Source organism: Triturus cristatus, chromosome 4_1, assembly GCF_964204655.1.
Source record: "Triturus cristatus chromosome 4_1, aTriCri1.1, whole genome shotgun sequence".
Taxonomy (NCBI): domain Eukaryota; kingdom Metazoa; phylum Chordata; class Amphibia; order Caudata; family Salamandridae; genus Triturus; species Triturus cristatus.
In genome coordinates this window covers 1289300014-1289444192 of record NC_140585.1, presented here as the reverse complement: position 1 = coordinate 1289444192, position 144179 = coordinate 1289300014, and positions in this window count along the sequence as shown.

The window sequence follows — 144179 nt, the reverse complement described above, 5'->3', positions numbered from 1 at the left end:
CGGATGTGTGGTCAGGTGACCAAGGCTGCTGTGACGGCCGAAACGCGTCCTGACATCCGTTATGGGGATTGTTAATTAATAAAACTGCTGGCACGATAAGAGGTCTGCGCTCGTGATTTCCTCCCAGGAAGTGTGCTTACGAGTGGCCAAGATATATATATATATATATATATATATATATATATTGCCAGGAAGTCAGTGTTTGTGAAAAAACATTTTTAATGTGGATTTAACACTATGTTGAAGACTATTTGTTGTAGGCAGCAGCAGCGCTAAAATTCATCAAAATTAATTGTTGATGCTTAAAGCAGTGTTACAAATCAGCTGCACCATATGAATATGAAATGTTTCATGTCATGTAATGTGCGTTGGTAAGTTCAATGTCTTTTCATGCAGCAATGTTAATTGTATTTATGTACTGTATTCCTGCTCCTCCCTACGTTTAGTATTTCTTTTAAGTTTACCAATCAGTGAGGTTTTAAAAGGCACCTCTTTACCATTGTATATTCAGATTGAGAAAGGCTGCAAGACAGCTGAAACACGTCTCTGAATGATCTTTTAACTTGTTGGATCGTGGAAGGCCCAATACATTAAACAGCACTGAGCACTTTCAATCTTCGTATGCCCGCTCTTCTGCCAAAATACGGGAGTGGATTTTTCATATATAGCATGTCTGGCGGCCGAAACGCGTCATTTGAACAATGATGATTAAATAAACCTTACTTACCGGTTTCCTTGCTTTTGGAGTCTGTACCCTGGTGTTGCGCCGTTCCGGCTGTTTGCGCTTTGGGATTTCGTTGTGGATATATATATATATATATATATATATATATATTAACGCTGCACGCCTCCTCTCTCTTCAGAAAAGACACAGCACTCGCGGGGGAGAGTCAATAGATTTATTATGACTCACAACGCTCCAACCAGACGCGTTTCGGCAACGCCTTCCTCGGTGGTATGAGGGCGCGCCAAAAACGGCCATTTTTTATATACATTTTACATCTGACCACATTTCCTGTTCAGCAACATGAACAAAGGACTAGTTCATGTAATTCATGAGCGCCATTTTGGGATGGTATATTCATCATTTGACAATTGTAGTTCATACTTGGAACAATTGCTAAATAACACCATGACATTTATATTCACATGATTAATTGTTCCTAAACTCAATCACGCCCTGTATGGGCTTTAAGGTCAACATGGAAATGACAAAACAATTAAGCCCTATATGGGTCCAGGCGCTAGAATTACATCGGTTCTCCTAAAATTTCGGATAACCAGCATGTGAGTCCCAATCTTTTCCAATGACACAACTTACTGTGCATCTAGGATAGAAGGATTTCTACCTTAGGAATGGTCACACCACACAGGGTAATTTACTATATCTAGGAATTCAGAATATTAAATACATTTCAGATATTGTAGAATATCCAAGTAGGACTCTGATGATTAATGCATAATGTATTCTCTCTGTCAACTGAGGAATGAACTAATTTGAATGAAGCTTTAATTAATTAATTAATTTTTAATCTTTTGATTCTCTGTTGTTGTTTGTTACTTTACTGCGAAATTGTGTCATTGGAAAAGATTGGGACTCACATGCTGGTTATCCGAAATTTTAGGAGAACCGATGTAATTCTAGCGCCTGGACCCATATAGGGCTTAATTGTTTTGTCATTTCCATGTAGACCTTAAAGCCCATACAGGGCGTGATTGAGTTTAGGAATAATTAATCATGTGAATATAAATGTCATGGTGTTATTTAGCAATTGTTCCAAGTATGAACTACAATTGTCAAATGATGTATATACCATTCCAAAATGGCGCTCATGAATTACATGAACTAGTCCTTTGTTCATGTTGCTGAACAGGAAATGTGGTCAGATGTAAAATGTATATAAAAAATGGCCGTTTTTGGCGCACCCTCATACAACCGAGGAAGGCGTTGCCGAAACGCGTCTGGTTGGAGCGTTGTGAGTCATAATAAATCTATTGACTCTCCCCCGCGAGTGCTGTGTCTTTTCTGAAGAGAGAGGAGGCGTGCAGCGTTAATATAGGCGGGAGCACCCCCCGCCGAACAGCACCCGTTCGAGAGTGCGAGACATTGGTGCAAGTGAAGCGGATATATATAATATATATATATATATATATATATATATATATATATATATATATATATATATATATATATATATATATATATTATCTACTGGCGGTCGCCAGTAGATAGTTATAGTTAGGATCGTGTTTCCATAGGAAATACGCAACATTCTATTTGGAATAACTTTGGCGCCGATTGACGAATCCTCGCGAAATTTTCAAAATAGGTGGGGCGCTCCGCTCCGCTCCGCTCCGCTCCTTCCCTGAAAGTCTCGGGGGGATTCGTCGTGCGGGGCCTGAGAAAAGGGGGGGTCCCAAAACACGTTTTCCCCATGCATTTTTCCATAGGACCTTTAGTCCAAGCTACAGCCCGAACGGCTGAACAAAATTACTTGAAATTTGGCAGAGAGGTAGTCCTCAGGTCAGGGATGTGCCTTTTGCAGGTCTGGTGTAAATCTGTTCAGTATTTCCTGAGAAAATAGCATTTAAAAGCATATATATATCTATAAGCGCGCACCGTGCGCGTACGGTAAAACTTACCGTACGCGCACGCTGCCGTGCGCGAGCGCGATTCTGATTGGTTGTTAGATCTTAGTAAACATTCGAATTGGTCGAAACCAGGAAGTGTCGGCCGCCATTTTGTCTCTCGCAGTCTGAGGGGGTGAAAAACAAAGGAGGAGAACGTGAAAAGGGGGCAGGGTGGACAATTCCTGACCCCCTAGCCTTTGTCAGGGGGTCCCAGAAGGACCCCCAAGGGCCAAAATGTCTTTTAATTTTGTTTTGAAAAATCGCGGAGTGCGCGTAGCGTGCGCGTACGGTAGAAACTGAAAAATTCCGCGAACTGCGTAACGTGGGCGTGCGGTGCACGAAGCGCACTGCGCACCCACAGCGAGCGCGCGGTGGACGAAGCGCACCGTGCCCGTACGGTACGCGCACGGTGAAAAACCTTAAAAATAAATAAATAAATACATAACTTAGCATTTAAAAAACCGTACAAATTCACTGAAAAAACCATAGGTATCACACACGTTATAGTTAGGAATTAGCATTTAAAAAACCTTGCAAATTCACTTAAAAAACCATAGGTTTCACACATGTTATAGTTAGCTGGACATTTCACTCGTGAAAAACCATTGAAATTCCCCCGTTATAGTTAGTGCAGGCAACTATAACTCACGCGACCGCAATCCTCTGCTGATGACGTCAGATATTACATCACTGATGACATATGTGTCTTTCTGAAAAAAAAATATTTGTAATATATGTATAGCTAAAAATTAATGGAAGAAGACATGGGTAAATAAGTGTCTAAATACAGTGATGTAATATCTGACGTCATCAGTGCTATGAAAAAGAATAAATCACTAATGAGTCCTAGCTGGTAATGAGACACAAACTGATCTGAGATATCGTATAATGTACAACCAGTCTCCTCAGTACCTCTTCACTCAATTACTTACAGTTTTGCACCGGCGTGGCCTCTTAACCACCTACCCCAGTCGTCCTCCTATCTGGAAAGGAACCGAGGACTTCTCCGGTTCTCATTTGTAGTCCCGGCGTGGGCTAATCGGGGCGATTCCCGTATCCGGTCGTCTATGAGGAACAGGTGTGTGTGCAGCGTTATGTGGAATGGTGCGCATGTGCGGGAGACAGACAGGCGGTCTCCGCGCTTGCGTGTATTGAATGCGGGCTGCGGCTAGCGTTCTAGTGATGTCATTGTAGTGTGCATGCGCAGTCGTTTGTTCTTTCGTTTACTACGGGAAGTTACGTAGTCAGAGTAACTGACATGTATGGTGCCGATGAATAACTCTCTACCCAAAAATTTAAAAATTGGAAGCCAGTAACCCTACCGCCGCTGCTGCTAACACAGGGGTCTCGTCAGCTGCCTCTCCCCCCCCCGCCGCCGTAGCATCTAGCGGCCGAGAGAGAGGGGGAGACTACAAGCCCCAGCCTGCCTTGCGGTCCTTCACGCTCGGACGCCGCCAAACGCGCCCGGAGGCGCACAAAAGACCGCGGCTCCTTCCTGAGAGCGGGAAATTTAAAAATTGGAAGCCAGTAACCCTACCGCCGCTGCTGCTAACACAGGGGTCTCGTCAGCTGCCTCTCCCCCCCCGCCGCCGTAGCATCTAGCGGCTGAGAGAGAGGGGGAGACTACAAGCCCCAGCCTGCCTTGCGGTCCTTCACGCTCGGACGCCGCCAAACGCGCCCGGAGGCGCACAAAAGACCGCGGCTCCTTCCTGAGAGCGGGAAATTTAAAAATTGGAAGCCAGTAACCCTACCGCCGCTGCTGCTAACACAGGGGTCTCGTCAGCTGCCTCTCCCCCCCCCGCCGCCGTAGCATCTAGTGGCCGAGAGAGAGGGGGAGACTACAAGCCCCAGCCTGCCTTGCGGTCCTTCACGCTCGGACGCCGCCAAACGCGCCCGGAGTCGCACAAAAGACCGCGGCTCCTTCCTGAGAGCGGGAAATTTAAAAATTGGAAGCCAGTAACCCTACCGCCGCTGCTGCTAACACAGGGGTCTCGTCAGCTGCCTCTCCCCACCCGCCGCCGTAGCATCTAGCGGCCGAGAGAGAGGGGGAGACTACAAGCCCCAGCCTGCCTTGCGGTCCTTCACGCTTGGACGCCGCCAAACGCGCCCGGAGGCGCACAAAAGACTGCGGCTCCTTCCTGAGAGCGGGAAATTTAAAAATTGGAAGCCAGTAACCCTACCGCCGCTGCTGCTAACACAGGGGTCTCGTCAGCTGCCTCTCCCCCCCCCGCCGCCGTAGCATCTAGCGGCCGAGAGAGAGGGGGAGACTACAAGCCCCAGCCTGCCTTGCGGTCCTTCACGCTCGGACGCCGCCAAACGCGCCCGGAGGCGCACAAAAGACCGCGGCTCCTCCCGCGTCGCGGGACGCACGCGGGCGGCGCCGGGCTAAGCCCGGGCAAAGGGCGGGCCCTCTGAGGCCCTCAGAGGTCAACAGTGGTCGGGCGGGCCACCCTTCTAAGCTGTAGTAAGGTGAGAGAAGCGATATGGCTACAAGGGGGAAGCGCTCTGCTATTCAAAGCGGTGGCCCAGATGCGGCACATACGAGTATGCCATTATCTTTGGAAAGTATGCTGGACAATGCTTTTAACATGGTTGCCAATGAAATTGCGAGTACGGAGAGACGGATGTCACTGGAACTCTTGCGCGTACACCCTGAGTCCAGGGATTCAAGCATAGTTTACACTGTACCGTTATCTCCAACCGTTACAGTGTCTAAATCCAATGTGCCCAACCCACCATCTATCACACTTGAGGAGGAAAGTGATACTATTATCCTTGAATCCCAGCTTGACACCACTGAATACGTCCCTATCCCTCATATATCCCCGAAAGCCAAACCTGCTGGAGGAAAAAGGAAAAGAGGCCCCCCAAAATCTCTAAATAACAAAAGGAAACCAGCTCCGTATAATAAGGGCCAACCCACACCGCAGAGTATGTGGACCAGAGGGAAGCAAAAAACAATAGGGGGCAGTGGTGTTACGACTGATGAAGTGCAACTGGTTGAAGGACCCCTGGATATTACTCCCCCCAGTAACGGTATAAACTGTACTTACACACAGACTGAGCCAGTTAGTGAAAATATTCCAGTAATGAAATCAAATGCTAACTTTTTGGAAACCATTGTAGATACCGTTTTTAAACAGTTAGAATGTCAAATGATCAAACAGTTTAATAATATTTTTAAAAGATTGGACCGTATCGAAACAATGATTAAAAATGAGGATGTTAAGAGGAAGGGGGCTATCAGCCTTGATCTAATAAGGGGTGAGCGCTTTTTGAAAGATTTAGAAAACGTTAACAAAGGTATACTAAGTGATGTGCGAAAATCCCCCAGAAATGTTACTACTGCAAACATTGTATCGAACAGCGTCAGTGACGGGAGAAATCACACTTCAAAAACCCCCCAGCACACCCAGACCACAGCCATAGAACCAATATGCCCCAATACTATAGCCACTAATATGCCTAAGGATGCTCCTACCCTCCATGCCACAGGAAGGAAGGCACCTACTAACACTGCATCTGATATGGGCCAAATAACTACTACAAGGCTAACAATGCACTCAGGGCCTGTCCTTAATCTGCCCCCCGACGCCTGCCCTTATGTGATAATTCTGGCAAGCGTCCCTCAGTTAAGGGAGGGACAGAGCGAGACATGGATGCAGCTTAACAACAAATGCATAGACTGGCTATCTAAACACAAAGGGGTAGGACCTAATATCATGAGAGAAATTTTGACTACACGACGGGTGAGCTGGGTTGGGCCTCTACCAAAGAACATAGAAGGGGATTGTATTGTCATCAATTTCAGAAATCCCTCTACAGTTAAATTTATCCTTGGTAGTACTAATACATGTTTTTCTCCACCTACTGATATAACCTCCTTGCCATTGGGTTACTTTTACAGACCCCATTATAGACCTCTTAGTTCCACTTTTCCGCCTTTTCCCTTATATAATAGGTACAGTGCCCTGTCTGACCTGGGCACTCTGGACTGACCACCAACTATCTCGTCAGATTCAGCAATTAGGAACTATTCTAAAATACTCAGGCCAGCAGGGGATTCTCCTATTGATTTAAATACAGTGATTGCCAACGATGATAAGGTGCCTAAGAATAATAGCTATGTTTCTACTCCGGTATCTCCTACTAACAATTTGGCAATCCTAAGCTGGAATATAGCAGGTTTAAATGCTAAAGTTACAAACAGCGACTGGGTGGACTGGGTTTCTAAATTCGATATTTTAATGTTTCAAGAAACCTGGTGTACCACTCCTTTACTTTTTGATGGTTTCTGTTGTTTTAATCAAACTGCTTCTATACCTGCTTTAGGTAGACCCAGTGGGGGACTATCAACATGGGTCAAAATGGGTGCCGATGTCATAACTGAACCACTGGAAACAAACAATAGAAATTTCCAGGCATTGCTTTATATTAGCAGTGTTAGAATATGTTTTGTAAATTTTTATAACAACGATTTTAAAACACATCCCAATATGAATTTTATAGAGCTGTTTAATTTTATTGACGATATTACTGAAAGACAAATGTGTGGTAAACTTGACGGGATATGTGTTGGAGGCGACTTTAATGCACACATCCACCGTCAAACTCCTCCCTGTAAAAGAGGTGAAGAACTATCCAACCTTTTGGCCACGAGGGATTTAATTAATGTAATGGAAAAAGTAAACACCATGGAAAAACTCCGCCCTGTGGCCACCTATATTGGACATGGGAGTGCTTCCACAATTGACTATGTACTCATGAGCCCTATGTTGGTGGACCTTTTATTAGAGGCCTCAGTAGTCAGGTGTATCTATAGCGACCATTACCCCATTCTATCCACTCTTAAACTTCCCCACAAAAGGTTGAAGCGGAAGGAAATAGGGGAAAAAAATCTAGCCGTGTCGACAGATAGGCTAAGGGTGGTCTGGAAGGGGATTAACAATAAGGGGGTACTAGCCCAGGTTATAAAATCTTATCCTGGACTAGTCTTCACCTGCCTGTCATCCGACCACCCTGATTATGCGATTGTGGAAGCATTCACTGAACTGTGCAAGACTATAAAGAAGGAGATATCCAAGCCAGTCTTAATCAATACTAATATCACCCCCAGATGGTTTGACAACTCTTGCTCCAGAGCAAATAGAGATTTGAGAGCTGCCTTAAAGACCGATCCACCAGATCAGCTTCTGGTGAGGACCTTGAGGTCTAGTTACAAACGTGCTTTAAGAACACGATCCGATGAGCTTTTAAAAACCCATTGGGAATCACTCGTAAGAACTGCAGCAACAAAGGATATTGCCGGGTTTTGGAGAGAGGTCAAGAACCTGAAATCATTTGGCTCTAATATCACTCCCATAACTTGTAGCATACCAGGGGATGTATGGGTGAAGCATTTTACAAATATTTACATGGCATCGACTCCTCCTATTGAAAATTGTCAATCATTTAATTTTCCGCATATTTCAATAACGGAAGTAGAGGATGCAATTCATCAAAGCGCTGGAAACAAAGCGCCAGGGCCTGATGGAGTATCTATTGATTTAATAAAATCAGAGCCTGATCTATGGTCCCCACTTTTGTGTAATGTTTTTAACAATTTATCCAACACTTCACTGCCTGATTCCTGGTCCAATAGCACCATCGTACCAATTTTTAAAAAAGGGGACAGATTTGATCCTGGGAGTTATCGCCCGATATCATTAATTGATAATACATTGAAGATTCTGGGCAGGGTCATTTTTAATAAGATTAACATCTGGTCCGAAGAAAACAAAATTTTACATCCATGCCAGTTAGGCTTTAGAAGCAACGTAGGGACGGTTGAGCAGTGCCTGAACCTAAACTTAGTTTTAGATAAATACACTATAGCTAAAAAATCCCCACTTTACCTAGGTTTTATGGATCTAAGCTCCGCCTTTGATTTTGTCAACCGATCACGCCTATGGACAGCCTTGCTGAGGTATGGTTTGGATGAATCTCTGGTCCACTTTTTGGCCCACTTACACAGTGATTTAAAAGCTTGTGTCCGTATTAACAATGATGGTGAAGTTTCGGGCGAGATTTTAATTGGCAGGGGTGTTAGACAAGGCTGTGTCCTGGCTCCCCTGCTTTTTATTTTATATATAAATGAACTAAGTACATCCTTGGATAAATTGACTTTTGATGTTCCGCTCGTTAACGGCAAACCCCTCCCTGTATTGCTTTATGCCGACGATGCGGTACTTTTAGGTCGTACACCTAATGCACTTCGCACTTTAATATCAGGCTTCGTCTCCTATATGGCCGATCTTGACTTATGCACAAATTTTAAAAAATCTTATATAATGTCTTGTGGGCCAAAGAAACATAAAATCAGCCATATTACGTCAGGGAACAATGTTCTAAACAGCACTAGCACTTTCCCTTATTTAGGCTTGTTGTTTTCCGATTTCGGAACCTGGCAACCACATGTTGCCAGAGGGAGGAATAAACTGGGTAAAGCCATCAATTCTATAATTACTTTACGCCAACCAAAGCATACTGAAGTCATTCTGTCACTTTTACAAATTTACAAAACCCAGTGCGTCCCTACAGGAACTTATGGTGCCGAGGTGTGGGGATACTCGAGCTGCACGAACATCCAGATAGAAGAAAATAAGTTCTGTAGGAGGGTACTGGGGGGTGTTATCTCGTCACCATCATACGTGTGCCATAGAGAATTGAACCTTCCATATATAGAGGACTTTATAAAATCCAGACCTGCTCTGTTTTGGTTAAAAATTTGGCGTAATCCAGCAGCCTCATTGACTCGTGACATAATTTTAGACTGCCTAAAAAGTGAGCGGGCAAAATATATTCCCTGGCTCAACGCGGTACAGATGAGCCTTCTAAGCGTAGATATGGGGCATCTCTTCTCAGCACCCGAAACAATCGATCCATCACATAGGACCATAGTGAAAAGGGCCTTATTTGATTTGTATCGAGTGAACAGAGAAAAAATCGAATTTACAAAGCCAGTAATTATTGGGTACATACCACTACAAATATCATGTACTAAGCCATTTAATATGCCCCAAGGCTACCTACGCAAGAAATTGGGCAGATGGAATCGGAGTTTGCTGTTTAGATTTAGGGATGGGAGTGTGGTAAACTTACTCTGCTTCCCCTTAGGTTACACTCATAACTTGGGGAGTCTATTCTGCCCATGTAACCAGGGTGGAAAGCAAAGTTTGTTGCATTTTACACTGTTTTGTGGCTTTTATGTAAAATATACCAAACACTTTCTAATCCCTTATTTGAGAGCTAATGCCCTGACGGATTTTAATGAGGCTTTCAGAGTTTTACGGATGTTAAGTACTGATGATGTAATTTACAGAGTCAACCACTTTCTTCAAACTGTTGTCCGTTCTCGTGCCTCAATGAACATGACCTGAAGTGTGTTGATTATTCTGCCAAGTTAACTTATTGTGTTTTGTTCATTGGCTGTCCACTCACCTTAATGAACTTGGTTTGAAAGCCTGTTTATTATTTTGTTCATTGCACTTTTGTACATTGGGTGTACCATCAGATACGCTGTTTTTAAGATTAGTTTTTATCCATGACTTAGGTTGTTTTATCGTTTGCACACTGCATATTTGAACATTTGATGTATCTTAGACATGTTGCTCTTTTAAAATATTTTTTATTATTCATTGGGATGATTTTTTATGCTTTTTAATAGATGTATTTTCTGGAAATCTCTGACATGTTTGATCTAGAACTATTTTTACAGTATCTGCGTTTTGAATCTGCACTCATTTGACTGCGTTTAAGAATGTTTGCTGTATTTTGTATGTACTTTTATGGATGTCTTGTTTATATCCGAATAAAGATCATTTGAATTGAATTGAACTCTCTACCCAAAATGAGTTAGGCATTTTATTTCATCTACACAATTCCACTAAAACCCCGTGTGTACAAAACCAGGGAGGTTATATGTACAGAATTAACGTGGTTAGTGCCTGTATGTGTTCCGTCAGTAACAAACTCATATCGATACACGTGGTTGTTAATGGGCGAACCTAGGGGGCAACGGGGGGAGGGGGGGGCAACGAATACTACCCAAATACCCAATACCTATTGATTTCCAGAGGTCATTGAAAGCCCGGTTTACCCAAATGCTGAATAAAATGCTGAATACAACAGGGGAGTTACGTATGATAAATGCTCCTAGCTGTGTATGACACCCACGGAGATGGATGGAGGGTGCCTAAATATCAATGTGTCAGTCCGAAGTGTGACTCAGGGAAGCAGTTACTTTAGCAAAGTACGTAGTTGAGTAGGGATTACTGAAGTAGGTAAACGACACAGACAAAGGGGCCATGCTGAGGCTTAGTATGTGCTTACTATAATGATGGTAGGAGTGTGCTGATCGTTTAACTCTAATAGCAGCAGGCTGAGTTATAATTCAGTCCATGGTATCTCATCGTTGAGACCCACTTCATTGGTCCGAAGGCGGTGTACCCAACGTTGTTCTCTGCGTAGTAGGGTGTTATTATTCCAGAGTTGGTTGTTTTCCAGTACTGTCCACCTGATATCATCACATGTGTGCCCTTTCTCAATGTAATGATTTGTTAGTCTAGTTGCTGTTCTGCCTCGTCTGATCGTACTCCTGTGTTCACTGATCCTCAATTTAACCTGTCTTGTGGTCATCCCTATGTACCGAAGTGCACAGGGGCAGGTAATGAGGTACACACAGTTTCTTGTGTTGCAGTTCGTGTGGTTCCGTTGATCCCACGTGATCTTGTCCAACTCCAAGTGTGTAGTGTGTTTGGTAAAGGGACATGCGCTGCAACTACCACAGGGGTAATGACCTTTCACAGCAGGGAGGGACCAAAGTGTGGACTCCTGACGGCTGGTCTTAGCGCGGGGTCTCGTGTTGATCAGTTGGTCCCGTAAGTTGGAGGTCCTCTTGAATGCAAATCTGGGGTGCTCCATAGTGAGATTCCCCGTATTCAGGATATTCCAGTTCCGGTTCACAATGTTTTTGATTTGGTTAGACAGGGGGGTGAAGGTTGTGACACATGTGATAATATTGTCGGTTTCCTTAGTTCTGTCTTCCAGTAATGCCTGGCGGTTGTTGTTCCTGGCTCGTTTGCATGCCCGTTGCACAATCCTCTCTGGGTAGTGTCTTTGTTTCAAATTTACCGTGAGGGTGTTCGCCTGAATGTCGTATTCATGAGTGTCACTACAATTCCGGCGTATCCGCAGGAATTGTCCGAAGGACAAGTTTTCCCTCAGTGCTTTAGGGTGATGGCTGTGAAAATCCAGTAGACTGTTGCGATCAGTCGTCTTTCTGTAGATGGAAGTGTTGAGTCTTCCATCCTCTAGAGTGATCAATAAGTCCAAGAAGGGAATTTCTTTTTCACTCTCTGTTTTGGTAAAGCGAAGAAGTCACCATATTCTCTTTGTAGGGGTTATTTTCTGTAAAGATGTTGTTGGCCTCAAAGTGCGCCATATACAACCCTGCCAGACTCGGCGCGAATGTACTCCCCATGCTGGTCCCTTGTATTTGATGGTAGATGGTGGTCTTATACATAAAAAAGTTGTTCTTAAGGGCCAGCATGATAAGTTCCGTGATGAAGATCGCAGGTGTATTGGTGGGGAGGTCTGTCTCGAGTAGAAGTTGTTCTACTACTTCAATCGTTGCATCTTGGGGGATATTCGTATACAATGCCTCTACATCTAAAGTTAAGAGGAGGTTGATGGTCTCGGTATTGTTGTCGTTGATCTCTTGTATCAGATTCAAAACGTCCCTGGTGTCTTTTAAGTAAGCTGGAGTAGCTTGGACCAAGGGGCGGAGGAAGAAGTCACTGAACTTGCTCAGGGGTTCCAGTAACGAGCCTATGCCAGAGACGATTGGTCGTCCTGGAGGTGGAATGATGCCCTTGTGAATTTTAGGTAATAGGTAAAAGTACGGCATTCTGGGGTTCTCATTAATAAGGAACGCCGCCTCATGAGGTGTGATCCAGCCCTCGTTGATTGCTTCATTGACTAAGATGCGTATCCGTGATAGAAGTCTATCGGGGGGATCAATCTCCAACTTCTTGTAATACTCAGTTTTTCCGAGTTGTTTCACGCATTCTCTGTCATAGTCATCCACTGACAAAATGACGGTGGCTCCACCCTTATACGCCGGTTTTATAATGATGGTTTCATCATTAGTAAGTGACAGTACTGCCTGACGGAGTTTCTTAGGTAAGTTATCATAGACATGCTGACTTTTCAGGTTGTTTGCCTCCTTGAGGACTGCTTTCTCAAATGTCAGCACTTCACTAGGGACCATGCCAGCTGATGGAGTAAATTTGGAAGGTGGTCTGAGTCCGGTATCCTGGCGGTCAGAGGTAGGGTTGTTGTTGAAGAAGGATTTGATGCGGATCTTTCGGAATAGTTGTTGTAGCTCCTCGTTCAAGCGGAAGTTATCCTCCTTGGGGGTGGGTACAAATCCTAAGCCCAGTTCCAGGACGGTCGTTTCATCTGCGTTCAGGAGTCTGTCTGTGAGGTTCACAATCAGGGTCTTGGAAGGGTCGAGCTCCTCGTTGTTCTCTGTTGTGTCTCTGGATCCTGCCAATGAACCTGTTTTTGACCTCTTCTTCTGCCTCTGCCTCGTCCCCTGCCTCTGTTCTGAAAAGGAGAAGGTGCATTGGGGAAGAAAGGTTGTTGGAAACCTGGATGTTGACCCGGAAAGGCTGGAAACCACATCGGGCCTTGTTGAGGAAAAGGTTGGTGCGCATAACCGTACATAGGTGGCATCGGGGGTGGAGCGAGTAGGCCTGGTTTGTTGATGTTCCTGCCCCAGCTACTGTTGCTGGAGTTGCTGTACATGGATCGTCCTGAGTTCGTGGATGACGTGGAGCCTTCATCTGAAGCTGCATCACTGTCTGATGGTCTGTAGTCCTCTTTGGTATAGGGGTATATCTTTTCTCTGTCGAATCTCTTAATGTCTTTTTGTAATTTTGACACTTTCTGCTGTAATAAGTAGTCTCGATGGTCTGTCATCTCCGCGTTTATTTCTGCTAAACGGGTTTTGTAGGCTGAAATACTGATCCCAGTTTTCAGTCCATTCTCTGCGATGTTGATCTTGATGATTAATGCCTCGGAGAGACGTTTGGCAGTCCAAATTATGAGGATGAGCCAGTCGCGGGTGCACTTCCATGCGATCTGGCTCCATTCTTTGCGGAAAATAAGATCTTCCAGGAAGATTCTCGGTGCCGTACGGACAATCAGCCCATTGGGTGCAGCACTTGCTCTCAGGTATTCAGTCATGATTGTGCCATGCATTGCAACTTTGACTTGTAACTTCTTAAGTGATGCCAGGGAATTCCAGTCACCTTGTGATGATGTGCTGGCCATATTACCCTCACTATCCAGTAGTGAGGGAGTTCTCAAGATTTCGGCCACAATGTCATCATCAAATCCGAGTCCCAGATTGTCCCCCATGTTAGAGGTTGACATTTTTACGTACTCAATTGAAAAATGGAGGGATAATCCGAAAAAGCCAAAAAAGGAGAGAGAAAGGAAAAGGGGGGGTTTTGGGTCCCTCGGCTAAGCCGCCGTGCTAATTATCTATACAAAAAAGAGAGAGGGGGGGACCAGGAGCTTGTTGTGGTCCAGTGTCTGTGCTCCGTATGTCATCTATAATACTCAAAGGGAGACACTGTTCCTTCAAAGGAAAAAGAAAACGAGAAAAGCTCGAGAAGAATAGAAGGGATTAGAGTCCTAGGCTACTATTAGGCCCAAAGATAGATTGAGGGGGAGGCACACCTTGATTTCTCTTGTTGCCCTCACACACCCCGAAGGATGTCATGCTTCATCATTGGGCATTTTGCTCCTCATCGGGCCGGCGCTGCAATGCCCTACGGGCCCCCCGAAGGGTCACTTTAGCGGAGATCTTTTAGAGAAAACACCGTTGGGTGCATGCGGGTGTGTGGTTTGGGTCCTAATAAAATAAAGACACGTGGTGATGGGGGTGTGTCGGTGACGTGATAAACTAAAAATGTCTAAGGGTTGCTCATGAAATAAGATTTAATATAAGTGGCACCCTTGACATACTAAAAAACCCGTAGGTTAGGTGTTACCTTACTGGAAATAATGTACCATCAGGTGACTAATAAGTGGTCGACATGTTTCGCGCCCCACTGGTCCAAAATGGATCCTTGGCGCTTCCTCAGGACCAAAATAAAGGTAGTGAATGGTGAGAATGGACTGAGGGATACTACCCACAGTCAATATCCAGGCGTACAGGTAAAGATAGCCCTGCTCTCTGTGTAAGAGTAAGGTCGCTCCAGGATAAAGCCTAGGTAAACATAAAAGAAAGAGAGAGGAGAACATCCTACATGTTAACGTATGTTCACCTGTTCAAAGAATTCCAAAAGAGTACATAATTAAAATTAAAATTAAAAGAGAAACAGGGATATCACCTCCACTCACGGGTGGTGGCGTTATGGGGTCTCAACGATGAGTCAGCGGGCGCTTAGACCAGGGTGAGCTGCCTGGGATAAAGACCTCCCGTCGCCGATCGGAGTCACCCATAGGTCCAGACACTCACCGTGGAAGAGGTCGTGGCAGATGCATGGGTCATCATACGGTATGCATGCCCCTTACGTTTGGGCCAGTACAACAGAACAACAGGACACTGCACATCACACAACTGCACATCACACCACTCACCTAAAAATGGGGAGAATAATGCTCCATAGATTAGGGGACGAGCGTACACACCTTCAAGTGCTATGAAAAAGAATAAATCACTAATGAGTCCTAGCTGGTAATGAGACACAAACTGATCTGAGATATCGTATAATGTACAACCAGTCTCCTCAGTATCTCTTCACTCAATTACTTACAGTTTTGCTCCGGCGTGGCCTCTTAACCACCTACCCCAGTCGTCCTCCTATCTGGAAAGGAACCGAGGACTTCTCCGGGTCTAATTTGTAGTCCCGGCGTGGGCTAATCGGGGCGATTCCAGTATCCGGTCGTCTATGAGGAACAGGTGTGTGTGCAGCGTTATGTGGAATGGTGCGCATGTGCGGGAGACAGACAGGCGGTCTCCGCGCTTGCGTGTATTGAATGCGGGCTGCGGCAAGCGTTCTAGTGATGTCATTGTAGTGTGCATGCGCAGTCGTTTGTTCTTTCGTTTACTACGGGAAGTTACGTAGTCAGAGTAACTGACATGTATGGTGCCGATGAATAACTCTCTACCCAAAATGAGTTAGGCATTTTATTTCATCTACACAATTCCACTAAAACCCCGTGTGTACAAAACCAGGGAGGTTATATGTACAGAATTAACGTGGTTAGTGCCTGTATGTGTTCCGTCAGTAACAAACTCATATCGATACACGTGGTTGTTAATGGGCGAACCTAGGGGGCAACGGGGGGAGGGGGGGGCAACGAATACTACCCAAATACCCAATACCTATTGATTTCCAGAGGTCATTGAAAGCCCGGTTTACCCAAATGCTGAATAAAATGCTGAATACAACAGGGGAGTTACGTATGATAAATGCTCCTAGCTGTGTATGACACCCACGGAGATGGATGGAGGGTGCCTAAATATCAATGTGTCAGTCCGAAGTGTGACTCAGGGAAGCAGTTACTTTAGCAAAGTACGTAGTTGAGTAGGGATTACTGAAGTAGGTAAACGACACAGACAAAGGGGCCATGCTGAGGCTTAGTATGTGCTTACTATAAGCTGCTATTAGAGTTAAACGATCAGCACACTCCTACCATCATTATAGTAATGTACGGTTATGCGCACCAACCTTTTCCTCAACAAGGCCCGATGTGGTTTCCAGCCTTTCCGGGTCAACATCCAGGTTTCCAACAACCTTTCTTCCCCAATGCACCTCCTCCTTTTCAGAACAGAGGCAGGGGACGAGGCAGAGGCAGAAGAAGAGGTCAAAAACAGGTTCATTGGCAGGATCCAGAGACACAACAGAGAACAACGAGGAGCTCGACCCTTCCAAGACCCTGATAGTGAACCTCACAGACAGACTCCTGAACGCAGATGAAACGACCGTCCTGGAACTGGGCTTAGGATTTGTACCCACCCCCAAGGAGGATAACTTCCGCTTGAACGAGGAGCTACAACAACTATTCCGAAAGATCCGCATCAAATCCTTCTTCAACAACAACCCTACCCCTGACCGCCAGGATACCGGACTCAGACCACCTTCCAAATTTACTCCATCAGCTGGCATGGTCCCTAGTGAAGTGCTGACATTTGAGAAAGCAGTCCTCAAGGAGGCAAACAACCTGAAAAGTCAGCATGTCTATGATAACTTACCTAAGAAACTCCGTCAGGCAGTACTGTCACTTACTAATGATGAAACCATCATTATAAAACCGGCGGATAAGGGTGGAGCCACCGTCATTTTGTCAGTGGATGACTATGACAGAGAATGCGTGAAACAACTCCGAAAAACTGAGTATTACAAGAAGTTGGAGATTGATCCCACCGATAGACTTCTTCTTATTATTATATGTTCTTATATAGCGCTCAACTACCCTTGGGCATCTTGGCGCTTGCCTTGGGAACCCGTCCTGGTTTTTCCCTGTGAGATAACCCGTACTGGGCATCCCCAAGGTGAAAGCCAGGCATCCCGCCGCGGGGGGGCCGTTGTGGAGATTAAGCAAGCTATTGCCCAGAGTTGCAGCGTGGGACCCATGATTAGAATAGGCACTGAGGCGAGAATATCCAGTCCGCGGAATTTATAGCCCGAGACCCTGCCGCGACGGGAATCGAACCCTGGTCCCGGACCAGTGCTCTGCATCGAGGTCTGCCGCTCTAACCATTGAGCCACACTTCTCCACTTCTATCACGGATACGCATCTTAGTCAATGAAGCAATCAACGAGGGCTGGATCACACCTCATGAGGCGGCGTTCCTTATTAATGAGAACCCCAGAATGTCGTACTTTTACCTATTACCTAAAATTCACAAGGGCATCATTCCACCTCCAGGACGACCAATCGTCTCTGGCATAGGCTCGTTACTGGAACCCCTGACCAAGTTCAGTGACTTCTTCCTCCACCCCTTGGTCCAAGCTACTCCAGCTTACTTAAAAGACACCAGGGACGTTTTGAATCTGATACAAGAGATCAACGACAACAATACCGAGACCATCAACCTCCTCTTAACTTTAGATGTAGAGGCATTGTATACGAATATCCCCCAAGATGCAACGATTGAAGTAGTAGAACAACTTCTTCTCGAGACAGACCTCCCCACCAATACACCTGCGATCTTCATCACGGAACTTATCATGCTGGCCCTTAAGAACAACTTTTTTATGTATAAGACCACCATCTACCATCAAATACAAGGGACCAGCATGGGGACTACATTCGCACCGAGTCTGGCAGGGTTGTATATGGCGCACTTTGAGGCCAACAACATCTTTACAGAAAATAACCCCTACAAAGAGAATATGGTGACTTGGAAAGGATACATCGACGATGTACTCATCCTATGGAAGGGTAGTGTGGAGATGTGCCAGGAGTTCTACCAATGGATAAACAACTTGAACCCTCATCTACGCTTTACCAAAACAGAGAGTGAAAAAGAAATTCCCTTCTTGGACTTATTGATCACTCTAGAGGATGGAAGACTCAACACTACCATCTACAGAAAGACGACTGATCGCAACAGTCTACTGGATTTTCACAGCCATCACCCTAAAGCACTGAGGGAAAACTTGCCCTTCGGACAATTCCTGCGGATACGCCGGAATTGTAGTGACACTCATGAATACGACATTCAGGCGAACACCCTCACGGTAAATTTGAAACAAAGACACTACCCAGAGAGGATTGTGCAACGGGCATGCAAACGAGCCAGGAACAACAACCGCCAGGCATTACTGGAAGACAGAACTAAGGAAACCGACAATATTATCACATGTGTCACAACCTTCACCCCCCTGTCTAACCAAATCAAAAACATTGTGAACCGGAACTGGAATATCCTGAATACGGGGAATCTCACTATGGAGCGCCCCAGATTTGCATTCAAGAGGACCTCCAACTTACGGGACCAACTGATCAACACGAGACGCCGCGCTAAGACCAGCCGTCAGGAGTCCACACTTTGGTCCCTCCCTGCTGTGAAAGGCCATTACCCCTGTGGTAGTTGCAGCGCATGTCCCTTTACCAAACACACTACACACTTGGAGTTGGACAAGATCACGTGGGATCAACGGAACCACACGAACTGCAACACAAGAAACTGTGTGTACCTCATTACCTGCCCCTGTGCACTTCGGTACATAGGGATGACCACAAGACAGGTTAAATTGAGGATCAGTGAACACAGGAGTACGATCAGACGAGGCAGAACAGCAACTAGACTAACGAATCATTACATTGAGAAAGGGCACACATGTGATGATATCAGGTGGACAGTACTGGAAAACAACCAACTCTGGAATAATAACACCCTACTACGCAGAGAACAACGTTGGGTACACCGCCTTCGGACCAATGAAGTGGGTCTCAACGATGAGATACCATGGACTGAATTATAACTCAGCCTGCTGCTATTAGAGTTAAACGATCAGCACACTCCTACCATCATTATAGTAAGCACATACTAAGCCTCAGCATGGCCCCTTTGTCTGTGTCGTTTACCTACTTCAGTAATCCCTACTCAACTACGTACTTTGCTAAAGTAACTGCTTCCCTGAGTCACACTTTGGACTGACACATTGATATTTAGGCACCCTCCATCCATCTCCGTGGGTGTCATACACAGCTAGGAGCATTTATCATACGTAACTCCCCTGTTGTATTCAGCATTTTATTCAGCATTTGGGTAAACCGGGCTTTCAATGACCTCTGGAAATCAATAGGTATTGGGTATTTGGGTAGTATTCGTTGCCCCCCCCCCTCCCCCCGTTGCCCCCTAGGTTCGCCCATTAACAACCACGTGTATCGATATGAGTTTGTTACTGACGGAACACATACAGGCACTAACCACGTTAATTCTGTACATATAACCTCCCTGGTTTTGTACACACGGGGTTTTAGTGGAATTGTGTAGATGAAATAAAATGCCTAACTCATTTTGGGTAGAGAGTTATTCATCGGCACCATACATGTCAGTTACTCTGACTACGTAACTTCCCGTAGTAAACGAAAGAACAAACGACTGCGCATGCACACTACAATGACATCACTAGAACGCTAGCCGCAGCCCGCATTCAATACATGCAAGCGCGGAGACCGCCTGTCTGTCTCCCGCACATGCGCACCATTCCACATAACGCTGCACACACACCTGTTCCTCATAGACGACCGGATACGGGAATCGCCCCGATTAGCCCACGCCGGGACTACAAATGAGACCCGGAGAAGTCCTCGGTTCCTTTCCAGATAGGAGGACGACTGGGGTTGGTGGTTAAGAGGCCACGCTGGAGCAAAACTGTAAGTATTTGAGTGAAGAGGTACTGAGGAGACTGGTTGTACATTATACGATATCTCAGATCAGTTTGTGTCTCATTACCAGCTAGGACTCATTAGTGATTTATTCTTTTTCATAGCACTTGAAGGTGTGTACGCTCGTCCCCTAATCTATGGAGCATTATTCTCCCCATTTTTAGGTGAGTGGTGTGATGTGCAGTTGTGTGATGTGCAGTGTCCTGTTGTTCTGTTGTACTGGCCCAAACGTAAGGGGCATGCATACCGTATGATGACCCATGCATCTGCCATGACCTCTTCCACGGTTAGTGTCTGGACCTATGGGTGACTCCGATCGGCGACGGGAGGTCTTTATCCCAGGCAGCTCACCCTGGTCTAAGCGCCCGCTGACTCATCGTTGAGACCCCATAACGCCACCACCCGTGAGTGGAGGTGATATCCCTGTTTCTCTTTTAATTTTAATTTTAATTATGTACTCTTTTGGAATTCTTTGAACAGGTGAACATAAGTTAACATGTAGGATGTTCTCCTCTCTCTTTCTTTTATGTTTACCTAGGCTTTATCCTGGAGCGACCTTACTCTTACACAGAGAGCAGGGCTATCTTTACCTGTACGCCCGGATATTGACTGTGGGTAGTATCCCTCAGTCCATTCTCACCATTCACTACCTTTATTTTGGTCCTGAGGAAGCGCCAAGGATCCATTTTGGACCAGTGGGGCGCGAAACATGTCGACCACTTATTAGTCACCTGATGGTACATTATTTCCAGTAAGGTAACACCTAACCTACGGGTTTTTTAGTATGTCAAGGGTGCCACTTATATTAAATCTTATTTCATGAGCAACCCTTAGACATTTTTAGTTTATCACGTCACCGACACACCCACATCACCACGTGTCTTTATTTTATTAGGACCCAAACCACACACCCGCATGCACCCAACGGCGTTTTCTCTAAAAGATCTCCGCTAAAGTGACCCTTCGGGGGGCCCGTAGGGCATTGCAGCGCCGGCCCGACGAGGAGCAAAACGCCCAATGATGAAGCATGACATCCTTCGGGGTGTGTGAGGGCAACAAGAGAAATCAAGGTGTGCCTCCCCCTCGATCTATCTTTGGGCCTAATAGTAGCCTAGGACTCTAATCCCTTCTATTCTTCTCGAGCTTTTCTCGTTTTCTTTTTCCTTTGAAGGAACAGTGTCTCCCTTTGAGTATTATAGATGACATACGGAGCACAGACACTGGACCACAACAAGCTCCTGGTCCCCCCCTCTCTCTTTTTTGTATAGATAATTAGCACGGCGGCTTAGCCGAGGGACCCAAAACCCCCCCTTTTCCTTTCTCTCTCCTTTTTTGGCTTTTTCGGATTATCCCTCCATTTTTCAATTGAGTACTTAAAAATGTCAACCTCTAACATTTGGAACAATCTGGGACTCGGATTTGATGATGACATTGTGGCCGAAATCTTGAGAACTCCCTCACTACTGGATAGTGAGGGTAATATGGCCAGCACATCATCACAAGGTGACTGGAATTCCCTGGCATCACTTAAGAAGTTACAAGTCAAAGTTGCAATGCATGGCACAATCATGACTGAATACCTGAGAGCAAGTGCTGCACCCAATGGGCTGATTGTCCGTACGGCACCGAGAATCTTTCTGGAAGATCTTATTTTCCGCAAAGAATGGAGCCAGATCGCATGGAAGTGCACCCGCGACTGGCTCATCCTCATAATTGGGACTGCCAAACGTCTCTCCGAGGCATTAATCATCAAGATCAACATCGCAGAGAATGGACTGAAAACTGGGATCAGTATTTCAGCCTACAAAACCCGTTTAGCAGAAATAAACGCGGAGATGACAGACCATCGAGACTACTTATTACAGCAGAAAGTGTCGAAATTACAAAAAGACATTAAGAGATTCGACAGAGAAAAGATATACCCCTATACCAAAGAGGACTACAGACCATCAGACAGTGATGCAGCTTCAGATGAAGGCTCCACGTCATCCACGAACTCAGGACGATCCATGTACAGCAACTCCAGCAACAGTAGCTGGGGCAGGAACATCAACAAACCAGGCCTACTCCCTCCACCCCCGATGCCACCTATGTACGGTTATGCGCACCAACCTTTTCCTCAACAAGGCCCGATGTGGTTTCCAGCCTTTCCGGGTCAACATCCAGGTTTCCAACAACCTTTCTTCCCCAATGCACCTCCTCCTTTTCAGAACAGAGGCAGGGGACGAGGCAGAGGCAGAAGAAGAGGTCAAAAACAGGTTCATTGGCAGGATCCAGAGACACAACAGAGAACAACGAGGAGCTCGACCCTTCCAAGACCCTGATAGTGAACCTCACAGATAGACTCCTGAACGCAGATGAAACGACCGTCCTGGAACTGGGCTTAGGATTTGTACCCACCCCCAAGGAGGATAACTTCCGCTTGAACGAGGAGCTACAACAACTATTCCGAAAGATCCGCATCAAATCCTTCTTCAACAACAACCCTACCCCTGACCGCCAGGATACCGGACTCAGACCACCTTCCAAATTTACTCCATCAGCTGGCATGGTCCCTAGTGAAGTGCTGACATTTGAGAAAGCAGTCCTCAAGGAGGCAAACAACCTGAAAAGTCAGCATGTCTATGATAACTTACCTAAGAAACTCCGTCAGGCAGTACTGTCACTTACTAATGATGAAACCATCATTATAAAACCGGCGGATAAGGGTGGAGCCACCGTCATTTTGTCAGTGGATGACTATGACAGAGAATGCGTGAAACAACTCGGAAAAACTGAGTATTACAAGAAGTTGGAGATTGATCCCACCGATAGACTTCTATCACGGATACGCATCTTAGTCAATGAAGCAATCAACGAGGGCTGGATCACACCTCATGAGGCGGCGTTCCTTATTAATGAGAACCCCAGAATGCCGTACTTTTACCTATTACCTAAAATTCACAAGGGCATCATTCCACCTCCAGGACGACCAATCGTCTCTGGCATAGGCTCGTTACTGGAACCCCTGAGCAAGTTCAGTGACTTCTTCCTCCGCCCCTTGGTCCAAGCTACTCCAGCTTACTTAAAAGACACCAGGGACGTTTTGAATCTGATACAAGAGATCAACGACAACAATACCGAGACCATCAACCTCCTCTTAACTTTAGATGTAGAGGCATTGTATACGAATATCCCCCAAGATGCAACGATTGAAGTAGTAGAACAACTTCTACTCGAGACAGACCTCCCCACCAATACACCTGCGATCTTCATCACGGAACTTATCATGCTGGCCCTTAAGAACAACTTTTTTATGTATAAGACCACCATCTACCATCAAATACAAGGGACCAGCATGGGGAGTACATTCGCGCCGAGTCTGGCAGGGTTGTATATGGCGCACTTTGAGGCCAACAACATCTTTACAGAAAATAACCCCTACAAAGAGAATATGGTGACTTGGAAACGATACATCGACGATGTACTCATCCTATGGAAGGGTATTGTGGAGATGTGCCAGGAGTTCTACCAATGGATAAACAACTTGAACCCTCATCTACTCTTTACCAAAACAGAGAGCGAAAAAGAAATTCCCTTCTTGGATTTATTGATCACTCTAGAGGATGGAAGACTCAACACTACCATCTACAGAAAGACGACTGATCGCAACAGTCTACTGGATTTTCACAGCCATCACCCTAAAGCACTGAGGGAAAACTTGCCCTTCGGACAATTCCTGCGGATACGCCGGAATTGTAGTGACACTCATGAATACGACATTCAGGCGAACACCCTCACGGTAAATTTGAAACAAAGACACTACCCAGAGAGGATTGTGCAACGGGCATGCAAACGAGCCAGGAACAACAACCGCCAGGCATTACTGGAAGACAGAACTAAGGAAACCGACAATATTATCACATGTGTCACAACCTTCACCCCCCTGTCTAACCAAATCAAAAACATTGTGAACCGGAACTGGAATATCCTGAATACGGGGAATCTCACTATGGAGCGCCCCAGATTTGCATTCAAGAGGACCTCCAACTTACGGGACCAACTGATCAACACGAGACCCCGCGCTAAGACCAGCCGTCAGGAGTCCACACTTTGGTCCCTCCCTGCTGTGAAAGGCCATTACCCCTGTGGTAGTTGCAGCACATGTCCCTTTACCAAACACACTACACACTTGGAGTTGGACAAGATCACGTGGGATCAACGGAACCACACGAACTGCAACACAAGAAACTGTGTTTACCTCATTACCTGCCCCTGTGCACTTCGGTACATAGGGATGACCACAAGACAGGTTAAATTGAGGATCAGTGAACACAGGAGTACGATCAGATGAGGCAGAACAGCAACTAGACTAACAAATCATTACATTGAGAAAGGGCACACATGTGATGATATCAGGTGGACAGTACTGGAAAACAACCAACTCTGGAATAATAACACCCTACTACGCAGAGAACAACGTTGGGTACACCGCCTTCGGACCAATGAAGTGGGTCTCAACGATGAGATACCATGGACTGAATTATAACTCAGCCTGCTGCTATTAGAGTTAAACGATCAGCACACTCCTACCATCATTATAGTAAGCACATACTAAGCCTCAGCATGGCCCCTTTGTCTGTGTCGTTTACCTACTTCAGTAATCCCTACTCAACTACGTACTTTGCTAAAGTAACTGCTTCCCTGAGTCACACTTCGGACTGACACATTGATATTTAGGCACCCTCCATCCATCTCCGTGGGTGTCATACACAGCTAGGAGCATTTATCATACGTCACTCCCCTGTTGTATTCAGCATTTTATTCAGCATTTGGGTAAACCGGGCTTTCAATGACCTCTGGAAATCAATAGGTATTGGGTATTTGGGTAGTATTCGTTGCCCCCCCTCCCCCCGTTGCCCCCTAGGTTCGCCCATTAACAACCACGTGTATCGATATGAGTTTGTTACTGACGGAACACATACAGGCACTAACCACGTTAATTCTGTACATATAACCTCCCTGGTTTTGTACACACGGGGTTTTAGTGGAATTGTGTAGATGAAATAAAATGCCTAACTCATTTTGGGTAGAGAGTTATTCATCGGCACCATACATGTCAGTTACTCTGACTACGTAACTTCCCGTAGTAAACGAAAGAACAAACGACTGCGCATGCACACTACAATGACATCACTAGAACGCTAGCCGCAGCCCGCATTCAATACACGCAAGCGCGGAGACCGCCTGTCTGTCTCCCGCACATGCGCACCATTCCACATAACACTGCACACACACCTGTTCCTCATAGACGACCGGATACGGGAATCGCCCCGATTAGCCCACGCCGGGACTACAAATGAGACCCGGAGAAGTCCTCGGTTCCTTTCCAGATAGGAGGACGACTGGGGTAGGTGGTTAAGAGGCCACGCAGGAGCAAAACTGTAAGTAATTGAGTGAAGAGGTCCTGAGGAGACTGGTTGTACATTATACGATATCTCAGATCAGTTTGTGTCTCATTACCAGCTAGGACTCATTAGTGATTTATTCTTTTTCATAGCACTTGAAGGTGTGTACGCTCGTCCCCTAATCTATGGAGCATTATTCTCCCCATTTTTAGGTGAGTGGTGTGATGTGCAGTTGTGTGATGTGCAGTGTCCTGTTGTTCTGTTGTACTGGCCCAAACGTAAGGGGCATGCACACCGTATGATGACCCATGCATCTGCCACGACCTCTTCCACGGTTAGTGTCTGGACCTATGGGTGACTCCGATCGGCGACGGGAGGTCTTTATCCCAGGCAGCTCACCCTGGTCTAAGCGCCCGCTGACTCATCGTTGAGACCCCATAACGCCACCACCCGTGAGTGGAGGTGATATCCCTGTTTCTCTTTTAATTTTAATTTTAATTATGTACTCTTTTGGAATTCTTTGAACAGGTGAACATACGTTAACATGTAGGATGTTCTCCTCTCTCTTTCTTTTATGTTTACCTAGTCTTTATCCTGGAGCGCCCTTACTCTTACACAGAGAGCAGGGCTATCTTTACCTGTACGCCCGGATATTGACTGTGGGTAGTATCCCTCAGTCCATTCTCACCATTCACTACCTTTATTTTGGTCCTGAGGAAGCGCCAAGGATCCATTTTGGACCAGTGGGGCGCGAAACATGTCGACCACTTATTAGTCACCTGATGGTACATTATTTCCAGTAAGGTAACACCTAACCTACGGGTTTTTTAGTATGTCAAGGGTGCCACTTATATTAAATCCTATTTCATGAGCAACCCTTAGACATTTTTAGTTTATCACGTCACCGACACACCCACATCACCACGTGTCTTTATTTTATTAGGACCCAAACCACACACCCGCATGCACCCAACGGCGTTTTCTCTAAAAGATCTCCGCTAAAGTGACCCTTCGGGGGGCCCGTAGGGCATTGCAGCGCCGGCCCGACGAGGAGCAAAACGCCCAATGATGAAGCATGACATCCTTCGGGGTGTGTGAGGGCAACAAGAGAAATCAAGGTGTGCCTCCCCCTCGATCTATCTTTGGGCCTAATAGTAGCCTAGGACTCTAATCCCTTCTATTCTTCTCGAGCTTTTCTCGTTTTCTTTTTCCTTTGAAGGAACAGTGTCTCCCTTTGAGTATTATAGATGACATACGGAGCACAGACACTGGACCACAACAAGCTCCTGGTCCCCCCCTCTCTCTTTTTTGTAGAGACTTAATCCCCAACTCACAATGCACCAGAGGGCCTGTTTGCACAGTGGTGAAGGGAGGGGGCGGGGCCTGATGTGACAGGTGTGCAAACGGCCCGTGGTGCATTTTAAGTTCGGGGATTAAGTCCCCTTGAATCCTGAGGGTCCCAGGGGGCCAACTAGCCCACCAGGTACCTCCAGTAAGTGCCACAGAGCTGTGTTGCAGAGAGGTGGTCCATGGCCATGCCCCTTTTTACACCTCTCTGCAACGCAACTTTGTTGTGCTTTCTGGAGGTACCTGGTGGGCTAGTTCGCCCCTAGGGAACCTCACGTTTCAAGGGGACTTAATCCCCCAACTTAAAACATGCCACGGAGTGCGTATTCACACTTGTCACATTAGGGCCCGCCCCCTGCCTTCACCACTTGGCAAACATGCCCCGTGGCGCGTTTTAAGTTGGGGTACTAAGTTCTCTTGAATCCTGAGGGTCCCTGGGGTCCAACTAGCCCACCCGTTATTTCCAGTAAGTGCCACAGAGCTGCATTGCGGACCACCTCTCTCTGCAGCCCTGTGGCACTTACTGGAGGTACCTGGTGGGCTTGTTGGCCCCCAGGGACCCTCAGGATTGAAGGGGAATTAATCCCCGAACTTAAAATGTGCCACAGTGTGCGTTTGCACAGTGGTACAGGGAGGGGGCGGGCCTGAAGTGACAAGTGTGCAAACACGCCCGTGGCACGTTTTAGGTTGGGGTATTAAGTCCCCTTGAATCCTGAGGGTCCCTAGGGACAACTAGTTGGGGGAGGGGGCCACATGGCCCCCCTCCCAGGCCACTTCTAGCCCCATCTCCCGAGGCATGGCCATCTGTTTTTTGGGAGGGGGCCACGTGTCTCCCCTCCTCAGGCCAATTATGGCCCCAGGGACCCCATCCACCGGGGCCGGCTTTCCTTTTATTTATTTATTATTTTTTAATTGGGGAGGTGGGCTGCGTGGCCCCCCTCCCAGGCCACTTCTGGCCCCAATTTTCCCATGGTCCCGCCGGCTCCCCGCCTCCTGCAGGAGCCGGCATTGCTTCTCCACACGGGGAGCTGCTGACAAGCAGCTCCCCTTGTGGAAAAGCAATCTGCTTTGGATTTTGGAAGCGAGAGCAGGAAACCTGCTCTTATTTCCAAAATCCAAAGCAGAGTTTGCTATGACAGGGCGGGAGCCGCACGGTTCCCGCCCTGCCATAGCAAACAGCAGTGTACCGGGGGTGGGCACCCCAGGACACTGCAGGAGCTGGCCCTGGGGTTGGCATTCCCCAGGGTCATCAAGGGCTCCAGGAGGAGGGCCACGTGGCCCTCCTCACTACCAGCACAAAGCCCCAGGGAGGTGGTGGTCCCGGGGCTTGGGGGTCCATAACTGACCCCCGCATTTACATATTTAGTGCCCTGGGAAGGTGGTGGTCTCCGTGGCATGTGGGGGGCTTGAGCCCCCCCACACAGTTGTTTTTGTTTTTTAAAAGAGCCTTGGGGAGGTGATGGTCCTCAGGGCAGCATGGGGGGATTGGGACCCCCCATGCATTTTGTTCACAGCCCTGGGGAGGTGGCGGTTCCCGGGGCTGCGGGGGCCCCCACAGGCCCCCGCTAATAAATTGCCAGTGCCCCCGGGACCTGGCCCACCAGGGGGCTTTTTTTAAACGAAGCGCAGGAGCCCGCGCTTCGTTTTTTTAAAATAATTTCAGCGGGATTCGCAACCCCTTCAGAATTTCTGCCAAAATTATTTTTAAAAATGCTTTTTTTGGCCCTTGGGGTCCTTGGGGGACCCACTGAGCAGGCCTAGGGGGTCAGGGTGTTTCTACTCTGGCCCCTTTAATTGTTTTTTCACTGTGTTTCACTGTTTTCTTGTGACTCGGTTCAACCGAGTCACAAGATGGCTGCCAACACTTCCTGGTTTGGAGTGTCGGCAGCCAATCACAGTGAAGCTCGTGGTCGGGAGGGTTCACAAATCCACCGCGGCCATAGAAATCAAAACTTTTTCTTTTTTAAATTTCTCAGCAACTACTGAACGGATTTACACCATTTAACAAAAAGGACTCTTTCTGAACCAAGGGCTACCTTTTTGCCAAATTTGGTGTTATTCCGTTTAGCAGTTCAGGCGTTAGCTTTGTCTAATGTTTCCTATGGAAAATAGCATGGGAAAAACGCATTTTGGGACCCCCCTTTTTTCTCAGCTCCCGCTTGGCGATCCACTCCGAAACTTTCAAGACAGGAGCTGACCGGAGCTGATCACTAGTTTTGAAAATTTCACAAAGTTTTGTCAACCAGCGCCAAAGTTATTTGGAAAACAAGAAACGCTTTTCATATGGAAACTATGTCCTAACTATAACACCTACTGGCGACCACCAGTAGGTAATACACTCTCTCTCGTTATTTATATTTATTTATATGTATCAGTAGAAAAGTTTTCCCAATATTCAAGGAAAGAAGGCACGCGCACTCCCAGCAGGTAAGTTGCTGATAGTGGTTTAATGAGCAGCACCCTATATATAAAGAGAGAGAGTGGATAGATAGATAGATAGATAGATAGATAGATAGATAGATAGATAGATAGATAGATAGATAGATAGATAGATAGATAGATAGATAGATAGATAGATAGATAGATAGATGGATGGATGGATGGATGGATGGATGGATGGATGGATGGATGGATGGATGGATGGATGGATGGATGGATGGATGGATGGATGGATGGATGGATGGGTGGGTGGGTGGGTGGGTGGGTGGGTGGGTGGGTGGGTGGGTGGGTAGGTAGATAGATAGATAGATAGATAGATAGATAGATAGATAGATAGATAGATAGATAGATAGATAGATAGATAGATAGATAGATAGATAGATAGATAGATAGATAGATAGATAGATAGATAGATAGATAGATAGATAGATAGATAGATAGATAGATAGATAGATAGATAGATAGATAGATAGATAGATAGATAGATAGATAGATAGACAGACAGACAGACAGACAGACAGGTAGGTAGGTAGGTAGGTAGGTAGGTAGGTAGGTAGGTAGGTAGGTAGGTAGGTAGGTAGGTAGATAGATAGATAGATAGATAGATAGATAGATAGATAGATAGATAGATAGATAGATAGATAGATAGATAGATAGATAGATAGATAGATAGATAGATAGATAGATAGATAGATAGATAGATAGATAGATAGATAGATAGATAGATAGATAGATAGATAGATAGATAGATAGATAGATAGATAGATAGATAGATAGATAGATAGATAGATAGATAATGTTAAAAAAGTAAAAGTGTCAAGTTACTACTTAGTGCTGTAATAGACATTACAGGTGAGTATATTTACAGGTATAAATTTCCCTTTGTGACTAGGCATCATAATGATCATGATAAATGCAAGAGATCTCTGGCGGCTGGATTGTCAGTCGAGGTACCGGCCAAAAGCCAGTTGGAAGAAATGTGTCTTCAAGGACTTTTCGCATTTTAGAAGTTGGCATTCGAACAGTCAGGTCGTATGAAACTTACATTTTTGTCAATTTGGGCGCCAATTCACTGGAGATGGCTCCCCCATAAAATCAAGGTCTGAATGGTACGCAGCTGGTTCAGGGCACACTCTGGCAAATGCGTTTATGTACATATTACAGCAAGAATAATAAGTTCATTTGAATACATCATTGTTTCGTGTGTATTCTTATATTTTTACAGGTACCAATCTAAAGGGTTAATTTGTCGATTTTGAATACATGCTGTTCTGTACCGTTGACAGATATAATTGGAAAATCTCTGACTACTAATGAACTCTCTCAGCGGCACAAATTGTGCTTATTGGATGATTCTGTTTTGCAATAAAGGTAAATTATGTCCCAATTGAATGAGAACATTTGATTTACTGTTCGAAATTGATGATTACCCAAGAGTGCATAGCAACATCTGTGGACTGTTCAAATGATGACATGGCGGTCATTCAATGCGTAGAAAATCAGTGCTTGCAAATTAATCACAGAAGCCAACCTTTTCATATATAATTCCTTGTCTCAATTCTTCTTTTTGTCACTACATAGAAGACATTTATCTGGTAATTGTCCAGTGACTTGCAATATACCAGGTCATTTCGCCACATCTGCTTTTCCACTTTTTATTGTTTTTTGCCCATCAGAATAAGAGCTGTGGGAAATTGCATAGCATTCATTTTTAAAATTTTTTTTAAACTGTGAGGAATTCATAAAATGTGTGAAAATGTTTCCACATTTTCGAAAATACCCTACGGTATCTCAAATGAACATTCATGAAAGGTAAATACCTTGCTTTCATGAGTCATGCAAGATGTCAGTAATAGGACTGGCTCCATTGGGAAAAGGTCTCCTGCAAGACACGTTCTGCTCTGACCTCTCTGCGACAATGTGTGCATATGAGATTTAGGAAATGAGCAGTCCACAGCGCAGGTAACCAACCTGTTAACCTGGTAGCCGAGCTTGAAAATCTTTTAAATTCCACAGGTTATATACTAATCCAAATAAGGCTAGGCCGACAGTCTTACCAATATAAGGCAAGCTGAGAATATCACATTGAGATCACCATATCAGACCTATAATATGGTCAATTGGTGCCCCGGCAGTCACGGACAGAGAAACAACGCTGTCCATATTATAGGTCTAAGATGGTGATCTCAACATAATATTCTCAGCTTGCCTTATATTAGTGAGACTGTCGGCCTAGCCTTATTTGGATTAGTATATTTCTTGATTGACCCAGAAATATTTTGGGAATACTCCTCTTCACTTCTAAAAGGTTGGTGATATTATCTTTATTACCATCTTTGGAAACGCAGGCATGTGACGGTTGTTCTCATGACATTCTTGGGCTTGGGAGTGCCAACTTTGAATTCTCGATTTCGGTGATACTATTTATATTACCGCCCCTGGATACATACATATGTGACAATCATTTCCATGATAGCTTGGATTTGGGAGTGTCAAGTTGAATTATTTGCCCTGAAGAAGTCCATCCTCTGGACGAAACACGTCAGCTGTTTCCTCAGTGTTTTTATCAAAAAATAGAATAAAAGAAGAAGAATGGATACTTTGGACACAGACTTATTTCTTTGTTAAATGTCAGTTTTATGTATTGTTGAGTGGTGCACCTACGTGTTTGGTTTTTAAGCTGGTATTATCCTGTATTGGATGGCACCGTGACAGTGGGTGCATTTAACAGTGTGCACACACCAATGGTGGATGACTTTCACCATATGTATTAATTATTGGGGATAAGCAGATTAGGTGCTGGTTCTGCTGCGGGGTTCACTGTCATCCAAGTTTTTACTTATAAATTCCACAGGTTAGATACTTTTCAGCCATGAGTGGAAGCTGAGAAAAATGTATCGGAGTTTTGTTGGAAAGAGAAAAAGGAATTGGCTTCGTTGCTGCTTTTAGCACAATGTGGTCGTATGAGATTTAGGAAATGAGCAGCCCAGAGCACATGTAACCAATCTGTTAACCTGGTAGCTGAGCTTGAAAACCTTTTAAATTTCACAGTTTAGATGTTGTGTCATTGGATTGACTCTGATAGTCTTTAATGTGGTGTTTCCCCAAAGTTATCACAGAGTTTTCCACTTTGCTCTGTCTTATGCCCCTCATTAGAAATTAAACTCAATGGTCTATAAACTGACTATTATTTTCCACATATATATAACATGGAAGTTAATTCATCAAAATGCCTGGTGAGGTGGAATTAATATCAGGTACCCTTTAACCACAAAACCTTCATTGGAATGACCCCTTGTCCCACCCTTACATACTAGTTAGCCTTGTACTTGCTGATGGGGTGATAGGGAAACGTCAAGCAGTGGAGATTTAAGTTAAAATCTCCCCTAAGCCATGCTTTTGTGTGAAGTGGTGTAGTCCGATCACTATGCAAACAGGAGTTTGTGCAAGGCTCAGTATTCTGGGTTTTTCAGTAAATATTGTACGCCACAACCTTCAGAATTCTGTTGGTGATGGGATGTGCAGTAAAAGATTTGACAGATGCAGAAATAGATGCATCATTTCCGAAGGCAAAGTGTAACCCAGGTATGTACAACTACTGATAAATAACTTTCGACAAACTCAGAGACAAGGTTTTTGATCCCTGTTGACGTTCCCTTTCGGCAGTTGTCTTCTCAACCCCTGAGATCTGGAATCGCAAAAGCCAACACAGGGTTAGCAGCTTCTCCTTGTGGGACCCCTGACCAGTGCCATCTTAACGCATGGGCACGCTGGGCAGATGCCCTGGGGCCCCAAGAGCATAGAGGCCCCATGCAGACCAGAATTTAAAATAATTTTCTGTTAAACACTTTGATTCCTGTGAGTGGTTGTGTAGGCAGGGCCCAGCACACTGCTTGGCCTATGAAACGGCTCTGCCCCTGACATCCGTAGTATTTAAGGATAACTGTAAATTGGTTTGTGTGAGGAATATGGAATGTAGACTGGATACACAGATGCGGAAGTTATGTCTGAAATATCTTTCACATAAAGATCGTCAATAGGAGTTAATACATGAAAATCAAAATCAAGTCGGTGATATTTTTGTAAACAATATTTAGGATATGATATTTCTGTGAGTAGATGTTTTTGCTAACGATAGTCTGACATAGAATTGCATGGGGAAGATGATCTCAATGCACTTTGTTTTGCAGGACCAGAAATTACACCTACTACAGTGCCATGCTTTGCTGGAGCAGAGTTTTCTGTTGAAAATTTATCGAGTTTTAAGCTCCAGTTTTGTCTATATGTTATGTTTAAAATTACTAATTTGAAATCATTAATTAATAGTTTGTTTGTTGAATGTCCAGATTAATCAACACTACTAATGAGAGAAAACAACACGTGGGAATGCATATATGTTGCTTAATAATATGCGCAATTTAATTAAATGAGTATCGCAAAAGTGTTATTTGTTTCGAGTTTGTGCTTTTAAAATAACGTGTGCTAATGCTTTATTGCGTTGCAGAAGGCTAGATAATTACATACACATAAGGGTATTAGTGGGGATTAACACTGTACAATCATTATGATGTGGTAACGTTGTTTTGTGTTTCTTTTAATTAAGATGGTCCGTTTTGGCCTAAACAAAGATGGCTGCCATTTACAGCCTGCGCTCGAGTGATTGAATTTTGACGAGAGGCCTTGCTGAATATGGTTGAAAGTCACCTGACCACAGCCTTTGCCTGAATTAAAAGTTTCCGTGAGGACAGCAGCTCTGGGCATGTTTCCAATTGTCCTTGGAGAAGGATAAAGCCACAATGAACAATGACCAGTCTGTGGTGGCTCTGCTATGGTACCAAGGAAGAGCATTCACGAAAGTAACACTTGCAAACTCGAGTTTCCTTCTTCCGTGTTTTTATTTTTGTGATTTTTCCTGAGCGGAGGTTTTCTAAATGTAACCAAGTGACATCCTTTCCTGCTCGCTCTGCTCAGCGGCTTAACGGATAGTCAAAGTTTATTTTTAACTTTTATTTTGTCATTTTTGTTATAAATATGCTAGACTAGAGAGGGTCCGTGTTCATTGCGCTCATTACATGCGTTGTGGTCATTGCGTTTTGGACTTCTTCCTATGCTGAGGACGGCAGCTCGAGAGACTTTACCGAGAAACCAGTCCTGACCCATATAGCTAGAATAGGTAACTAGGAGAATAATGATTTTAATGATTGACTTTCATTTGAACTAATTTAGATAAATAAGCATTTGTTTGAATTCCAGTGTCGGGTGGTTATTTCTTTGTCATTTATTGAGTTTCCAAATGTTTTTTCTATGTTTTAAATCATGACTCAGGACAATGTCTTTAAGGTCGCATTGACCTCATTGTAGATGCAGATTGGTTTAGGTTTTCTCTCCTATATTCAGTGTGGATAGAGTAATAGTGTGAATTTTTAGTGTGATGGGCCCTAGCGTATGATGAGTGTATGTGCGTGTGACTGTAGATTTACTCTGTCCGTGGAAGTAGGGAGAATTTATATGCGCCGATCTGCAGCAGCTTCACACTAGTGTATAGATGCACTGGGATCAAACTTTACTCTACAATCCAGTATTCCCAGAAAATGTCCATTGTGTTACCTTGGAATTTGCTAGCCGTTGCCCCGAATTTGCAAACACTGGATGCTAGTTTTTTGAACTGTGGTATACACCCAACTTAAAATATTTCAAAAATGCTGTTTTTCTTTCTCTAATTGTTCCATTAGGAGTTGGTCTTCTGATCCCCAGAGGGTCACCCTCACTCTCCAGGAAGCAACACTGGAGTTATGTCCATTTGACTTCACGTTCAAAATTGCTTTTATAATTTTTCCTCCTTCTAAAACTTTTAGAGAATGCAGTGTGATTTGCTCCACACTGTCCCTCAGATTTGAGTTAAAACATGCATGATATGTTTTACCCCTCCATATTTTTAAAATCTTTTGAAGTAGTAATTCGAAAGATACCTACCTGTGTTGTTGCTGCACCCCAGTTTCAGCTATTGAAATATTTGTTTTGTTTTACGAGGCAACATAATCCTGTAATTATTTTATTATTTTTCAGAGACCTGATTTGTCAAGAGGAGAGATGGAAGCTTGGAGGTGTAATCAGTCTTGTACTTTTTATCCAAAAAATCATTGCTTCTGCAATTTCCATTCTCAAATTTGGGTCCCATTCTATCACTAGCACATCCCCCTTATTGCAAAATGGCCAGGGCCACTGGAATTATGTGATTCTGTGGCCACGGCATTTTCAGCATAATTATGAATTTACCTCATTTGCAACATAATCCATCATTTGCTGAATCATTTGCAGAGCTTAACGGAAAAAAAAAGATTCTAGCTCAAACGGATCAAAAGTTACTAGAAACACAGCAACATGTCTAGTCGTGCAGGGGAATCTCCTTTCCTACGGTTGACTGGTCCCCTTTCTGTTGCTTATTGCTGTAGAAGATAAGTATACTGGTACTAATAAAGTGAAACATTTATCCAGTCAGTGTTTACCTGTGTAAAAATAACAACATAATGAATACTATCACAAAATGTGCAGCATTATGCCACATAATTTTCTTTTTCATGCTACATTATTTAGTCAGCATAATTTGGTCCTCTCGTGCTGCATAATTCCAGTGCCTTTCTAAATAAATGACTAATATTCCTACTGCAAGGAAGCCTGTGCAAAAAAACAGGGAAAACAGTTTTCCATTGAATTTAAGGATGTATGGAAAACGTCACCAATTGTGAAAGGTGGCAATGTTTCCATAATTTCGAGAAAGTGGAGTTTTGGCCACCGAGTCCCTCCTGTCAGGTGTCCCACGCACAGTGTAAGCTACAGGGATAGGGAAAGGATGTAGCGCAACGGCCGGAGTTACTAGTACTGACTCTGGAATGGGGACCAGGTTTGAGTCTTGGCATTGGCTCAACATACTGTGATTCTGGGAAAATCACGTGTTCTCCCTATACCTAAATAAAAAAAAGCTTTGGCATAGTCAATAGTCAATAGGTCTCGCCTTTTGGACCTTATAAGCCTGTAGCCAGGCAGCACATTATCCTGGGTGCTGTGCCAACAGGGATTGTAGAGCCATACTATTACTACACACTATTTTCTTTACAGTGTGTGTGTTTGAGTTTGTGCTATTCCAGTGTGTGTGGCCTATGCCCGACCGCACTAAGAGCACCATGTGAATAATGAATTGTTTCCAATCTGTGTCTGGCTGCACTGAGCTCACAATACACTATTTCCAGAATGCGTTTTGTGTATGCGGTGAGCGCATGATACCAATTGTGAAGCAGTAAGTACACTTAGCAGACAATGCATACTATCATCAAGAAAATAGAGAAAACCCTATTGGCTTCCTCAGTCTCTCAGTGCAAACGTAAACATAGTGAAAGATGCAGTTTGTAATGCGGTGAAATGTTTACAGTCACATATTCAGGAGAGGGGCGTGTCTTGTTAAAGTGACATGAGGAAGTAGTGAGTTGTGTCTGTGAGACCAAAGATGGGGAGCCCGGAGGAGCACTTCCTGTTTGTGTGCCTTGAAATGCCGAGATGGGTGCAGCTGGGCACTACAATGGACAGGCTGAACGCAGGAGCTGCATCTGTCGTCTGTATCTGCATCCAGTGCCCTAAAACAATGCCAGAAGTAGATGAAGTGGGGGGCATTGTCAGCTTTGTGGTCGTAATCACAGCACCCTGTGTTAATAGCGTCACATAGGATAAGGAACCCGATGTTATTAGCATGGAGTCAGCAGGCTAACATGGCCACTTACTGCTTTTTGGTGTCACGGAATTGGCGGCAGCAAGGCGCAGCTTGTGTTGCAGGCATTTGGGACAGATAACAATCTTGGGTGATAGATTGTTCGGAGGAAAGCACTTTATATGTTTGATGCCTGAAGACACCATGCTAAAGCAGGGCAGGGTATCTGGACATTACACCACTGATGCTGTATAGATTTACTGCAGAAAGAAACCTGCATGGACACTGTATGCACCCGGCACCGCCTCATGACAACGAGCATAAACCTCTAGGGCTGTGAAGTGACTCTTGGTGACATGTCAGGGAAGCGCTATATAAAAATACCCAGGGGCTTATTTACAAGCCCCTTGCGTCACCCGTACGTCACTTTTCCCATGTTACAAATGACACAACAGTGACCATGGGGCTTGTAAATAAGCCCTCCAGTTTACCAACTACACGCAAGTCTTGAGTTAGCATCTCTGCCATTTCATACATGTACTCATGACTCTGCTTAGACGTGTAGCGCTAACGAATGGCACACCTCGAAGTGCTGAGATGTGTTTGTGCCATGAAAAATACATTCCAATAATGACTTTTTAAACCCCAATTGCTGCCTCGTTGTCTTTGTGTGCATTCAGTGTCCAAGCAAGGATCTGTAAAGGGACTGAGGGTAGATTTACAAGCCCCTTATGCCGCCAGTGCATCACGTTGCGTGACGCACTGGTGGCGCAGCCAGTTGAGTGATATTTACAAGCACAGGTAAAGTCACTCTGCATGACTTAACCTGTGCTTGTAAATATCGCCCCTGTTCACGCAACACTTTGCGTGTTAGGGGCTTGACATGGGTGTTTTTGTGGGTGTCCCACGCAACACCCATGTCCACTGATGCACTTCCAGATTTACGAGAAATCGTAAATCTGGAAATGCATCAGAATGCTACGCCACACTAGGGGTGGCGTAGCGAGGTGCAACGAGGAGAAATGTTTTCATTTCTCCCTGCTTTTTTCTTCTTTCAATGTGTGCTGCATTCTCCAGCACACATTGAAAGAGAAAATCACCTCAATTGATTGTTTTTGTGCAGGAAGGTGTCCCTTCCTGCACAAAAACAATCTTCCCACGACGCAGGCATCCTTGCACCATGGTGCAAGGGTGCCTATGCTGGGGCATGGCAGCAGTTGGTGTGCCAGCGCAGGGGGAGGCACAGATATGCGACATATTGTTGTAAATATGTTGCATCCCTGTGCAATGAAACTAACGCAGCTCGGCGCAGCAAAATGACTTGACGCACCGCGCTGCATTAGTTTCTTGTAGATCTGCCCCTGAGTTTATAGGATTACTTGTGTTCTGACAGCTCCCAGTGGGGTCCACTCAATGAGAATCCCACTGGTGAAGGCTTGTGAGTGAGGCAGGCTTTGAGAATTCACAATGCGGAAAGGTTTGTCACCTTCGCACAATTCTCCGATGCCAGAAGGCAGACAGCGCAGGATGCAGGGCTAGCAGAAGGTCGAGGTGTGACTGCATTTCTCCGGGATGCACCGGCTATTAAGTTGAAATTGAGCCCTGCTTGTTCCTGCCTGTGTGAGAGGCACCACAGGGGGAAGGGAAGAAAGAAAGCCAGACCTGCACCCCTGAAACGTCTGCCACTTGCCAGGAAGGGGGCAAATTCTCGGTGCAAGTAAAGGGAATGAGCAGATGGGGGGACAGAGACAAGGGCAGGTGGAACAGGACAGGGTGGAAGCTGAAACAGGAATTGGCGAGAGAGTGGGTGGGAAGTGGGGTGAAGGCAGCTTCACGGAGATGGTGATTGATAGGAAACAAAGCTTTTTTTAAACGCTTCGAAAACACACACTCACATTACGACATAATAAAACAAATACAATGAAGATTCTTGATGCATTTAAGTTACCACAAGGAACTTGGAACAATGGGAAAACCCCCCAAAATGCTGATTGATTTGGACAGAGGATGTGGCATAACACCCAGAGCTGCAGACTTTGAAATTGGGGAACCAGGTTTGACTCTCAGGACCCGCTCTCCCCGTGCCTACAAAAACAATGCAGAGACTAGCCGATCTGAAAACATAAAATAAGACAATAGTGAAATCCCCCATAAATGCTGTATGGAAACAAAATACAGAACAGAAACAAAATGACAAATGCCGATCTGTAAGTTTATTAGAAATACAGCAATCATTGCTGAACTCCAGTCGGGTGAACGCGCACAGGAAGAAAAGACTACATTTCAACAACACAGTCAGAAACAAAATAAAAAAATAGTGTGCTTAAACAAACCTACATGCAGAAAAGGGCAAGCCTGTAAGTAATAGGGGCATGCTCCATGGGAGAGGTAGACACACAAAAAACAAGGACATGCAACCATCATTGACCACAGAGAAGCAAGCCTTCGAGAAGGACACACAAAGCGACTAATTAAATGTGATGAGTGGGCTGTAAGCTCACACAGCAGATACAACATGTCTTGAAGAGAAGAGACGGCTCATGCGTTGCCTAGGCGAGGCCTAATGAATGTGACCTTGTGTATTGTAATTGGTGCTCATGTAAAGCACTCCTATAACTTCAGGTTGAGTTCGAGCTATATAAAACTGCCAAAAAAAAAAAACAGCTACTGTATCATGTATATGGTAGTTCCACCCGTTATGAAAATCATTACCGGTAGTTGGGTTGAAGATCAACATGTCCATTTTGGGCGGCTTTTCTCCTATTTTCCAAGAAGAATTTTTTTTCCAGCTTGGCACTTTGCACAGCTGGTTAGGTTTAATGAAAAACACATTTTTGCTCACTCCTAATACTCAGTCACCGAAAAATTTAAATTAGCTTCCCGTGTGGTATCCCATCCTCGTCGCCAAAATATGTTGTAATGAAGTAGAGTCCATTCCATGTAGTATCTTCAAGTTTATGTATTTAAGTAGATGTTACAAGGGAGAACCCCCCCCACTGCTGCTCAGCCCATCCACCAACTGACAGTCACACTCACGAACATTCCACTCACCAACATTCTCACACACAGTCACCCAGGCTGAGCAGCAGCAGTATACACTTCCGCTTTTCAAAACTAATCTGCTCCTCTTGCTCATTCTGTTTGGCATCCCTTTTCAATCTCTGAGAAACATTACATTTTCATTTTGTCTCATCAGCCTCACCCAATGTTTCAAATGTCAGTTAAGGCATGTGCTGCTGCTATGCATGTTGAATTAAACGCATACGTCAGAAAGGATTATTAAATTCGACTCTATAGTAGAAAAGACTCATAGTGTGAAAAAAACACCAGACAGACACTTAGACAGACTAGAATCAGCGACTGCAGAAGGAAAGGTGTTAACGATTCACGGCCTGACTGGCCTGTCTCTCATCTTTGGAACCATGGTCTCCTTTCTCGCACACTTTCTGAATCATCTTGGTGCGAGCAGGCATTATTTCAGGCCAGACCCTAAGAAAGCACCCTTAGTCTTCTCTTGTATGCCCTGCAGTTCTGGCTTGACTTATGTGGCACATTTACATGTTTGCAATGCACTTGTTTGTTTTTTATTTAAACTTATGCTTACTAAACTGAAATCGTGAACCTTTAAGGAGGAATTGCCTCAATTTTAAGGAAATTGCATCAGCCTAAATCTGGTCTGACTTCAGGAGATCGAATTGCCCATAGCAGGTATAAGGCCTAGTTCTAACAAAATTAAAATATTTACTCTCATCTTGGAAGGCAGAGTCTTTGCTCAGGGACAGAAAACTGCCTCGGACAAATGTGGGAGATCAATTGAAAGGTAGAGGTCCTGCAAGGAGGCAGGAGTCCCTGTTTTGAGAAATTCTAAACCAGGGGCTGGTCCTGTGGTTTCAGAAAGAATCACCACTCTAGCGTGGTTCAACAGTTTGTTTTGACAGCAGTAGGGCTTAGGATGTTCCCTACCACTGAGCAGGTACAGATGATTCTGTTGGACAATACTGCCAGAGCACTGAGCTGAATATCCGAATGTCCCTGCAATGGACCTTTTTTGATGCCTATGGAATAAGGAGGAGTTAACATCATCCATGAGTTCAACTGAAAGTGTAACCCATTTTGCTGCACAGTGAGGACCTAAACGTTGATAAATGGGATTAAATGTAGGTTTATAACAAATTCAAAGGCATACTCATGTATACAAGTCTCAAGAATATGTTATAAAAATACAGAATCACTACTGGCAGTCCAAATCATCTGACAAAGTTTACCTATATAGCATAAAGCATACAAGGAATTTGTATTGGCAATGAATAAAATGAGCAACAAAGTCTGGTTGTCAGTATATGATTTTCGGTCCTTTTGCCTCTACATGAGTAAATTTAAATTATCTAACTAAGCCTCAGCTAATTAGCATTAGATGGGAAAAACCTAACTAGACCCAGTAAAGCAGGAAGGTGTCAGCATTGCAGAGATGTCTGTAGAAGTTTTTCAAAATTAGTATTGCATAGCATAAAGCCACACAACAGAAATATAACAAATAGTGATGTACCCTTCTGAGTCTAAGGGGAATCTGTGTAAAGATCAAGATTGACCACCAATTAAAACTCCACAGAAAATTTGAGAATCCCACATCCTGTGTCCCAGTACTTTTCAACCTTCTCACAGTAGAACTTAGCAACCACATGTGATACTCTCATCTCCTGGTACAAACATCAGAACTTCTTTGCATTCCTCCCGCCCATAAATATGACATGAATCGGGGTCCTCCCTTTGTTCATTACCACCTGCCGTCCTTACCAAAAGTCTTCTACCAAGCCTCACTTTCTCTTATACACAATGTGCCTTTCACTAACTATGAGATCATATTTTGTACCTGCAAAAGAAGAAGAAAACATTGCAACCCAAGCAAATGTTCACATTGAAGGTTAAACATTAGAGTCTAAATGCTTACGGGCTTTCGGTCAAGGTTAACGTTGCAGAACATTGCAATACACATTGAAATGTATGGTTATGGATACATATACAGTTATAAAATAAATGCAGGATACCATTAAAATGAATCTGTGAGTATATACATAGAGTAAAAGAAATTATTCAAACTACGCAAATGCAGATATATATGACAACTGCAATTTGGTATTGCTATGAGGAAAACAGTATGCACACTCATGTAAATGTCTGCATTATACAGCATTATACAGCGTTAATGATATTAAAGCACACAAATATATGGTACTACATGCACGTATATATGACATAGTCAAGACGTGAAAGGGTGGGACCAAACGTCTGCTGCTACAATACTGTTTATGACAGACAGACTCACCCACTAACTAAACCTCCTCACCCTCTCTGTGCCCCCTCTCTCGCCTGCTCAGTTAGCCACACATTGCCCCTCACCACTCCATTTCCTCTCCTGGGCTCTCTTCTCAGTGCCATAAGTGCTGCTGAGTACTTCTAGTTCAGGTGTCTACTGCTAAGGCATGTGTGTGGTGTGGCATATCCCACTATCTCCCTCCAGCCTAAGGGTAGGCATGGCAACTGGTGCCTCAAACAGGTGCTGCACCTATACACATTCCATGATGAGACATGGCCATAGGCACTTCCAGGACCAATATTGTATTGAATTGCAGTATTTACATAGCACCTACTACCAGTATGTGGGGTGCTTAAGCACTTGCCTACTTGAGGAAGCTGCTAAACATGTGGGGTGTGTGGTCAGAAGGACTTTGTTTTTAGTGTTGATCCTATGTGGGAAGGGTGTCTGTGCCATGTGGGATGACCAACCAGCAGTGGTTATCGCGCTATGGGACGCAGTGCATTGGAAGATGAAGTGTAAGAGACAGACTATGTTTTCAGCATGCTGGTAGCATTGAACAGCTCTGCAGGTCCGTTTATAGTATTATACAGTCTGCTTAGCTGGTTACTGCACTAGGTTGTCCAATGTAAAATTTTGTGTATATTTGTGGTCCTAAACCAGCATAGTTGGAGGGAGAGAGAAGTGGAGAGATCTATTAAGATGGGCATTTTTTATTATAATTTCTTATCTGAGTGTCTTTGAGAGATGTAAAGAAGCAGTCAGATTGTATAGATATTCAAGACCTTCCATGAATGGACTATACTGAGTCCTCCAAATTGTTCAGTAATCTGTGAAGGGTCTCTTCAGTTATTCCATGCCTGTTCATTTGGTGATGTTTGTTTTTTTTGGGTGTACAATGTTGATGATGGCCAACCCTCAGAACAGATGTCTTACGTGAATTTAAGAGGAATAAGTTACAATTTGATGCTGACCAATGCATATTATTGTTTTAATATCATTGAGGATTCCATCTGTTACATATGGAAGTATATATATATGTATTCACTTAAAAAACCATAGGTTTCACACACGTTATAGTTAGGAATTAGCATTTAAAAAACCTTGCAAATTCACTTAAAAAAACCATAGGTTTCACACATGTTATCGTTAGCTGGACATTTCCCTCGTAAAAAAACAATGAAATTCCCCCGTTATAGTTAGTGCAGGCAACTATAACTCACGCGACCGCAATCCTCTGCTGATGACGTCAGATATTACATCACTGATTACATATGTGTCTTTCTGAAAAATAAATATTTGTAATATATGTATAGCTAAAGATTAATGGAAGAAGACATGGGTAAATAGGTGTCTAAAAACAGTGATGTAATATCTGACGTCATCAGCAGAGGATTGCGGTCGCGTGAGTTATAGTTGCCTGCACTAACTATAACGGGGGAATTTCATTGGTTTTTTACGAGGGAAATGTCCAGCTAACTATAACATGTGTGAAACCTATGGTTTTTTAAGTGAATTTGCAAGGTTTTTTAAATGCTAATTCCTAACTCTAACGTGTGTGAAACCTATGTTTTTTTAAGTGAATTTGTACGGTTTTTTAAATGCTAAGTTATGTATTTATTAATTTTTTTTTTTTTCAGATGTTTCACCGTGCGCGCACCGCGCGCGCACCGTGCGCGCACTGTGGGCACTCGGTGCGCTTCGTGCAACGAGCGCCCACGATGCGTTGTGCGTGCCGTGCGCGCACAGTGCACGCACCCCGCGCTTTTTTGTAAAAAAAATAAATGTTTTTTTCACCCTTGGGGGTCCTTCAGTGACCCCCTGACAAAGGATAGGGGGTCAGGAACTGTCCACCCTGCCCCTTTTTCACGTTCTCCACCTTTGTTTTTCAATGCCTCAGACTGCGAGAGACAAAATGGCGGCCGACACTTCCTGATTTCGACCGATTCGAATGTTTACTGACATCTAACAACCAATCAGAATTGCGCTCGCGCACGTCACCGTGCACGCACCGTGCGCGCACGGTGCGCGCTCATAGATATATATGTACTTTTAACTGAAATATTCTCTGGAACTACTGAACAGATTGACTCCAGATATTCAAAAGGCACATCCCTGACCTGAGGACTACCTCTCTGCCAAATTTAAAGTACTTCTGTTCAGCCGTTCGGGCTGTACCGTAGACTAAAGGTCCCTATGGAAAAATGCATGGGGAAAACGCGTTTTGGGACCCCCCTTTTTTCTCGGCCCCCGCTTGACTAATCACCCCGAGACTTTCAGGGTAGGAGCGGACCGGTGCCAAAGTTATTCAAAATAGAATTTTCAGATTTCCTATGGAAACACGGTCCTACCTATAACTATCTACTGGCGACCGCCAGTAGGTAATATAATAATATATACATATATCTTCAAATGCAATTCTCAGCATACAACCCACTAATGGCAAACAACTCAACCTGCAAACTGCTTTTATTATGCAGGCAAGAAAAAGATGGGCTGACCTATGGTGCACCGTGGCATTATAATATAATATATATATATATATATATATATATATATATATATATATATATATATATATATATATATATATATAACACAAAGATCGCTCCTTCTGGATTGCTTGACCCCAGAGAGGTGGCGCAAATGCCGGCGGAGCAAGCCGGCTCGTAAACGTCCCCACAAAGTCCAATACTGCGCTCTCAGTCACCAGAAAACACCAGAATCCAAGATAATAACCAAAGAGGTGTATATATATATATATATCCAACACAGAAAGTGCCTGCTGTAGAGAGAGCCCACACCAGGTAGGTCTGTTGCCGAACAATTTTATTGGAGGGTGGAACGGGAAAAGAGCACTGCATCACAGGAGTAAACTTCAAATTCGCTGTCTGACGCGTTTCGTGTTTCCACTTCTTCAAAGACAGGAACTGGAGAGGTCAAGGCACAGCACTTTTAGGCACCTTTTCAATTGAATAGTTACGCCCCGGTGGGCGTCGCCACACCCAGGGCCTGCTGGTCAACGTAGTGCTCAAAGAAGCTGCAGTGAGCTGGCGTGTCATGCCTCTCAAATGTACCAATAAATCCCAAGTGGGGTGTGGGGCAGGGCTCAGGCCCCCGTTGACACCGTAGATCCCCCAATACTGGCACCTAGTCCTTACGCGGCGGCGTCGGTTGGCGTCGTCACAGGGGTGCTCACCAGAGCACCGGGGCTCTTTCTGCGGCTCAGGCGGGGCCGCTACAATTCCAACACAGAAAGTGCCTGCTGTAGAGAGAGCCCACACCAGGTAGGTCTGTTGCCGAACAATTTTATTGGAGGGTGGAACGGGAAAAGAGCACTGCATCACAGGAGTAAACTTCAAATTCGCTGTCTGACGCGTTTCGTGTTTCCACTTCTTCAAAGACAGGAACTGGAGAGGTCAAGGCACAGCACTTTTAGGCACCTTTTCAATTGAATAGTTACGCCCCGGTGGGCGTCGCCACACCCAGGGCCTGCTGGTCAACGTAGTGCTCAAAGAAGCTGCAGTGAGCTGGCGTGTCATGCCTCTCAAATGTACCAATACAATTCGTGACATTTATGTTGTGAGAGCATGGCGACTCACTGTAGTATGAATCAGCACTACAAGTACCAGCAGGCCAAAGGATTGGTCACGCCCACTGGGGCGGAGTATGTGATTTAAAAGTGGATGCTGATATACTGCTGTGCCCCACATCTGATGTTCGCTGCCTTTGAAGAAGTTTTAAACGAAACGCGTCGGCCTCTGCGAACTTTATTTCCTGTGATGCAAAGATCATTCCTCGTTTGCCTTTCAATAAAATATGGTGGCTACAGACTTACCTGGCGTGGGCCTTTCTACAGCAGGCATGCTCTTTGGTTTTGTGTTTAGCGGCTTATGTCTGAGCCGCGGAAAGAGCCCCAGCGTTGTTCTTCATCGCTCCTGCTGCGGCGCCAACCGACGCTGTGGATACAGGGTCAGGTGCCGGTTTATTGGAAAGAAGTAGTACAAGCGGAGAATTGAACTTGTGCACCACCACCCACTTGGGACAGTTCGTGACATTTATGTTGTGAGAGCATGGCGACTCACTGTAGTATGAATCAGCACTACAAGTACCAGCAGGCCAAAGGATTGGTCACGCCCACTGGGGCGGAGTATGTGATTTAAAAGTGGATGCTGATATACTGCTGTGCCCCACATCTGATGTTCGCTGCCTTTGAAGAAGTTTTAAACGAAACGCGTCGGCCTCTGCGAACTTTATTTCCTGTGATGCAAAGATCATTCCTCGTTTGCCTTTCAATAAAATATGGTGGCTACAGACTTACCTGGCGTGGGCCTTTCTACAGCAGGCATGCTCTTTGGTTTTGTGTTTAGCGGCTTATGTCTGAGCCGCGGAAAGAGCCCCAGCGTTGTTCTTCATCGCTCCTGCTGCGGCGCCAACCGACGCTGTGGATACAGGGTCAGGTACCGGTTTATTGGAAAGAAGTAGTACAAGCGGAGAATTGAACTTGTGCACCACCACCCACTTGGGACAATTCGTGACATTTATGTTGTGAGAGCATGGCGACTCACTGTAGTATGAATCAGCACTACAAGTACCAGCAGGCCAAAGGATTGGTCACGCCCACTGGGGTGGAGTATGTGATTTAAAAGTGGATGCTGATATACTGCTGTGCCCCACATCTGATGTTCGCTGCCTTTGAAGAAGTTTTAAACGAAACGCGTCGGCCTCTGCGAACTTTATTTCCTGTGATGCAAAGATCATTCCTCGTTTGCCTTTCAATAAAATATGGTGGCTACAGACTTACCTGGCGTGGGCCTTTCTACAGCAGGCATGCTCTTTGGTTTTGTGTTTAGCGGCTTATGTCTGAGCCGCGGAAAGAGCCCCAGCGTTGTTCTTCATCGCTCCTGCTGCGGCGCCAACCGACGCTGTGGATACAGGGTCAGGTGCCGGTTTATTGGAAAGAAGTAGTACAAGCGGAGAATTGAACTTGTGCACCACCACCCACTTGGGACAATTCGTGACATTTATGTTGTGAGAGCATGGCGACTCACTGTAGTATGAATCAGCACTACAAGTACCAGCAGGCCAAAGGATTGGTCACGCCCACTGGGGCGGAGTATGTGATTTAAAAGTGGATGCTGATATACTGCTGTGCCCCACATCTGATGTTCGCTGCCTTTGAAGAAGTTTTAAACGAAACGCGTCGGCCTCTGCGAACTTTATTTCCTGTGATGCAAAGATCATTCCTCGTTTGCCTTTCAATAAAATATGGTGGCTACAGACTTACCTGGCGTGGGCCTTTCTACAGCAGGCATGCTCTTTGGTTTTGTGTTTAGCGGCTTATGTCTGAGCCGCGGAAAGAGCCCCAGCGTTGTTCTTCATCGCTCCTGCTGCGGCGCCAACCGACGCTGTGGATACAGGGTCAGGTGCCGGTTTATTGGAAAGAAGTAGTACAAGCGGAGAATTGAACTTGTGCACCACCACCCACTTGGGACAATTCGTGACATTTATGTTGTGAGAGCATGGCGACTCACTGTAGTATGAATCAGCACTACAAGTACCAGCAGGCCAAAGGATTGGTCACGCCCACTGGGGCGGAGTATGTGATTTAAAAGTGGATGCTGATATACTGCTGTGCCCCACATCTGATGTTCGCTGCCTTTGAAGAAGTTTTAAACGAAACGCGTCGGCCTCTGCGAACTTTATTTCCTGTGATGCAAAGATCATTCCTCGTTTGCCTTTCAATAAAATATGGTGGCTACAGACTTACCTGGCGTGGGCCTTTCTACAGCAGGCATGCTCTTTGGTTTTGTGTTTAGCGGCTTATGTCTGAGCCGCGGAAAGAGCCCCAGCGTTGTTCTTCATCGCTCCTGCTGCGGCGCCAACCGACGCTGTGGATACAGGGTCAGGTGCCGGTTTATTGGAAAGAAGTAGTACAAGCGGAGAATTGAACTTGTGCACCACCACCCACTTGGGACAATTCGTGACATTTATGTTGTGAGAGCATGGCGACTCACTGTAGTATGAATCAGCACTACAAGTACCAGCAGGCCAAAGGATTGGTCACGCCCACTGGGGCGGAGTATGTGATTTAAAAGTGGATGCTGATATACTGCTGTGCCCCACATCTGATGTTCGCTGCCTTTGAAGAAGTTTTAAACGAAACGCGTCGGCCTCTGCGAACTTTATTTCCTGTGATGCAAAGATCATTCCTCGTTTGCCTTTCAATAAAATATGGTGGCTACAGACTTACCTGGCGTGGGCCTTTCTACAGCAGGCATGCTCTTTGGTTTTGTGTTTAGCGGCTTATGTCTGAGCCGCGGAAAGAGCCCCAGCGTTGTTCTTCATCGCTCCTGCTGCGGCGCCAACCGACGCTGTGGATACAGGGTCAGGTGCCGGTTTATTGGAAAGAAGTAGTACAAGCGGAGAATTGAACTTGTGCACCACCACCCACTTGGGACAATTCGTGACATTTATGTTGTGAGAGCATGGCGACTCACTGTAGTATGAATCAGCACTACAAGTACCAGCAGGCCAAAGGATTGGTCACGCCCACTGGGGCGGAGTATGTGATTTAAAAGTGGATGCTGATATACTGCTGTGCCCCACATCTGATGTTCGCTGCCTTTGAAGAAGTTTTAAACGAAACGCGTCGGCCTCTGCGAACTTTATTTCCTGTGATGCAAAGATCATTCCTCGTTTGCCTTTCAATAAAATATGGTGGCTACAGACTTACCTGGCGTGGGCCTTTCTACAGCAGGCATGCTCTTTGGTTTTATATATATATATATATATATATATATATATATATATATATATATATATATAATGCCACGGTGCACCATAGGTCAGCCCATCTTTTTCTTACCTGCATAATAAAAGCAGTTTGCAGGTTGAGTTGTTTGCCATTAGTGGGTTGTATGCTGAGAATTGCATTTGAAGATATATGTATATATTATTATATTATCTACTGGCGGTCGCCAGTAGATAGTTATAGTTAGGACCGTGTTTCCATAGGAAATCTGAAAATTCTATTTTGAATAACTTTGGCACCGGTCCGCTCCTATATATGTATGCTGAGAATTGCATTTGAAGATGCAACTGTTTTCTGGGCTCTGATGCTGGGATGCGGGAGGTGCAGTTATCTAGGAAAAGCCATGTTTTTTTACTGTCTTCAGAAGTGTGTATGCTCCGGAGGGCGTCTAATGCTGACTGGTAGTGAGTTGCAGAGGTTAGCTGCTTGTACTGAGAAGCAGTGCCTCCTACGGATTTCATATGGTAATGTGGTATGAAGATAAGTAGCGCAAGCATTGAGAGTAATGTTTTGTTTGGTTTGTATTTCTTGAATTTAACTTGTAGATATAGCGGTCTTTTTTCTTGGGAGGTTCTTTGGACAATACAGAGTGCCTTCAACATTACCTTCTAGCGATAGATAATGTTAGAAATTGAGGTTTCTGGTTGGCAGAGTATACCCCATTTCTAAGCAGAAGCCACAATCCTAGTCAAGGTAAGTCAGCTACACAACCTAAATGAACCTGCGCTCACCCTCTGGCATCAGCTCTTTTTGATAAATGTAAATGTGATCTAGATGCTGAAAAATACTCTAGAGCCGCTTACCAGGGCCAGACTGGGAATGCAAACCGGCTCTGGCAATTGAGTTGGCGGGCCACGCGGGGGTGTCGAGGAGGAGATGCACCTGGAAAACACTGCAGCTGGTTTTCTTACAGAGGGCCAATATTGCAGCTATGCTGCAATACCGGCCCCCGGTAACTTAGACAGCCCCCCCAGCGGCCAAAACCAGCCCCCACCCAGGCGTCCAACTGGGAAAACGCTTGGTGCCCGCTACAGCCAGTTCGGCCCTGCCCCTTACAATCAATCTGTGTGGATACCGACACTCATGATAATTCATTATAGTGCAAGATAGGCTCACTAATCTTAAATGTATGATTTATCAAGTTTGAGGTAGATACTTTAAGGCAGAACAGAACTTCTTTTAGTTCTAGCCCTGCGAATGCCTTACTTATCTCGTTCATTCTTGTACTAAGAAAGAAATTCATAAATAAAAAAATGCATGCACACATGTATAAATAGAGGTGCTTTTGGTCATACAGGGACAATGGGTCAGCCAACTTCAGCCATTCCCTCACTTGTAGTGCTAGGGATAACACTTTTCCTAACCGCCTGTGCACGTAGACATAAAAAGAAGTACTCTTTGGTGTAGGGCTGGTGGGCCAATTCTGTACTTTGCCAATGCTTTCTTGTTTGTATTAGTTAGCCTTTATTATTTTGTGTAAGTCCTCATTGTGTATTTTAACTAGACCCTCAGGGTATAGTAATTTAAAGGCCACAGTATGTTTTCTTTGTGTAATAGAAATCACATTTACCTTCACTTGCATTAAAAATAAAAAGGGTTTCAGGACTGGAATTTCTTAATTGTGAAATGCTCAATTACACCACGTGACATAAAGGCATTTTCAGGGCATTTCACATAGCAAGTGTAATGCGACTTGCAGGAAAATACACACAATTACACCAGTGTAATCCATTAAATGTTCACCTGGGCCTAGTTAACATCATTTTGCTAAGTATACCTTCTAGCTAAGAAGCACCCACATTGTTTTATCAGACCGGCATGCGATGGTTAATGGTTATTTTTTTTATTTAAACCTTTTTTGTACACATTTCTTATTTTTTTCCTTTTTAATTTTGTGTATGCTTGCAATAAAAATGAAAGCAAATAACCACCGCACCAGCTTGCCAAGATCAGACCTTTTGGCTTTGCCAAAGCTTGTTTCTACTAGCAGCTAACACCCAAAAAAATTGAAACTTGCAGAATACTCAGCTTAGAGAGTCATATTGTGCAGTTATGTGGTTTTTCCGATAAATAAGTGTGCTTTCGTCATGCACCCTGTACCATAAGATAAGTTGCCTGGTCCAGGGTTTTCATTTACAGAATATACGTTTCCGTCTGTCCCTTATGTTTACAGGCCTAATGCCTTTAAGTAACACTCAAATGAATCATCCCTGTCTCCTGGGCAGCGAACCCTTGCTTGAGAGCAGCAGGTATTAAAAATAGCCCTATTTCGTTATTGTTCCACTGCCTTTTGGCTCCTAAACAGGAGGAATTGGACCGAGCCAAGACCGAGGCATGCTCCTCACGCGCCCTGATAAGCTGCTGCGTCACTACAGAAACTACTTAGAACTAAGCTGTGCAGATCAGTTCTCAGCGCTCTGGAGAAAGCGGCAAGTGCGATTTCTCTAGTTTAAAGTTCACAGAACATCCAGTCAATAGTGCAAGGGTTTTGAAAGTAATGTGCCGAGTACGTACCAGTGATCTTTATTACGTTGTAGTCTACGCCTATTCGTCACAGAAATCCAAACAAGTAACCAAGCCAACTCTTTGACCATAACAGCAAAACTTGCCCACATGTGAATATAAACATACGTATTACATCCGGATCCCCCTTTCATTGTACACCTAACTAGGACAAAGATTGAAACTACTCAGCAGTGGCGGCTGCCTATCTCTGAAAGTGGTGAGGCAGAGTACTAACCCCATTTATTTCACACATTGCGTTCGCTGCCCCCTATATCTCTAGAGTTATCTGCTGTGTGCCAATACCAGCATTGTGTCATGAGTACCCTGTTATGTCAAGAATTACATACAACATGCCAGTACCAGAATTTTGCCAACGATATTGCCCATATACTATGGATGAATCATATGTCAACAAATACCTCCAGTGTGTGCAGAGTGAGATTTTTGCGTGGCTTTTTCACCCTAACTTGACTTCCATCTGCCAAATACCATGGTTGCCAAGAATTACCTCCAATATGCTAGCAGCAGCATTCTTCTTTGAGTGTTCCCTATATGGCAAGAATTACTTCCATCATGTCCGATCTTGTTTTTTACATTGGCGGCCTCCCTTTTGTCATAAATTACCTGCTATATGGCAGTAACACCATGTAACCTGAGATGCCACCAGAAGCCAAGAATTATTTTGAGTATGCCGTGGTCAACACCAGATTCACAAGCCTAAGATATGCTAACAAACACATTATTATTCACTCACACTCTCTTACTCACTCTCGATAACACTTAAACTCATGGTCACTCACTGTCCCCCACTCACTCACTCAAACTCACACTTTCTCACTCGCTCATTCTAACTCATTCACTCTGTAAGAAATTGGGTTACCAGTTGAAGGGGCAAAACTCTACTCAAGCAGCAACCCAAATTCTTGTCAAGGTGAAGTCACAAGCAAACACCAAATTAACCTGTGCTCACCTTCTGGTAGCATGATACAGAGCAGTCAGGCTTAACTTAGAGGCAATGTGTAAAGTATTTATGCAGCTCTTCAAACAATAATAAAGGGTAACATAAAAGAAGAAGAGTCCCATACTAATTTGCAAAAATTTAGTAAAATGTGATAAATAACTTAACGATAAAAATACATTCAGTAGAACCGCAGATATTAAGTGAAAATAGCGGCAAAAAGCACAAAGCGCCAACTGTGCTTATCAATTCGTACTGGAACAGGGCGAAGTCACAAGTTCAGGCAGACCGTGATGTGGCACGGATCGGCTACGAGGACGAGTTAGGCCTGCCGAACAAAGTACCTGAAATCCTGCTTGCATAGTGTTTCAAGATCCCACTTCAAGGATACAGCACACTGCCGAGGCAATGCGAGGTCCTGGTGCGGAGATGCGTAACATAGCATCATTTTCAGGAAGCTACAAGGCTATGATACGAGGATTCTGTCAATGAGGTGCTTGCAATGAGGAGTTGTGCATCATCATCAAAGGTGCCACCGACGAGGGGCCTGCGATGCGAAGGCCTGCATTCATGATGCATTGCTCAGTGATGGTTCCAGGGAGCTGTGTGCTGCGATGCTGATTTCTGCATCTAGGTGCATCACGCAGAGGTTCTGATACAGAGTTCTATGAGGCAATGAGTCGCACTGTCATTCCAATACAGAGTTTTAGGAGGCGATGCTTCTCACTGCATCGGTTCTGCTGCGACCATAGAACTCACAGAGAACCTCCAGGCTCACTTCCAATGGTCCAAGACTTTGGTGGCACCAATGGGAAGGGGAGAACTATCAGCTAGCAGAGTCCAGGTGCTGGATATAAGTCGGAGGAAGACTGTTCTGTCCTAGAGGATTCTGATCGAAAGATCGACTAATTGGTCCCTGGAGTCACTCTGGGGGTCCTGAGTTCAAGATGCTGGTCCAGTCCTTCTTACGCAGGCAGGAGGGCAGCATGGCAGCACAGCAGAACAGCAGAGTGAGTCTTTCTTGTAGTAGCAGACCTTCTTCAATGTCTTCTCAGGTCCAGATGTTTACTGAATAGTTGGGGTCTGAGGGGTCCAATATATATATATATTCACTGAAAAAACCATAGGTTTCAAGCACGTTATAGTTAGGAATTAGCATTTAAAAAACCTCAGAAATTCACTGAAAAAACCATAGGTTTCAGGGGTGTTATAGTTAGCTGGAATTTCACTTGCACAAAACCATTGAAATTCCCCCGTTATAGTTAGTTCAGCTAACTATAACTCGCGCGCCCGCAATGCACTGCTGATGACATCACATATTACATCACTCATGACATGGTCAGTGACATCACTCATGACATCACTGATGGCATCTCAAATGTTTTAAGTGTTACCAGTTTATTCCAATCAAGATGGCTTCAGGTGTGCCATACTTTTGTCATAATGAAGACAGTAAGCGCTCTAGTTGTTTTTAAGAACACTCTGGGACATTTCTAGACTCTCCTATCAAGGCACCTGGAGAAGACAGCTCCCCTGCGGAGTTTTATAAATTGGCAGGGGCCAGGATGTGGTGTACTCTCTCTATGAGGCCTTTCATGAGGCATATCAAGCAGGCTCCCTAGTCTCCATCTCCAGTAGGGTTGTAATAGCGGTCCTTCCTAAGCGGGAGAAAGACCCCCGGCTCTGTGGAAGTTACAGGCCCATCTCCCTGCTTAACAGGGACATCAAGACACTTGCCGGGGTGCTGATGGTTCACCTCTGAGCAGTCAGTCCGGTTCTTGATCCACCATACACAGGTGGGGTTCGTTCCCGGTCATTCCTCCAGAAAGCACCTCTGCACACTCGCTCAAGCCCAGTGGTCAGCTAAGGACCATCTGAATAGATGCAGAGAAGGTATTCAACAGGATCGAGAGGGGATACCTATTTGCTACCCTCTGATGTTTTTTTCTCTGGGAGCTTTCTCTCAGACCCATTCCCAGTCCCTTGTTCCTTCTTGTCCTGGAACCCCTCACGGCCTCTCAATCTCCACACCTCACCAATATTAAAATCCACGGTGGGACATCCACCATTTATCTTTATGCCAATTACATATCGCTCACCCTCTCGGACCTCCCTCGTTGCCTTGTGGCCCTCCTGGACATCCTCTCTGGCTTTGCAGTGCTCTCAGGATATCTCGTTAACTGGGACAAATGCAAGGCACTACCCATGTGACGGGTAACCACCAGTGTGGGATTATCCACTTATCCCTTCCAATGTAAGTACTCGCGCCTTAAGTACCTGGGGGTTTACATAAACTGAGGATAGCCTCGTTCCCCTACTGGTTCATATGAAGTTGGACTTCGAGAAGTGGGCCCACCTTGGACTCTTGTTATGGGGCAGGGTACAGGAGGTTCGGGTGGTGACACTGCCACAATACAACTATGTCCTTGGCATACAGCCCCTACTGGTCCCTTTTTTGTTGCTTCATTCTATAGACCGGAATGTGTGGTCATTTGTCTGGGGGCCCTCCCGTCCCCGGTAAGCCCGTAGCAACCTCCTGCCTCGCCAATTTTGTGAGGGCCTGACCCACCCCCCCCTCGGTTGAGCACTACGCTCTGGCCCTGCAATTGCAGCTTGCTTGCATGATTCCCGGGAATCCGGATCTGCCGCAGTGAGTGCTGGGGGAGTGCACCCTGATGAGTTGCCTACAGGGACTGCACCCACTCTACAAGATCAGCAGACCTATGTTGAGTCCCACCAATCCTATGCTGCAATCCATGGTTAAATCATGGCAGTGATCTCACTGCCTCTTCAGGGTGGATCCTCTTCTTCATGACCATGCATCGTTATGGGGCAACTCTGGCATCCGTATAGGTGGTGAGATGTTGAACTGGTAGGTGTGATGTTCTGTGGGCATCTACAGACTCCATCAAATCCTCAAACAGGGTGCCTTTAAGTCATTTGTGGCAATCAGTGGAGAATCCGGTCTCCCATTATATCAGGCCTGGCGAGATTTGCAGCTCCGACATTGCTCAATTGTCTCCTGGGTGCATGGCTCTGGGTCCTCCTGCTCTCTCCTATAGTCTCCTACCTTAGAATGTCAGGTTGCTTCTGCGGGTTGATGTCTGTCTTCCATAGCCTCTTGAGCCATCATCTTTTCTCTCTGCCCCTTCTAAATAGCCTATGTATGTATGTATGTATGTGTGTTCTTATATAGCGCTCGACTTACCCTTGGGCATCTCGGCGCTTGCATTGGGAACCCGTCCTGGCTTTTTCCCTGTGAGATAACCCATACTGGGCATCCCCAAGGTGAAAGCCAGGCATCCCGCCGCGGGGGGGGCCGTAGTGGAGATTAAGCAAGCTATTGCCCAGAGTTGCAGAGTGTGAACCCATGATTCGAGTAGGCACCGAAGTGAGAATTATCGAGTCCGTGGACACTTGGGCTGTATCACATAGCAAACCAGACTTCAAACAGAATATGAACTGGATGATTGGGTGGACCGGAGGCATTGGATTGTAAGGTCCGGGAGGAATGATTGAAGATTTGCCTTTTCAATTCACTGAATGATTGTCACTGAACTCCGATAAAACTGCAGGCAGCTGGCCTGTTACTTGATGAAAATTGCTGGCACTGCTCCCACGTCCGATGTGACCTGACACACGTTCTTTTTGATTACCCTTTGGTACAATCTTTTTGGGAGGCAGTCGGTACCACGCAGACCTAGACCCTACCAATCACGTTACACCTGCCTCGTCCCCTGATTCTTCTACATGCTCTTGCAACCTCCTTGGACCTTTCTCGGCTTGAGGGCCTTCTACTGCATACTGCTGTTGCCACGGCTAAGACCTGCATTCTCCGCCACTGGCATTTCCCCACCCCACTCTCCCATGGTCTCTCGACGATGTACCAGACAGCCTCCTATCAGTGGCTCATATATAACCTACAGGATAAGACAGAGACCTTCCTCCTCACCTGAGCGCATTTCCTCCCGGATGAAGGCCACTAGATCTCAATTGAGAGTGACCCATCCCCAAAAGAGTGACCAGATGTTATATCAGACTGACACTGCCCTTGAGATCCCATTTGCTCATATTCCTTGAGGGTGCATGCCTATTTCCCCCGAGTACCTCTCCCACTCTTGCCTTTTCCACATCTCTCTTCTTCTTTTCCTCCCATCTTTTTCTCTCTTGCCCCTCCTCCCCTCCCACCTCTGTGCATGTGTATGTGAGTGTGGATTCCCTGCTATCCGTTTATTCTTGTCATGTTATATTTTTTGGCCTTCCCTCACCCCGCTGACCATTCTGTGTACAGATGTGGATGTGCGTGTCTACCTTTATATTGCCCTTCCATGTCCTTCAAGGGCCCCTGCTTCATGGGAACACCACATGCTATGTACCTAGCACCCTATTTAATCTTGCACTGTTTTTTCCCCCATAGACTATCATTGTTTCACATAAGATACCTTATGTTCCCTGTCCCCCCGTCCCCTGTACAATGTTTCGTTTAAATCTTCCAATAAATAATTGTGAAATGAGAAGCTCCCACTGCACTCCAGGTTCTGAAAGAAGCCAGGACTGAGACAAAGAAGTGTTGGATGTAGTGTAATGTAGATGACTTTGAGGTAATTAAACAATTCAATAAACATTCTCCGCTGATTGTAGACCCTGTAATGGAGTCTGCATGTGTTTACAGCCAGCAACTTCTTCTCATCTCAACCAGAGCTGCCACACCAAGTCAATCAACAGAGCAATGGACACACCAACGTTTTGTCACTTCACGTCTTTTCTATAATTTTAAGTTACCAATCAAAACTTCAGTTGGCATGCCAGAAGAAACCTAAAAGGTAGTTGTGTATGAATAGAATGTAAATGCAGAGTTTTCAGTGGACAGATGCAGTGTCCTGGTACACAACACCTAAGTTACAATGTCAAAAAAAGATCCGGAAGGCTGTCCCTATTCCACCTTGCACTCACCATGGCTTTGGCCTCAGTCATAAATTAGTGGTAGATAGGGATATTCTTAATGAAGTGAATATCAGTTATCCAAATTGAAAACTTAGGGTCTGATTTACAGTTTAGCAGACAGGGCACTCCATCGCATAAGCATGAGTAGCCTGTCCACCAAACTCTCAGTTTACCAGTCTCATTTAGAGATTTGCGGATGGTAAACAGTCCTTCAACGTAGTCCTAATTGGCTCTTTCGATTAAACGCTTCCTTCGATGGCCCAATGGAGTAAGGGCCATTGGAGAAAGGGCATTACAATGCCTGTCCTAAATATGGGGACGGTGTAATGTCCTTTTTTAGGTCTCGCCTGCGTGGGCTGCGCACATGCGCAGTCTCGCTGGCGAGATTTAATGATTTAGAGGGAATTCTGTAAAGGGCTTCAAGCCCCGCCCCTCTTTCCCATTTGCCGGCGTCACCGTTTATGCTAAACGGTGGCCAGCCATTGGGAAAGAGCACTGCGTGAAGTGGACTTTTCCACTTTTCGGCCGGCCCACTTGGACGGGCTTGTCCGCATTCCGGCTGAAGTAAAAGCTTTCTTATCTTTATGGGGCCATGTGTTTCAAAACACATGGCCCCATAAAGACAAGAGATCGTCTGCAGCGTGGTCCTCTTTCACTTTCGGGACCGCGTCTGCGAGGCCCCATAAAGATAAGAGATCGAGGCTTGTTCTTTACAGACTTCATGCGTTGAGAAAGGTTGGAAAGACTCTAGGGTTGGTGATTTAACCTCCATGTTGTCATAAATTGTTGTTTATTGGTTTCAGTAGGTCACTGGATGTGAACTTGGTGCTCTAAGGTTTTTGCCTGACTTCATCTTAAATGTAGGGATGGACACTGGGGTAAAAGGCCTGATTGCTTACCAGTAATGCCGCACATCATTTGGTTTGGAGTAAGTTTCCTGTCCTTGTACCCTCAAAACACATTACCCAGTGCCCCTGCTGTACTGTTGATAGCTGGGAGCTACGCTCCATAAAATTCAATTCAAGTGAAAAGTGCTCGGTATTAGCAGTTATGATTCTCCCTTTCTTCAAGTAGGAAGTACACCCAAGCTGTTTTTCTTTTTTAAGGGGGCGTGGTATTCTCTTTGGGGGTGTGGTTATTTGGTTAGGACATGAGAATTTTTAGGCAGATGCACAAATCACGGGGTCTGACCTCCCATTACAATATCCGTGCCCCCACCACACCCACATTCCCTAGAGGACGTTGAGTTTCTCGGCTGCAGGTGGCGGGGGGTGTGCATCGCAGACCGCGCTCCCCGACAGCCGCCGCCTCTGGCAGAGAGCAGGAGAAATGGCTCGTCTTGTGGAGGAGGCCGGGGGAGGGGCTCCTCTTGTCCCGCTGCCGCCTTCAGCCGTCCGTCAGGAACCAGTCCAACCTGCCAGCGCTAATGTGCCATCAACAGCAAATCACCCCCGCCGAGCCGCATCCATCAGCGCCGCCACTGGGTGCCGGAGTGGACTGGGAGGTGGTGCTAATCCGCCAGGAGTGGTGTTAAGGGGATTCATCTTTGCCTATCCCCGCCAGAGAGGGCCAGGCTCTACTGATGGGTCGAGGTCAGGGCAGGGAGGGGAGGGGTTCATGGCCTACTACATCTTCACACATTTTGTCAGCCCCTACCCCCCACCCCCATCACCAATGTCCCTGTCCTCACTCCTTCCCTCACACACATCAAAATTCCTTCCCTCCAGTGACAGCGGCGAGGTTATGGGCTCATTGGGAAATTGCTAAATAGTGGATACATCTTCACGTTCTGCATTTTCTTGTGTATTTTCTTTTTAGTCCATCTTAAAAAATTACTTCTCGCTGCATGTAGATGCAGGAACTATATCCCCTTTTCTGACCGCACCCGTCTCTTTTGTCACATTCTGTGCACTGGGAGGTTTGCTTCCTCCTCTTCCCTATGAAGACTGCTCTCCTTAGATTATGAATTTGCTCTCGAACACTTTTTAGGGCTCGCCCCTCGTGATGCACTGCGCAGCAGTGCTCGCGCAGGCGAGACGTTTTGCAGGGGGTTTAGAAACGGACCCGGGAATCGTACACGCTCATGCATGTGCTTTTCCTTTTGGGTTCCGTGATTGGGCTTTGCGTGCGTGTTTTTTTCAAACAGGGCACGCAATAGGCCAAAGGCGTGCGCAATGCTCCGCCCATGGCCTATTGGTCTCTGTTACGCGCACCAAAGCCCATATGTCTTCAATTATCATGCCCAGACACAGGCGCGATAATTGAAGACATATGGCTCACAGTAGCGCGCGCGCTCCACTCGCGGGTGTGTTTTTTCTTTTTTTAACAATAGCGATCGCGAAAGTTCGCTTTCAGTGCCGCTTATTTTTAAAGATGAGTTTTTTTTATTTGGGGGGAGGGGCGGCAGTAAAAAGCCTTACTGGAAGCTATATAGAAACAAGTTGTTTTGTTTTGATTGCTGGGGCCGTAGCGCTCCTAAAAAAGCAATGTAGTGTTTCAGCAGTTTCTCGTTAGAAATCGTTTTGGCTAAAAGCACTCTGCTCGAACTGTTCGAAGTCCAGTGTGTTCCGAATACACATTTCAGTGCGGCCGCCGGCCACTTACGCATGTGTATACATCCCCCAAGGAAGTGTATGCACAAACACAGCTTCTTGGTCAATGCACTAGAGGTTTACACTATGGTAAATTTAGACCTGACAGCTGTGAAAGTGATTCTATATATTATTCTCGTGCCACATTCGTGGTACTTGGTGGGCCCGTAAATAACAAGGACTTGTTCTGTTTACCTCTTAGGGATTAAAGCGTCAAAAAACAGTGTCCGCGGCGCGGGGGGCTCTCGGGTGACTCTGGCAGACGCATGAACCCTCTGCACTTTTTCATTGCCTCTCTCACGTCTCGTTACCCCCCTCCTCACATTCCGTCCATTTCCCCGGCCCCCACCTTTAGCCCCCCTCCTCACATTCCACCCATTGCCCCCACCTGTCTGCAGCTGCTGCTCGGCCGGACTCCGCCTCACATTGTCCCTTCAGTCGGTGACTAGGCCTCAGCGTGAGAAACCCCTGGAAGCTTCAGATCCGTCCATTCAAGTGCAGACTCAGGGGTGAAGGAAGGGGGTCCGTGGTTTATTGTGTGACCACGTGAGAAGGTAGCACGTCTTGTCACTAATGTATGTCTGCGGGATTGAGTGGCTTGTGTTGTGTGTGCACATTTCACTTGTGCTGTGCCCCACTGTGTGCATGAACAGGCCTCTGAATATTGTTCATTCAGCCTCACGTGGGGTGAAAAGAAGTCTGCATTATGGAAAAGTGTTGGAGGGGAAATAGTTATCATACTGTTAAATGCGAACAAATCGTAATACAAGATGTGAGAGGATGTGGCCTAGCGGGCGGAGCTGCCGACTTTGGAGCTAGGAAAACCAGCTTCGAGTCTGGGTGTCGCCTCAACATCCTGTGATTCTGAGCAAATCACTTATTCTCCCCATGACAACAAAAGATGGATGTGTCCTTGAGTAATGTAACTGGTGCTCATGTACCACCTCCAAGACCTTCGGGCGAGTTTGAGGCTTCGAGCTATATAAAACTGTGAAAAAAACAGCCACATGGCTGCAGCTGTGTGCATCACCAAAGCACCCCCGTCCTCCCATAAATCAGAATTCACTGGGGTGTGAAATCCACGCTTCAGAGAACCTTCAAGAGGTGTCAGCGGTGAGGAGGTGTCACAGGGGGGGGGCATAGGAGTCAATGCAGCGCCAATTTACACCCGAAGTTAATTTATAAGAAAGAGTAAGACCTGTGTCCCGGTCCTGTTTATTAACAGGGTGAATGTTGTACAATAGCTATGCATGTAAATAAAAAAAAGTGTTGCATGCAGCACCTCGAACCCGAAGCATGCCCATGCACACTGTGCCACCCACACTTCCGCCAGCCCTCACCCTGATCAGTGCCCCGCCCTCCGACCTCTCTGTGGTGTCAGACCTCACTCGTGTATGAGAGGATCCTGCAGGAGTGCGTCAGATCCCCCAGCTGTGTGTGGGGCACACAAACACTCTCACACGAGACAACAATCAGCTTAAATCGGAGACCTGGTCCCCGAGGGGTGAGCAAACTCTCCCATATTGTGCGTGGAGCTCTCTCAGCACATATTAATAATATCAGCAACGTGCTTTCTTATAGTGCTTTATACCGTGTTTCTGCAGATTGTATGTGCTTTAACTAACACATGGTGGTGTTTTTATTCCCTCACTGTACCCCCGTGGTGAATTGTGCATAAGTCTCAGCCGTCCAAATGAAAACATTGAGAACAGTTGTTTATATGGAAAGTCTCTTTATTGAGCTGTCATTCAACAGGTCACATCTTCCTGCACTGCAACAAATCCCTTCATAAAGGATAACAGTGAACAAGGACAAGACACACTGTCACAGTAAGGTCACAGCAGAGACAGACGATAAACACAGGGCATTCTTAGATCGGATACAGTCAAAGGAGCGAAATCCTGGGTTTCATTCCTGTAACTGAATGAGTTTCTGCTGATAATCAAAGCCCTACAAATATTGTGGAAGAAAATAGAGCATACTAAGTCACTGAGATACAAACCTATGGCAGAGACTTCACCATACTGAACATCTTTATAAAAGACAACACAGCATTGTGTAACTCACACAAATAGCGCCAAGACTACTTCTAAAACGAAGACTTGTCACTAGTTTACAATTCTTTTGGAAATATGGCCTTTATTTTGCACTGAATTAGTGCTTACTGTGATTTACAGCTCAGTATGTCTACACTAAATTTAACAGCACTGTAAAACTGATGAAGTTTAAACTGTTAATTGTGGGATGTTGGGTTACCATTACTTATACCTGTTTAAACAATAAATCATACTTGCGACATCTCTAGTTTCCCCACACCTCCCGAGTGCATAACTAAATTCCAACAAGTCAGAACTTCCACGAGCGCCAAAGAGCAAAATGTATATTTTGGCCATTGACTTAGACTTTGAATACAAAGTATGAAAAATATTTTTTTAAAATCTGCCGAGAAAATAGAAATCTCCCGCCTAAACTGAGAGTGTTAGCATGTCTGTGTTTTAGTTCCATATCAAAGCATACTTTTTGCTTTCTTTTCTGGTAAAGGTAGATCTGTTTTTCATATTGTAAATCCAATTTACAGGTACAGAATGCTCACTGGCTAGTGAAACCTTCGTGTTTCTGTGCATGTGTAGGGTCGGAAAATAGGCCTTTCCTTAACGTCACTTATAAAATGTTTCTCTAGTTCTCGAATAAAGATAAAACGTATACTTTTTCTGCATGATCTTTCTAGGTTGTTTGCACGAGCGTGTGTGCGCATTTCCGGAGATACTTATGAAATTAGGTAAGCGCTGAGAGGCTGCATTCAAAGAATAGCAGACTGTGCCTTAATAACAAGCATTTACAATGCAATGGTCTCGGCATTGGTAAAGTTAGAGCTGTTGGCATTGCTCATGATATTATTTTTGTTTATGTTTTCGTTTTTAAAACATTTAAAGAAACGGCATTGTTATTTACAATGTCAATAGCTTAATCACTCTCCAATGCGAGACCTATTGCATTTGCACCCACACACAGATTAAGCTATTGACATTGTAAATAACAATGTCGTTTCTTTACATGTTTTAAAAACATACACAAAAATAATGTCATGAGCAATTCCAATAGCTCTAACTTTAACAATGCCGAGACCGTTGCATTGTAAATGCTTGTTTTGCGTGGGAGTGGGGGCTTGGTGAGGGGCAGCCTGCCTCTTAGAAAGCTCTTGGCACCAGGAACCGCCTCCTCCAAGGCACCGCCCCTCCTCACACGGTGAGGTTAGTTTATAAATTGGCAGGCATGCCTCTCCCCCCAGAAATAAAATCATGACAAGGAATATGCGCGCAATGACTGATGTAATTACCTCAGTTCTCTCAACAATGACGGAGGGTACCCTAATGATTGCGAAAATGAATATTCATCCACTGTTTCGCTGCAACAGAAGGGGCTAGGAGGCTGTGTTACTCAGCCTACTGTTGTGAGGCAACTGGTGGCCGACCCTTGATGGAAGCTCCCGGCCCCGCCCCCTCGCAAGGCGTCACAAACGAACTTTGCTAAATACCCGCCCCCCACCCCATATGATCCCCCCACAGCACCGCCAGCGGGCAAGGTACGGTAAGAATAGCACAGTATGAAAGAACATCTGATGGACTCTTCCAAGCCACCTTAGTTTGAATTTTCTCAGTAGCAGCGTCATATAAAGTAAGTTCCTAGCAGCAAGGTTTATAAGAATACTAGTTCGAAGAAAGCTTCGCGTTTTTTTTTTTTAATTGGTTCATCACGCTGTCTTCCGCTCATAAACTTCTCGCATCTAGGAACGCAGTAACAATTCTGTTCCTCTAGTTACTTTTCCCCTTTCAGGATGGTGTTTTTCTAGATCCCCATCTCCAGTAGAATGTGAAATTCCCTTCACCCTACAGTTCCTGCTAAGAGGGTTCCAAAAACAGTTTGCTTTGACTATTTTAAGAGCTCAGTGGGCAGCCATTAGAGAGTTTAGAGAGCCATGGGGTACTTCTAGCAAGGATTTGATTTAGTGGTCAGACTACTGGAAAATGTAGCTTCTTCGAGGCCTAGACCTACAGCTCCACTGTGGAATCTGCCGCAAGTCGTGACAGCCTTGCAGGGTATCCTTTTTAAGCCATTAATAGCCAATGATCTAAAATGTTTATCATTAAAGGTGCATTTTAGAGGCCATTGCTTTGGCTACATGGATTGACGAATTTAGAGCCTTAATGTGTAAACCACCATTTCTGAAAATCCTCGAACCTGGGGTTTTGTTTAGACATAATCGAGCTTGTCTTCCCAAGGTAGATTTGAAGATGCATAGGGAGCAAGAAATCTTATTGCCTGTGTTTTTCCACCTCCTTTTTCTAAGGAGGAGGAACAGATGCTATTTACCTTCAGTGCTGTGAGGGGTATGGGAAATCAATCAAGCTGTACATTTTGGTGGTGTTAACTAGGATCTAAAACGTTCTAACCTTACTTTGAGTTGCTGTATTACGACAACTATTGTACTGGCATATTCTCTGTCTAATGTACCCTTACCTGAAGGAATACAGTAAATGTCCACTAGAGGGGTGGCAACCTCTTGGGATGATGCACAAGGGCCCCCTTTGTCTCAAACTGTTAGAACAGCATTTGAGCTTAATGAAGCACTACCAAAATTTGTATACAGTTATGGAAAAATCTTTTGGGGTAAAATGTGTTAAATGCATTGTTTGCCACATAAATTTAAGACTTCTTTTGTGCACGAATTAAAACAAGCATTGGCATAGCCAATAGGTCTAAAATCGAAACAAATTAGAGAATGACAAAAGCAACAGGTGCGTTATAACTTTTTATGTCTCTTTATAAAACAATATAAAAGGTAGCGTCTCATATACGCAACAAATTGTTCCACTCACAAAAAAAGAGTCACTTAAAGAGAAATATCAGAGAGGAGCATTGCAAGTGTGACATGTCACATAGAAGCATACTGAACACTGACTTGGCAGCCATGATTCAATTTGAATAACTGTTCTCAGAGCGACTTAAGCTTCCGATGCTACTGCCAATTTGTCATGTGCTCTCTGCGTTATTAAATGTATAAACCTTTGGCGCTCTCAAAAGGCAACCGATTAACTTCAATAGTTCCATGTATTCTACCTTCAGAGATTTAGTTAATGCTTCACTTCAGAGCTAGCTAACCCAGCTTGTAAACATCCTTTCCCCGTTTCAGTTTTCATTTCCCCATTAACTCCATTTATTACACCTGTCGCCCGGTTTCACAGTCACACGAATATTTACCGTATCAAAAAGGAGGTTCCAGGACAAAAGCCTTACCTCCCACCTCCTGACACCGAAGCTAAGAGCCGGATTGCCTTCCTTTGGCAGTTTTGCGTTCTCCTCCAAAAGCTTCCCCTTCACCATGTATAGGACTCCAACCAATTAGCAAGGCACTGCGGATTGCTAATACGGATTGCCAAACGAAAAGGCGTTACTAAGAGGACATGCGTAACACAAAAACTGCAATTGGTTAGAAAATATGACTCCCATGAGCGAGACAGGCTTAATACCCGGAAGAAAAATTCTTCCCGATCCGGATGTGATAGTCCAGATGTTCCGTCCATAGTTCCCCGGTCCCTGTTTATCTACATGGACTGCAGGGAGGGGGCGGAATGTTTTGACTGCTGCGGAAACCAAAGGAGGACTACATTACACAAGTTCTTCAATACAAAACAGAAGCGGCGGCCATTTGAGAATGATGTTATTGAGCAGGCTTCGTAACCGCCATTCGAAGGAAATTCAAATGTAAAACAAGGTGTCGGACATACTATTAGTGTCATAGATATTTATAATGCACGAGTTTGTAAAACTGTGAAGATGGGGTCCATATTCAAAGTGTAGAAATTAAAAATGAAACTAACGTCATAAACTAAATAGTGAAATGATCTGGACAGTAGTAATGACCCCTTTTAATTAGTGAAATTCCTGACCCCATACCTTTAACATACAGATGAATATAAATTATTTCAAGGTGGCTACCACGCTTCACCAAGGTACAATAAAGCCGTATTTCTCTTCTACCCCTGGTTTGCTATGGCCTTGACGGACGGGCCTCTTTCGTGCGTCCTGATGGTGGAGTAACGTAGGGCCTGACGCCATACAGCTGACAGGCCAGGTCTGTTGCTCCTGGGCTGGCTCAAGGGACAGCGGAGGGGAACTGCGCGTCACTACGGGTGGCCAGGAGAGAACTACCTGGGTGTCGACGTTACGCAACTGCGAGGCCCTAGTGGGCCATGGCCTCCTGTCGGGGCTCGAGCACGGCCCGTATCCTCCGCTCTTCACTTGTCCCAACGCAGAGAGGTGATGTGGGCATCTAGGGACACGAGTCCCGTAATATATTTATTATGTTTTATTATACTAATAGCGCTGCCAACCTACGGAGGACCTCCTAGGAGTTTGCATGTGTAGAGGGAGGGCTGGTAGGGCAATAATGCTAAGGGCTCAGGTAGAGTTTATGCCAGTCTAATGTTTTCGAAGGAAGACAAGTGTTAAGGAGTGCCTAGAATACCTATGCAAATTGTTGAAGTAAGTCACTGCCTGAATCTAAATTGCGAAAACAAAGATTTCTTCGCTTCGAACTGATACAATAGTAATTATATGTCGTACTTGACAAAACTTTAAATGTTATCATGAGGGCCGCGAACTGGAACAGAAAACGGGCGCAGGCACCGAAGTAAAAGTGACCCCATTAACTAATCCAACAGCAACAACAAAACAAGCCGAGGGCACCGGAAGACACGACCGCCTTTCTCCGAGGCACAGCAGAAAATGCCTCGGAGAAACGCCACGTCCTTTTCGGATTTGGGGGCGTGTTTTGCTGTTGTCTCCTCCCTGAGACTTCTCGCCAAAAACACGCCCCCCGATCCGAAAAGGACGGGGCTTCAACGGAGTGACTGGACCTCTTCTCCAGTGGCTGGCCAGCATTTAAGAGGCCAGCCAATGGAGAACAGGAGAGAAGAGGGGCGGGTGCAAGCCCCTCTTCTCAAAGTCACTCCAACTCATTAAATCTCGGAGCGAGACTGCGCAAGCGCAGCCTTTCGCAGCCGAGACCTAAAAATGGTTCCTATGCTGCTCTCACTTTATCTCTCTCTGAAATTGATGTAATTGCAGCAAATGTTTCAGAAAATGTCCACTTTTACAGTACTCCCTAGAATGTCGAACACAATCTCAATGTACATGGAATGATAAAACCATTAGAAAAGCGGAAAAGCACTATATAAACTCATAAAATGAAATAAAAATACAATTTTATATATTTCAAATCAGACTCTTCTAGTACAGTAACCACCGGTCCTCCGAAATAATCTGAAAATTACTTTTAGCCACGACATGCTGGAAGACACAAAATGTCAATGCCTTTCTGTAAAAGACAATCAGCATTAGGAGAGGAGACATGACAATACACAGTACCTTTCAGAACAAGCATTTGCAAGGCAATAGGTCTCGCATTATTAAAGTTTGAGCTATTGATGTTGCATTATTTAGAAATGCCAATAGCTCAAACTTAAATAATGCGAAACCTATTGCATTGCAAATGCTTGTTCTCTTTCCCAGAAGAGCTGCTCGCACGCGGTGCTGAGGAAAGACGTGCTCATGAGAGCCGCGCGGGCGGTGGTGAGGGCGCAAGGAGCGAGGCCTGTGCGTATTTGTTTATTGAGGGGCAGCTGATAACAGTGCACCTAGCCCGGGAACTCCCCACTTCTCTCTTTGGAGGGGCCGAGAGGCCTATCAGCCGTACAGGGTGGCCCTGGAGCAGGGGTGGGGGGGAGGAATCAGCCGCCCGTCTCCCAGGGTATAAAAACAAGCATTTGCAATGCAATAGGTCTCGGATTTGCGAGATTTTAAGCTATTGGCATTGTAAATGACAATGCCTTTTATTTATGTTTTAAAAACCAACACAGTAAATAAAAGGCATTGTCATTTACAATGCCAACAGCTCAAACTCTCGCAAATACGAGAGCTATTGCATTGCAAATGCTTGTTTTGTCTCTCACTGCCTGGTAAAAACTGGTGGTGAGGGACAGAAAAAACAAAGTCCCACACATCTTGGGAGAAAACTTCTATGGTTTGGGGCTGATTAGCTTTTCAGTTTTTCAGAAAAAAGTTTCAGCTTTATGAGTTTGCTTTTGAAAAAGAAAACACTTTGAAAAATGTGGTGGACAGCATGAAAAATGACTGCTGCAGGTCACTAAATGTTTTGTACCTGGAGGGTAACATCTGCATCTGCTGTCTTAGAGTGGTTTGGCCCTCTCCCTGTCTATTTCCCATGCACATATCATTCTATTCACAAGACTCTTTTCTCTATTGCTCCCTCTTTCCCCTTCTCCTGTAATATCCAGGACTTGAGATGCCCTCAGAGCAGCATAAAACACTGTAACGCGTCGCTCAGGCTGAATGGACAGCTGACTGCAGGACAGGTAGTCCATATGCAGGGGTGCTTGTTTGTCTGCTGGTCGGTGTGTGACTAGGTGGCATGTGTGTGCATGGAGCTCAATAGGTATTTTGCTCTGTCCGCAGAACTGAATATAGGTTTCATGCTTGCAGGATGACTCAGTGAGATAAATGCTTATCACTGACTATTTTAATGATCTACAAATTATGAGTTTGAATCAGAGTTCAAATTCTGGCAAAAAGCCAACACACCCTCTCATCTTTATGGGGTCAGCAAATGGAGTACCATTAAATCGAGTAATAAAAACACCTGTTATTTACGCTATTTGGAAACCGTGAAGTGCAGCATGAAGCACTATAAAAACAAGTTACTATTATTGACATCAACGTTGGGTGGACGTTGTGTGTCTGTGCGCATTTGCGCATGTATTGTACAAGAGTCACATCTGTTGGCTTTGTCAGTTCTTGTTTTTCACTCTGTTGATAAACTGGTTAATGAGAGGGATAACAATAATAAATCAAAACTAACAACCGAGGGCATAAGCAGTCCAACTGGTAAATCGCCTGTATTGTATAGTCCTAGCTACCCCTTTATGGTTGCCGTCATTGCCTGCAGCGTTTTAGTATTTTCAATTTTTCATAAGTAAATCTGAGTTTGAAAAAGACAGAAAATCAAGAAATAGCTGTTCCTTTGTTCCTATTAGTGAGTGAGCAGAAACCGTGTCTATTGTTGTCATTGCAGTCTCAGCTAACCCCCGCTAATTTTCATAATTTGCATTAGCACATTCGTGTTTTCAGCAGCATGCCTGCTCATTATGCTGCAAGCACAACATTCTGTAATTGACCAGAGACTGTTCTAATCCCTCTCATTTATTTTTAAAAGCCTTATAAATAGAAACTTGGAGCAAAATCAATGTGACCGTCTGGGATCGGTCCTCGTGTGCCTTGAGAGGGCTGGGGGCGGCAGGTGTCCAACAAGCGCTATTACTCCGAGTACAAACGTGGTGTTCTTCAAAGCACCGGGGAGTACAGCGTGAATACATTTCTAACTGCGCAATAAACGAGCCCCCTGCTCGTTCCAAGGCAAGTGCCAGGAGTGTGAAGGCGAAATCACATTGCAGGTGCAAATGAAGCCACAGAGCGGTCGAAGCTGGTCGCAACACAACTTGTGTGTTGCGCTGTGCCTACCCCTAACCCTTTGTGGTGCAAGGGACCGTTTTGCAAACTTCCCACCACATTAATAATCGGGTTATGACTTCTTGACACCTGTTATGAATGGAGGGATGGAGGCCTGCGCGGGACAGTAGAATTTTATCCACGTGGCCATATTGGTAGTGTTTTTTTTTTGTTACAATACGAACAATAAAATGGCCGTTTTTGAAAGACACTGGGAGAGAAAACAGCTGTCCCTTTCCACAATGTATGCTCCTTCCTGTTCCGGAGCCCGCATTCAAAAATGGATGCTGTTCTGTATCAACAGCTGGAAGCTGTCCCTCATGGACAGCTTTTGCATATCTACAACCGTCTCCTTTGCGTAGGCAGTATGCAATCAATGAAATTAAGTCACCAAAGACTGTTTCAAGTCACTGAAATTTGTAAAGTGTGGGGTGCCCCTCTTACACCTCTTCCTCCTTCCAATTCTCAGCGTGTAGCAAATATTTTGGGCCGCAACAACATTTATGACGCATAATGTACCTTTGGTTCTTTGCAGCTTGCCGATCATTGGTCGAAAACCCTGTGATTTAGTGAATTACAGACCATGCAATTGGAAAAGTAATTGTACATGAAGATGAAAGAGTGCTGCTGGTGGTAGACAGCCAGGCAACGCTCTTCCTTCCGGGTGACTTTGTGGGCATCAGGTGATCCCCTATCATCCTTCTCTGCCTCTGGTCAGAATGAAATTTTGTGACTGTTCAAAGTGTAGGCCCTGGTTTCAACCCCATAGTACAAATGTGGTGACAGTGGCTGTTAAAAATACATCTGGCCTGGTTGAGTGGTAAATTGACCAAAGACGCATGTGGCTGTTAAAAATCCACCTGGCCTTGTTGAGTGGTAAATTGACCAAAGACGCATGTGGCTGTTAAAAATCCACCTGGCCTGGTTGAGTGGTAAATTGACCAAAGACGCATGTGGCTGTTAAAAATCCACCTGGCCTGGTTGAGTGGTAAATTGACCAAAGAGGCATGTGGCTGTTAAAAATCCACCTGGCCTGGTTGAGTGGTAAATTGACCAAAGACGCATGTGTCTAAGGTCAAGCTCCCACAAAACGGTGAATGGAGGGACCACCTTTGCTGTCCCCTCAAGAGGCAAATCAATGAGTTCTCACCAGTACTCTTAATGTACCTTTTTATGGTCAGGGACGAGATGGAAGGATTATTCATAGGTCGTATATGAGGGTTTCAATTACTGTTCATCAAGGTTTTTGGTTTGTTCGGGTTGGTGGTCTGAGTCGCCTTTCACAATTTCCTGTCAATGCCAGAACTAAATATACCCCTTCCTGATGCCTTCATTTCTGGAGGTGCTTGTGTGCCCTTTTTTCACTCCAGCACCAGCACTCTTGTTCTTTTCAATGGCAATGATTTTAACACTTGTGCACAATTAAAGACATGTGTACTGATCTTTACACACGCACATGCACTCAGATCCTGCTGGCAATTAGAGCACTTCCTCCCCTAGTACACTTGGGCGACATTTGGATGCGTTGAGAAGTTTGCGATTGGGCTTCTGGTGCCTCTGGTATTTGTGGGGATCCCCCCCCCCCCAAAGTGGCCTTGAGGCCATTGCTTCCCCTGCCCGCAGACTTTGAATGACATAGAGTTCATTCTCTACATGGTATCCAATACAATCCATCATGGCTGCTTCTAAGCTTTAGCTCTCCTGTCAAGTGTCCTTTGTTAAGGATGTAAAAACAGTAGTGGAGTTGTGGTTGAATAAGTCACCACCATTTATGACTTGCTCCTTTGGGTCACCGTGTTCTTAGTTCATGGGTTCCCTCATGTTTTAGTCTTTTACACTCTGGTTCTCTTTTAACACATGGAAAATCAAACTCTAATCCCGCTCTTCCATGTCAGCAGCAACCAGTCTGAAGCTCAATTTCCTATTCCACAACTCCCGTTCAACACTTAGAGGCCTGAAGATCAAGCTTCTTTCCCGCTGCTCTTGTCTAAAATTTGCAGGCCTGAAGACCAGAGTGCAGCTCTGTCCTCCTGGTCTAGACCTTTATAACTAAGTGCTAGCTCCGATTCACTGGTCCAATCTAGTACTTACAAGGTTGAACAAAATTGACCTAGTCCAAAGATGATTCTCACTTTTGAAAACAATGTCTTCATTTCAGTAGCTTAACTTCACTGAAGCTAGTCCTTTCACCCCCACCCTCTTCTGTTATATAGTTTTGGCGAAAGAGGTCCTCCAAAATCCACAATGGGCCATCTAATGACTAATGTTGTTTGCTGATTTGTTCAAGTGAGTATATCTGAGTAACATAAATTTGTACTTGGTGCTGTTCTTGCTATTTAGTACTTAATACTTTTTGGTTTATATTTTCTTAGGGCATTAATATAGGTTTACAATTACTATAGAATTGTCAAGACAGAAATAATTCTTCAGGAAAATAGTCATTTTAGCTTGCCATTAGTGTGTTTCAATGAGCTTCATCAAGGATTATTGTTTTAAGACCACTCACAGCACAAGCAACACACATGAAGACAAATCAATCAATCAATAAATAATTACAAAAGTATATAAACGTTCACCAGATTTTCTTATGCTCATATGTTTCCTTTCGTCACTTATATTGATATAATTCAAAGATAGAAGTATATACTGCTGTATGTGCATTGTCACACTTTTAACACTGTGACCATCACTAAAACACATGTTGGAAAATCATTAGTGGCTTTTGAATTAGTTTTGTGTAATTATTGTCAGACATAACAAAATATTGTTGTTATTTACTTTTTATTTATTTGTTGGTTTTATTCAGCTCATTATCACTCACACATGAAGACTTTTGCCACTAATGTAACTGGTGGTATAGAATGCAGAACCATAGGATCAGTTCAGACCTCATAGAGGAAATAGCCACATTTTGAGAAGTTTGTGAAATCTGCATTTTAGACCTGTCATTCTTAGGGTGGTCTTCCCCCAAACTTTTTGCCATACTCCTCCATTTTTTTGCTGATCTTGCTTTTTTTGGACTTAAGACCCTGTGCACTTTACAACTGCTAACCAGTGCTAAAGTACACACGCTCTGTCCTTTATATACGGTGAAACTGGCTTACACCCAATTGGAACATTTAATATACTTATAAGTCCCTAGTAAAGAGGTACTACATGTACCCAAGTCCTGAAAGTCAAATGCTGATAGTGGGCCTGCTGCACCCATTGTGCTAGACTCTTAGGTAACCCTGGGCGTAGTTCGCGAAGTAGCACTTCGTGAAGCTACGCAAAGTGCAGTTCGCACTACGCGAGCTACGCGTAGCACTTCGCAAACTGCGTAGTACCTTGTTCCCACTGTGCCAGATGTCGTTTTCAATGATTGCACAGTGCGGACAAGCAACCGGCACTGTGCAATCATTGAAAATGGCATCTTGCACAGTGCGAGCTGTAGTTTTCTGCTGCTCGAGTAGATTTTTACTCGAGCGGCAGCTTTCTCAACGCGAACTGGTAGTTTCTCATCGCGAGCGGTCGCGAGCATACGCGACCACTCGCAATGAGAAACCTGACCTCCTCGCGTTGGGAATCTCGCCGGGAGGTTTATTTTCCATGCTCGCGATCGCCAACTTGATGTTGCTGATCGCGAACAAGGAAAAGGTCTCGCCGGGATGTCATTTTGCTTGCTCGCGGTCGCCAACTTGACTTTGAGGACCGCGAGCAAGCAAAAATGACCGCAGCACTACGCAACACTACGCAACACTACGCTATGCGTGTTCGCACTGTGCTACGTGCAGTTCACGTAGTGCGAACTTCGCAAACTACGCGAGCGTAGCGTAGTGCTTTGCCCAGGCTTACTCTTAGGTAGCCCTTTAATCATGTCTGAGGTCTGCCGTTGAGGCCAGTGTGTGAAGTTTTGAACTGCCATTTTGATCTGTCAAAGTAGACCTTTTGCCAGGCAAAAACCTTCCTTTTTAATACATATAAGTCCAGGTGGTGAAAAACTCTTTAAAATTATTTTTTACTACTGTAATGCTACCTCTGCCATACGATAACATTGGGTTTCCTTATTGCATTTAATAAGTTGTAACTTTCAATTGGGCACAGGTAGGAATGTCGAGTTAGGTGTCTAAAAAATTGGGATTTAGGGCCCTCTTTGACGGTAAAGTCAGAGTTTAAGTCACAATTTTGAAAATGGCACTTTTAGATATTGATATATTCTTGTCTCAACCATTTGGTGTTTGCTACCTGTATCCTGGGTCACATGACTGGGTGTAGCTGGCAGTTAGTCTTTGTGTATTGCGACAAAGGGGAATAGTAGGTGGCAGGATAGACCATCTCTGACTCGATGAGGGGCAGAAGCTGTCACATACCACACTTGCACATCACAAAAGCTCTGCCCAGCACATTCACAAAGGGTTTTGACACCAGTCTTTTGTGACCCCAGATAAGCTGGGGTCATGGTGGGGAGGTAGAAAATTCCAAACACCTCTGATAGGGTGAACCTCCAGAACTTTCTTCTACTTCAAAATGAGTACCAGGTATTATTAATGGACTCTCAAACCCAACTCTTCAGTACATCTCTGGACATGTGGAAGACTCAGAAGAACTGCTGTGCTGCTCTGCAAGAAGAATTTCTACTCTATTGCCCTGCTGGATAAATGAGAAGGTCTGGTCCTGCATCTTGATCCCAGGACCAACAAAGTGACTCCAGGACTAGTTGGCTGGCCTCCTGATCAGAGCCTGAAGGACAGAAAAGACTCCAAATACCTTTAACCCAGCACCTGGACTCTGTCTGCTGTGCGTCCTGCCCCCAAGTCTTACCACCAAAATTCCTGGACTCTTAGAAGTGGCTCGCTCTGCCAGCTCAACTGTGGTCCTGTGTTTGGAACAGATTAAGCATTTTTATTAAATGAAAACTAATGCAATTAACATGTAGAAAAATTGTGCAGACCTAAAACAAAAAGTCACATTTTGAAAGCCAAATAATAGCACTAGGCTTCCATAGCTACATTTGTCAAGTTAGAAATGCTTCTCAATGCAATTTTTCTTTTCCTTTCCGCTGATCTTAGCTCAATAATCTTAGTAATGTGAAAATTTGAAGAGTTCAGTAATGCAAATGTGCTGAGCTAACAAGACTTAGTGGAGATAACGTTTTCGACCTTCCCATAGATATATATTTATAAAATACAATAGTGTATCAAATTATGTAGTTTACATGTTATACAAATGTTTCTTCGTGACTAAATTTGCAAGTTAGAATGTGTTTTACAAAGGCATAATTTCATTTATGCAATGACAGACCTAACCATGAACAGTTTTTTTTGTAGAAGAGTGTTAATAAAAATGTTTAGTTTAGCACGTAATATATGTAAGTATCTTGTGTAAAAACTGCATAGACGACGGAAGCTGTCCTGTTCCCATGATGACACTGCACGCTGATGCTGAGAAGACAAAAGAATGCAACATTTTCCCTTAGTCATAATCTCCAAATGTTATATTTGCACTTGTTCCTAGAGTAAAGAGAGAAACTTTTTGATAACTCTTAAGAGAATTTTAAGACCCTTTCCAGACTCTCTGCTGAATTCTATGCTGCAACCCATACATTTGTCCCTTGCGTGAACTATGCTGCTTTGAGACTCCAATGAGAATCTGAGATTCGCTTTATGGGAAATGCTTATTGAATGACATATTGCTTAAAACTTTATGCTTTCACCTCTCGATTTGGAAATCTTTATGGGTTCTAAAAGATACTTTTTTTCTCTCGTTTTTCTAGATTTAGAATAGGGACTTGCTCATATGGAATGTGCTTTATGCATTTGTTCTCTATTGCATTACTGATATATTGATTACTTGATGTCTAATAAAGAAATACTTAATTAAAGATTTTAATAAAACCCTTTAAACTCATTTCAAAATCTTATCATTGACTCTCTTTAGAAATATTAAGACTGTGATGTAAAGGTTGATTTTGATTTGCAGCTTCTGACTAATCTTGCCTATGAAAAAGGTTTAATCGACCAAAGGGGCGAGTAGGCGCGGGGACTATTTCTCCAGAGAAGTTGATAAAATTGATACCGTAAACCAATTTATTTAATTCAAAGCTCACGTACCACCAGAACCAACACAACACGACTCACTCACTCGCAACTCCACTTGGGAACCACTGCAGCACAAAGGCAACCCCAATGCCAAACCTTGTATCGCCATCCGTAATCTCTTTAGAACTGCCACTGTGCGACACATTCTCGACGTAGGCCTTCTCATCACAAGCCCCTCATCGACAGCATCTTTGATGACGATGCAGGAATCTGCATCACAGTCGCACAGCTTCTTTCGAACCTCTGATTCGCGATGCATCTTCAACGCAGAATTTCACATCGCAAGGCTCTCGTCCACAGCCTCCTCATTAATGACACAGTACTTCGCATTACAGCCCCACAGCTCCTCGGAACCACAGCTGTGGGACGCATCCTTGATGTGGGATCTTGCAACACTCCGCAAACCAGGATTAAGGTACTTAGTTTAATGGGTCTACCTTGGTCCCTGTATCCGGCCCGCACTCGATTGCGGTCTGCCTGAACTTATGACTTTGTCCTGGTCTGGTGCAACCAGATGACCACGGTTGTGCTTCTAGGCACTATTTTCACTTAATTGTTTAAAATTGCACATCTCTGGTTCTACTGATTGGATTTGTGTCTATTTTTCTGTCAAATAATTTATTACACTTTACTCAATTTTATTTTACTAAGTTGGTTTGGGATTGTTCTTGTGTTGTGATTTCACTTTATTATTGTTTGAAGTGCTGCATAAATACTTTACACATTGCCTCTAAATTAAGCCTGACTGCTTTGTGCCAAGCTACCAGAGGGCTAAGCAAATGATAATTTGGGGTTTGCTTGTGACTTTACACTGACAGAAATTGTGGCTGCTGCTTGAGTAGGATTTCACCTCCCCCCAACCAGTAACCCAGTTTCCAACACTATAACAGTTAGATTCTATTTAAATAGATAGCAGCAATTAATTCCAAAACAAAGGTCCTAACACTGGAAAGATCTACCTCCCCACTTTAAAGTGTTACACAAAATGAGAGCAACACAGAATGTCTCATGTAACATTTACTGGGGTTGTATGCAATTTATCAGTTCATGTAAATGTATTGTTTGATTATATTGATAATTGCCCTTGTTTGGTCAGGTATTTTACATATTTTAAGGGAAATTCAGTGATTGGTATTTTTTGTGCTTGGCTGTGTGTCTTGATGTGGCTGTTATAAAACTCTTGTACCTTAGTAACATTTAATGAAACACTAACTCCTTGATTATGAGTGAGCTGGAGTTGTCTGACCCCTGCGCAAACCCCTGTTAATACAGGGGTATGAATTCCGAGCGGCATGGAATTTACTGCAGTCTGTCATTATCGAGTATGATAAAGTACGCTCCCTTCAATACATTTTGGCAGGTCAAAGCTGTTGGAACTTAAAAAGGGAAACATGCACAGTTTTTACTAAACCATGCAGAATTTGGTGTAGTAAGCACCCAAATCAGCCTTTATGTTCCCAAAAAATCAGAATAGGTGAAAATTATCACTTCTGATAAGTTCCAAAACTTGTTGTGGAACCTGATTTTATCAGGTCTGATCGATTGCACTTTTCCTCCAACCCACTCATGATTGGGGCCTATCGGTCTTGTTCCAAGATGGCAGATTGACTGTTATGAGATAGTATAAGTAGCCAGACATAGTGTTTGACAGTTTTTTATTCAGAGGTTATATGCTCTTCGGGGAACTCCGTTAATGCATATACCTGTATGCATACATCTTCATTCATTCAAATGGGTAATAACAGAAGGAAATCCCCTGCATTCACTTTTTGGCTTGTAATAGTTGAAGTAAATCATGTACCGTAGGCACAGCATATACTGGTATTGCTTAATTTGTAAATAAGTGCTGGTCCCCAAAATGTTTATTAGGAGCCCCAGAGCCTCCCTAGTGAACATACTACACCTCACAGTAGGGGTCATGGCTCCAGAAAGAGTGAGGAAGAGGTGTGCTTTGGTGTGGCAGGTCTTACTTTCTGACATTTTGAAGAAGGCAGGTCCTAACAGCATCTACAAAGCCATAGCACCCAACTGTCACTGACACCTGGCTGATTTTTGGCAGGACAGTCAGCCTAGCCAAACAGCAGTAGGCACACCATCCTGGAGAGAAAGAAGCGGTTCTTTTATTTCTACTGAAGTAAGTTAAAATTTCTGATTCCCTGAATGGTGAAGACTCACATTATTGGCTGTCATTCTTGTGTTTCCATGCATGTTTGTGGTCTGATTCTCATGGTACCTTTGTGGTCTGATTCTCATGGTTCCGGCTGCTTAGTAAATAAAACCACCTGTATACTGGAAAAATAGCTGGGGAGGCAAAGATTCCAGATCCCATGAAGGAAGTGCCAATGAGACCCACGGGCAACCTGCAGCACAAGTGAGTGACTGGTCTCTTGTCATTTTTATGTTGCCCCATCATTTAGCAACTGCTGCACACTGTTTCCCAAAGCACATGCAATCTGTGCTCTCTAACCTAAGGAAAAGGATTCAGGACATTCCACCCGAATGCTGAAGTGAAGTTCCTGCTTTTTAGGTCGAGCGTGACCCAGCGCCCAAGCACTTCTCTGCGAAAATCTGTGGTAGTTCAATACGGAGAGAAGCTTCGCCCACTCCCCCGCCCTTATTTTTCATTGACTTGTGTGTTTATCGTTTATAAATGGTGTCTTCTGATTCATAATGAGGCTTATGAGTCCCTCCTTAGTAGGGCCATGTCGTCATTTGGATCCTCCCATGGCTACTGGCACTTTTACTTGGTTGTTACACGGTACGTATTCTATTTTATTTATTGAGTTTTCCCTACCTTAGGCACAACAAGGTGCTTTGCTTACATTCAGTGGGCCACGCCCACTTTCATTCACGAAGCTGCTGGGACAATGCTCTCCTGCACTGCACGCCAAGCTTGATATTCATGGCGTCGAGCATGTTCTGGAAGTCAGAGTTATTCCTGAAGGGCCGGACTTATGGGTCACGTCGCTGCTAGTGGTGCTCATTTCCCTGGCTGCCGGGCTGACAAGGAGATGCGCTTCCACCCATACAAGCATGTCAGGACCCAGGGAGTGTGAGGTAGTTAAGCGCTTTCTGGGTGTTCTGACATCCGTTTAGGACACATTAGTGGAGTGCAAGCAAGCCGGGGGCTAAGTGTGTGCCTGTGCATCCCGTCGTCGGCGTTTTCAGGATTGATGGAGGTGGTGGACGCAGACGTATTACGGTCTGGGGGTGAGTGACGCATAGTGGTTGGTATTTGCCGCATTTACTATAAATTGCATGGTACCTTTCACTGGACAGTGTTGTGCTTGTGACCATGAGCGCACCATCAACCTAGGGTTAAAGTAATGGTTGTTACGTCCTTCTTAGAGGTTGCATCGGGCCTGCTGATAACATGTAGGTGAAGCATAGTAGTGTTTTCTAGGGGACACATGTCACAAACTATTCCCCGGCCAACATTCCAGCTGTGTGGGGGTGTCAGCCAGTGAGGTAACGCATCTTCCTGCTTAGGGGCTATGGTAGGGTGACGTTAATGGTGGAGTCTGCATTTTTTGATTCACGCCACAGACTGGGTAGGGGATTGGGGTCCAGCCAGCACTGTTGTTTCCCTTTAATCCCAGGAGCAGAGGATTCCACTGGTCAGTCTAGGTTGTGCAGCTTATGTATGGGTGATCACACTTTGGAATGTCAGAGGCGCCTGCCGGGTCTTTCTTGACAACTCTTCAGTGGATGTTTTCGTTAATTTGCTTCTGGGTATGTGCACATCACAGTGGATGTATGTTTCTGCTTGACTCAGATTTCACGAGTCATGGCTGGTTCAAAGGGTCATGTTCATCCCCGGTTTTTGTGGGTATACGGCCTCATGGCAGGCTGCCTGGGAGGTAGTATTTTGGGGGGTATGCCATACGATGGATTCCGGCTTCCCTTCCACCTCTTTTCAGCAGCTGAGTCGGGTGCACTTTGGGCCCTGGCTCCTGTCCTGATTTTCTGTGGGATGTTTATGGAGTGCATTTCTCTTTGTCCTCGGGGAGGATGAAGAATAGCTGGGGGGCAGGTTTTTGGGGTACCTGGATCCCTATATCTTGGGCCTGTAGGCAGGTTTGCTTATTTAGTCTCCATGCTCCTTCATCTGGTGGGTTTTCCATTGGATGTTGTTCCATCCATTTGGTGTGGTTTCTTTCCACACCGTTCCTGGGATGCACCTTTGAGTTACAGCTGATGATGTCTGGGTTCCTGGTGATATGACTGCCAGGGCAGTTGCCTAAGGAACTGGGGTACTTGGCAGCGGGTTGCCTTCCTGTGGTTCTCAGCATTTCTTTTTCTTCTTCTTGTGTATAACATAGAACGCTGGCCAGTGATTTTTTTTGTTATATAAATGGTGCTCCTGTGCAGCACTTTCCTGCCTTTAAATCCTGGTTGCAATCTGGGTCCCAAACACACATTTATGGACGTCGACGGATGGTCCTGCGTCTGTTCTCTTTTGGATGGTATCTGGCTCAGCAATTTGGGATATAGAGGGGTTCTTTGTTCCCTTCTGTGGCTTCGCTTTTTTCCGGATTTTAGTGAGAAAGTCAGCGAGATTGCGTTGTTGGTTGAACTGCATCCCTTGGGTCCTTCCATGAGCCCATTTCATTGTTTATTTTTGGACACTGCACTGTTGGTGGTGCTGGTGTCCCCTTGTTGCTTCGATTCTTTGCCTGTCTTTCTTGCCCCACTTTATTTGGGGTGAGGCCTTTGGTTTTTTCCTCTGCCCTCCTGGATATGAAGTCAGCTTTTCTTAAGGTGTTTCTTTTGAGTCCATCATGGATTGGATAGTATGGCCTAATTTTCCCTGGACCTCACTCCGGAAAATGGTTGGTTGGTCAGGGGTGTATGTGGATGGTTACTGTTGGCAGATTTTCAAGTGTAGGGGTCATCTTCTTCGGCCACTTCAGTGGTAATTTTCTCTGGAAACGTTGTTCTGAGTCAAGTCCCGGGGTTAATTGCAGAGATGTCATCCTTGGTACGTTCTGTTTGTGGGCACGGTCTTATATGACATTCCTGTTTTGTCATTTGTTACCCATGCTCCAATGGATTTACGGCTCAGCCTCGAACTAGCCTTGGTCTACCTTGGTTCAGTTTTTTTCCCCCCGGTCCGGTTCTGTTTGATTCAGGCCTTGTTGGGGTGTCCGGCCCTTGAGGGCTGCATTTTGGCTGGTCCCCATGTTGGGATTAGTGGGATGCCTCTTCTTTCCAGTAGTTTGGTTGTTGTGATTCACTGAGACACTTACCAGAGGATGTGTTCACATTTTCGCTATCCGAGAGGGTCTCAGACTGAGAGATCAGAACCATCAGATACTTACAGTATGGTTTCATGAGCAGTGTTTTCTTGGAAGACCCCCACCATCTCCCTTGCTTCCAAGCAGAGGATCCGAGTTCTTCAGGTTACAGGTACCAACTTTGACTTAACATGTGGGAGGGGGTTGAGGTGCGTGGGGGCTTGAGAAGGCAACTTGTTGTCATGGGTTCCCTCTCATTCATGTCTCTGGTGGGTGATTATACCTTATCTGCAGCAACCAGGCATATGTTTTAAGGACGGGATTGCCTATGGATTGGAAGTACATGGCCTGCCTCACAAAAAGAGTGAGTGTTGGGAATTCCTACCCCTCCTATGCTTACTCAGCAGCGTAGACGAACCCCGAGAGACATCTCTCCTTACAATCATGAGCGTGCACGCACACAGCAAATACTGAAACTACTGCTGTTTCGAATCATAGCAGGGCTGCCTCAGGTGCTCATCTTACGAGAACCTTCCAAGTGTGAGCAGCTGAGCCGCTTCTGTTTTTCTTTACATTCCTGCAGTTGCGATGTTGCTTTTTCGGTTATAAATACAGAGCCGGGTGATGTCTGTACATGTGATCTGGGGCAGATATAAGTACCGATGCAGTGGAGATGTGCGACTGCCCCACACTCAAGTCACCGCAGAGGTGCTCAGCCCACTGCAGCGGTGCTAATGTCACTGCATAGGTACTCTAACCACCGCAGAGGGGCACATGCCACATCAGAGGTGCTCAGAATGCTGCAGAGAGGCTAATTTACTACATGTGTGGTCACACCAGTGACAAGGTGTTCATTTCACTACAGGTGCGCTCGTACTACTGCAGATGTGCTCAGTCCACTGCAGAGCTGTTCATCCCTTTGCAGAGATTTTCATCCCACTGCAGAGATGTTCATACCACTGCAGAGATGTTCATCCAACTGCAAAGATATTCATCCCACTGCAAAGGTGCTTGCCCACTGCAGAGGTACTTGTACCACTGCAGCGGCGCTCGTACTACTGCAGCCGTGCTCGTACCACTATAGCGGTATTCAGCCCTCTACACAGGCGCACGCATCCCTTCCGCAGCCTGAACAAGCTGCCTTTCAGTGCCTTTGCCTCATCTGTACACTATTAGGTCAAGCTTGGGCAGCGAATGGGCTGCTCTGTGAGGCATGCTGTATTCAAGTATGGACTTGAAGCTCCACCCACTCCCAGGCCATATTCTTCATTGGCTTCATTGTCCTTTGTAAATGATGACTTCTGATTTATTAGTAGGTTTGTTAGACCCTCTTTAGTACCACCTTGTCTTCATTTGTAACCTCCCATGAGGAATGGCCCTTTTGGTTTTCCATGATATATCTTATTTAGTCTGTATGCATGCACTATTTTCTTTAATGAGTTTCTCCTACCTCAGGCATGACATGCTTTCCTGCAACATTCAGCGCGCAATGTTCGCTTTCACTTTCCAAGCAGCCCGGGACAATGGCAGCCGCTTCTTTTAACAGAAATAGGTTTAGCATTTACAAGAGTTTGAGCTATTGGCATTTTAAATGACAATGCCTTCTATTTATGTGTTAATGACAAAAACAGATAAATAAAAGGCATTTTCATTTACAATGCCAATAGTTTAACCTCTCTCGAAAGCGAGACCTATTGCATTGCAAATGCTTGTTATGTTAGGTGCCAAATGCAGAGACACACTGATGTCGGCAGATATAGGACCCGTGCCATTTTAAGTGCCAGCTTTCCTACTTCAGGGGTCATCTCGCTGTCAAAAAGCATGACTTAGCGGTTAGTACTAGGCAGGTGAGCGTAACTAGAAACTACAGTTCACAGAAACTTTGATTTCTGCCAATGCTTGGAGATGGTGGCAGCCAATATGAACAATTGGGTATACATTTCTTCCTGTTCCACAGTATCCTAGCTATGCAATCATTCTACAGTGTTGATGAAGCCCGGACCTTTGGGACTGGATTTGTATTTTTTTACATTTGGAGAACTATTCACAAGAGATTATTGGAGGACAACTTGAATTTCAGAAAAGTATTCGGCGATCAAGTTATGTTCAGAGAAAAATGAGCATTGAACATTTTGAACATTTAATTAAAGGATTAGACTTCCATATGAACGTGTAATTTTCTTCTCATGAAGCAATGGAAGAATTATTATCACACAAAGAAACCTGATTGCTCTTGATATGTTTATAATATTGTGTGCAAGGTACACGGCTGGTTCGATGTTTAATTCTCCAATTCTGTTGGATCATTCCAAGAAAGGAAAGGCTGGCGTGGTTTCTTGAATGTCAGCACCACCAGGCAAAAGGCTTTGCACCTGTGGAAAATGTGCTATGTAATTGATCATGAGTAGACAACTACAGTTCCCAGGAAACTTTGAACTCTGACCTTGAAAATGGTGGCAGCCAACATGATAATTGGTTATAGCTTTCTTCATGTTTCAGTTACATAGCTTAGCAATCCTGCTACAATGTTGCTAAGGCAAGGACTTTGCAATTTGATTCGTATCTATTCCACTCGGAGAAATACTGTCAAAAGAGAGTATTCGAGCTCAATTTATATTTCAGAAACGTATTCAGAGATAAAGTTATGCTTAGAGGAAAATGAGCTATGAATATTTTGAACAATCAACTATAGGATAAGACTTGCATATAGAAGTCTCTTTTCATGAAACAATGGAAGAATGAGCATCACGCAAAGAAACCTGATTGCTTTTAATATGTTTATATTATTGTGTGCAAGGTACAGTAATTGTTTTGCGCATATATGTATGTGTGCATATATATATATATCTACGACGTCACGCTTCCCAAACCAATCGTCTAGTGAGGGACAAAAGGGTACAGACTCCAGTTCTAGTGAATCAATCTTCTTTATTTTATTGTTACTCGCTCCAGCTCGCCAGTACGCGTTTCGGTCACTGCACGTGACCTTGATCACATGAGGGAGCGCTGCCAATCCTGGTCTTTAAATTCATTATATCATCATGTCACATGACATGAGTTTGAACAATCACCATGGAAAACAGACTGTGCATATGTAAAGCGTTTTTTGCAATCGTGTTGTCTACAAATGTTGTATGCTACATACTATGCATTTGAATCAGGGGTGTGACACAGGCTCCCGCAGCCCCCGCAGTGTGGGGTGGCCCCAGCTGCAGGGGGCCCCCTCAGCACAGTACTCTGTGGCTGCTCGGAGTTCCTGCGTGTACGCTAAGTGTTCAGCGTGTGCCATCGACTAAGACGTCACACCACGGAGCCGCGGGTGGGCGTCATTTGGAGCAAAGCAGTGTTGACCGAGACAATTCAGTGGGCAACACTCTTCCCTACCAGTTACAGAGGCATATGGAGCATTGTCTTCTACATTACATAATTAACATTTTAGAGGTACTATTAGGTATCGTATAAAGTGCATGAAATTCCTGCATCTTTCATTTTTTCACTTTTGTATATAGCACACCTTCAAATTTGATATCAACATAGTGAATACTGAGGGGATCTTTCAGTCCTGATAAAGAAGCCTTGATGCTTCGAAACATGTTGACTTTATAGGAGTATCCGCACATTATACGCAGGACATGTCCGCATCACCCTTTTAACACGTACAGCCTCGACGACCTATTAAAATTTCTTACGTCCATGAGGCCAGGTCCTTTTTAATTCACATTTTGTATTCACTCCAGACCCTTCCTCTCACTACCCCTACACTACACATAGTATTTATTGTAAGAACAGTGCTCCCACGTAGTCGCAGGTCGTAGCACGCCTCGTCCCGCAGCAGGACGGGAAGGCCCCTATGATGAAGCGGGACACCAAGAGCCCTTTTGGTGTATGAGGGGTATTTAAGCAACCACTGTGTGCATCCATTCCAGGATGAGAAACGCACTTCCCTAACACAATAAGACTTTAATTTAAACGCCCCTGTTTGGTGTATCTCTTTGATTTGACTACAGAGTATTAGAGGAGAACGTATCCACCCCAAGTGTCCGTGTAAAACACTACCTGTTCATTCCCTAATTTTGTTATTTGAAGAGATTAATGGATTGTGTCAATTTCCAGAAATAAGCACGCAGATTAAGTGCTAAAACCATGCTCTGTAGGGCCAGTTGTTTTATGTTTTTTGTTTGTAAAACACATCTCTAATTAAATGCTTTTAAAGTGAATAGTTATACCCCTCAGATTTATTTGTCTTGCTTTCATTTTAAAAGACGGGTGTAATTAATCGGTCTTGTTAAAACGTGACGTTCATCAGCTGCAGAGTCTGGGACCTTTGAATGTCCTGAAAGACAGTAGATAAGCAACTGCTAGCAGATTTCATTCAAGCTACTGCATAAATGACACATATGGTCAGTGCGTAACAAGGGTGCCTATGGCCCTAATGCAAGTAAGGAAAACCATCCTCCTGCTTACAGCTCGAGTAGTCAAATGCAGCCATTGTACGGTGCAGTGGGCAACTCACCCCCCTGGGCACTAGTTCCTCTGCACCGGCTCCAATGATAGCTGTGCCCCTGAGCCTGGTTAAGTCCTCTAGTGCTCTTACAGCTGGCATAGCATACTGCTGGTTTAAAGATGGCTCAGGCCTTCGATACATTTTTGTAAGGTCACTCCATGTCATCAGGAATGCAGTATTCCACCTTTAATGTTTGATTTAACAACCTAAGCAATTCCTGGTGTTTTCTTTTATCACATCAATTGATGCTGAAAACAATAATCTGTATACACTACAGGTGCATTGTGTGCTTTGTGACAGGCAATCAACTAGTGTGACTATCCCTGAGTTTTGAACATGGAACTAAGCAGCCCATCCTCTATGGTCACTGTAAACCAGTTCTGGAAGAGGCTCCTCTCCCACTGGGATCAGTGCCTGCCTGCCTGGGGGGGACAAATGCAAGGGGCAGGCCCAGGTGTTACCTACATCTGCCTAACACACAGTAGGCCTCTTTTATGTTCATCAAGTTCCTGGGCCCAAGACACAGGTCATCACGTCACGGGAAAAACAACAACTCACTACCCCAAGGCCTTTTGTCCCTACTCTGAGTGCAAGTTCAATCCTCATCAGGGGTGTGTTATTCAGCTGCCAGGTGACAGTTGGAGCTCATGCAAATAATATTCTAGAGGCTTTAGGCAGGGAAAAGGTAACTTTCTAAAAGTACCTTTTTAAAAATATACATTACTAAGTATTTTAAAAAGTTCAAGAATTAATTTTGTATCTATTTGTAAGCAGGACACAACATTATTAAATGTAATGTTGTATCCCAATACTTTCTTATAGAATAGGAAGCCCTATTATAGTAAAAATCGCTTTTAGAGCCCTTTCACAATAAGAGCATGTGTAACATTAAACGTTTACATGTCCTAATTTTAAATACCATGCACCCTGCTTTATGGGTGGTAAGGCCTACTCGAGGACAATTTATTAATATTTAAAGGGGGGGTGTTATGCCTGTCATAATTGGATATTTCAACAAGTCGAATTTGCAGTTTTAAAACTGCACAGATAGGCTATAATGGTAGGTCTGCAATCATGTTTGCATGGTCACTGTAGTGGGTGACACCAAGGGGGTTCCAGACCGCTAGAGACGTTTAAATTACAGGCCGTGGGTACACTTTGTACCATAAACTACAGACTTATAGGTAAGTTAAATATGTCAATTGTGAAATAGGCCAAATTCGAAATGTTTTAGGGGTCAGACCATCTCCACTAGGACCTGGTTAGCAGAGTCGAGTGAACAGAGACAAAAGACCAGCATCATCAGTCCAAAACAAGCATAGGCAACGCCAGTAGGTCTCACTTATGCAAGAGCTAGTGGCTTTGTTAATGTAGTTTAGTCATATTCCACAGCAGTGCAGCTTCTGTGCAGCGTGGCTAAACGTTAGGTAAAAATAGTTGTGACCCGGCCAGCACTGGCCGCATCATAGCGCTTTTTTATCTTATGGAATGTGGGGAGGGGAGCACATATAATTGGAATGGGTAGGGTAACACATACAATTTGAGGGGGTGGAAGGGATCAATCAACATGGACACCAGAGGTGGGAGGTGAGAAGGCATGGCCTGTCGCCGTCCAATTGTCCTCGGAGTCGTACGATGCTGTAAGGGGTCCACCTCCCGATAACCCCTTGGTCTGATATATATATTTGTAACAGACACAGAAGGGCGATCAGGCGAGGGAAGGAAAGGAAGGGGACAGCAGGGAGGGAGATCTGGAAGAGAAATAACAGTATGCTGTTGTTAGACCAACCCCTAGTTTCCTTAACACATTGTTCCCCTAACTCCCATATTATACCTGGAAAAGAAATAACGAACTCCTGAAATGGGAGACCTGGAGGAGCTGGTATCAGGGCAAGCGTGGATCCTACAGAAAAGACACTAATCAGCAAACGTTTTGACACCTACTCATAACACCCCCTCTTTATGAGCTTCTTAGGCTAACATACATACCACGAGTCCTGGACTCCACTTTGTACAGGGGGGGAAGGACGTATACCAGCAGTCACCTTTCCGCCCCTGTAGCGAAGTACAAATGAACAAATGAAAATGCAGCAGGGCACTTGAATCAGGAATGTTCCACTAGCGCCCTTCAAGTTTTAGAACGAGTCCTTTTGCACTGACCCAATACGTCTTGGGAAGTACTACCGAAGAAGCAAGGATGCTGCTTCAAGGTCACTATGACGCGTCCATACCACACCGTATGGATAGCTACCAAAGCAGTGTGAAGACCACACTCGTAAAGTTATAAAACAACAATCCGCCCTATGAGAGTTGATTGGCGGGCTCGAACTAAATTGCGTTACACAGAAAAGCAGTCCCACTGAACATGCGACCCCGCAATGCCTCAGGGAGACCTCCAACGGGGCCACCGAGACTATCGGAATCGACCCACCGAATCACCACTACACAATGACAAGGCTTAGCGAAGATTTGTCAAGACCGGAGTATCAAAGAATACTGTGCGATTAAAGTCAGCGAGGAATACTGAGTTGGTGCAGAGCACCCCTACCAGAACGCCGCACTCCTTCCGCACACCGACCTGGAACTCAAAATAACCGGCACCCGGCCGATGCCGGATGTTCCTTTTCTTCGTCTTTGCGCAAGGCGCGCTGACGTCACGAGCGTAAGTGCGCAATGCGCCCTGGGAATTGTAGTTCCCTTTACCTCCGTCTTCCGAGGGTTTGTTGCGCGCTGACAGACAGTGCTCTTCTGTGCCCTCCTCTGTGGGCCACAACATGGCCAACATGGACAACAGGTGGGTGGAGGAGCAATACAGACAAGGGGAGGGAACAAGAAGCAAGGACAACGTGAGGGTAGGAGAGGGGAGGAAACAAGCAACATGAACAACAGCAGGGTGAGAAGTTATAAGTAACACAAACATGAGGCAGTGAAACAAGCAACATCAAAGATAACAAGGAAAAAGAAAGAAAAAATAATACCTCAATCACAGTGAGAACACGGACGTACACTAATCAATATGAAGCAATCAGTACTTGGTTGTTGCCGTTGAAAGGCAGAAACGAATGAAGCAGAAGCACTGGCCAAATAAGAGGCAGCAAATAAGAGTGACATTGAAACCAGCAAATGGGAAGCAATGGGTGGGCTCCAATCCCCTTTTAGTAAACAAAATGTTTAGCAAGCGACAGTGCATGTGCTGTCTCAGCGAGCCCTAAAAAGTGGAGGTGATCATAGAAAATGAGGCATTTTCCTACAGATTAGAATTAACTCTGTCATCTGCAGAGAATGTGCATTATTACAGCAATACTATCAAATATATTACTTATGCTGCAAGGACACAGAGAGTGGGTGATGCAGAGATAGTATGAAGATATCCATTGCCTTCAGCTATCCATATTGACCTATAGACGTAAGTGCCCAGCAAAGTGATGAGACAGATCATGATATCCAGTGTCTCTGCTTTCTCTCTTAACCCAATATCCTTTTCCCATTTTCAGTATTGGCCCATGTATTCCTTCGGTGTGGGGTTGGTAGTGGAAGTAGGGAGGGGCAGGAGAGTGCATCACTCCTGGTGGGTTCTGAGTACAAGGTTAATGCTTTCTGACACCCAGTTCCTTCTAATTCAAGTTTATCATCACTCGGGACCAATGTTTATCTCGGGTTTGCTCTTGATCACTTTCATTTTGATCATTATGGTTTCATGATGTTTGATATTGTCATGTTTGCCTAAAATTCCAGGTTCCCTTTAGGTCATTCTCGGGTCACGGAGTCTTAAAATGTTGAAAAATAAGATAATGAAGTGAGTGTCCAGAGGAGGCATATGATTCTAAGAATGCTGCATGAGTGGTCCTAGTTGCCTGGATCGAATACGGCTGTTATATGTGACATCCTCAAGTAGGGTAAACAGGAGGAATGGTTAAGAGTTATATTCTAGTGACACTTGGGATAATGTCTTCACTCAAAACAAAGAGATTTTGATGACTAGCCGTGATTGTTTGGATCTTAATTTATTTTGCAGGGTGGCTGAGTTGACCCTAAAAAAACTCAAGGCCACTGCGCTGGCACTGAAAATACCTGAATTTTCCAGTTTCCTAGGAGTGGTCAACTATTGTGGCTGAATCATGCCCAATGTTGCCACATTCACTGATCGACTGAGGTTTCTCATATCGAGCACAGCCCCAGAAAGTGCAACACCAAGCTACATTTCGGACAGCTTTCATGACTGAGAAGACATTACAGTGAGATAGAGCAACCAGCAACATAAATGGCTCTATGGGGTGTAAACGTTATTGTTGGATAGTTAAAACCCTTACAATTTAAAAGTCTTGCAGCATGACATAAAATTAAGAGAAAACACTATATAAAATTGCAGGACCAGGGCAGGCCACAAACCCCCCACCAAAGTCACACAGCACACATGCCCAGGACATACCTGACTCCCATGCCCTGGTCACTACGAGGGGGTGGGGGCGTGTCCAGCTAAGCCAGCGACCGCCACAACGGAAGTCCGTCACGACGCGAACCGGCAACACAACTAGACCGGTACGTCCCGTACCCACGCCTGAGGAGCGTGGGTACGAGTCGTACCACGCCCACACCCACGTCACCCCAATAATGGCGGGACGGCTCGTACCCACGTGGCAAAGGCCTGGGTACGGCCTGCACAAGCATCACATAGCGTGGGGACGGATATGTACGGACCCTACCCCCACCCCGTATGCATGGAGCGTACCCCCACCCCAACAGTGTAAGTACGACCCGTACCCACACCCGCGTATGTATGGAGCGTACCCCCACCCCAACAGTGTAAGTACGACCCGTACCCACACCCGCGTACGTATGGAGCGTACCCCCACCCCAACAGTGTAAGTACGACCCGTACCCACACCCGCGTATGTATGGAGCGTACCCCCACCCCAACAGTGTAAGTACGACCCGTACACACACCCGCGTATGTATGGAGCGTACCCCCACCCCAACAGTGTAAGTACGACCCGCACCCCCTCCCGCGTACGTATGCAGCGTACCCCCACCCCAACAGTGTAAGTACGACCCGTACCCACACCCGCGTACGTATGGAGCGTACCCCCACCCCAACAGTGTAAGTACGACCCGTACCCACACCCGCGTACGTATGGAGCGTACCCCCACCCCAACAGTGTAAGTACGACCCGTACCCACACCCGCGTACGTATGGAGCGTACCCCCACCCCAACAGTGTACGTACGACCCATACCCCCACCCGTGTACGTATGCAGCGTACCCCCACCCGAACAGTGTAAGTACGACCTGTACCCACACCCGCGTACGTATGGAGCGTACCCCCACCCCAACAGTGTAAGTACGACCCGTACCCACACCCGCGTACGTATGGAGCGTACCCCCACCCCAACAGTGTAAGTACGACCCGTACCCCCACCCGCGTACGTATGCAGCGTACCCCCACCCCAACAGTGTAAGTACGACCCGTACCCACACCCGCGTACGTATGCAGCGTACCCCCACCCCAACAGTGTAAGTACGACCCGTACCCCCACCCGCGTACGTATGCAGCGTACCCCCACCCCAACAGTGTAAGTACGACCCGTACCCCCACCCGCGTACGTATGGAGCGTACCCCCACCCCAACAGTGTAAGTACGACCCGTACCCACACCCGCGTACGTATGGAGCGTACCCCCACCCCAACAGTGTAAGTACGACCCGTACCCACACCCGCGTACGTATGGAGCATACCCCCACCCCAACAGTGTAAGTAAGACACGTACCCAAACCTCGAATGCATGGAGCGTAGCCCCACCCCAACAGTGTAAGTACGACACGTACCCCCACCTCGAATGCATGGAGCGTACCCACATCCGTGTATGTCATGAGCGTACATATTGTGAAATTGGAGAGGTGGGTGCAGAGTCCTCCCAGCAGTGCCCTGAGACAGGAGGGGTGGGTGCAGAGTCCCCCCAGCAGTGCCCAGACGCAGGAGGGGTGTGTGCAGAGTCCTCCCAGCAGTGCCAAGAGACAGGAGGGTGGGGGCCTATCACTCCCAGCAGTGCCCAGAGACAGGAGGGGTGGGGGCCTATCACTCCCAGCAGTGCCCAGAGACAGGAGGGGTGTGTGCAGAGTCCTCCCAGCAGTGCCCTGAGACAGGAGGGGTGGGGGCCTATCACTCCCAGCAGTGCCCAGACGCAGGAGGGGTGTGTGCAGAGTCCTCCCAGCAGTGCCCTGAGACAGGAGGGGTGTGTGCAGAGGCCTCCCAGCAGTGCCCTGAGACAGGAGGGGTGGGTGCAGAGTCCTCCCAGCAGTGCCCAGACGCAGGAGGGGTGTGTGCAGAGTCCTCCCAGCAGTGCCCTGAGACAGGAGGGGTGGAGGCCTATCACTCCCAGCAGTGCCCAGAGACAGGAGGGGTGTGTGCAGAGTCCTCCCAGCAGTGCCCTGAGACAGGAGGGGTGGGGGCCTATCACTCCCAGCAGTGCCCAGAGACAGGCGGGGTGTGTGCAGAGTCCTCCCAGCAGTGCCCTGAGACAGGAGGGGTGGGTGCAGAGTCCTCCCAGCAGTGCCCAGACACAGGAGGGGTGTGTGCAGAGTCCTCCCAGCAGTGCCCTGAGACAGGAGGGGTGGGTGCAGAGTCCTCCCAGCAGTGCCCAGACGCAGGAGGGATGTGTGCAGAGTCCTCCCAGCAGTGCCCTGAGACAGGAGGGGTGTGTGCAGAGGCCTCCCAGCAGTGCCCTGAGATAGGAGGGGTGGGGGCCTATCACTCCCAGCAGTGCCCAGAGACAGGAGGGGTGTGTGCAGAGTCCTCCCAGCAGTGCCCTGAGACAGGAGGGGTGTGTGCAGAGGCCTCCCAGCAGTGCCCTGAGACAGGAGGGGTGGGGGCCTATCACTCCCAGCAGTGCCCTGAGACAGGAGGGGTGGGGGCCCATCACTCCCAGCAGTGCCCATGGAACGCAAAGGGTGGAGTAGTCACAGATACCATGCCCACAAATGTCAGTCAGGTGCACAAAGACCCTGCAGTACATGTACCACATGTGTGCGAGGCTGGGAGTATACGCATGCATAGCGCAGAAAAGAAAACATGTCAATAGGCCACATACACAAGTACAATGACTACCAAGGATGCCACGAATGATGCAGGTGGAGACATCGCTCAGCATGCATGTGCAAAGGTGAAGGACTACGTCACACACCCAGCTAATGGACACACAGCTCTGTGCCAAAGTCAGGGGACACCCTGCAGGGAAGAAGTCAGGGTACACAGAGGAAGGAATACACCTTGGGACAATTGCAACATGCAGCAACTGCTTACATGAATGGAGAAAGGTAGCTAACACCGTGTGATGGCACACAGATCCCAGGGTCCCCCCTATGAGCAGCACACTACTACATTTCCCACACACCCAACACATGACCAACACCCACAACCATGTAGCAGCCCCACCAACAGCAATGCCAGCAATGCAGGAGTGTTCCAAGGGCAAAAAATAAATAGCTTTATTCAGCATGAGCAAAAAACTAGTATGACGTAAATCCAACATGAACAAAGGCCATAGGGCAGTCCAGGAGTCCCAGCTGGATGGGGGACACAGTGGGATGCGTGTCCCCTAGCTTGCCTGCACAGTTACAATCCGTTGTCTTCCACAGGGGTCAGGGCATCATGTGGGGGGGAAGAAACAGGCACCGCAGGGACAGGAGGGTGAAGGGTAGGCGTCGTCGGTGCAGGGATTTAGGACTCCACCACAGGGGGTGGGGCAGGGCCAAAGGCGGAGGCCAGGATCTCGCTGCACACCTTAGCAAGGTCCTCCAGGGACTCCCCTGCACCCGAAGGAACCACAGGCCCCAAGGAGGGGGGGGGGTCAGAGGGATGGGTCGCAGCGCCACTGTGGGAGGGTGTGGACAGGGGGGGGGACTCAAGCACCCTGACCGGGGACCTCCTTGACCGCTTGCGGGGTGGTGTCACTGTGGGGCTCAGGGACAGAGCGGCCATGAAGGAGTCTTTGGGGGAGATGTGGCCAGGAGAGCTGAGGGGAGGGGATTTGGAGGGAGTGGATTGGGTGGAATGCGGACTCCCACTCTGGCTGCATGTCACACGTTTGCCCCCGACCCAGTGGGTGTGCCTACTGCACCCTGTGTGTGCGTGTCAGGAGGTGTGCGGCGGACCTTCCCTGCTGGTGTGGTGCCTGTGTCTGTTGTGGTGACTGCATGCTTACGTCTGGGTGTATGTGGGACAGGCATGGGAGTGGGAATTGTGGAAGGAGCAGGGGTTGGGGGTGGGACGTAGCGCTGCAGGAGACCCACTGCTGCAGTCAGTGTGGAGTCTATGGACCTCAGCAAGTTGCGTTGGTCAGCCTGCGATGAATGAATGACCTCCAAGTATGCCTCCATGTTGTTGAGGACCTGGCTGTGGCCATGGAGGACATTAAGGATCGCAGTCTGACCAATCTGCAACTGCCGCTGGATGTCCACAGACTCAGTATTGGCGGCAGCAGTGGAGACAGGGGCAGGGGGTGCGGTGCCTGGCAGGAAGGAGACATGTGGTGACCGGGCACGTTGGGAAGGGACACGAGCACGTGGGAGGCGGCTGATGCCAATGGAGGGGGCGGTGCCAGATGTAGGGCTGCTGTCAGATGGTGGTGCAGCCACCGCCCACTCGGAGAGATCATCCTCGGACCCGTCAGCTTCATACTCTGTTGTGCCAGTCGACAGGTCCCCGGGTTCACTCTCCTCCGCCTCAGTCCCACTCGAAGTGCCAGCCCCGATGTCACCGCTGGCACTGGTGCTCGGTCCCTCCGCGCCGTCTGTGTCCATGTCTCCCTCCGTGTCCCCCGACGATGCTGTGGGCAGGGTGAAGAGACAGAAAGTAATCATACACCTGTATACATATGTCACATGAGTACAATCTACGTAGGTTACAGTGCATAGCCTGAAACAAAGGATGAGTTACAACTACAAAACAAGGTACATACGTAGGCCCTGCAAGACACAGTTGTGTGACCCACCATGCCATGGAAAAACTATGGAGAGCATGACACAATAGCAAATGAGATGACATGGCATTCTGACTGAGGAGCAAGGCCCTGGGGACAATACAGCGCTGCATCTGCACCACACAGCGTGGCAGGAAATTGGGATGAGCAGGGACCAAATCCAGGAACTAGAGGCACATGCAGCATAGGTAATACTGAGAACATGCCCACCCTGAGTGGCACGCTGCACCTTGAGTGTATGTCCAGACAAACATCACACACTGGCCAGTCCGAGCAAGGAGATGACAGGTCTTGACATGTAGGCCATGGCCGCCCCACCCACCCCCTACATGAGACAAATCTGTGGAGACACAGGAAGCACTTACATCTCTTAGTCTGGGTGAAATACACATGGGATGCAATAATTCAAGATTGCACACCAAATACCCAAGGTGCGCCTGTCCAAAGAATCATGTACAAATGGGCATCATCAGATGATTGCTACAAGACACACAGGCAATGGCCACCGTGAGTATGTACTTGGAAAATCAGGTCAGGCTGGACAGTGGACACTTGTAATACATCTCACGTCAATAAACATGGTGCCAGGGGACAATGGCACAGAGCACAACCTATGCTGTAGACACAGAGATTGTCGACATTCTCGGATTACACACATGATACCTAGGAAAAGATGCCCCTGGGGACAGTAGTGGCCACACAACTCCATGCTCCTGAATGGAAATGACTGCAACACACGCTAACATCCCTGCACTATGCGTAACGCACACTCATGCACATCATGTCACAGGCCACCACATGGGACATGCCTGCTGGAAGGCCTCGCACTCAAGAGATTAACTCCCATGTCTGAAATCAGCATTAGTGCCAACTGACATGGAACCCACAAGTCCAGAACTGGACAGGGCACAGGCAAGGTCACTCAACCTCTTACACACCACCCCCACACATGATGCTGCAGGCATTGTACACTTGGAGAAGGTGTCAGGCTACATAACTTTGTGATGGAGTGACTACACAGAGACCAGGGAACACATTGCAAGGTGGGGAAGGGAGGCAGGAGAGGCCTGCAACACTGTGGGTAACAGGATCGTCACAGCACCATAAACCCTGGAAGTGTATCCATGGAACAGTGCACTTACAAATGCTGGTGAAACACAACAAACACACACATGTACCTACCCCCTTCCGGCTGCTGCATGTCCTGTAGACGCCTGTCCAAGTCAGGAAAGACCACCGCCAGCACACGTTTCTGGATGTGGGAGAGACGGCGGTGCCCGCAGTTCTTGTGGCTCTCAGGTGAGTCCCCCAGCAGGACCCGTGCGATCCTCCGCGTCCAGCACCGGATATCCTGCCAGCGTTTCCTCACCTGGGACAGGCGCCGCCTCCGACCATCCGCACTCCTCACGGGGCTGACGGCGTCCAGCCATATCTGCTCCTTGGCAGAGGCGTCTACCTGTGAGGATGAACAAGTGACACTACATCAATAAACCTTGCACATGTCACGGGGACACAGATTTGAACACATTTGCTGTTTACAACAAGGCATAGTATGCATCCAACGCATTGCACCTTTGTCATAGGGACATGATCCTGTGGGGGAAGGCCAAAAGCAGTACATGCCATTGAAAGGACACAGGTGGAATGAGGGCAACTACACAATCAATGATCCAGGCTCACACTGTGCATCACACCCACCCCTCCTGTCTCAGGGCACTACTGGGAGTGATAGGCACCCACCCCTCCTGTCTCAGGGCACTGCTGGGAGTGATAGGCCCCCACCCCTCCTGTCTCAGGGCACTGCTGGGAGTGATAGGCACCCACCCCTCCTGTCTCAGGGCACTGCTGGGAGTGATAGGCCCCCACCCCTCCTGTCTCAGGGCACTGCTGGGAGTGATAGGCACCCACCCCTCCTGTCTCAGGGCACTGCTGGGAGTGATAGGCACCCACCCCTCCTGTCTCAGGGCACTGCTGTGAGGACTCTGCACACACCCCTCCTGTCTCAGGGCACTGCTGGGAGGACTCTGCACCCACCCCTCCTGTCTCAGGGCACTGCTGGGAGTGATAGGCACCCACCCCTCCTGTCTCAGGGCACTGCTGGGAGTGATAGGCCCCCACCCCATCTGTCTCAGGGCACTGCTGGGAGTGATAGGCACCCACCCCTCCTGTCTCAGGGCACTGCTGGGAGTGATAGGCACCCACCCCTCCTGTCTCAGGGCACTGCTGTGAGGACTCTGCACACACCCCTCCTGTCTCAGGGCACTGCTGGGAGGACTCTGCACCCACCCCTCCTGTCTCAGGGCACTGCTGGGAGTGATAGGCACCCACCCCTCCTGTCTCAGGGCACTGCTGGGAGTGATAGGCACCCACCCCTCCTGTCTCAGGGCACTGCTGGGAGTGATAGGCCCCCACCCCTCCTGTCTCAGGGCACTGCTGGGAGTGATAGGCACCCACCCCTCCTGTCTCAGGGCACTGCTGGGAGTGATAGGCACCCACCCCTCCTGTCTCAGGGCACTACTGTGAGGACTCTGCACACACCCCTCCTGTCTCAGGGCACTGCTGGGAGGACTCTGCACCCACCCCTCCTGTCTCAGGGCACTGCTGGGAGGACTCTGCACCCACCCCTCCTGTCTCAGGGCACTGCTGGGAGTGATAGGCCCCCACCCCTCCTGTCTCAGGGCACTGCTGGGAGACATCAGGCATTCCCCCCCCCTGGGACCCCCCCTACAGTACATAGCATGTGTGTCACACCTGGACACAATGGCAGACGTCACAGTCACTAAAAAGGGACACAGTCTGTGCCAGTGGACACTGAACTCACCTGATAACCTGGTCGCCCATACAGCATGGGGTACCGTGGGAGGATCACATCCACCAAAGCCATGTTCTCCTCCAGGGTGAATGGCTGTGACCTCTCCACAGCCCTTGACATGGTTCCAGGGAATCAGTAGCAGCAGCTGGGTCGTGGAATACAAAGATGTGCAGGCAAGTGCTCCCTCATGGGACCTGGCTGCCTTATATCTGCCTTGCTGGCCCATCTCATGCACAGGAGTACAGAGTGATTGGTCACTCACATTTGCATCCTATGTTTCCTCCAATCCCTTCAAACCTAGCAGTCTGTGTGTTCTCTATCGGTTTCATTCTCCTGCATGATGTCAGCCCCACAAACACATTGCAACAAAGTAGATTAATTCCAACTGACTTCTGCTGTGCACCTTCCAGAACACATTCAAATTTTGAACTTGGTCTCCATGACAACCAGCATGCATGTAGGCCTTAATACTTGTCCCTCATGTGTCCCCTATGTAATTTGGAGCTTCACACACAGGTACGGTGCGTTCCGGGGCCCTAGGGCACCCCAAATGCACACGCGTGCCTCCGTTCACTATCACTAGGGGTGTCCTCGCGTATGCGTACTCGTAGTGGTACGGGCCGTACACACCCCTGTACGCTCCCTATCACTGTGGGTGTCCTCGCGTATGCGTACTCGTAGTGGTACGGGCCGTACACACCCCTGTACGCTCCCTATCACTATGGGTGTCCTCGCGTATGCGTACTCGTAGTGGTACGGGCCGTACACACGCCTGTACGCTCCCTATCACTATGGGTGGCCTCGCGTACACGTTGTGATAGTGAGCGTACAGGCGTGCGTACGGCCCGTACCACTACGAGTACGCATACGCGGGGACACCCATAGTGATAGGGAGCGTACAGGCGTGTGTACGGCCCGTACCACTACGAGTACGCATACGCGAGGCCACCCATAGTGATAGGGAGCGTACAGGCGTGCGTACGGCCCTACCACTATGGGTGTTGTTGCGTATGCCTACTCGTAGTGGTACGGGCCGTACACATGCCTGTACGCTCGCCATCACGATGGGTACACATACGGCAGCACTCCCATAGTGATATGGGAACGTACACAGGCCCTCTTCGCAGCAGTACAGCGGTTTTCACACATCACAGTGGTGACAGGCGGCACACAGGTAGGGATAGGGCAGACATACTTGTCCATGGATGGACATACTTGTCCATGGATGGACATACTTGTCCATGGATGGACATACCTGTCCATGGATGGACATACTTGTCCATTAATTGACATCAAGGCATCGTCTGTGCATTACTACATGTGTGGGGCACAGGTGTGACGGCCTGTGATGTGGAACATTACTCCTGAGTCGAGAAGGCACCAGATGTATGATGAGATGTATACAGATGTACTGTGTGATGGTGCAATGTGTGCCAGGCATGCCCTTGACTCCTTTGACATGTGTGCATGTCGTACTGCACACTTGGGGTGAGCGTCACTGGCATGGCACGGACACCAACACACGGAAGTGTCCCCTGATGCCCGGTACAGGGGTTACCACACCTGACTTGTCACTACCCACGGTGCACAATGTGACTATGTCATGTATGTGTGGGGGCTTCCCATCAGGTTGATGTTGGAGCACCCTCAAAAGCTGCAGCCGTTGCAGCAACCAACATGTGTCTGTGTGTAGATTGTCATTGCACACTGTTCCGCACACCATGCCACATGTGGTATCGGATGTGAGGTGCACATGTATGCATGGGACACGGAGTAGCGTGACAAGGACATGTCTGCATCCTCACAATGAATGTGTGGTGAGTCAAGACATGTGCACCTTCATGGCAAGGTGTGTGGGCTGTCCTAGTGTAATGTCATGTGACCTGTGGCTCTAGTGTTCCGCTACCAGTCTCTGCAATCGGCATCCTACTTCTGCTGATGTGTGGGCATATGTCACTCCTGTCTTGCGTCTGGCTGTTCACTTGCACTGGGACACAGCTATTCCCATGGCATGGCATGGGGAGGTTCTCAATCTCCGTGTGTAGCTGGGTCTTGGTAGGAGTGTCACCTTGCATCCATACGTGTCCTGGGCATGTAGCACATACCTGACTCCCTATGTAGCATATGTGTATTGACAGATTAACATGTGCTCAGTACATATGAATTGTTGTCGTAGTGCACTCACTCTTCCTTGTCACTTCCAAATTACTGCAGAGCGCCGCCTCTTGCCAAACCAATTCCGGACTTGGCTGCCATGCGGGAGAATGACAGCATCCAGCTCTACCGCTTCACCCAACCGTTGATTCTGGAGTTGACGGCGAGACTGGCACCACACCTGCAAACGCAGCACAAGTATCCTACGGCACTGACACCCCAGCTGAAGGTAATGGCTGCCCTACATTTTCTTGCCACGGGTACCTTTCAAAATACCATAGCTCATGTTGGTGGCATGTCCCAGAGCATGTTCTGCCGTGTGCTGCATGATTTCTTAGAGGCCATGTTGATTCACCTGGATGACTTCATCAAGTTCCCAACCCCTGAACAGTTGACTGCGGTCAAGCGTGGATTCTATGCCCTGGGATGGATGCCCCATGTCATTGGGTCCATAGATGGGACACATGTAGCTTTGGTACCACCACACGCACGGGAGGTGGCGTACCGCAATCGAAAGCACTACCACTCTGTGGAAATATGGATTTTTATGATCAGTTATGTCCCCTATCTTGGACCCCAACGGTTTCATGTATAAGTCACAAGTACATGTATGTTCCCTCCAGTTCCAGTTTTGAAGACGCAAACACATGTGCGTCCACCGGCAACATGTCCTCTTTCAGATCCGCCATGAATGGGCCGGATATTCTATTCCTAAGTATGAAAGGCCACCGGCTTTATATGGTTCATTTATCCCATTTTTACAGTCCAGGCGAGTAGGCCCTGATTCTGCCATCAAGCCTTTTCCTGCCTTCTGCCCCTGAAAACTCCAGTCTGAGCTCGCATCTGTATCCATGAACTTTGTCCTACTCCCTGCGCGGCTAACGGTGCCTGACTCGGCCTGTTTGCCTGCCAAAACTGTATTTCACCTTCAAGATTATCTGCTCTGCTCCGCTCCTCATCCGATGCATTCCTGTCTAACAGTTTAGGTAAACATTCCTCCAGCTACCGTGCAAAGAGGCCAGGCCTCGCTGTCCTCATGCAAGTAATTCATAGCCCTGTTACCATGGAATATTCCTACCCCCTCGCATCTAGTGTAGACACTTAGACGCTTGTACACGCACTAACAGTCAGTAAAGAATATGATTCTATCCTAAGAGACCTCTCTTTTTGGATAACACAGTTCTTTAAACATAGGATGTAAGATATGATTTAGGATTAGGTTGACATAACCCCAGACTTCTGTCTCCACATGTAGAGCTAAATGTCAAGTCCCATTCTCCCCCTAGTTGCACGTCAATCACACGTCATGCTGCTGCGCGCGCATCTCTGCCAAGTATTTTTGCTGACATTGCGAAATTCTTTCATGGAACCACCCATTTGTGACATCATACCTAATGACGTTCTTTAGTTACGCCTAGTTACACCCATTTTAGTTACGCATGTATGTTTTTATCTCTGTTATCAACTGTTACGCCTCCTGCATCTGTTTCACTGTAATGCCTCTTCTATAAAAATGATTACCTGTCAATAAAGTATTGTCCTTCACTTCCTGAACCTTCGTGGTGATGGAATATGAAGCCCACAAATTCGAATTGTGTTTTGGAATAAAGCCCGTTCCGAACCTCTAATACCACGGATTCTGCCTCTTATTTTACTGAGCTATTCCTATTAAATTTTCCGCATCAAATTAAGTACCGGTAATTAAATTATTTACCACATATATGGCGCCCGAACAGGGACACTTTCTCATCTCACGCGCCGGAGGTGCGTTGCAGGCCCGGTCTCCTGCCACAGCTGGACGGACAACAACGCGTACCCACAGGATTTCCTGTATCTCCCTCCTGCCGAGCGGGGGTAACTGAGGCTGCGATCAACACCCAGACGAGGCGGTGAGAAGTGCGAAGTATCCCGACCAGAGCCTAGCTGAGAGAGCAAGATCCGAGGTATACAGAGGCCCACCAGGTTCCGAAGTTCCGAAGTTTCGAGTCGAGTCCAGTCCGGTCCAAGTCCAGTTCAGTTCAGTTCCGAGGCCTTCCGTTCCGAGCTACCCGGTGAGTACCATTGCCGGGGAGGCGTTCTGACGTGCACATAGGTTGTGCCGGTCAAGACGGGTTTGGGTACACAAATCCGGTCTGCACTGTTTCAGCAGTGTATCTGTACTGTTTAGCAGTATATCAAGTATGTCTAGTATATAATTCAGAATTACCTAGTTAGTGCCGAGTATTATGCTTAGTGACTAGTTCCCTAAATGGCCATCATTGTTGTTCATTAAATGTTAAATGTTAAAATGTTTTAAATACGTTCTGCATATTGTGGTGTGAATGACTGTTCATTATTGTGTTTTGTTGTATTAACGTGTTCAAAATTAGGTATCAGATCAGTTCTCAATATGCCGCTCTTTTCGAGATTAAGACAGATCAAAACTAGAAAAGGGGTACTCGAAGAAGCTGTTCCCATTCCTCCTAGGGACACTCCAGGGTACTTCATGTATCATAAACATGGCCTAGACGCCATATTATTTCTTGATTTATGGGTAGACTACACCAAGGAATTACCAGAAAGTCAGAGGTGGCCCGCAGCTGGGACCTGGGATGCAGATTGCATCATGAAAGTAGAGGAAGAATTATGGAAAAAGAAAGCTAGACAATCACAGAAAGATGCCATTGAATTATGGCGTAAAGAATCATATAGACGTACAGAAAAAGCACTCAGACAGGAAGAGAAAAGTAAGGAGAATTCAAATAAAGTCCGAGAAAATCTATTAATTGAAGAAGGTACCCGAGCAAAATCAGAACAAGTAGACAGACAAAGAAATGCCCTTATGAATGGTATGTATCCTCTTCTGGCCGAAGGGTTACCTAAGGCTACTCCTGAGATACCAAAAGACTTGCCACCTTCATTGTTTCCGATAAAAGCACATCCCAAAGGGCATCCCAGAACCGCAGAAGATGTTTTCCTTTCCTCTTATTTAGACGACGCAGCTCCCGAGTATGCTAATACTGCACCACATAGACCGCCTGCCGAGGGGGTTCAACGCCAAGACTCTCCGTCTATACCTCCGCAACAACAAATTCCGACACAAGTTCCGGCAAGCACATCTGTTTCTACAGCTGTACCCACACCTATGGTTGCTATATCACGTTCAACGAATCCTTTCACATCCAGCACCCCAGGCGGTGCTACAGGAGGTACAGCAAACATTTTTTCCACGCCACCCAGAGTAAATAAACTTTCCTTTCAAGAATTAGCCCACCAACGTACGCCCAAACTAGTAACTCCCGACATGCTTAAGGAACTTCTAGTAGATTGTAGATATGACCCTGTGCCCGGCAAAGAGGACGAAATGCTGCTGGCATCATTACGTATCCGACGAGCTGCAATATATTTAGGGAGGCTACCAGGAATGACTACACATTTAGAAAACATATATCACTTTGTCCAGTAAGGACGAGATTCTGAAAGTATTAATAGAGCCATGGAGTACCAGAAAGTGGAAATACAGGGGGAACTGTTACGTTTCCTCATAAATTGTGTGATCAGAAATCAAGACCGACCAGGGGTAAATACGGAAGAAATGCGAATTCTTACCACATGGAGTCGGAATATATCAGAGGGGAGACATAATAAACTATTAAGTATAGTAGCTATGTGCCGAAAGATCCGCAAAGAAGTAGAACGAATACACGAAGAAAGATTAGCGGTAGACCAGCCTGAACAAAACGAGGAGGAGGAAGAATTAGAACTGCCCACAGGACAGTTAGAAACAATGGCCTATGTAGGTAGAGGACGATCTTGTAATAATACTAGATGCTTTACTGATCCGATACGTCCGATACGTCCAGATAATAACAGAAATTTCCAAACACCTATAATAAATATAAGGTCCCCCGAACATTCGTTCCAAGCCGCTGACAAATTACTCCGAGAACGAAGGGGTTATCATATACTCGATTCTATGGACGAACAAGAATTAGCCAGGTCAGCCGTTCACTGGGTTGACAGTCCCGGAAAATATAGTGATGATACACTAGCACACACGTTTTTGAACCTCACCCCAGATGAACAGCGTTTAGCTGGTATCTACATGATTCAACAACTCCTTATATTATATAACAGCCAACACTCCGATCCTGGTCCCCTACCTGATATATTGACTGAATTACTCACGAATAAATGGAGAGGTTCAGGTACTGAGTTAATTAGAGAAATACTGGAATCCAGAAAGCAGTACATTCTTTTTGTATGCCCCGAACATGTCTCACTGCCCATCAAGGAAAGAACGACGTATTATATGGATAGACAGAATCCCTTACGCGAAGTGCACCCGATAAAAGGTGATGACAATCAGTTTAAACGTGTGTTTGTATACACACCCATATCTAAAATGGAACTGTTAGAAATGAAGAAAGTGGTACCCAGTCATGACAAAGACCCAGCGGGTTTCCACCGTGAAATAAAAGACATGTTGCTCATGGGAGAGTATACCTATCCCGACATTATGAAAATATTAAAGGTATTAATGCCTGCGGGCATTTACGAAAAACTCAAGGAAAAGGATTGGGAGGTGGGAGACCAAAAGATATATTGGACAGCATTAGAAAACGAAGAAACAGCTCGAGGTCCAGGTTTAGGGCTCGGGGAAAAGACCAAAATACTACCAGGTTTATTAGTACAGGTACTGCCACGTTTATTAACTACGAAAAAGGAAGACTGGGGTGCAATCTCAGCCTGTAAACAAAAGCAAGATGAAGACACTAGTGATTTCTATGCCCGATTCGAAAAATGTTTTGGTATAAATAGTGGAATAAAAGCAAGTAGCGAATCGTATCCACATCTGTTTGTGACAAAATTAGTTGAAAATGCCTTGCCCCAAGTTAAGAATAGAGTATTGAAATTCGAGAGTACCTGGCAAGGTAACACTCCGTCACAAATGTTACAAATGCTACAGTACCATCACAATAGAATTAGAGAGGAACAAGAACATGAACAAAGACGCATGAAAGACACGAAAATGAAAATGCTAGTTTCCCAGACAGTTCCAGCTGACGGTCATAAAAAGGGTTTGACACAGTCCAGTGTTTCAGCAGGTTCTGTAAAAGGGATATGCAACTATTGTAAACAGCCAGGTCATTATGTACACGATTGTCCAGTTTTAAAACATAATATCGCCATAGGTAATACAAAAGAAAGACCACGGCCACTTAGACAGGATCAGAACCAACAAGGAGCCCCGCAGCGTGCACAGTCCATGCAGGCTCCGCAACAATCTATGCCAGCTCCACCACCGCAGCCTATTGCTGCCACACAAACAACGACACAACAGATGTACCAGACCGCACAGTATGACTATCCTGATTATCAACGATACTCATGAAACAGCCTAGAGAGGGAAGTTGGCTTACCCCTTATCGAGGTCCCTGTAGATCAAGAAGGACCTTATGTACACAGTGAACTATTAGGCCAAGATAGAAAAATTTTACTTGATACAGGGGCAAGCCGAACAACCATAAAACGTAGTGAAGTTCCAGGGGCACCCCTCTCAGGCTCACAGAATATTTCCCTTGGTTTTTCAGGAAAACCTATCATTAACGAAGTATCACAGCCTCTTCCACTTACGATTGGTCCCTTGACACGAACTACAGATTTATTGCTTACTAAATCATGTCCAGAAAACCTGTTAGGTATAAAAACATTGAAAGCTCTAGGAGCTATAATATGTTGTTCTCCGGAAGGAGTAAGATTGTTTTTACGCGATTTCAAAGGGCACTATGTGTCCCGAGACATGGATCACCGACTGCAGACTTTACCCACACATTTATGGGCACAAGGCCCTACAGATGTTGGTTGCATGAACATTACACCATATCGAGTCACACTAAAGACAGGAATGGTACTACCACGAATGCGACAATACAAGTTACCCCCAGATGCTGTAGTGGCTTTACTGCAAATCATTGACGAGCTTATTACCCAAGGAGTGGTTGTGGAAACGGACTCCAATGTATGTAATTCCCCGATAATTCCGATTCTTAAACGAACTGATCCAAAAGCCCCGCCAGTATATCGATTGGTTATTGATCTGCGCGAATTAAATAAATGTATTGTACCACAATACCCCGTAGTCCCAGACATTTCTTCATTACTGACAGCCATTGATTCCGAAGCAACATTCTTTACTGTAATTGATCTCAAGAATGCCTTTTTCAGCGTCCCAATAGATCCGGAAAGCCAATACTTGTTCGGATTTAGTTTAAATGGACGAAGCTTTAAATTCACACGCGCACCTCAAGGATTCACAGAAAGCCCCAGCATCTATAGCCAAGCACTGAAACGAGAACTTGACAGTATCCACATGCCAGTCAACACTGCCCTGCTTCAATATGTCGATGATCTGCTGATCACCGCTAGAAGCGAACCTGAATGTGAAAAAGCCTCACTGACGGTTTTACAATTTTTGGCCGAAAAGGGGCACAAGGTGTCCCCTTCTAAGCTGCAATTCAGTGTCCAGCGAGTTGTTTACCTTGGGCACTCGCTGTCCAAGGAGGGAAGGCAGCTTACGTCAGATCGCATCCAGTTAATTGTTAACATGCCAATACCCAAGACACAAAAGGAGGTACGGGCTTTTATAGGCCTCACTTCATATTGTAGGCAGTGGATCCCTCAGTATGCATTTCTAGCAAAACCACTCATTCAGTTGACAACACAGGAGGCAGCCACATCGACTGTCCTCCCTTGGACTCAGGAACATACACAAGCTTTTGAAAGCCTAAAGAAAGCTTTATGTCAAGCACCTGTTTTAGCAACACCATGTTACAATAAACAGTTTACACTCTTTGTTACAGAACGCGAAGGTACTGCCTTGTCAGTACTCACTCAGGAACAAGCAGGATCACACAAACCATGTGCTTATTTTTCTAGTACATTAGATCCCGTAGCTCAGGCTCTGCCTGCGTGCCTGAAATCAGTGGCAGCGACAGCTTTAGCAATCAGACAAAGCGATGCCATAGTGTTAGGACATCCATTGACAGTACAAGTACCACACGCAGTAGAGGTTCTTGTGAACCGAACACAAACACAACACTTGACTATAGCAAGACTCACCGGTTACGAATTAACATTGTTTCAGCCACACATAGAAATCAGACGTTGTAGTACATTGAATCCTGCCACACTTTTGCCAGTAAACGGAACAGACCCACTAGCACATGATTGTATTGAAGTTATTACTATCACGACGAAACCTAGACAAGACTTGACAGACGTCCCATTGTCAGACCCAGACCTGACGTTGTATGTAGATGGTTCATGTATGAGAACAAGTACAGGAGAGCTAGTGGCCGCGTATGCAGTCGCAACAGACACTGAAGTCATTGAAACAAATTGCATAAATACCTTGTCAGCTCAAGCAGCAGAGCTCATCGCTCTGACACAAGCCTGTATTCAAGCTACGAATAAGAAAGTCAACATATACACTGATTCACGTTATGCATTCGGAGTTGTACATGACTTCGGCGTGCTGTGGCGAGAGAGAGGTTATTTAACTTCTCACGGTGCCCACATTCAGCACGGACCCCTCATTCATGCCTTATTAGATGCAATACATCTACCCACTGCAATATCAATTATGAAATGTAAAGCTCATACGAAAGTTACTGATATCATTTCCCAAGGCAATGATCTAGCTGACAGAACAGCTAAACAGACTGCTCAAACTCACACATCTGACATGACAAAGACAATAGTTCCGACACCAACACATTGCATGATGGTTAAGGATCCCGCTCTTGACGTAATTGACATACAGACACATGCTACACCAGATGAAATAAAGAAATGGACTGAATTAGGAGGGATCCAAACGGATCAAGGATGGATGACGAAGGAAAAATCTGTATGGTTCCTTCCTGATTCTATGGTTCAAGTTATCATTAATACAATACATAGTCCAGCACACTTAGGAGAAAAAGCTATGCTAGACAGCATTCAACACATTTGGTTCAACAAACATTTACGAGCAGCAGCTAAACAAAAAGTTCGTACCTGTATGATCTGTTGTCAGTTCAACCCAGGTAAAAGCATTCCCGTAGAACAGGGTGGATTTCAGCCTCCTGAGCACCCTTTTGAAGTCCTCCAGATGGATTATATCCAGATGGAACGATGTCGAGGATTCAAATATGTTCTTGTAGTTGTCTGTGCTCTTTCCCGTTGGACAGAAGCATACCCGGTCTCAGATTACACTGCCCCGACTACTGCCAAACAGTTGGTTCGAGAATTCTTCCCACGGTACGGTTTACCACGTGTTGTCTACTCAGATAACGGCCAGCCGTTCTCATCCGAACTAATGAAACACGTTTCACTTTTGTTAGGCTATCAATGGAGATTTCACTGTGTCCGACACCCCGAGGCAGCAGGTCTCGTGGAACGACATAATCAAACTCTGAAAATTAGATTGTCCAAAATATGTAGGGAAAAAGGTGTCGATTGGGTAGTAGCCTTACCAGTTGCACTCTTTTACATGAGAATGGTAGCACACTCTCGAACAGGGCTATCCCCTTATGAGGTGATCTTTGGCAGACCACCAAATATGTGGGGGACGCCTATACCACGCAAAATAACTGATGTTGACTGTAATATGCTGACAGATTACCTGGCTTCCTTGATGTCTGCACTACAATCTTGTCGTTCACAGGTAGCTGCAGCCTTTCCCGACAACACCGAGGTGAAACCCCATGACGTAGTTCCCGGGGACCTGGTGTTAGTGCGGAATTTTGATCGGAAGACTCAGCTGGATCCTAGGTGGAAATCGCCTCAACTTGTACTACTCACCACAAGGACAGCCGTGAAGATCGAAGGTCGCAAAGGTTGGATACATTCAAGTCATATCAAGAAATTTCATGGACTACCGTCTGATGTAAACGATACACCTCGCGTGTCTTCACCGATTGACTCAAAGCTTCCTTTGGTTGAACTAAGCGATAAGGAACTATACAAACTAAAATTACGGTCTAAAAAGTCAGACAATTTGATTGTTTAAGTCCTCTCCAAGGTGAATCGGTCGAATTTGTCTCTGACATGTATCCCCTAGACCTGAATAGAGAAAGAAACGGAAAAATGCAGTTGAAAAAGCATGCGTACTGTAAATCACTGCGTAGTCATTGCACAGTGACGTTATTAATTTTGTTTTTCTTAAGTCTTTTTATAATAGCTGCAAGTATATTATTGCACATATATTATCCTATTTCTAAACATGTTTACAATGTTACTGCTGAACATTCTTTTAGTGAATTACCCCCGCATGAGTTGTCCTATAGATTTGCGCTGCGCAATAACACTTTTATTAGTATGTTACATCATTCCCATCAGACTAGCAATGCTACAAATTGTTGGATATGTGGCCGACTCCCTCCCTATCAGAACTATAAGGGAATTCTGCCTCTCTTTCCATATCCGTTCACACACAATGGCTCCTGTGGAGCATGGTTTAGTTTAATTAATTCCCTAGATTCGAATTCCGCAGTTTATCAAGACAACTGGGTATGGGGAAACATGAACATAGTTTTGCTTAAAGTCTGCTACCCTAACAAGGAGGGACTTCCCAAAAGAACAGGAACTGATCTAGAAAATGAAGTATACGGATTAGGTAATTTCACGCTTAATCTCATGATCCTGAATGTTGAATGCGAAGCTGCACCAATTTTGCCCGCTATGTCAGTATTTCCAGTTAAAGGTGAATTGTGTGTAAGAAAGAATGGTTCCATACATATGGGCCATAGTAGATGCACCACTGTAATAGAATTCAGTGATCAAGGCAAATCTACATTTAGAGCTTCTCGCCATTCCTACTTCGTATGTGGTCAGACTGCATATACACGTTTGCCTCTAGATTGGGATGGTACCTGTTACATCGGATTCCTTTTGCCACCTGTTTTCCTAGCTCCTCCTGATTATCACAGAAATACTCATTTAGTACACAATAGACAGCAGAGAGATCTCCCAATCGTCGATTACACTGAAACAGCATGGGAAAAATACACAGATTTCAATAAAGGTTTCTTCCCCTATATAGGAACAGTTACCAATAGTAAGTTGATACGTAGATTAACCAGAACCCTTGAAGCAGTAGTGAACGAAACTATTTCCGCCTTAGGCAATTTAACAGAAGAACAGTCTGCTATGCGGATTGTTGTGCTTCAAAATCGTCTTGTCCATGACGTCATCCTGGCCGATAGGGGCGGAGCTTGTAGGGTCATCGGATCAAGTTGTTGCATTTTCATACCAGAAAATTCACCGTCTGTATATAAAGCCATAACTCGCCTTCATAAGATTGTAAGCCAGATACACCAGAATCCAGGCACCTGGACTTGGTCCGGTTGGTTTTGGAGTGTACTGTCAGCCTGGGGATGGAGGGTCCTATCCTTCCTAGGTATTGGCTTTCTCATATTATTCAGTTGCTGCTTATGTCTACAATGTGGACCAGCGATTTGTGGTCCGTGTGCCACATCGTGTATTCCACCACCAAGTTTTCATTCATCCCGGAAGAAGAAAGAAGAACAAATGATGTTATATGAACAGATCAACGGATTGATGAAGATTGATATCTCTTAAGGGCAAGTAGGGGACAAGGAGGGAATGTGGAAATATGGATTTTTATGATCAGTTATGTCCCCTATCTTGGACCCCAACGGTTTCATGTATAAGTCACAAGTACATGTATGTTCCCTCCAGTTCCAGTTTTGAAGACGCAAACACATGTGCGTCCACCGGCAACATGTCCTCTTTCAGATCCGCCATGAATGGGCCGGATATTCTATTCCTAAGTATGAAAGGCCACCGGCTTTATATGGTTCATTTATCCCATTTTTACAGTCCAGGCGAGTAGGCCCTGATTCTGCCATCAAGCCTTTTCCTGCCTTCTGCCCCTGAAAACTCCAGTCTGAGCTCGCATCTGTATCCATGAACTTTGTCCTACTCCCTGCGCGGCTAACGGTGCCTGACTCGGCCTGTTTGCCTGCCAAAACTGTATTTCACCTTCAAGATTATCTGCTCTGCTCCGCTCCTCATCCGATGCATTCCTGTCTAACAGTTTAGGTAAACATTCCTCCAGCTACCGTGCAAAGAGGCCAGGCCTCGCTGTCCTCATGCAAGTAATTCATAGCCCTGTTACCATGGAATATTCCTACCCCCTCGCATCTAGTGTAGACACTTAGACGCTTGTACACGCACTAACAGTCAGTAAAGAATATGATTCTATCCTAAGAGACCTCTCTTTTTGGATAACACAGTTCTTTAAACATAGGATGTAAGATATGATTTAGGATTAGGTTGACATAACCCCAGACTTCTGTCTCCACATGTAGAGCTAAATGTCAAGTCCCATTCTCCCCCTAGTTGCACGTCAATCACACGTCATGCTGCTGCGCGCGCATCTCTGCCAAGTATTTTTGCTGACATTGCGAAATTCTTTCATGGAACCACCCATTTGTGACATCATACCTAATGACGTTCTTTAGTTACGCCTAGTTACACCCATTTTAGTTACGCATGTATGTTTTTATCTCTGTTATCAACTGTTACGCCTCCTGCATCTGTTTCACTGTAATGCCTCTTCTATAAAAATGATTACCTGTCAATAAAGTATTGTCCTTCACTTCCTGAACCTTCGTGGTGATGGAATATGAAGCCCACAAATTCGAATTGTGTTTTGGAATAAAGCCCGTTCCGAACCTCTAATACCACGGATTCTGCCTCTTATTTTACTGAGCTATTCTTATTAAATTTTCCGCATCAAATTAAGTACCGGTAATTAAATGTTTTACCACAACTCCATCAATGCCCTTGTGGTGTGTCAGTCCAACATGGTGATTTCACATGTCTGTGCTCGTTTTCCAGGATCAGCACACGATGCCTACATCATGAGGCGTAGCAGGATGTCTGAAATGATGATGCAGCTGCGCAACGAAAGAGCATGTGTTGTTGGTGGGTACAGTCTGTCTGTCCTGTATTTTGCATAGCCTACCAGCACGAACGCTTCACCACTTCTAACGATGTCCATCTGCTTCCCATGTAGGGGACGCTGGCTATCCCAACATGCCATGGCTGCTCACACCTCTCCGCAACCCCATCACGCCGGCCCAGCTCCGCTACAACACCGCCCATGGCCGGACAAGGCGAGTGATAGAGAGGACGTTTGGCCTGCTGAAGAGCCGATTTAGGTGCCTCCACAAGACCGGCGGCGCGCTCCCATATGCCCCTGCGAAGGTCTGCAAAATCTTCATGGTCTGCTGCATGCTGCACAACATGGCAGTTGAGAGAGCTGTGCCACTCATCCTGGATCAACATGACGAGGACCATCCACCCGTGGAGGACGAAGGGCTTGTCAATGGGGCTAGTGCTTAGTGGTGAGTACCAGTGTCTGTGTGTGCACGCATTGGTCCCCGTGTGGCATGTGTTGTGATGTGTGTCTCCACCTGCATGTATGGCACGTGAGTCAGAGGTGTGTGTGGGTGTGTCACTGGAGTGATGGTGGCAGTGATGGTTGTATTTCCACAGTCATAATTGTGACCTAGCATGTTGTCATCCATACATGTTTCGAGTAAATGCACATGCAAGTGGCTGTGCTTTTTGTGGCTGACTTCTTGAGTGTCTCTCTTCCCCAGGTACTTGCGCATGCCGTCTGCTGCTTGCATTGTTGTGGCACTGCTATTCCTCATGGACACGTCATCGTGGGCTGACTCAGCGTTACAGGCACGGACACGTTTGGAAGTCTCCATAGGGTAAGGGATGCATCTGGGGTGTATTGGGTGTGGCAGTTGTTCACGATGTATGCACACTGCCCCTGTCGATGTTTGGTTCCTCTGCAGCCATGTAGCATCACCATGGGACACGACATGCAGCTGTGTACACCTGAATAGATGGTCTGCCTGGTTGACAGTCATCAGTGATGGGATAGTGGATTGTGATGATGGCATCAATGTGTGTGATACTGCCCTCGGACACATACGGTTAGCATTGGCTTGACATGGTGTGGGACTTCCACATCAGCGGATCAATGGTGTATGGCAGTCTCTCCGTGAGCAGCTGTGGGTGTTTAGCTGTTAGCCGACAATTGTGTGCCAGTTCCATGGCTAACACGCATTTGTGCTGCAGAAGGGGGGTTCCAGTGTTGGACCCACATGTTACTCCACAAGATGTGTTCATGTGTACTTCAAGTTGCCTCTGCAATCCCGAAAACATGACTAATAAAGGTGTCCCTATGCCTCCAAGGTGCCTCTTCTCCGTCAATGCTGGTGTGTTGCCACGGTGCATCCAGCATGTCTGGCATGGTTTTCCCTGATAGTGGCTATGTGTCGATGTGTCGAGTAGCAAGATGCAAGCTGTGTGTGTGGGCTGAGACTGTGTATTGGGCATGATGTCCATGACTGTGTGGGTATTGTGACATGTGCCATCCCCATGCATCCAACGTTGGCCAGGCCCCCATTCTCTGCATCCACCGGACTCAAGCTTGCAGGACATGGTTCTGCCACCTGTCTACACATACCTGGGTGCCCCCCAGGACCCTGGACATGATCCCTGACCTCTGCTCATGACTGTTGCTGTACTCAATGTGTCTGTCAGCACGGTTGTGCGGCCACCCCCTCAGCTGGTTGGGCCCATCACGGGTGTGTATGGTGCTCCATGTCTGTCTTGACTAATACACTGTGACCCGTGTGTCCTGTGCCAGACTCAGGCCCCAGGGTGTGGATGGTTGGAGTCAAAAGAGAGCTCAGGCATGTTTAGACTTTACAACACACATGTAAGGTAATAATGCAACCAGCAGGCATTCTTCTCTTCATGGTGGGAATTTTTATTTTGGGGGGGGGGGATAAAGTGAGGGGCTTTCCGGGAGTTTGGAATCCAAAGTTCAGTAGGGGAGTTGGTGTCCTTGCCATTTGAAACCCTCAGAGTCCATGCCACAGTCTTTGTCAACATTGGTCAGACAGTGACCAGCAGGGCCATGTGGCAGAGAATGTCTCTTGATGCTGTGATGCTGTTGCTCCAGTGGGCCAGGTGCCAGGCCAGGTGTCCTGGGAGATGGTGATGTTGCGCCGACCCTCACGGTCTTTTCCGTAGACGACCCGCCCTCCTGCGGGGACCCTCAGAAGCAGGCCGTGACGACGTCTGGGATGCTCCATCGGATGTTTCCTCCTCCTCCTCCTGCTCCCTCCCTGTGGGTGGTGATGTTCTCCGCCTTCTGGCACAGGGAGGGTCGGCCATGTTGTCGGCCATCCGACGGAGTGTATCGTGAATTCCCGTGTACGCCGTCACGAGCTCAGCCTGTCCGTCCTCCATCCTCCGTTGGTGTTGCAGTAGACAGGCATGTAGCTCCGCATGTTGCTGGGCCTGCTGGGTCTTGATCCCCTCGAGGACAGACACAACCTGGGCCAGGCCCGTGGTGTCCTGCCGGTATGTGTCCAGGATGTCACGGACATGGGAAAATACCGGTTCCCCAGCCAACTGGTCAGGCTCGCGCCTGCGCCGTCCTCCACTCCCACCACCCCTGCCCACTTGCACCTGGCCTGCCCTTGTGGGTACATCGGGTCTCCGGGACCCCTGAGGGGTGGAATTGGCGTTGTCGCCTGCCTCCTCCTGGGTGCCCGGGACATCGTGTCCCTCCTGGCCAGCCTGGCTGCATTGTGGTGGTGGGGCAGGGATCCTGGGTGTCTCCTGGGATGTGGCAGGAGTGGGGGTGGTGGTTGACACAGTTGTACCTGACGCAGGTGCTGCAGGTGGTTGGACACCAGAGGTGCCAGGTCGGTCGGGGTCGTCCACAGAGTGGTGAGAGTCGTCGCTGCCGGTGGGATCGGGCTCCCGCAGATCCGGGTCCTGTGAGTCTTTCCCCCTAGTGTTGGGGGGTGAACCACGACGTTGACCTGTGTGTGAGAGAGACAATGTTAATTTTGGTCCATGCAACATCCATGTTTCATCAGTTTCAAAGTTGGCACTTTTCCTCTTGGAATTAGGATCTGTCTTGCATTCCACTCACAGTGCACTTGTGCATGGGTGTGTCCCTTGGACACCACTTTGGCCCCTTTAAATATGTGTGGCACAGTCTTACTTGCTGCGTCAAGTGTGACTGCAGTCAGCAGTGGAGTGGGCAGGTGTGGCGAGCCATGCATTGGCGCCTTCCGTGTAGCACTGTACATGTGCACATGGAGTGGATCCACACACTTATATAATGCAGGTAGCTGTCGTTGTGCTCGTGAACAGGTTGTGACATGGGCCTGTGTTTTGCCATGGGGAAGAGGGGGGGTTCTGGCACTGGCCACCCTTGGCTACATGCACGCAGTCTACCTGCTGACGAGCAGACATTCCCACACACCACACGGCTGATTTGCTCTCCCTGTGTCTCCCTCCCTCTCTGTCCCCCTCTCCCTCCCTCTGTGTGTCAGCCTCCTCCCTCTGTCCGTGTTCCTGTGTCTCCCTCCCTCTCTGTCCCCCTCTCCCTCCCTCCGTGTGTCTGCCTCCTCCCTCTGTCCGTGTCCCTGTGTCTCCCTCCCTCTCTGTCCCCCTCTCCCTCCCTCCGTGTGTCAGCCTCCTCCCTCTGTCCGTGTACCTGTGTCTCCCTCCCTCTCTGTCCCCCTCTCCCTCCCTCTCTGTCCCCCTCTCCCTCCCTCTCTGTCCCCCTCTCCCTCCCTCTGTGTGTCACCCTCTGTCACCTCAGCCCAGCTTCCTAGACACACACTTTTTCCAGTCCTTTGAATGGCCCTTGGCTTGTTGCTGTGAGTTTGTTTCTGATCTCCAGGCACCCATTGGGTGTAGTGTCTGTGTGTGCGCTGCTGCTGTGGTTGTGTGTGCTGCCACTCTTTCACAGTGTTGGCTGTTCATTAGCTGCTGTCATGTGCAAAACAGTGCCTTCACCCCCATGTGTTGATGCAAGGCGTCCGCCATTTGCTGGCGAGTCTTTCCTGTGTGGGGACACACTGTTTGTCTGGCTGTGACCTGGGCCATATGGGCAGAGGGCATTGTTGTCTGCTTCTGAGTTGCACTATGTGATTTTTGGGGCCCACCCTCCCGCCATCCGGGTTACGGTGTCATGTGTTGGTGTCTTCTGTGGCCTGTGACTTGACATTGTCCAGCTGGGTGCATGGGGCATGGTGGCGGCAGTGGCATGTGCGTGTTCATGGAGTGTGGTTGAGTCATGCGATAGGTTGGGGTGGTTGCGTGCCTGTTAGTGATTTTGGTTGTGGATGAGGTCCCCCCCATGTGAGGTGCGTTGTTCGTGTACTCACCCGGGTCTCGGAGTCCTCCTAATCCTTCGACTGCCTCCACCGGCTGTATGGCCATCACCCTCTCCTCCCAGGGCTGGTAGTGTACGGGTCTGCGGGAGGGCCCTCCTCCGGTGGCGTTGGCCTGGTTGTGTTCCTCCAGCATCTTGGCTCGGACCCTCCTCCGCAGATCGTACCACCTGGCTTGGCCTTTCTGCCTGGTCCTTCTGGTGTCCGCAACAGCATTCACAGCATCGACGATGGTCTGCCACACGGCTGTTTTTGCTGCAATGCTGGTCTGTCTGACCAATGTTCCAAAGAGCTGTGGCTCGACTCTGAGGATTTCATCAACAAGGACCTCCAACTCTCGGTTACTGAACTTTGGATTCTTGTTAGTGGGCATGGTGAGGGGTGTGGGTGTGGATGGTGGGGGGTGTGTGTGGATGGTTGTGGGTGTGTGGGTGTGGTTGTGCAGGTGTGTGTGTGTGAATGTGATGAGGGGGTGTTTGTGGAGGTGGTTGTGTGGAGGTTTGCAAGTGTAAGGTGTGGTGAGGCTTGTAGTATGGTTCTGTGGTGTCTGGCAGCAGTGAGTCTGTTGCAAAGGCTCATGGTTTGTGTATGTGGGCCCTTTTTATTGGTCCATGGGTGGGTGTGGCTGTGTTTGAAGTTTGGGTGGGTGTGTTATAAGGAGTGGTGGTGTTTTGGGCCTCTGTTTGTTTTTGGCAGTTGCAGGTCAGTGTTTGTTGGCCATGTTTAGTGGCTTTGTGCCATTCGAATAGTGTATTCTTGTGTTGTTTGGTTTTGTCCTGGTTGTGTACGTGCGTTTTGAGCGTGTGTACGGTGTGTACATGGGCCATTTGGTTGTACGGTGCTGTCCTTGTGTGTGGCTTGGTACGACTCGTACATGCGGTTGTGATGTTGGGGCCTGGGGTGCGCTCCGTACTTAGGAGGTTGTGTTGGGGGTGCGACGGGAACGTACTGGGGTGTACATTGACGGTGGTACGACACGTACAGGGGTGGGGGTTAGACTCGAACGTACTGGGGTGTACATACATGGGGGTCGGACACGTACAGGGGTGGGGGTTCGACTCGAACGTACTGGGGTGTACATGGACGTTGGTACGACACGTACAGGGGTGGGGGTACGACTCGAACGTACTGGGGTGTACATAGACGGTGGTACGACACGTACAGGGGTGGGGGTTCGACTCGAACGTACTGGGGTGTACATACATGGGGGTCGGACACGTACAGGGGTGGGGGTTCGACTCGAACGTACTGGGGTGTACATTGACGGTGGTACGACACGTACAGGGGTGGGGGTTCGACTCGAACGTACTGGGGTGTACATACATGGGGGTCGGACACGTACAGGGGTGGGGGTTCGACTCGAACGTACTGGGGTGTACATAGACGGTGGTACGACATGTACAGGGGTGGGGGTTCGACTCGAAGGTACTGGGGTGTACATACATGAGGGTCGGACACGTACAGGGGTGGGGGTTCGACTCGAACGTACTGGGGTGTACATGGACGTTGGTACGACACGTACAGGGGTGGGGGTACGACTCAAACGTACTGGGGTGTACATTGACAGTGGTACGACACGTACAGGGGTGGGGGTACGACTCGAACGTACTGGGGTGTACATACATGGGGGTCGGACACGTACAGGGGTGGGGGTTCGACTCGAACGTACTGGGGTGTACATGGACATTGGTACGACACGTACAGGGGTGGGGGTACGACTCGAACGTACTGGGGTGTACATAGACGGTGGTACGACACGTACAGGGGTGGGGGTACGACTCGAACGTACTGGGGTGTACATGGACGTTGGTACGACACGTACAGGGGTGGGGGTTCAACTCGAACGTACTGGGGTGTACATGGACGGTGGTACAACACGTACAGGGGTGGGGGTTCGACTCGAACGTACTGGGGTGTACATGGACGTTGGTACGACACGTACAGGGGTGGGGGCACGACTCGAATGTACTGGGGTGTACATACATGGGGGTCGGACTCGTACAGGGGTGGGGGTTTGACTCAAACGTACTGGGGTGTACATACATGGGGGTCGAACACGTACAGGGGTGTGGGTTCGACTCGAACGTACTGGGGTGTACATACATGGGGGTCGGACACGTACAGGGGTGGGGGTTCGACTCGAACGCACTGGGGTGTACATACATGGGGGTCGGACACGTACAGGGGTGGGGGTTCGACTCGAACGTACTGGGGTGTACATAGATGGTGGTACGACACGTACAGGGGTGGGGGTACGACTCGAACGTACTGGGGTGTACATGGACGTTGGTACGACACGTACAGGGGTGGGGGTTCGACTCGAACGTACTGGGGTGTACATGGACGTTGGTACGACACGTACAGGGGTGGGGGTACGACTCGAACGTACTGGGGTGTACATACATGGGGGTCGGACACGTACAGGGGTGGGGGTTCGACTCGACCGTCCTGGGGAGTACATAGACGGTGGTACAACACGTACAGGGGTGGGGGTTCGACTCGAACGTACTGGGGTGTACATACACGGGTGGAGGTGTACATACACGGGGGGTACGTCTCGGACGTGCGGGGGGGAGTGTTGGGCGCGTATGCGGGCACATGTCTCCATGGTTATTATGGGAGTTCGGTGCGGACGGTGTTTTTTCCATACGGTTGTCACATCGGACGTACGGGATGGATCGTGATTCCTCGGTCGGACTTCACCTTTCACAGTTGTACGGTAAATCGTCTGAGGACGTGTCGGACACATTTTCCGACCCGAGGCCGTGTGGGAAATCATTCCCGATGCGGTTCGTATGGACTTTTTACCATGCGAATCGTGATTGCCAGTTCGTAAGGCACTTGTACGATTCGTACGGTAAAAAGACTGGATACGAGTCGTACGGGAATTTTTTTTACCGGATCGTAATTGGCACCTCAGTGTTCCATGTCTTCGGTATGGTAGCCACACAGCTTGCATTGTATTTGGCAGTTGGGGCGGCGCCATTGTGGTAGATTCTTTAAAAAAGGCCATTCACCCAACCTTAAAACCAGGAACTTTCTTTTCCAATAAAGTGCAGACGTGCTTAACAAGTAGGGCGATGCGACTCCTGGCTTTAAGTTTGTAATCACTGCCCAGGCATGCTTCCTTTCTGACAATGTTGCCCTGTCCGAGTGAAAGGACCACAGCCTGACGCTCTACTTGATGACGGTTTTTAGTGCCGACTGCAGGGGATTTGATGCCCAGAATTCCTTGATACCTAACAGTTGTAAACTGTGCTTCAGGTGGTGCCGATATTTGTTGGTGGCATTACTTTTCTGGATTTCTTGCCAGAGAATGGCCTCCAAGGAACCCTCCCGAGCTTGACGCAGCCTGTTGCAGAACTTAATAAATGCGCCTGCTTCTACGCCGTGGTGGTCGAGTAGACCTAATTCAAGGCGGACTTGTGCTGGTGATGCTGACTTTGGTAGGTAAAATGCACGTTTAAAAATGTTAATTGATAGTTTGTTTAAAAGAATATTTGTGGTGGCTACCATGATCTCATGGCCGTATGTCAGTGCGTTCGTCATCTTTGCCTTCATCACTTTCAGCATTGGCGAAGAACTAGAGCATAGTAGCTTCTTGGACAATTTCACAGAAGCGACCTCTATGGCCAGGGCTTTGGTCCTCAGTGCTTCTTTCTGGTTAACTAAATAGCATCTGGAGTCGAGAGTTATCCCCAGATATTTGTATTGAGATGTTGAGTCAATTGTTAGTTTGTTGAAATGCCACCCTCCACGCATCTTCATTTATTTCCCAAAGGAAATTGTTTTTGTTTTAGATAAGTTCAGCTCTAGGAAGTTGCTTGTGGTGTAGTCGAGCAGCTCGTCGAGTAGCCTCTGCAGGCCCACATTCGTGTGGCCAAGCAGCACCAGGTTGTCGGCGTATAAAAGATTACTGATGCGCACTCCGTCTAGTTTGGGTGGGTGGCAGTTGACACTGTCAAGAGTTAGCGAGAGGTCCGATATAAACAGGTTAAATAGAAGTGGAGCTAACACGCAGCCTTGTTTTACTCCACTTCTTGTCTTAATCTTTCTTGAAACATAGGAGCCTGCACCCAGCTTGATTCTGATTCATGTTCCAGAATGAAGTTCGATTATGGCAAGGAGCAAGGACCGGGGTACGCCCCATGATTTTAATTTTTGCCATAGTAAACCCCGGGGAACTCGATCAAAAGTCACTTTGAAATCTACAAAGCAGCAGTGGAGTTGGGTTTGTTGGACTTTCGCTTTCTCAATCAGTACGGGCAAGGTTAATAGATTTGTTGTTGTACCTGAGTTAGCCAAAAAACTAGTCTGATTGAAAGGAAGGCGCTTTGTTTAGTTGGCCCAGACCTGCAGCTCTTCCAACAAAATGCTGGCATAGTATTTAGACTCGATGTCTAGGAGTGCTATCATTCGATAGTTGCTGGGGTCGCTTCTCTTCCCGGTCTTGTATATGGGGTGGATGATAGCACCTCTCCAGGACTCCGGGATGGTGTTATTTAGCCTGCAGTAGGAGAACAGTGAGGTCAGATTGCCTGACCAGAATTCGGCATCCGATTTAAACAGAGCCTGCGCATTTAGCCCAGGTGCACCATCCGCTCTGGCTCTCTTTATTAAGCGCAGGATTTTGTATTTTAGTTCTTCCGTTGTCTCTATGAGCTCAGAGAGTGGCACATTAGGAATCCCGCAGTACACAGATGTTGGTTCTTCAAGTGCGGAGGTGAGTTAAACGCTGTGACCAGGGGGGGGAGACTTTGTGTCCTCCGAAGTTGGTACCTTTGTAGTAACTTTATTGGGAAATTTACGGCTGTCTTCTTTGTTATTATTGCTCTGAAAATGAGATGATAAAAAGTTGGACCATTCGTTGGCACTGATGTTTGCTCTGCCGGAGCCACTTCCCCCATGCTGGGACCTGTTTACCAGAGCCCAGAATCGCTTTGAATTAGATTTCTTACTTTCGTGATAGAGCTTCAGCCAAAATTGATCAGTAGCCACTTGTTTTTTCCTACGCACTGCGACCTTAAAGGCTGTTTGGGCTTGCTTGTATTCATTAAAATTGGTTTTATTGCCTGGGTTCTTCCTAGATCTCCGGAGTGCACGATTTCTCAGTAACTTTAATTTTTTGGTTGCTGGTGAAATGTATGGATGAAATACGTGCTGCTCAGTGCTTCTCTTGAGTGGGGCTGCTTCTAGTAATTGGTTGGTAAAGTTGGTCCAGCGGCTGACAGGAGAGAGGTCCATGTTTGATGGAAGGGATAGCAATACTCTACATTTTTCTATCAGAAGTGGGGCCGCTTCGTCGGACCATTTCATTCGTTTTAAGTTCTCCGTATAGGAGCCTGCATGAGTATAGGCAAGCTCCTGGTGGTGCAAGGCATTGATGGAAATAGATATCATTTGTGGTCGATGGTCACTTTCGCCTTGCGGTGCAATATGAAAACTCTCGATCAGTGGGAGGATTTCTGTACTCCCTAATGAAAAATCCAAGAAGGAGAGAGTTTGGCCATCTGATCGTGTCCAGGATGGGGGCTTATCCGTAAGAAAACGACCATTCAATACAGTGTAGTCCACACTGCCCAGCTGAGTGGCGGCGTACTCGCCTAGTTTTGATGGTCTATTTCCTACTGGGATTGATTGTGTGGCTAGATGTAATGTGACCGGTAGACGGTCGGTCTCCTGCTCATCAAGGGATTTGCAGAAGAAGTTAGTATTAAAATCTCCTGTAATTATGCCAGGGATGTTACCGTGCTCGCTGAGCAAATTGCAAGCAATATTGATTAAACGGTCCAGTTTGGATTTTTTCGTGGTAGCGCTTGGAGATATGTAGACATTCAAGAGAAGCAGCTGGTCAGCAGGCCGTTGACTACCCAGCAAAATTCCAGAGAGCCATTCTTCCTCGAAGTTAAGTTGTTTGGAGGGCTGAGATAATTTAGTTGACACGTATATTGCCATGCCCCCGCTCGGCCTGCCGAACTTGGACTGTCTTGTTGCGGGAGATACGTATTCAAGGTGGCCTTCAATGGGGATGTTGTCAACTACCCAGGTTTCTTGCAGTAAAATGATGTTGTATTCCTGTAGAAATCCAAGGGTTGCTGCTGAGTGGATATTATGACTGAGACCGTTAATATTCCAGGAGCATATCAATAGATCGGAAATGGGGGTGTTTCAATCTTTTTGGTTCCTTGCTAGGGCACCCGGAAGCCAGGACCAGTCAGCCTTTTCATGGTTTTCTTGGTTTGTAGTGTGCTCCTGGATTGCTGCAGGTGAACGACTTCTGGCTGCTTTTAGTACTGAGTAGAGAGCTGAACATTCACTTTCATACTGAGTCTGGACATTTTCCAGGATTGATGGGTAATTGGGGGGGCTAGACGTTGACATTATTATACCCCAGTTTTTAAATTGGTCAGATTTTGTCTGAACCAATTCCCGGATTGCTATGGATCCAAGCATTAGTTCCGTTGATTCCCCCGCTATGGATCCTGGTGAGGGGATACATTTGATGGCAATTATGTCATTAGACTGTATAGCGCGCAAGTCCGGGAGTGATTTGAAGAGTCTTAATAGGTTCCCACGATTTAAGATGTCATGAGGGCCTCTCGAGACGTACTCTGGGTTTAGCAGTAATGAGGTGTCTGAGTTGGTGATGGGCTGCAGGGAAACTTCATCACTTGCAGAAGATTTTGTTTGATTTGGATTTTCGGTTGAAGCCTGCTTAATCGTACGAGTTACTGCCAGTGTGGAGGGCACCTCACAGTATTTAATAATTGATGGTAAAGTGGGGAGCCTTTTACTCTTTGAGATTACTGGTTGATCGCTTAGCGCATTTAAGGGGTTCTGGTAAGCGGTATCTTTGGCTGTGGTTTGCGAAACGTCGTAGTGGGTGCCTGCCTCTGTTAATGCACTGTTGGATCAGGAGTCTGACGGCAGTGTCACAGGGGTTTTTGATTCCAATCGTACTACTGCTGGTGTAGGCACAGTTGTTAATGGTTGGCTAGAGACGGGCATTGCTTGCTTAAGGTTCTGTCGATGGATTTCTTGATCTTGAGGGTGCCCCGTTTGCTGGATGGTAAAGTGTGTGTGATCACGTTGGGGGGGGGGGGGGGCGACACATGGGCTGCTAGGCCCGGGGTCAGATTTCCTCCAAGAATAGGCAACTGACCTTGAGTTTGGGCTTCGTTGGTGTTGGCGGGGCTACTAATAGTTGAGATTTTTGTTTCTATTGTAAGTTTGTTCCGGCTCTTCCGTAATCTTTTTTTTCCCGGTTGGACATCCTGTGTACATTATGTTGTTCAAGTGGATTAGTTGGGGTTGCTTTGCTGTCTGTAGGCTCCATGGGGTGCGTTGAAGTTGATGGAAATTGACTTTCAATCCTCTAATGTCTGCATCCATCTACCTCCTGAATCTATTCCCTATGTTGTTGTTTTATCCGGTGTTCCGGAATTGAAGAGCGACATAGAGGAATCTTATCAACAACTTAAAAATAAAGTCATTTTCTGGCTCAATCAAAAGAGACCTATCCCGAACTTTTTGGACGGGAAAATTCTCTTTGCCAGAAGAGTTAGCTGGGTGGGTCCTAGACCAAAAAATGCCCAAGGGGATTGTATCATCATTAACTTCAAGGACAGTCGAGTGGTGCGCCTTATTTGTGACCACCCACCTAGTTGGGATAGGTCAGAAATAAGGGTCCATGATTTAAGGTATTTTTATAATCCTTACCTTAACACTCCTGGAAGCCTCGATAAAACCCAGGAAAGAACTGGAACCAACCCAAATTTTGTAATACTTCCTACTCAGAGTACTGATAATACATATCGCCCGGAAGCATTAGCCTGACCGGGCCTGGAGGGGCCTTCTTCTAGTAAGTCCCCATTTGTTGATAACCCACGAATTGGATCTGAGGGAAAGGGTGTAGATGTCAGTGTGTCGCATGACTTAACCCATAAAAATAACATTTGCAAAATTTTAAGTTGGAACGTTGCCGGCACCAGACTCAAAAGCCAGGATGATTTATGGGTTGGTTATGTTCTGTCCCACGATATTATCGCTTTGCAGGAAACCTGGGACACAGCAAACAACCTTTTTTTGGACGGCTATGTTCATTTTTATATCCCAGCAACACCTAGCTTGGCGGGGAGGTCTAAGGGGGGCCTTGCCTTGCTTGTTTCTTTGAACCTGAAAGGATCCGCCAAACAGGTTGATTCTGGCTCCCAAAACTGCTTAGTAGTAGAACTAGTGGTGGCAAACTCTCCTTCTTTGCTCTTGATAAATTTTTATAATTCTAAAGATAGTGTCAGTCCAAATTACCATCTAGAATCCGTGGGGGAGGTTCTGGATAAATACAGGGCGCTACACAATAGCTTTGAGGTAATTTTAATGGGTGATTTCAATGTCCATCCTTGCAGTCTAGGTTGCATTTTGGATGATGAGGAGGGTTTACCCTACGCATCATCCACACATTTTGAACATACCAAATCAGGCGAGGCCCTGGAGAGCCTACTGGCTTCCTCAGACCTCTCTGAACCTGGTTACTGCACGGTGGGGCAGAGACCGCCCACCTTTAAAGGCCCGGACTCAGGGTCAGTCATCGATTACATCTTTGTTTCTTCTTTGCTTTCCGTTTTGGTTTTAAATTACAGGGTGGAGGACTCCGCATTCAGTGACCACAATCCGGTGATAGTGGAGGTCGCCTCGGAAGGGTTTTTGGCCTTTAAAGATCCTAGTATCCTGGGAACTAGAGCCCTGGTAGTAAAAGACCAGGGTAGGAGGGTAAAATGGGCTCAGGTGTCCCCGATCTCTTTCTGTCAAGATGTCCTGGCTAAGGTTGAACCTGAGATGGATATATGCCTAGACCATGCCAATTCCAACTTTAGTATAGTTGAGGCTTTTGCCATCATTTGCCTACACATAAACGCGGCCCTCCTGACTAAACCCAAGTCAGGTTGTGTCACAGGGAAAAAATGGTTTAACACCAACTGTATTAAGGCCCATTCTGCTCTCTTGAAGGCAATAAAGGGCAAACCAAGAAACAGACCTCTAATCACTTCTCTGCGGAAACAGTATAAATCGGCTATCAACGCACGTAAAAATGAGATCCAGGAAGAAGCCTGGAATAATTTGCTGTTACCGGATACCTTGCGGGATAGCTCCAAATTTTGGGGATTGATAAATCACCCCTTTTTTTCCGGTAGTGAGAATCTGACCTTGGAATGTAGTATTCCTGATGAACAGTGGTTAGCCCACTTCGGAAAAATTTATAGTTCTGTCTCGCATGGGAATTTAGAGGGGCTGTCATCCTTAAATCAGGTTGGTCCAGTTTCGGCCTTCAGGGTGGAGGAGGTAGAAAAAGCCATCCTAGAGACATCTAAGAGTAAGGCACCAGGCCCTGACGGCGTCCCGGCCGACCTATACAGGTCTGCTCCTAAACTATGGGCCAAAATACTAACTAATGTTTTTAATGCTGCGAGACACAAGAATATCCCCGAGTCCTGGGCGATATCTATAATTATCCCAATTTTTAAAAAAGGCCAGAGGGATGATCCGGCCTGCTATAGGCCGATCTCCCTAATTGACTCTGCCGTCAAAATCTTAGGCAGAGTCATCTTGGGCAGATTGAACACATGGTTGGTAGGTAACAGTATATTATCTGACGCCCAATATGGTTTTAGGGCTAATAGGAGCACGCAGGATCAATATTTAAATCTCCACTTACTTATTTGCAAATATACTATTGCAAAGGAGGGGTCTCTGTACATGGCCTTTATGGACCTCTGCTCAGCTTTTGACCTAGTCAATAGGTCGAAACTGTGGAGCATTCTTTTGGACAATGGAGTTGATCCCCCTCTGGTTGGTTTTTTGGCGGATCTCCACCGTGATCTATCAGCCTCGGTGAGAGTCACCCAGGAGGGAAGGTGTACCAGCCGCTTCAAGTCAGAGAGAAGCGTAAGGCAGGGATGCATACTGGCACCCCTCCTTTTCACGCTTTACATCAATGCCCTTTACCCAGCCCTGGCCAACGCAGCGGTGGATGTACCACGTGTAGGTGACACCAAGATCCCAGTACTCCTATACGCGGACGACGCCGTCCTTTTGGCGCGTTCAGGGGTGGCTCTTGACAGACTATTGGCCTCTTTCGGTGACTTTATGACATCGTTAGACCTGAAAATTAATACCCAAAAATCACAGGTCATGATCATGGGCCAGGCCAGTAGGAAAAAGAAATCTAAATCCTTTTTCTGTTTCGGCCACGAGGTCAAAAGGGTCCCAATTTTCACCTATTTAGGGGTCATTTTTGACGAGAAGGGCACGTGGGGTCCTCAACACAAATTGAAAGGCAACTCAATGGCAAGATCTGCGGCAGCTATACTTGGCTTTGCCAAACGGTTGGGTAGTCGCCCCCTGGAGGCCATTTTGAAAGTTTATAAAGCTAAATCCCTGGCAATAGCCACCTATGGCTCTGCCATATGGGGCTATTCTAGTGACGACACCATCCAGAGGGTGGAAAACAAGTTTTTAAGATCCTTGTTGTCTGTTCCCCAGTCCACACCCACTTTTACAACACATTCAGAATTGGGTTTGGGGTATGTTGTTGACTTAATCAAAATGGCACCTGTCACATGTTGGCTTAAAACCTGGCTTAATCAAGACATTCCTTTAACACATTTAATTCTAAAGGATTGCCTAGCCATGGATAGAGCCCACACAATTCCATGGCTAGTATACGTTAAAAGGATGTTGAGCACAGTGGGACGTTCAGAGCTTTTCAATTCCCCTGAATGTATTAACAAGAAGGACATTAAGGGGATTAAGTCCGCATTAATGACAAGATTAATGGTTGAGAGGGAGGACATTGAATTAAACAAGCCGGTAGTGAGAAGGAACTATGGGTTAATTACTGTTCCTGGCCTTGAACCCTACCTGGCATTTGTTACAAGCCCACTTCACAGGTCTCTCCTGATTAAATTCCGCTTAAACCTGATACCGTATGTGCTAGGTTTTTATCCCACGTGGGCAACCCCGGATAATGCGCCCCATGTGACTGTGATAACTTTTCATGCCAAGACACATTACATTTTATTATGTTTTGTGAGCATTTTGTACAGATTAGGACAAAATATCTGTTACCTTTACTTAAAGGGGCTGGCCATGTTCAGGTTCGGCCAGCGCTTCTGTCCCTACAACTCCTGCCTAACATTACCACTGCCTTTTATGTAGCAAACTTCTTAGTCGCAGCTGTTCGCATTAGTAAGAAGCGTGCTAGAGAGCGGCATACCTCTAACATAACGGATGTGGTCGTGACGGGCGGTGGCCCGTAGTTATGGACTATTTCATCCCTGTTAGTCTTTTAGATGGAAATTTTATCTCCAAATTCTATTTATTCTTTTTAACTTAGAATTGAACCGATGAAATATGTTCTCTTCGTATTTTAAATTTTGAATATGTTTTTCAATACCAGAGTTGCAATTGATGCACTTTTGCTCTGTATTTTTTGTACTGTGATTTTATGTCTGTTTTGTCTCTTTTTATGATCTTTTATTGATCGAATAAAAGTAATTGACTGACTGACTTTCAATGACAGTGGGATCCTCAGCTACAGTTGAAACTGAGGGTGCGGAGTCTGGTTCTCCGGCCGACTGTAGATTCTTAATTTCTGATAGCATTAAAGAAAGAAATTCAGGTAAAGATGATAGGGGGGCAATGATTGGAGAACAGCAGCACACCGACTGGACCAGTTGGGCTTGGGATTGAGCTTTAGTGATGAACAAATTAAGTGCCTCGAGTTTTTGGTCGATTCCTGCGGTGAACACTGCCAGCGTGTTCAAAAGATGCACTTGCATGTCCATCTTATCTGAGTGATAGGCTAAGGCGGCTGCCGATGTTTGAAGTGTTTGCAGTAGCTGGGACCAGAGCACATTGAGGTCAAGTGGCGACAAAGGTGCCTGACCGGCGAGTTTTTTAGACTCATTTGAGAAAAACAGGAAATCCAAGGGAGATAGTACAACATTCTCTCTCAGCCCTTCTGGGGTGCCTGTTAGGTCTCCTTGGCCGGCCTTTTCTAGAAGAATTTCGGGGTTGAGATTGTTGAATTGGGGCCCAAGGTAGGGCAAGACTTGGGGAGTCAAGACACGGGCACTCTTGTTCAGGGTGTCTGGAGGTGTGACTGTTGCCAGCTTTAGTCCTGGAGGGGAAAACTGGCGTGAGGACTGAAGTGGTTGTGCAACTGGTGGAGTGATATCTCTAGTAATGTAAACTCGGGAAAGGGCCTGGACTTTTTGGGCTGACTGATAGTCCAAAGGAGAGTGACTTGGTGAGTTTGGCGATTGGCTATCTTCGAGGGCGTCTGAACAGTCCAGGTTGTGGGGGGCCATCAGCACTGTTGAGAGTTCGCCTTCAATCGCGCGGATCATGGGCTGGATCAGGATTTGGTTCGATGTTGGGACTGCTTTTGTGGAAGAACAAGCCTTGAGTGAGTCAACTGGAATGGAATTTTTCTTCAGGGATTCAGACGGGACAATACTTCTGAAATAGTCTATTAATGATGATTGTTTAATCATTAGATTTGAGTTTAGAGGGTCGATTGGTCCTACTTTTGGTGAGTTGTTTTTCCGGTGTTTTTGCTTCACGGCCGCCCCTCCCGCGATGGCATGCAGGAGGTGGGTTTTGTCCAGCTGGTCTTGGGCTGTAGGCTGCCAAAGTTTGGGTTCAGGTCCTGGCTCAGGTTCAAAACTTGCAAGTGGGCTCATGGGTGACTTGGTTTGAGAGTATTCTGCATATTCAACTGATGCTACCAGAGGGAAGCCATCGCTTTTATATATTTTTTCTTCACTGGTTTTGTTGGAGCTCTCCTCACCCGCCCTGATCTCATACTTAGACAAGTTTGTGCGTGGAATGAGAAAGCTCTGCTACTGTGGAGAGTCTGGAGGCAGTTAGGGGCTGCGGGCTTCAGGAATTAATTTTTTCTTTTTTCTTATTTTTTAGATTGTAGTTCTAGCAGTGTCGGGACTGACGTGCTCCCACCGCAAAATTGCTGAAGGCACTCACTTGGTGGTGCTGCGGGCTGGCCACTATGGCTCGTACTCCGTTGTCCCTAGCGCTCTCCAGTCTTTGTCAGTCTTTATCCAGTGTTTATCCAGTGGTTGTCAGCTACTTCCTACTTGCACTCTGCAGTCAGCTCCCTGCCCTCCGGAGCAGGGACTTGGGCCGGCAGTTAGTCAAGCGGGGCAGGACAAGGAAGTAAATGAGCCATTTTTTAAAACCAAGGATGTTGCGACAATAGCGGTTGCAATAGATGAAAAGACATTGGTAGATTTATTTTCAAAGGTTTATAGCACCCAGGGAAATGAGGAAATCATTCCTAATTTTTCAACCCAACAGGTGGAAAATCCTACTAATTTCACACCCATTGAACTCCAAATTACCCACGATGAGGTGATCAAGGCAATAAATACAAGTAAGGGAGGTAAGGCCCCAGGGCCCGATGGGCTCCCCATTGACTTATTTAAATCTATTCCACTACTCTGGTCACCGTTGATAACTAGGGTCCTTCAAGTAAATTGCGTGAACGGCTTTATGAAAACATGGTCGGAGTCAGTAATAATACCGATTTTTAAGAAAGGGGAACGGGAAAACCCGGCATGTTATCGCCCGATATCCCTACTCGATTCTTTAATGAAGGTCATGGGAAGGGTCGTTCTGAACAAATTACAATCTTGGGCTGATGAAAATAAAATAATAAGCGACGTACAATATGGTTTTAGAAAGGGGCTGGGGACAAATGAGCAAGTTTTGAATTTAAACATCTTAATTGGAAAGTACACTCAGGCAAAAGGTGGGAAACTCTATGTGGCGTTTGTAGATCTAACAGCCGCATTCAACTGCGTCATACATTACAAATTGTGGAGCATATTATCAATCCTGAAGATTGACCCGGTATTGATCCAGTTTTTAAAACAATTGTACTCTGGGGCCACTGCTAAGGTGCGCTATGGTTTTAAATGGGAATGTACCGCACCGTTTGCTGTTGATAGGGGAGTGCGACAAGGCTGTGTGTTTGCGCCGTTCCTTTTCTCTCTATATACCAATGCTCTGGAGCAGGAGCTTGAAGGAGCGGCGCAGGATCCCCCGTATGTCAGCAAACGGCCGATAGTTTCCCTCCTCTACGCAGATGACGCGGTGTTCATGGCCCGCACGCAACTAGGATTGCAGAAAGCCCTTACAAAATACTCTTGCTTCATGGATAACTTAGGTTTGAAATTAAATGCTAAAAATACCTTTATAATGACCTGTGGGCGTGGGAGAAATAAATGTAACAACCTCCCCTTGGGGAATAAAAGGGTAGACTCCACAAACATCTTTAAATTCCCGGGTGTTTTATTTGCAAACACAGGCTCTTGGAGTCCAGCGGTGAAGAGTAGGAGCCTACTATTTATGAAGTCGACTGCCACTGTCGTTAATTTCTCCAAGAAAATGGGAAAAAGACCCCCTGGTATACTTCTTAAGATTTACCAGGCAAAATGTATAAGTATTGCAATTTTTGGGGCAGGAGTGTTGGGCTTTTACGCCGTATCTTTGATTCAACGCATGGAAAACGCCTTCTTAAGGTTTATCTTAGCAGTACTAGCAAGTACCCCAGTTTTTAACTGTCATAGCGAGTTGGGCATCTCTTATGTCTCCGATATTATAAAAATGCACCATGTACTGCTATGGCATCGTGTATGGACCTCTAGCAGCACAGGATTAAATAGAGAGATAATCAAGGATTCAATGAACCTGGAACACGCTAATAAGATCACGTGGTTGAACTATGTTAAAAAATTCTTGAGTGACATAGGGCACCCAGATTACTACTTTACCCCAGAGAAAATGAATTCTATCTCCAGGAAAGAGCTTAAATTAACCTGCTTGACCCACTTAGAGTCACTGAGAGCTGCCCTGGAGATGAATAAAGGGATGGTAGTTCAACATCAAATGACCTTGATAACGTATGACATCCAACCGTATCTCTTATGTTGTTCTGAGGGATACGACAGATACCTTTTAACTCGTGTTAGGTTTAATAGCTTTCATCGATTGGTTAGTTATCCAGGGATTAATGACTGGTCCAGAGAACTCTCTCCTTGCCCCTGCGATAACGTGTCACTACAATCTGCTATTCACGTGATGTTGTTTTGTAAATTTTATGCAAGCGAAAGAGCTAGATGGATCCTCCCTCTGCTAAAGGAGGCAGGTTGGAGGCAATGTAGACCAGCTTATTTATATTTACAATTCCTGGATAGCATTTTATCTATATATGCCATGTCTGGATTCCTGAAAAACATATTGAGAGTCAGAAAAAGAGTAAATGGATAAATTTACTTTGATCAAATTCTGGACCGCATTACTGAATGCACTTTATGTACTTTGTGATAGATAATATACTTTTAAACTAATGTATATATCAAATGTTTTTATTTGTGTTTATGAATATGTACGCTTTTGTGATTTTAAATGACTAAAATCGAATAAAGCCTTTTTTTAATTTGAATTTGCAGTTCTGACCCACACTTCTCCCTCAATTCATCTGGCGATACTACATATTGGATATGTATCAATGCCAGAGGCAGGCCGGCATATTTACTCATTGTTGCTTTGAGTTCTGGCAGTTGGTCTCCTCACTTATACAAGAAAACCACACTGTTATTTTTAATAGGCTTGGTTTCAAGCCAGGCATAGTGCAAAATAAATTAAACAAAATAATTGCAGAAATCAGTAAATTGATAGCAAATGTGTAAGCAAAAATGTAAATATTATGAAAATTAATAACATACGAGGAATTTTTAAGAGCCTCTACATGCCTAATCTGTAAGCATCAAAAGTGTTGAATTCCAAAATGGCTGCTGTATGTATACAGTTCATTTGCCTGTTTTTTATTCTGCGTAACTTTGTGTAATTTCACATAATTTCACATAACTATTCAAAAGCAAACAACGCAAATTGTTCACACCCCTAGATATTATGAGACAATCAGCCCCAGTGGCTATGGTCAACTCGTCTAGGAAATGCACTGCTCTGTTGTCTGGAATGTCAAAAGTTCCAGTCCATCTTTTTTTTTGTCCTCATTCACCTCTGACCACATTGTCCATTCCACCCGCCTGCACCCCGGGTCCACAAGTCTAAGGCGGTGGAAACCCACCTTCAGGTACGCATGTGAAACAAATGGCCACTGTCCCAGGTGGGTAAGTCTCTCTCAGCATTATCCGGTAACCAGCAGCTGCACGAAGAGGAGAGGCCATCGCAGCATGGAAAGATTTTCATAGGTGTAATTATTGGGCAGTCAGTCATAAGCTTTTTTGCTTCATGTTAATTACCCCCTCCCTTCCTTCAACCATCTTGATAAGAAACTCCAAAATGTCTTCTTGTTTGATGCTCTCCCCATTAGATCCGTGTTAGGCATATCAAAATAAAGATTACAACAACTCTGAGTGTTGAGGAGAGATTTCCCCTACCCACTTACGGCATATTTCCCTTCTCGCTAGCATTCTAGCATAGAACAAGAGATGTCTGGCGGGGCCTGTAATACCCTCTACCACTCCACAGATAATCAATGTGAGGCTCACCTTAACCTGGAGCCTCAATATACTTGAGATGGTCTTACCCACTTCCTCCCAAAATTCCAGAATGACCGGACATCAGCATATATTTTCCGAAAGTAATCATTGACGGGTGCCTCTATTTCCAATTCACTAGTTAGTTTAACCCATTTCTATATTCCCTCTATTTTCTTTATCAAATTTCTATTTTTATTCACTGTTGCCTTCCAAGCCAGCAGTTTCCCAGTTCCCTCCCCATATTCGAAATGGGCCAGCCTGCTGGCCTCCCATCGCTTTAAAATCCAAGCCTGCAGAATCGTATGTAGTTGTTCTTTCAGTGTATGCAACTTTTTCTCTTCTAAAAGCCTAAGCTCCTCATCCTTGCTCCTTATTATACCTGCCTCTAGAGCCTTCATTTCAGTTTCTAACCGACTATCCTCAGCTCTATAGCTCCTATTTCTGAGGCAGGCCATACTTGTGATTTTACCCCCAAGATGCTCACTGTAGTCGTCTTGAGCATGTCCCAGACGACTATGGTGACTGCGGAGCCTATATTGTGTTTTAGAAACTTGTCTACTTCTCTGCTCAAGTTGTTTATTTCTTCCTTATCGGAGAGTATGGTACGATCTAACATCCATTTTTTCCCAAAGGACCTACCTTTTAATTCCATTTTCAGTATAACCCCAGAGTGGTCTGAAATGTGGGCAGTCAAATTGGTAATATCCCGGATGTCTTCTCTCAAATTTAGACTTACCAGAAAATATTTGATTCTGGACCTGTGTCCATACTTTTTATGGTAATAGGAGGCACCTGGCAGATAGCCCAACATTTCCCTCCATAAATCACAAAGTGCACATTGCTTAATCATTGTATATAAATATGTACGCGATTTAGGGGAGGCTATCTCTGCTATTTTTGGATTTATAGTTTTAAGTCCATCATTACATTGAGATCGCTAGCCATAATCACTGGATCTGGAAAATCTCGCATTTTAGTAAAGACTACTTTTAACGGCTCTATATTGTCACTCTTTGGACCGTAATATCCTACCAAAGTTATTAGTTTCTCCTGTAGTTTAGTTTTTGCAATGATCCCCCTACCGCTCTTATCATCAGCCACTGTGTCTATTATAAGTGCCTCACCTGTTTTTTAAATAGTATTGTGACTCCTCTTACATTTGCACTCTGAGCCGTGCATACCACTTACTGAATGGCCATCTCCCTTATCCTATCTCTAGACTCTCTGCCTGGACCGTTGCCTCTGTTACTGGTGTGACCTGCCTCACAGAGGTGTATGAGTTTTTTTTATGCTTTTTTCCCTTATGATCTCCATCCAGTGCACCCACCCCATATCCCCGGTCTACCCCACTCTCTTGAGAACCCTTTTCATCTTTCCTTTGGACTTGATGTTAGTCAGTTTTATTGATGCCACGGATAGCCCGCCACCAATCACTGAAATAAGCTAGTTTAACCAATGCTGCCGAACTTCACACATAACTTCATACCGCCAACCCCCTCGTCAACTCGCAACTCCCACATTGTGGTAACTTAAGTAAACCCTGCTTTTTACTGTTTATGCTCAGTTTCTTCGCCTGGTAGTAATGGACTAACAGCTCCCTTTTTCATGCTTTCCAGTAGGTCATCTGTCTCCCTCTGACTGCTTAGATTATGCATTTTATTATTGTCCATAACTCTTAAGGATGCCGGAAAATTGAGCTGAGCTGAGGCCCTTAACTTTTCTTAGGCGCTTACGCAACTCCCATTACCTATCCAAAGTAGCTCATGAAAGATCTGATCTAATCTCGAACAAAAAATCCTTCACATCTTCATTTTCAAAGCTGTGGTGAGGATACCTTCCTGCATAAGCACCATGCTTAGAGCCTTTTTCCTCGTTCTATGTGTGATGAGGAATGTATCATGCACAGAAAGAGGAAGTAATGATGAGAATGAAACATATATTACCTTGTTATGCCTGTTTCTTCTCATTTCGCCATAATCAGGGAGGCGTACAATTTTTGTGCAATCCCAAATTTACTGGGATTTGTGTTAACATTAGGCCTGGGCGAAGCACTACGCTACGCTCGCGTAGTTTGCGAAGTTCGCGCTACTTCGCACTACGCGAACTGCACGTAGCACAGTGCGAACACGCGTAGCGTAGTGTTGCGTAGTGCTGCGGTCATTTTTTGCTAGCTCGCGGTCCTCAACGTCAAGTTGGCGACCGCGAGCAAGCAAAATGACATCCCGGCGAGACTTTTTCCTTGTTCGCGATCGCGAGCATGGAAAATAAACCTCCCGGCGAGATTCCCAACGCGAGGAGGTCAGGTTTCTCATTGCGAGAGGTCGCGTATGCTCGCGACCGCTCGCGATGAGAAACTACCAGTTCGCGTTGAGAAAGCTGCCGCTCGAGTAAAAATCTACTCGAGCAGCAGAAAACTACAGCTCGCACTGTGCAAGATGCCATTTTCAATGATTGCACAGTGCCGGTTACTTGTCTGCACTGTGCAATCATTGAAAACAACATCTTGCACAGTGCGAACATGTTACTACGCAGTTCGCGAAGTGCTACGCGTAGCTCGCGTAGTGCGAACTTCACTTTGCGTAGCTTCGCGAAGTGCTACTTCGCGAACTACGCCCACCCCTAGTTAACATCCATGGGTGGATGCATGGGAACGTCCAAGCTCCCCCTCATTGAATACCTTCCAAATGCAAGGTAATGCAAGGCAGTGCTTTACGCTGCCTTGTGTTACTTTTTTTTTGCATTACCTTTTCTTATTAAGCCACACAAGGCAGCACAAATCGCCCCTTGCATGGCTTACTAGATACCAGGAAATCAGAAAATGCGTAAGAAAAATCAGCCAGGAGATACCAGCTAGTAAGCCTCTAAAGGCAGAATTAAATGAAGATTCAATCAGGTATGGGAAAATGAGTTGCTCAGGAGTTTAACTCTTTGAGCAGGAGCAGAGAAAAGGTCTCTACTGAAGGGAGTGGAAATGGCATCTGCATCTTAGGAACTTAGGGGCATATCACCAATGAGGCGATAAAAAATTATCGCCGCTTTTGCGTCCGTTTTCGGGCGAAAAGCGGCAATAATTTTATCGCCAAATCAGCAAGGTCACGCTATCACGTGAAACCTTACATTAGCGCCTGAATTCTGAACGCCCAGCTTTGGGGCCGATTCCGATCCTGGAAAAATTTTCCCCGTACGAATCGTATCCGGATTTTTTTCCGTCCGAATCTTACAAGTACCGTACAAACTGGCAAGTACGATTCGCATGGGAAAAAATACATACGAATCGCATTGGGAAAATTCCCCCACACGTCCTCGGGTCGGAAAAAGTGTCCGACACGTCCCCGTACGATTTTACGTAGTCCGAGCGTGCAAGTACGATCCATCCCATCCGTCCGATTGTACAACTGTATGGAAAAAACACCGCACGGAGCGAACTTCAATAGCAACCATGGAGATATGTGCCCGCATACGCGCCGTCCCCCCCCAGCCCCCCGTATGTACGCGCCGTCCCCCAAGCCCCCCGCAGATGGACGCGCCGTCCCCCCAGCCCCCCCCGCAGATGGACACGCCATACCCCCAGCCCCCCCGTGTATGTACGGTGCGGACCCCTCGGGGGGTGGGGTGGGGGTACACACCGTACATACGGGGGGTGGGGGTACGCACCGTACATATGGGGGGTGGGGTGGGGGTCTGCACCGTACATCCGCGGGGGGGCTGGGGGTACGGCGCGTCCATCCACGGGGGGGCTAGGGGTACGGCGCGTCCATCCGCGGCCTGGGGGGTTGTTCGGCGTGTACATACAGGGGGGCTGGGGGGTGTTCAGCGCGTACATATGGGGGGCTGGGGGGGGTACGGCGCGTACCGGGCCCCCAATTCCGCTCGCATCGTGGCGTACTTCGCTTTCCCGGGACTTTTTGGGTGCCGTAAAAATATTGCCGTCCGGACTGCTGTCGGTTAGAATCGTACTTCCTGGTTCGTGACACGCAGCCTGAATGCGTCCCGACGTCACGGCGGCGCTGTCCCGGATCACATTGGTATGTATTTTTTCGTCGGTCGGTGTTTTTTATTATTTGTACGGAAATGGTGTTTCCGTGCGAATCGTACTTGCATGTTTGTAATGTTTTTTTCCCGGGTACGAGTCGGACAGAGAAAACGCTCCGACCGACGGCTCGTACCCGGTTTTTCCAGGATCGGAATCGGCCCCTAAGTATCTCTAATGAGATGCAAAGTGGGCTTTCCTGCCCTGACATGACTGGAGAAATGTCGCTAATCATCAAGCCCCACGCTAAGAAGCATAGCGGCTAGAAAAGTAGCGATAACCCATGTTATCGCTACTTTCCTTACGCCTGCTTCAAGACTGACTTAGCCATGATATCCTATGGAAGGTGGATATCATGGCTAAGTTTGCCTTGCCCTATCATCAAGCTAACGCCAAACTTTGTGAGATTATCACTGGATTTCATTACAAGACCGGAGGCTACCATTATGCAAATACTTTTATTTGCTGCCCAACATGCAGCCCTTTAAAGAATGCAAATACATCACAATGAATAGAACATTAACAACATAACTAGGAGACAATGTACACTTCAATCTTCCTCTTTTGTTCGCTGCTCTGACACAGATAAGTACTGTTTCTACCTACTACTCGTTATTTAAGTTAATTTGTATATGAGTTAATTTAAGTTTAAGTAAGATTATTTACTATCTTTAATTATATGACTAAACTGCTTACTTAGGATTTAATAACCGATGTTTATATTTCAACATTATCCCACCCTCATCTCCCTGAGAGGTTTGGGTTTGATTTTTGTGCATCATTAATATAGTGATATGAATTGTAATATAGTGATATAGTGATATGAATTCTGATGTATTGCTCATTGTCATACTATGTTTCATCTGTTCATCTGTTCATACTTCATTCACTATACAGTGTATTTTTGATTTTTTTTCTCAGATAACAACACTTAAGACTAACTGGTTTACCACATTTTACTTCTGTGTCATCGCAGCCCAAGAGAAAGATTGGAGTGTACATTGTCTCCTAGTTATGTTGTTAATGTTCTATTCATTGTGATGTATTTGCATTCTTTAAAGGGCTGCATGTTGGCCAGCAAATAAAAGTATTTGCATAATGTTAGCCTCCGTATGTCTTTAACCCCTTCGCTGCGGCGGGAATTCGGCCGCAGCGCTGGGGGGTGCGGGGGGGCAGCGCGGTGGCGCTGTGCTCATGACGGAGCCACTCCGTCATGAGCCACGGTTGAGCTGTGCTCATGACGGATCGGTTCCGTCATGACTCCGCCCAGTTGCGCTGTCCCCCCGCACAGGCGGGGAAACAGCGCCGCGTGGGCGGAGCGGCCGCCAACGGTCGTGGCATGACGGAACCGCTCCGTCATGAGCACACGGCAACCGTGGCTCATGACGGAGCGGTTCCGTCATGAGCGGGGAAGGGGTTAATGAAATCAAGATTCTCTCTGCTTAAAAAATGGGAGAATTGTCATTTCCAGCGATAATCTCATGTTTGGCAGTTAGCACTAGGATTTTTATCTCAGCGATAAAAATCCACGTTAGCCGGCGATAATTATCCTAGCGCTACGTGCGCTTAGCAATAATTATCGCCGGTTTTTGATGATATGCCCCTTAGCAATGCACAAATAAAATTCACACATTTTCAATGCAAATCTACACCTCATGGTTCCCATGGAGAGAACCTATCAGGATCAAACACTTTTCGAGAAGCTAGGTTTAGCCTCATTCCCAGCCATCGCACAATGGAAGTCTCTGCTGAATGACCGTCAAGAGATATCCCATAGTAAGATGATACATTGCAGTCAGCATGTTTTATTTGCAGGTGCATTAATTCATTATTCGGCTCTCAGTGGAACACATACAGATAAATTCACACAGAGACTTTAAACAATAACTATACAGGTCTAATTAGCTCACACTGTTGAAGCTTGGCTGCCGTAATGAGATAAAGAGAAAAAGTGCACAGCAGCCAAAAGAGCATTTCAGCACAAATACGCTCCTACAAGAAACAATTCTGAAGTTCAAAATCAGAATACTTTAGAGAGCAAGTAGACAATGCCAAACACAGACCCAAAAAAACTATTAGAAACCATCAAACAACAAGTAATTTGCCAATCTAATCACCATTAAGTAGATAATGAGTCATTGGCAAGCAGAGATGAGTTCTCCACCTATGTTATTGATGTCAATAACGGAACGGAACAGAACATAGCACTGAAACAGCTCTATCACACATTGCAGATGATGTCCTGAGATTGCTATATCAGAACGAAACCTGCCTGCTTATAATTCTTGTTCTCTGCTCTGCGTTCGATATCCTCAAACAAGACAGCATGATTGACCTTCTTGAGAAAAGGATGGAGCTATCTGGTCCCATTTATACGGATTTGCCTTATTCGTTCATAACAGAGCTCAAAGAATCAAAGTCAATCGAACCCTTTATGATATTACTCCAGTCTTGATAGGAGTGCCTCAAGGATCCACGCTCTCACCCATGTTATTCATCTTGTTCATGAAACCTATTACCAAAATTCTTAAGCTCTCAAACATTCATTACCATATGTATACCAATGATACACAATTGTACATTTGAAATGTCCCCACCCGAAGATAACAAAACTCTCAACTGCATCGTACTGAAAGCCCTACAATGGTTAACCCGCAATTCCATCATGCTCAACACACTCAAAACGGAATTCCTCTTGATAGCTCCTGACAATCACTCTGCCCCCGTAGAAAAGTAGCTCAAACAACTTTCAGCTCTCAATTGCCCCTCCCACAGTTATTGACTTGACTAGATCACTGTGTATAACGTCAGACAAATACCTGAATATGCAAGATCATATCAGTGCAACCATCAGGGGAGCCCAATACCAATTGAACACACTAAGGAAAATCAAACCCTTCCTGCCCCGTATGACTTTCAGTTATCAGTCCAATCCCTAGTCATCTCCCGATTAGATTACGGGAGTGCTACTCTTGCAGACTTACCCTAAGTAAGGCTGGTGCCATTAAGGGCCACATTGAACTCAGCTGTATGTCTCAATACAGGACCCAAAAGATTTGACCACATTACACCAGACCAAAAATATCTAAAATGACTCCTGTCTGAAGCAAGGATCCAGTTAAGGATAGCTTGCATGGCACGTAAGGCCCTTCAGCATAAAACTCCCATCTACCTGACCAAAAAACTCAAACTACCTGATGGTATTAGTTCCCCAAGAACTGCTAACTCCCTATTGTTGAAACCACAGAAGTTCAACAAAAAGAAAACTTACAACCGCTCCTTCTCCAGTCTAGCCCTAAGAATATGGAACGTACCGCCTCCTGAAACCAGAGCAAACCCCTCGACTACCTCCTTCAAGAAACAAGTAAAAATGCTTCTGTTGAACAGAGCCCTTCAATAGGAGCCCTGAAGACACTCAGCTTGACCTGTGGACAACTCCAGATCTTGAATCTGCCAAGCCAATTGCTATATTGTATCTGTATTGTGCTAGTTGATTCCTTCTTGAATGTTTCCCTGTATATATGATTTGACTGTTATATGTACAGCGCTCTGATACCTTGACGGGTCTTTTTTGTGCTATAAAAAACTCCTCAAATAAATCAATACATTTTACTGTGAATCAATTAATGGTCAACTTTAATATGAAAATCACACTGTATAGACTTGTGCATGCAATGCAGATTAATGTAAACGTTGTGCAAAGCATGAAATATTGACTGGTGTCACCACTCGCATTGCTTTGCGATATCTTAAGCCATGCAAAGACAACACAAGTCCTTAGTGCACCTGGGCCTCAATGATGAATGATTATTGTATTTATAGTCCTTCATCTGTTTCCATGACATTAGTGGAAAAAAGGGTCAAATGATTGTCTGTTTCTTGCTGCTCTGCAGATTGGGACTAGGACAGAACATAAGGTGACATAGAGACCCAGTCGATATAGGCTCACCGACAGCCACAAGGGCAAATTGTTGGGTGTACAAAACAAACAGAGCGCTCCCACTACTCGCCTAATCTGCACACTCTGACGCTATATTATTTTTTGCCTTTCTGCCACAGCCCACGATGCACATTGGCATCCACTGCTGCTGCAGCAGGCCTCTAGCATGGAAGCTGAGAGGTTAGGCAGGGGCATGCCCCAGGCCAGTTCAGGAGGGGGTGTGTGTCCATAGGGCCAGGCTGCTTCATGTTGCTTACCATATACCACCTGCAATATTGGGTGACAGAAATATATTTTCCTAAATATGGTTGACCTAAATACCACCTGTTTGAGGTTAACAGCAGAAAGTCTACACCCAAAGTTAAGATAAGTTTATAAACTATATTTAAGCCACAATATTTTTGTCAGACATTTTTGCTAACAATACTATGATATATAACCCACCCGTGGCACTGGGAGAGAATATGCGGCAGCTAGACCGTATGAAACTGGTATCCATGCCTCAAACCTCTGGCGTCCAAAATGGATAATCTAACACTGCTAGGAACTCTGCCGCATTGCTGCTTAAGCTTTTTGCCATCTCCCAAAAAATTGATTGTGAATGGTAGTTTCTGAGATTTCTGCTGTGCAGGCACTATCTCAAGTGAAGAGTGACCTCATATAAATGAAGGAACACTTTGTGTCAGTGTCTGCAACGTAATACTGTCGAGGGGACAGAGACAAAGGAGCAGTTATGAGGCATACTGGCTGTGCACCACACTCTTTGTGATGTACAGTCAGTGTGCCTCTAAGTGCCACCCCTGATATCAGGGTAAGGGGGTCCCAAGGTTTGCCAGGCATCCCCTTGCAGTTGGGTGCAGTCACTCGCAGCACCTGCCCCCTTCTGTAATGCAGTCCTGGTTACCGTCTTCAGAGTGAAATACTGATAGGCTGCTTCAAACAGGTCTGCTTCTCACTAATAATAATAACTTGGCTATAGTGCCAATATTATCCCTGGAAGAGAACTTTCCAGTCACCTCTTTGCCCACCTACCTACCCTCTCCTGTCCTCCAAACAAGATTCGGTCACACTTGTTCACTCTGTGTTTTCTGAAAACGGTCATGCCTTCAAGCCAGGAATATTAAATTGGCTACATTGATGCAGAAAGCTCTCTGGCAGGCCCTGCTCTGAGCTGTGCAAGCCCCAACTAGTGTTCTGTTGAATTTACTTCCACTCACTGACAAACAGTGGCGGCTCCTCCTCTAAGGTGGAGGAGTGTCTCCCCACTGCTTTTAAGCAGTGTAAATAAAGGAAAAATAAAATGATAATAACTCAATTTTATTATCATTTCATTTTTTCTTGCTGCTGCAGTGCGGCAGCTTGGCGTGGCGGAGCTGCTCTGTTCTCAGAGTAGTGGGCACTATGTAAAGTGTGCATGAATGTTTGGCCGTCCGTCTCGGGCCAGCCAAACATTCATGCACACTTTGCATGTTCTCCACCCAGGCTACATAACAGCCTGGGTGGAGAACATGCCCAGGCCCTCTGTCATAGTCATATATAGCTTTACTCGGAGCCATGACAAAACATCCATAAAAGCATAAAAAACAACAAGCATCCAATTCATTTCACTACATTTCTAAAAAAAGAGTTAAAAGGCGATTTCATCATAAAAACAAATGTTAAAAAACAATTCATTAGATTTAATCGGATACATATAAAAAATTATGGACAGAAAGCAAAATTGCCAAAGGACCGCCACCACTCAGAGTTCAGTTATACAAATCCTAAAATGATTAAAGTGCATTTATACAGTGTTCTTCATTTCCCACTTCCCATTTTTATTAATCTCGGTTACCTTACTGATCATGGCTCTTGGTATATGTTCCCATTATTGTACTCTATCTGGCACCAACTGTCAGCTTCTTGCTAGCATAAAACACTGCCCAGAGGAAAGATGACATACTGCAGCAAATCTCTAGTGTTGACAATGACTGCAAGTACAAATAAACTGGACGACATTGTTTAACCCCTTCGCTGCGGCGGAAATTCCGCCGCAGCGCTGGGGGGGGTTTGGGGGCAGCGCGGTGGCGCTGTGCTCATGACGGAGCCACTCCGTCATGAGCCACGGTTGGGCTGTGCTCATGACGGAGTGGTTCCATCATGACTCCGCCCACGGCGCTAATCGCCCGCACAGGCGGGGAATTAGCGCCGCGTGGGCGGCGCGGCCGCCAGCGGCCGCAGCATGACGGAACCACTCCGTCATGAGCACACGGCAACCGTGGCTCATGACGGCGTGGTTCCGTCATGAGCACGGAACGAGTTAAAATGTAGGTCCCCTATAATTGGAAGAATGTACCGCTTCCTATACTTAGAATAAAATTTGCACAATAAAACCACATGCATAGTGTTCTGGCGCAGTCTGCCATCACAGGGACAATTTACCTGGTTTCATGACCAATCATTCATTTTGGGGACGGTGCATAATCTGTGAAATATATCCAACCTTAGGTGAGTGAGCACAAACCTCTGACGCCGTTTAACACAGTTTAAGATAGGGCTGCATATTAAAAGTGGTTAATATCATTTGATTGTGTAGGACAGTAGGTTTCGGGATTTCAGTTGTCAGGCTACGTTTTTCCAAATGAGCCACTGCCTCTGTTTTCAATGTATTTCTACTAATGGAAACTATTGTCTCTGGATTGTCAAAATACTCTGGATGGGCCATATCACTAAGGAACTGCTGGACATACGTCAACCATGGAATAGATTTGTACACACTTGATTTCAAACAGTCAGTAATTATCGCTCGATTCAGATCAGTGTAGTCTGACGTCCATATTTTGTGCCACAGCAGAATTGGTTGTAGTTGAATTAAATCACTGAGAAATGGGGCACCAAGTTTTGATTGTGTTAACATAAGCTGAGGTGCTTTTTGGAATAGCTAAAAGATATCTAAAAGAACTATTTTCCGTTGCTTGCAGCTCAGCACATCTCTTTTGCCCCATATGCCCACCTTATAAAGTACTATACTAGTGCAGTTTGCTTTATATATTTTCATCATCATATCTGGGTGGTTCATGCCAAGTCTACTTGCAAAGCCTCTAATGGCCCAACATGCCCTACTGAACAGTGTATTTCTGTTTTCAATTGATTTATTCCATGTCCCGTCCTTGTCAAATAGTACTCCAAGGTAAGAAAAGGTGTTCGTAGAATCAATCTTTATCCCATTTATCAGTACGTTTCTATATTTTACGTTGTTCTTTCCACACTTCATGATAAAGGTTTTCGATTGATTAACTTGGAATCCCAGATCACTCATATATTTGACAAAGTTTGTGATCAGCGTCTGTAGGGCCAATTGGGTACGTGCCATTAATACCGCATCGTTGGCGTAGAGGAGGGCAGTGATGCAGCGGTAATTTCACAGTAATTACTCAATGCAAATCCTCATTTAACTCTAATAGACCACTGTAAAGGTACTGGACCCTCGCCACTGTATATTACCTTCAGAAGACTTTACATAAACATGAAAAATCAAAAATGCATTTAATATTTAAGCCAATAAAGAGAGTTGTGAGTAATTTTAAAGGGTTTTATTTTCTAGTTAAAAGTTACAGTTCTCTGACCCTTTATTCATTAGTCAAATGTCAATCAGGTTACAGAATTGAAAGTTGGAAAATAGAATTACTACAGAACATATTAAAGTCTGCATATAAAGCATCACATGTAGAAAGGAAAACGTGGAGCAAAATGTCAGTCAAAACTCTTAAAGAGTTTCTAAGAAAAGAGTGAGTCTTGCAAGGCTAATCAATAATTAATAAATGGCAAAAATCTCCCATAAAGAGAAATAAATGCATGGCACAAATACATCTTTTCAAAAGCAATTAGTCAAAGCATGAAATTTAAAGTTTAGCACCTAAAATCTAAACCTGTTCTGA